This window comes from Zootoca vivipara, chromosome 12 (assembly GCF_963506605.1).
Source record: "Zootoca vivipara chromosome 12, rZooViv1.1, whole genome shotgun sequence".
Lineage (NCBI taxonomy): Eukaryota > Metazoa > Chordata > Lepidosauria > Squamata > Lacertidae > Zootoca > Zootoca vivipara.
The window spans coordinates 52691212-52835390 of NC_083287.1; the positions used below are offsets into that span (position 1 = coordinate 52691212).

The following is a 144179-nucleotide window of genomic DNA, read 5'->3' on the forward strand; positions in this document are numbered from 1 at the left end:
TCCATGTTGTCACTACATTCTCTCAGTTTGTCATCACCAACCTCTGCCTCTGTTTGGCTAAGAGCAGAATTTCCTTCTGTGCTTTGTGGTTAGAGGGGACCTGCCTTGTTAATGCACTTGTCAAGTCGCCTGTCGTCTCAGGCTGCTGAAAGAGCTTTATTAATCCCTAGCCGCAGAGGATGCGAGGCTCATCCAACACTGTCAGCTTTTGACAGTGCTGGCTGGGGCAGATGGGAGTTGTGGTCCGAAACTCTGGGAGGGCACCGGGTTGGGGAAGGCTGCTCTAGACCTGGGCATGCTGTCTTGCCTGCTGATCGCTTCCTCCAATCCCATCGTTCCTGAGGACAGGTCGGCAACCCATCGAGCTTTCAAGCACTGCTCCTCAGTGCCAGGTAGGTGACTAGAGAAACCGCTGCATAAAAATATAAGAAGAGCCTGCTGGATCAGGCCAATGGCCCTCTAGTCCAACATCCTGATCTCACAGTGGCCAACCAGATGCTTGTGGAAAACCCAAAAAGAAGAAACTGAGCACAAGAGCATTCTCCCCTTGGGAAAAGTAAAGGTAAAGGGGCCCCTGACCATCAGGTCCAGTCGTGTCCGACTCTGGGGTTGCGGTGCTCATCTCACTCTATAGGCCGAGGGAGCCGGCGTTTGTCCGCAAACAGCTTCCGGGTCATGTGGCCAGCATGACAAAGCCGCTTCTGGCGAACCAGAGCAGCACACGGAAACGCCGTTTACCTTCCCGCCGGAGCGGTCCCTATTTATCTACTTGCACTTTGATGTGCTTTCGAACTGCTAGGTTGGCAGGAGCTGGGACCGAGCAACGGGAGCTCACCCCGTTGCAGGGATTCGAACCGCCGACCTTCTGATCAGCAAGCCCTAGACTCTGTGCATTAACCCACAGCGCCACCTGGGTCCCCAGCAATTGCTGGGTTTCCAGCAATTCCTATTCAGAGCGTAACCACCATGATTAAAGGGGGGTGGGGGCGTTAGGAGGTAAGGGATAGTGGCATGTGCCCTCCCTGAGTTATTTCCTGCTCCCTTAATGGCTCCCCAACTGCCAATCACAATAGACAAAATTCCTGCCTTGTTGAATTGGTATGCACTTAGCAAGGGGAGAGGTTTTTTTTGTTGTTGTTGTTTAGCCGTTTAGTCGTGTCCGACTCTTTGTGACCCCATGGACCAGAGCACGCCAGGCACTCCTGTCTTCCACTGCCTCCCGCAGTTTGGTCAAACTCATGTTGGATAGCTTTGAGAACACTGTCCAACCATCTCGTCCTCTGTCGTCCCCTTCTCCTTGTGCCCTCCATCTTTCCCAACATCAGGGTCTTTTCCAGGGAGTCTTCTCTTCTCATGAGGTGGCCAAAGTATTGGAGCCTCAGCTTCAGGATCTGTCCTTCCAGTGAGCACTCAGGGCTGATTTCCTTCAGAATGAATAGGTTTGATCTTCCTGCAGTCCATGGGACTCTCAAGAGTCTCCTCCAGCACCATAATTCAAAAGCATCCATTCTTCGGCGATCAGCCTTCTTTATGGTCCAGCTCTCACTTCCATACATCACTTCTGGGAAAACCATAGCTTTAACTATATGGACCTTTGTTGGCAAGGTGATGTCTCTGCTTTTTAAGATGCTGTCTAGGTTTGTCATCGTTTTTCTCCCAAGAAGCAGGCGTCTTTTAATTTCATGACTGCTGTCACCATCTGCAGTGATCAAGGAGCCCAAGAAAGTAAAATCTCTCACTGCCTCCATTTCTTCCCCTTCTATTTGCCAGGAGGTGATGGGACCAGTGGCCATGATCTTGGTTTTTTGATGTTGAGCTTCAGGCCATATTTTGGGTTTTCCTCTTTCACCCTCATTGAAAGGTTCTTTAATTCCTCCTCACTTTCTGCCATCAAGGTTGTGTCATCAGCATATTAAATCCTTGCTCTCCTTATAACGGCCATCGCCTCAGTTGGTAGAGACTCTGAACTGACTCTTTGGCAAACACTGCCTTCGCCCCATCCATGGGAGTAGCCAGGGTTTTTGTTGTTGGGGGGGGGAGGCTTTTGTAGGCAGGGGCAGAATCTCAGATTTGTGTTGATTTTTATTGATTTGGGAGGGGGCAGCTGCCCCCTGCTTGCCCCCCAACTTGGATGCGCCCATAGCCCCATCTGCTCTATGTGCCATACCACACTTTATGACAGTTGTGGTTTTCTCCCCAGAGCATCCTGAGAGTTATAGTACGTTAAAGGGTGCCAAGCTCCCTAAGCCGTTCCTCATAAGGCATCGTTTCCAGGCCTATGACCATTTTGGTTGCCCTCCTCTGGACATTGACAAGCTGGAACGTGTCCAGAAGAGGGCAACCAAAATGGTCAAAGGCTTGGAAATGATGCCTTATGAGGAACGGCTTAGGGAGCTGGGTATGTTTAGCCTGGAGAAGAGAAGGTTAAGGGGTGATATGATAGCCATGTTCAAATATATTAAAGGATGTCATATAGAAGAGGGTGAAAGGTTGTTTTCTGCTGCTCCAGGGAAGCGGACACGGAGCAATGGATTCAAGCTACAAGAAAGAAGATTCCACCTAAACATTAGGAAGAACTTCCTGACAGTAAGAGCTGTTCGGCAGTGGAATTTGCTGCCAAGGAGTGTGGTGGAGTCTCCTTCTTTGGAGGTCTTTAAGCAGAGGCTCGACAGGCATATGTCAGGAATGCTTTGATGGTGTTTCCTGCTTGACAGGGGGTTGGACTGGATGGCCCTTGTGGTCTCTTCCAACTCTAGTTACAGGTAGGTAGCCGTGTTGGTCTGAGTCGAAGCAAAATAAAAAAATTCCTTCAGTAGCACCTTAAAGACCAACTAAGTTTATATTATGGTATGAGCTTTCGTGTGCACACTTCTTCTTCCAACTCTATAATTCGAAGTGGTACAGTTTCCAGAGCTCCTGACAAGAGCGATCGACGGGGAAACCACCCTGAGAACCGCAGCTCCTGCAGATGAAAAAAGGCACAGAAAACTCTTTTTCCCCTTCCCTTCCTTCCACGTCCGTCATTCGTTTCTTCCCTTCCTCCTCCTTTCCTCCTTTCTGCCTGCCTGCTAAGCTATCCAAACTCGGGATCCTACCTGGACCCAGCCGAGCCGAGCCTCTTCCCATTGGCCTTCCCCGTCAGCCCCGCCCCCTCCCTCCCTCAAGCCCCGCCCTCGGGGCGGGGACAAGGGAAGCCCTTCCACGCGGCGCCTCCGAGAGAGCCGCACATTGACTTGAGCCTTGTTGCTCGCTGGTGGCTCGTCTCGCTCCGGGTCTGCGTCTCCTCTGCGAAAGGGAGCCTCGTCCCTGCGAGAGTCCGCAAAACGAACGAAACAAAAAAAATCAAAGGAGGACGCTGATCGGATTTTTATTTTTTTTAAATGGTTTTTCTTATTTAAAATTCAACTTCTGCAGAATGCAGAGACCACTTTCTCTTGCATAAAATAAGCAAAGCAACGCACGGGCCAGAATAATGTAGTTATTATTTTTATTTTAATTGTCCAAGAGAAAATCCGGCAGAAAAGAAGCTTTTTTGCATCGTTGGGTCTTCCTTAACCCTAACCGTCACGCTATGGAGTATAAAGGAGGAAGACCGCATCTGTGGTTTTGGGTGACTGTCCTCAGCTGCGTGATTTCCAAGGTGAGTGAGCAAAGGGTTGGAATACTCCCGTTTTCTCTGCAAAGACGATAAGGGGGAGGGCAAGATAGAAAATTCTTAAACAGCAGAAGGGAAAGTCTGATTTCTAATCACCTTCATACCTTAGGAAGATAGGGAGCTGCTTTAAACTGAGCCAGACCATTGGTCCATTTCATAAAATTGAAGAATTGTAGAATTGGAAGGGTCCCCGAGGGTCATCACATCTAGCCCAACCCCCTGCAATGCAGGAATCTCAACTATAGCATCCATGACAGCTTGCCATCCAACCTCTGCTTCAAAATCTCCAAGGAAGGAGAATCCACCACCTCTCCTGGGAGTCTGTTCCTTTATCAGACAGTTTCTACTGTCAGAAAGTTCTTCCTTTCCATTGGTTTGAGTCCTACCCTCTGGAGCAGGAGAAAACATCCATGCTCCATCTTCCATGGGGCAGCCCTTTAGATAATTGAAGATGTCTATCATATCTCCTCTTCCACTTTTGTAGACTAAACATACCCAACTCCCTCAAATCATTCCTCATCAGGCTTGCTTTCCTGACCTTTGATAATCTTGGTCCCCCACCTCTGCACGTGTTCCTGCTTGTCAACATCCTTCTTAAATTGTGGTGCCCAGAACGGGACACAGTATTCCAGGTGTGGTCTGAACAAGGCAGAATAGAGTGGTACTATGACTTCCCTTGATCAGGACACTGTACTTCTGTTGATGCAGCCTAGAAGGGCATTAGCGTTTTAAATTCAGTATTGTCTATCCTGACTGGCAGCTGTTCTGCGGGTGGTTTCAGATGGGGTATGATCCCAGCCCTAGCTGGCGATGGTCTTGTTTCTGCGCACAAGACAGTTCCTCTGCTACTGAGCTACACCCCTTTCCCCTATTAGGGTCATAGGAATTTGCCTTGCCCTGGGTCAGACATTTGGTCCATCTAAGCCTGTATCACCCACACTGGCTGGCAGCAGCTCTCTAGAAGGTTTCAGACAGGGGACTTTCCCATCCCACAGCAGGGGATGAATCAAAGCTACGAATGAGCTGCGTCTTTTCAGTCTTGCCCTATTTGGAGTAGCTTAGTGGGGAAACTGGGGTGTCAGGATAAAAGCCCACGAGGGTGGATGCTGTGTTGGGTCAAAACATTGTACAGCGCCTGGCACAAGGCACCTAGTCGCAGTAAACATACTGGGACTTCTTCCAGGGGGTGACATTTTAAATGGGCTGCTTTCTAGGTCTGTCCAAAGGGCTGTCTGATGCTTTAAAAACTCCACTTTCTGTTTATACATGCATGCACAAAATATGCACACACACACACACACATATATATCAAACTTGATTTTTTAAAGCATCTGGACAGGTTTACTCTGAATGTTGGAAGAATGCTGCTAACCACTAAAACCATGTATTTATTACGATGACCGCCGGTCTCTGTCTCTCATATATGCACAAATGTATGTCTGTGTGTATAGACAGATATCAAACATGCTTGTGTTTTTATTTTGTAATATTTATGCTTTGGTTTTATTCTACACCCCTGAGAAACGGTCTTAAATTAATAGCATTTGGAAGTATTGATCTTCCAACTTTATCAGTGCTCAATTTCTAGACAAACAGGCGACGAGGCAGGTACTTTCTGCACATGCTCAGGGCATTTTCATTTGTTCCTGCGTGATCTAGTTCTGGTTTTGAGACCAATGGATCAGCCTTGGTGAGCTTATGGTCAGCTTATGTCAAGGGACTTCATTAATTCTTCTTATTTTTGGTGGGGGGGGGATTTCAGTTTTTTTCAGGGCAAAGCAGGGTCAGACCCACACATGAAATCAGGAGATTTGTGATGAAACCTCTTGACACCCCCCTCCCCAGCTCAAAGCAGCTGCTGTTAGGCTGTTTCTCAGTGGTCCTGGGGGGGGGGTATTCAAACTTCCGCCTCCACACACACCACATTATTGATCTGAATCGCTGCCCTTTCATCCCTACAGGGGGTAAAAATCCAGCATGCATCTCATCCAAAAAAATGATTCCAAAGTTGCATCAATAGCCCCAATAGAGGCCACAGACCCTCCATAGCTAAGCGCTTCTGAGCCTTGACGATTTCAGCAAGAAAGTTAAGCAAGTGTTTAATTCTTCTTTCTCTCTCTTTGGAAGTCAATAGAAGGGCTAATGTTTGGCTGGGTTATGATCAATTTTCAGAATGCTATCTTGACCAAAGAGGGTGTTTGCCTCTGGGCAGAGTTTGTGCAGCAGGCCTTCTGCCTATAATGATTTGCTTGTCCCCCAAGTTCTGTTCTGTCCCGTCCCCCCAGTTTTTTATTAATGCCTTTTCACTCGCTCTGTTCAGCTGCAAAATACATTTGCGCTGCAGAACGTACAGGCTGTCACAATTTGCATGTTATTCTCATAATACCGTCACCCCTGTGTTTGGAGCTCTGCAGAGAATGGAAGGAGAGGAGCTTACAGTCTAAACTTCTATACTGCAGGTAATTGAGGGAGGAATAGACATCACTTCAGTTAACACAGACATAGATTTAATTCACTTAAGGGCAGGGGCAACACAAGCTGAATCTATCTTGCCTTCTCCGTCTTGCAGGAAATTGCGTTTCTTCTGTGGCCCACATGTCTTCTTTGCAATACTCCCTTAGAATGTCTGGCATACCTGGGAGATGGTGAATTTGAACCCCACCTCTGCGGGAGGGTAACCAATCCGTCACTTGGCCTCGGTCCTCCCATTTGCGAAATGGGTTCATGCAGAAGGCGAACGAAAAAGGGGATTGATGTTGTCACACCTCCAGTCACTTCCTACACACGCTGGCCCCGAAGTTAAGCCCCAATTGAGTTAAATAGGACTTGCTCCTTAATATGCGTGTTTCTAATTGTCGTTTGAGCCCTGCTCAAAAAGTCTTTTACTGTCACCTCGGCTATGAAGAAAGACAGTCCCTTGATGGCTATTCTCAGGAGCCAAATACACATTTTGGCACCTTGCCTTCCTTAAAACTGAGAATTCTGCGAAATGAGAAAAAGCTCGAAGGAGCTTCTCTCTGCAAGTCATATTTCCTCAGTGTCATTTGCCGGGACTGTTCCCATGTGAACATCCCAACACTTAAAACCTGTAACATCAGTGATGACTTGCCAGTATGAATGGGCCATAAACAGAGCCCTGACTGCTGGATCCGACCAAGAGACCATCTAGTTCAGTGTACAGAGGCAAATCAGATTCTTTCTGGATACTCACAGGCAGCGCATGAAAGGGATGAGCCCTTCCTTGTGTTTTTTCCTGGGTGTCTATTATAGGTGGTATACTGCCTCTGAACATGGGGTTTCCATTTAACTCTTACAGCCGATAGGAACCGAGAAAATTATCCTTCCTGAAATTGAGGGATCTTTTTCTAAGCCCAGTGGTCATGCCCTCAGAATGATTTTTATTTAAAATCAGTGCTTTTCAGTGGAATCCAACTGCATTCATTTAGAGCAGATTAACAGGCGGGTGGCGCGGTGGGTTAAACCACTGAGCCTAGGGCTTGCCGATCAGAAGGTCGGTGGTTTGAATCCCTGTGACGGGGTGAGCTCCCGTTGCTCGGTCCCTGCTCCTGCCCACCTAGCAGTTCGAAAGCACGTCAAAGTGCAAGTAGATAAATAGGTACCACTACAGCGGAAAGGTAAACGGTGTTTCCATGTGCTGCTCTGCTTCGCCAGAAGCGGCTTTGTCATGCTGACCACAAGACCCGGAAGCTGTACGCCGGCTCCCTCGGCCAATAATTTGAGATGAGCTGGACCTAATAGTCAGGGGTCCCTTTACCTTTAACAGGCATATGTTGAGCATTGAGATTTCAAATTATGTGTGAATTTAGCCTCACTCACCCAGCCGTTCTTGAAACGCCAGCTTCCCAAGTCGGCTTCTGATTTCTTAGCTGGAAGCACTTGAGTAACCACTGACATATTCCCAATAATTCCCACATGCATCACATCCCTTGCTTTCCTTCCCTTTGGTCGTCTGAGGGGGTGGGTGGGGGTGGCTTGCCTCCTTTTGCTACTCCGTTACAATGCTGTGAAATTGGTTACAATGCAGGCCGGTTTGCAACATAGAACACAGATGTCAACACAGCGTAAGACCCAAATCAGTTATATAAATTCAATTCTGATAAGAAATACAAATAAAATTGCAAGTTCTCATAACAGCAGCGACATATAAAAAGGGAGGAGGAGATCGGCAGCAGGGTGTCTAAAATACAAAGCAAAACAAAAAATCCTTCCAGTAGCACCTTAGAGACCAACTAAGTTTGTCATAGGTATGAGCTTTCGTGTGCATGCAATGCACAATGAGCTTTGGTATCTGAATAAGTGTGCATGCACATGAAAGCTCATACCTATGACAAACTTACTTGGTCTCTAAGGTGCAACTGGAAGGAATTTTTTATTTTGTTTTGACTGCATCAGACCAACACGGCTACCTACCTATAAAATACAAAGTACAGTGCAAAAAGGCAGAATCTTCTCTCCACCCAAAGGTGCCTTTAAAATAGAAAATGACAGACCCTCCCAGCTCTCACTTTGCAGCTTTCCTCTCCTCTCCCATTCTCTCATCCTGGGAGATCTTCACTTTCCTACCTCCCCTTCAAGGTCTTTCTGTCATCTACCTGTCACTTTCATGGGTAGTTATATATACACAGCTTCTGGGCTCTGTCCCTTTGTCACCCACTAATGTGACCAAGGAATCAGAACACAAGGCAGGGTTGTGCAAACTGAAAGTGGCCCGGTTTTCTCAGCGGTTCCCATTAAGTTTCATGGGATGAGGAACATGGTGAGCAGGATTTAATCTGGGATTCGTGGAATGGAGTGAGCAGCCTGCCCCTTAGCCTGGGGGCCACTGGGGGGGAGGGGGTGCTTGATCCCCAACTCAAGGAGCACATATACCCTTCTAATTTCTCCCATATGAGTGAATGGATGAAAGGAAAGTAGCATACTAGGAGGTGTTGTTGCATTGGGAGAAATCCTTGCCCCATTGCCTTTTAATTCCCCACAACAACCTTGTGAGGTAGGTTAGGCAGAGAGAGAGAGAGAGAGACTGGCCCACGGTCATCCCATGAGCTTTATGGCAGAGGGCCTTCTCGGTGGTGGCGCCTGCCCTGTGGAACGCCCTCCCAACAGATGTCAAAAAGGAAAACAACTACCAGACTTTTAGAAGACACCTGAAGGCAGCCCTGTTCAGGGAGGCTTTTAATGTTTAATAGATTATTGTGTTTTATTTTTCTGTTGGAAGCCGCCCAGAGTGGCTGGGGAGACCCGGCCAGATGGGCGGGGTATAAATAATATATTATTATTATTATTATTATTATTATTATTATTATTATTATTATTATTATTAGCTTTATGGCTGAGTAGGGACCTAGTCGCTGTGGTCTTAGTCCAACACTGCAAGCCCTGCAATATGTCCTTGATATACCTAAGACCTCTTTGCCTTCCTTTCTCCAGTTATAATGACAGGCATTTACCTTAGATACTGAAAATGGGCTTCTAACCACTACGCTACTAGCTGGTTGGTTACAGCTGACCCTTGGAATCGCTGGCCAGAGAGCCCTAAGGTGAGGTTCCTGCAGAGCACAGCTCTTGTTGTGGCAACAGATGAAGTCACAGGCAATAGCGTTCAGCAAGAGATCCGAGAAACAGAAAGCTACTCGAAAGGAATTGGGGCCGGGGCTGCAGGGAGAGGAGGGTGATATATATTTTAGGGCCAGGAGAAGTGCCTGGCAGGGCAAGAACTAACATTGAAGAAACAGTCTCCCAAGAGAAGGTGATGCTTCTCTGTAGGAATGTAAACCCAGGCTGGGTGAAATGCTAGGATACATAGCTTGGGGAAAACACACCTCGTGAATCACCGAGCTTCCTCATGTTGACATCTCTGCACACATTCTTCCATTGCTGGGAAGACCCTGCGCTGGCTGAATCTTTCCCCCTCTTTATGCAAGGCAGGCTGCATCAGCATCCAGAGAACACCAGAATGAGTGGTTTCTTCATTTATATATTGCATTTATAGTCCAGATTCCCCCCCCCATGGGGTTTAAGGTGGTTTAACTGGTCCTCCTCCTCCTCCTCCTCCTCCTCCTCCTCCTCCTCCTCCTCCTCCTCCTCCTCCTCCCCCTCCTCCCCCTCCTCCCCCTCACTGAATCCCCAGGACAACGACCCTGTGAACTGAGAGCCAGGTTCCCCAGTGAGCTTCACAGATGAGTGAGGATTCGAACTCTGGTCTCCCAGGTCCTAGCCTGCCAACCACTTCACAACACCGGCTTGGGGAAGGCTGACACAGGCAATTAAAGGACCACAGTGGTGCAACTGACCCATTGAATGGAAAGGGCTGTCTTCCATTTGTGTGCCAAACGCTTCATAGCCTTGAACCCTTGAAATCCCCGCAGTCTTAGGGCCAAAGTATCCACGATGTGTTTTTGTTTTTGTTTTCAAAAGGGAAATCAGATTGAATGGGGACCTAATAATTTTGGGGATTGTGGCAGGCAGGGAGGTGGAGGTTTAACCCTTTCCTTCTTTGCTGAGGATAAACTCATATGTTGAAACTGCTATGGTGCCACTGGGAGGGGGAGCAACTGTTCCTCTCAGCGATAACAACTTCAAAGAGATATAAATCAGTAAGAGCTGTTCGGCAGTGGAACTTGCTGCCAAGGAGTGTGGTGGAGTCTCCTTCTTTGGAGGTCTTTAAGCAGAGGCTTGACAGCCATCTGTCAGGAATGCTTTGATGGTGTTTCCTGCTTGGCAGGGGGTTGGACTGGATGGCCCTTGTGGTCTCTTTCAACTCTATGATTCTATGGTTTTAATCTGGGGAGGAGTGGGTTAGATTCTCCCCTCATGCCTGCTCTGATCCTCTTAATTATCAGCCTTTTTGCCCCCCCCCCAAAAAAACCCCATGCAGCTGACACATTTATAAGGTCAGATCACTGTTTAGAGCAGGCATCCTGAAACTCGGCCCTCCAGATGTTTTGGGACTACAACTCCCATCATCCCTAGCTAACAGGACCAGTGGTCAGGGATGATGGGAATTGTAGTCCCAAAACATCTGGAGGGCCGAGTTTGGGGGTGCCTGGTTTAGAGGTTCTTTTTCATTTCCCTGGACTAGGCAAGGTTGGGTTGCGATCGCTCCTTAGGAAACAGAAACCACTCTGCTTATGCTCAGAGGAATGTCCATTGTTGTTTTATTCCTCATGTCATGGAGTGCCCTGGGTTGGGGGAGGGGGGGAGGCTGTTCTGTTCTTCCTCTCCGGAAAGCTGTGCCAAGCTAAATTATGTAAGAAGGCGAGATGTTTATTAATTCCAGCACATTGTATGTTTGTTTCCTTCTCTTGCAAACACTCTGAGAGCCGTGCTCTTTTCCTTCTCTTTGCGCCTGCCGTTTGCGCCGTTTGCTGCAGAGTGTCGGTTAGTGGAGTGGGGCTTGGAATCGAGTCCCGTTGTTCTCTTTAATCAGAAAGCCTGAAGGCGTCCCTGAATTCTGATAATGCCCCCCCCCCCGCTTTCCTGGATGGAGGGCAGAGAGGAGCTTGTCTGGAAGCTACTGTACAAAGGCCAAATTTGCATGGAATCATAGCCTCGTGGAGTTGGAAGGGGCCGACAAGGGTCATCTAGTCTGACCCCCTGCAATGCAGCCCCGCCCACTTTGCCTCTCGCCCTGCCCACCGTTTGCATGCTGCCATTGTGAGCATGAGTGTTGTGAGCATTCATTGCTTGCTAGAAAAATGAAATCATCTCTGCTGGGATAGACACCCACCTTTCTCTTGAAAACTCCCACAAGCAGAGGCAGTGATTTTTTGGTTTTTTAAGAAAGGAGAGCTCTCAAAATGATTCATGCCAGAAAACTAAGCAGCAAGCATACTGTTGGGGGAAAACAACTCTCCTCCAGATTTATCGGACGTGGGTGAGGAGCAGAATCTGTTTCTTCAGACTCTCCCCTGGCGTTCTTTTCCCTACCACTTTTTTTTCCTGGGAGAGGTTCTGTGCTGGCAATAGCAGAGAAACAGGCTGATATTCAACAGGCGAAGCTTTACCCATCTGAGCCCTGCAATGAAGGGTGACGCTTCAGCTGTGTGGTTTATTTATTTATTACTGCATCTTGCCTTTTTCTCCAAGGAACTCAATGGGGCATTAATGGTTCTTCTCTTCATTTAATCCCCACAACAATCTTGTGAAGTAGGTTAGGCTGATAGTCAGTGACTGGGCCAGTGGGTGTCTTGCCCAAGTGTGGATTTGAACCCTGGTCTCCCAGGTCCTAGCCCAATGCTCTAACCATTACCCCACACCGCCTCACTGCATAGGAGCTTAGGAAGCTGCCTTCTACAAAGTCAGTCCCATTAGCCCTGCTAACTCAGTATTGTCCACACGGACCGGCAGCAGCTCACCAGGGTTTGAGGCATGGGACGTTCCCAGCCCTACCTGGAGGGACCACTGGGGACCTTCTGCATGCAAAACTGGTGTTCTGCCATCGAGCTACACCCTTAAATTTCTACCTGTTGATGTGCCCACTGAAGGCAGAGAGCCATGAGATAAGCAAATGTCCAGCCCACAGGATGTCCAGAGTGGCAGAACATTGCTCTTTACCTGTTCTGGTATCACCGTGGTGAATGGATGGCAAAGGTCTCACAGCTCTCGGCGAAATCTCGTGATATATATTTTTTCTGCCAGATTCGTTTCAGCAAAGCTTGACGCTTGGCTTTTGGGTCGCCGTGAGTTCTTTGTGTGGCAGGCGAAAGAGGCCAGCCTTTCTCCTGCCCTCTAAAGCAGCTGTTTCGGTCAGAGACCCAGAGCTAAAATCCCAGGAGACGTGGGATGAATATGTTTGGGGGCCAGGAGCCAAAGGCTTCCGAGCACCTGGCCTGAAAGACAAATGGGCCGATGACAGAAGGCTGGGTCTGGGGTTTCTTAGAGCTGCCGGCCCTCGCTTGAGATTTATAGGGACGGCATCTGAAAAGTTATTGTAAAATAGTTTCCCTGGCTTGAGCAGCATTGAGCTGATGCCACAAACCTGCTGTAAAAAAGAAAATTCTGGTGTGCTGATGCTTGCTGTGAATTTTGGCTCTGACGCTTAGAGGTGGGGAGAGGGAATTCAGTTCAGGTTGTACAGAAAAACAAACCTACCAAATTTGCAAACTGAAACAGAGCCGTCCTTTGAAATTCTTTGCCTTTTGCCAATTCAGTTCTTGAGCCTAGTAATGTGTGCAAAATTTGTTTGCTTATTTAATTAATCTAGCTATGTGCTGCTTAACCACTTAAACGGTTTGTGAGGATACGATGCAAAAAAAAAAAAGGAGTCAAAACTATAAAATCAGACTTTGATTAAAATGCTTGTTGGGTTTTTTTTTAATGCATTCAGTTTACATATGCCGTGTGCATTACATTAGTGAAAATAGCATACAAAAATGTGTTATATTAGGTGGTATTGATTTGCTAAAGCTGTGTATGCTAAAGACAAAATTATGAACAAAAATCATTACATGTTTGGAGATTAGCACTGAAATGCTGGTTAACTTTTTGAGGACTAAAACAAAACAAAACCACAAACTGACGTCAAAATGTGTAGAGCTGGATTTAAGCAAATCAAAATACTTTATTCAACCGATAGTCAGAAAGAAAAACATTTCTCAATACAAATATAAAAATATAAAACTGAAGGCATCAGAACAAAATAAAAAAATTCCTTCAGTAGCACCTTAAAGACCAACTAAGTTTTTATTTTGGTGTGAGCTTTCGTGTGCATGCACACTTCATCAGAAACAGAAGTCACCAGGCATCAGAGGGATACATAAATGGATTTATGGAAAAATGAGAAACCAAATCACTCATTTCTATTTATACTTTAGGTTTCATAGAATCATAGAATTGTAGAGTTGTAAGGGATGTGGGTGGCGGTCTAAACAACAGAGCCTAGGGCTTGCCGATCGGAAAGTTGGCGGTTCGAATCCCCGCAACGGGGAGAGCTCCCAGAAGGTAAACGGCGTTTCCATGCGGTGCTCTGGTTCGCCAGAACCAGCTTAGTCATGCTGGCCACATGACCCGGAAAAACTGTCTGCGGAAGCGGGCAAACGCCAGCTCCCTTGGCCTGTAAAGCGAGATGAGCGCGCAACCCCAGAGTCATCTGCGACTGGACCTAATGGTCAGGGGTACCTTTACCTTTAATGTACCCCCAGGGGTCATCTAGTCCAACCCGCTGCAATGCAGGAATCTCAGCTAAAGCTGAGTGAAAGAGTCAGTGGAAATGCATGGCATGAACCCCCCCCCCCCCGAGGACCAGTGAATTTATTTGTTAAGAAAACAAGGCAGCGGATGACATAAACTGGGACTTAAGTACATAGCAAGAGCCCTGCTTGATCAGACCAAATTGTCCATTTTAGCACAGCATCCTGCTTCACGCAGTAGAGAAATAGCTGGCTTGGATACTTTTGGGAAACTCTCAAGCAGAGGCTGAAGGTGATAGCCCTCCCTTGGTGTTCCTCCCAGCAGCTGGTGCTTGAAGGTAGACTGTCTCTGCACATGGAGGCTCCAAGTTGCTGGGTGCCTCCTGGTTGGTGCTGACTCGCAACGGGGCCTTCTCAGTGGTGGCACCCTGCTTGTGGAAGGCCCTCCCTGTCAATGGCTAGAAGAGACTATATCTGGGAGCCTTGAAATGATTAGCTGCGAGGACCCATGATTGCTTTAAAAGGTTTTCAGATATCTTAGTATTTTTCAGATGGTTTTATCTTTAATTGTCTGGTTTTTGTTGCTTTATTTGTGGCCTTGATTTCGCTTGGGAGATAGGGTGGGCTAGATATAAATAATAGCACTAGTACCAGCAGCTGTACCATATATAGTAGATAAAGACATCAACAGATAAATGTGTAATTCAGTGCTCAGGGTGAAGAGTATGGGAATTAACACGGGGGAAAGAGTTTGATAGGCTGAAGTAACTGTGTGAAAATGCCCTTGTTGTTTGTTGTTGTTTAGTTGTGTCCGACTCTTCGTGACCCCATGGACCAGAGCACGCCAGACACTCCTGTCTTCCACTGCCTCCCACAGTTTGGTCAAACTCATGTTTGTAGCTTCAAGAACACTGTCCAGCCATCTCGTCCTCTGTCGTCCCCTTCTCCTTGTGCCCTCCATCTTTCCCAACATCAGGGTCTTTTCCAGGGAGTCTTCTCTTCTCATGAAGTGGCCAAAGTCTTGGAGCCTCAGCTTAGCATTAGATAATGAAGATGTGAGCTTCAGAGTTAAGCAGAGCCCTTCTCTGTGCGTTGCTTTGCAAAGCCCCAATCCAGAATTGGCATCGCATGACACCAAGCCGAGTGTCGTTCCTTAACGCCAAGAAAATTAGAGGTTTTTAACCAGGAATTGTGGTGGGTGCATTGAAATCACAACCCTTTATCGGCAACCCTGATGCAGAAAATCCTTCCTCTACTACCCCCCCAAAAAACCTTCATAGAGTGAGAAAAAATGTCCATTGAGAGGTTAAAAGGGGGGTGGAGGGGACTTGACTGAGTGCCACATTTCCATCGAGCCTCAGTTTGAGTGCATTGTCCGCTGCAAAAATATCGCTCTGCCTTTGCCAACGGAATTACGACCATGTAAATCCAGCCTGGCTAGGAGCCAAATTGAACACATTGTCTTTTGCATAGCCAAAGTGTACAGTTGGCAAGCTCAGCTGCCTCGCTGGTACATGACAACTGCTCATGTTCTCTTGTTTCTCTCTTGCCCCCCCCCTTTGAGCTCTGCTTTCCAGCTTTCTTCGTTCTGCCGCCTGGCGTTACTTAGGGAAAGGTTTGGCTCAATGGGTAGAGCATTTGCTTTGCATGCAGAAGGCCCCCCGGTTCAATCCCTGCCCGGCGTCTCCACGTAGGGCTGAGGAACGTCTTTCATTTAAAAACCTTGGAGAGTCATTGCCAGGCTGCATAAACCAGCCTTCCCCAGCGTGGGCTCTACCAAGTGTGGGAATGAACGAATTCCTATGCCCCACAAATAACCCAGAGATGCATTTTTAATAAAAGCACACATTCTACTCATGGAAAAGCACACTGATTCAACAGTCAAACTAGACTGGATGGTAAACACAAATAACCAGCGTGGAAGGACCCAAGACACAATGGGATGCAGGGGGTGGATGGGCTAACTCTTTCCCCCTACCATAAGGCCCATCTTTGCCATTGGTGCCTGTGGGAGTTTTCTTCCCTTTGCAAAATAGAAATGGGTGGGGGCTGCTTCCAACGGAGACTGCGGCAGAAGCAAAGGGTTAAACCAGGGTTCCCCAAACTAAGGGTTCCCCGGGGGCCAGATGTGGCCCAATCACCTTCTAAATCTGGCCCACGGACAGTCCGGGAATCAGCATGTTTTTACATGAGTAGAATGTGTCCTTTTATTTAAAATGCATCTCTGGGTTATTTGTGGGGCATAGGAATTTGTTCATAATTTTTTTCAAAATATAGTCCGGCCCCCCACAAGGTCTGAGGGACAGTGGACCGGCCCCCTGCTGAAAAAGTTTGCTGACCCCTGGGTTAAACACACACACACACACCATCTCCTCCATCTGATAGGTCCCTCCACCCTGGCTATTTTGTGTTTTTTCACACACAAAAATCAGCTATATGATGCCAAAGGCCAGATCCAGCTTACCACCAAAGCCATACTGAGCTGTTTTGGTGTGTGTGTGTTTTTTTTTAAAAAATAAATAAATACTGTGTTATGGAAAAAAAATTCTATAACATCTGTAAATCAGTCATGCGATGCCAAACTATATGACAAATGTCATATCTAGTTTGGACCTCAGCTCAGGAAGTAGGAACTGAAAAGCAACAGTGTAATCTTGATTTAGCAAGTGGGAGATGCCAGTTCTTCTTAACTCTTGTTATGGAAACATCTCGTTTTTGATTAATTTTAATTTCATTCTGGGCTTTATACAATCCTCACCCCCAGTTAAATGGCTTGACAGTCTATGCAGCACAAACTTCCTCCTTTCCTCAGTGTTCCAATCCTCTGGCTGTGGTAATATTTTCCATTTTTGCTCGAGCCAGTTAGGGGGCCTCATTTCTCTGGTGCAAAGGAATTCACCCAGGTGCAGGATTTGTGGCTGGGTAGGGAGTCAAGAGGGGACGCAGGTGGTGCTGAGGTCTAAACTGCAGAGCCTAGGGCTTGCCGATCGAGAGGTCGGCCGTTCGAATCCCTGCGACGGGGTGAGCTCCCGTTGTTTGGTCCCTGCTCCTGCCAACCTAGCAGTTTGAAAGCACGTCAAAGTCAGGAGCGTAGCAAGGGGGCGGTGGGGCGTGCCGCCCCAGGCTCCACTTGGGGGGGCTCCACTCGGGGTGCCCCTCCCTGCCCCCGCCTCCGCCCACGTGCGCCGTATGGACATACACGGTCCGTACCGGCTGCCCCATGAGCAGCAGCCCGTTACGGGCCGCTTTGCGCCAGCAGCAGCACGTACTGACTGCACATGTTCATGCATGCTGCGGAGCGACGCCCCACCCCCAGGGGGCGCCTTCACATTTGCCGCCCTGGGCAGCCAAGTGGCACCGTTCGCCACTGTTCAAAGTGCAAGTAGATAAATAGGTACCACTGAGGCGGAAAGGTAAACAGTGTTTCTGTGCGCTGCTCTGGTTTTGCCAGAAGCGGCTTAGTCATGCTGGCCACATGACCCAGAAGCTGTCTGCGGAGAAACGCTGGCTCCCTCGGCCTATAGAGCGAGATGAGCGCCGCAACCCCAGAGTCATCCACGACTGGACCTAACTGTCAGGGGTACCTTTACCTTTACCTTAGGGAGTCAAGAATCCTTTCTTCTCCTAAAACCCAACAGCAAATGCAACTTTGCCAAGAGCAGCAAAGAACAACTTCTTGAAGCTCTTTTACGAAACATTGAAAACTGTCCCATACCAAGAAGCATAGAATCATAGAATTGCAGTGTTGAAAGGGAACCCGAGGATCATCTAGTCCAACCCCCTACAATGCTGGACTAGGTGGGCCCTTGACCTCATCCAGCTGGCATGTCTTATGTTCCTGTGTTTTTATGGTCTCTAGTCAGTACTTTTCTGAGCTGCAGGCGATGACAGATTCTCAGGCCTGTCTATCCATGTTGACAATTTGCAATGGAAACTGCTTTCTCTTGCCCTTGCAATGGCCTTAGTTCTGAACCATTAGTGTGCAAACAGTAGCAGTGTCACATTCAGGATCCTGCTCTGGGAAACATGATTTGCTTACCCTAGAACAGGAGAGGTGCTGGAGAGATCATCAAGGTGGTGTTGAAAGAAAGCTTCTTGAAAGGGAAAAACATTGATGGAAAGGGGCAGTTTTTGTGAAAAATGTTTCTACTCTCCTCTTATAGAACAGATGCCCATGAGAGGTGGTGGACTCTCCTTCCTTGGAGGTTTTTAAGCAGAGGTTGAATGGCCATCTGTCAGGAATTTAGCTGAAATTCTTGCATTGCAGGGGGTTGGACTAGATGGCCCTTGGGTATCTTCCAACTCTAAGATACTCTGATTCTATGATATGCAGGTACATCAGAGAGACCGGTCAGTAGGTGGTTTAGAAACTTCAGCTGGTGCAGAATTCAGCGCCCAGCTTGCTCACCGGAGCAAGGCGGTTTGAGCATATTGCACTGATCCTGGTCCAACTGGTTTTGACCTATAAAGCCTTAAACGGCTCAGGACCGCAATACCTCAAGGACCGCCTCTTCCCAAACGAACCTACCCGGACCCTGAGATCATCTTCTGGGGCCCTTCTTTGCGTGCCTCCTCCTTGAGAGGTCAGTAGAGTGGCAACACGAGAACAGGGCCTTCTCTGCAGTGGCTCCACATCTGTGGAATGCTCCCCCCCCAGGGACGTTCGCCTGGCGCCTTCACTATACACCTTTAGGCACCAGGCAAAAAACATTCCTTTTTTAACCAGGCCTTTGCCTGACTTGATCTACACCTATATCCTTTTTAAAATGCTGGCTCTTTGGGGTTGTTGTTTTTTTAATTGGGTTGTTGTTTTTGTTTTGATTTTATGTATTTGATATTTTATGTGAACCGCCCTGAGACCTTCGGGTATAGGGCAGTATAGAAATCAAATAAATAAATAATAAAATAATAATAATAGGCTTCTGCGCTAGCTGTACACGCAGCTGTAGAGTCAGCCTGCGGCACCTGCTTGCAAGTAGATTTACTCACCTGTAGATGCTCTAGCTCAGGGGTTCCCAACAAAATTTTCTTGAGGACCCCTCATCGAGCCGCTATTGTGACAAGGACCCCCATTAATTCCTAATCCTAAAATTAAAAAGTAAGAGCCAAATTAAGAGTCTTTTTATATTTATACGTTTTTTACAGTTACAACAGAGTACTCCATCAGTATACAGTTAGTTTTAATTTTCAGTCCTTAATGAGATGAGTTAAATCTGTCCTTTGAGTCCATTATTTCTGAAATATTAGGTTCCAAACTTGAAACTTTCACTCTGAAATCCAACCGCATGTCGAGCCGATTCCTATATTTGTTTTTCATGAAACACATGGAAGAAAATGCTTGCTCACACCGATATGTGGTTGCAAATGGAAGGATCTTTTTCATTGCCTTATCTCCAAGTTTCTTGTTTACAAACACTACTGTTTTGCAAAGAGGCAGCGCGCACCAGGGAGGAGGGAGGGGAATGGAGAAGACAGGGTACCTGCGCAGTAGCGCACAAATGAAGCCGACACGCGCAAAGCATCTTGGGGAGGTGAGCGTTAGTAGAATGCGTGCGCTGCCTCTTTGCAAAACAAACTCTGCGCTAGACTCTGCTCATGCAGGAAGTGGCCAAAACAAAAAAATCTGTTATCATACGAAATATATTTAATATATTTTTTTATTCTAATAGCATCTTGCGGACCCCTCTGGCATAGCTCGCGGACCCCTGGGGGTCCCCGGACCACCTGTTGGGAACCACTGCTCTAGCTTGCCATTCCAAATGGCAAGCACAAATCTTATTTTCTGCACCCAAGATGGCTATAGAAGTCATTTATTGGCTTGAAAAAGCAACAATCCTCCAGAAGCCGCTGTCCTTTCATTCTGTGGTAGGACAGAGAATCCAGCCCTTGATTTCAGCCCTCTTAAAAAACAACAATTCCTGGACAGCAAAATGCCTCCAACCATTTCTATGCAGCCTCACTTTGCTTCCGTGCAAAAAAAGAGACTATTGTTATGTAACTCTTCTCCTTCCCTCCCCCTGCTGCACTGAGTAATTTGTGTGTGGGGGGGGGTTGTTTTGGTGGTTGTTTTTTTTGCTGAGAATAAATGTTATAATTCTCACGGACAATGTAAGAAACTTGGCTCCCTTGCTGAGAAACTAGCCCTGGAGCACATCTCTGCTTTTGGAGATTTCATAAAAGAGCTGGCTTTGCCTGAGAAGTCTCTAAATCTGTTTTGACATCTTGGTAGTGCTGAATAAGTGGCTGTCCACTTTATTAGAAGACAGGGAGCTCTCCACTATGACTCCTTTTACGGAGGGCAGTAGAGGCTGGATAATATTGTTGCATGCCACCCCAATCTCTGAGCGGTGCAAGATTCCGGGGGTTCAAGGCGCTTAAGCCAGCGTTCGTGCTTCCTTTGGAAATGAGGCACACAAGGGAGACTGTGGTGTCTTTATGTGGTTTATTTACACATATCTACAACCTGAACCAACGATGGAGGGCTTCACGGCATTAACACCCCAAGAGGGCCTTGCTTCCCCCATAGCAGCAGCCTTGGATTCAAACAGAAATCAAACATCACCCTGTCTCTCTCAGTTCCCAGTTTTGCTGCTTTGCTTCCAGCTCACATCACTCCAAACTCTCGGCTCTCTGCTCTTTGTCCATCCGCAGGTTTGCCGTCTCACACAGAGCCTCTTTCCTTTGTTCTCTTCATGGCCCATCACCCAGGCGATCGCCTCAACAGGAAGCTGGCCTGGCTTATATTTTAACACTTGCTGGATCCAGAGGTCAGAAGGGTATTTGGCATACAGCCTACCTCCCTAACCCAAACTCAAGGCAATACAAATGGGATTTTTTTGGGGGGGGAGGGGAGAAGAGAGATCTTTTACTACTTCTATATTAGGGATGCCATGTGTCCTCTTTTTCCGGGACACGTGCTCTTTTTCATGGGGATGTGTAAGAGGAAGGGAGTACAGGGAACCTCCTCCTCTAATCAGGAGCAGCTCATCGACTAGTAGTCATGAGAGCGCAGACTCGGCAGAGGCTAGGCAGGAAATGGGAAGAGGGGACCGGGGCTCTGACAGCCTGGGAGAGCATGAGTCCCACAGCCGGGATCGGAGGGAGGAGAGCAGGGGGGAAAGGGAAAACATGGAGTGCAGACCTTTGCCCCTGGTTCCGGAATTAAGGAAAAGACGGAAAGGGAGGAGACTGTCCGTCCTGCGCCTTTTATGTTGGAAAAGGGGGCGCAGGGGGGCAGTCCCGGATTCTGCATCGGACTGAGAAGACATGCTTCCTGACACCCCGTTACACTGTACATAGAGCGCACCAATAAAGATTGTTTAAAGACAAGCAGGTGCCGAGTCGTTACTCTAGAGTAGCCGCAACAGCCTCTGACAGCATGTAAAATGAGAATTGTCATAGCGGTCCATAGTTAAAAGTAGAAGTCGGCAAATGTGTGCTCTGTTTTGCTCTTCAGAGTATGGCATGCCTACAGGAAGGGCTCTGCGAGTTCAAAACAAAGGTCCATCTAGGCCAGCATCCAATTCCAATCCTGCACCTCCAGGAAGTCCAAAGCTGGGACACGGGTGCAATAGCTCTCTCCTGCTGTTAATCCCAGCAGCTGCTATTCAGGGGCATTGCCACATCAGGACGTGGCAGTTCCTAGTGGCATGGCTGATAATACGAGCTGTGAGCTGTGGAGACTCGAGTTCAAATCCTACCTTGACTGTGAACAGTGAAATAATTATAATTATAATAATTATAATTTATTATTTAAACCCTGCCCTTCTGGCTGGGTTTCCACAGCCACTCTGGGAGGCTCCCAACCAGATATTTAAAACACAATACAGCATCAAACATTAAAAACTTCCCTAAACAGGGCTGCCTTCAGTTGTCTTCTAAAAGTAAGATAGTTGCTTATTTCCTTGACATCTGATAGGAAGGTGTTCCACAGGGAGGGCGCCCCTACCAAGAAGACCCTCTGCCTGATTCCCTGTAACCTCACTTCTCACAGTGAGGGAACCACCAGAAGGCCCTCGGAGCTGGACCTCAGTGTCTGGACTGAACGATAGGGGTGGAGACGCTCCTTCAGGTATACCGGGTCAAGGCTGTTTAGGGCAGGGGTCCCCAAACTTACCCGGCTTTGGGCCGGTGCCCACCATGCCGATCACGTGGCAGGCCGGAGGGCGGGGGAGTGCGTGCCCGTGCGCATGTGCACTCACTCTTACAGTTGCGGCAGCGCACTTCCGGGTCAGAAAAAAAGTACCAAAAATCATTTGTGCACATGCGCATGGCCCTCCCCTCCCCCGACCCGGAAGTGCACTGGAAATGACGTTTGTGCAGGCACGCAAACGTTATTTCCAATAACGTTTGCGTGAAGCCAATGAAGATCTTTCAGGACCAGTGTTATATGGCCTCTGCGGCCTCTCCCAATCACCAGTCTAGCTGCCGCATTCTGGATGAATTGCAGTTTCCGAGTCACCTTCAAAGGTGGCCCCACGTAGAGCGCATTGCAGTAGTCCAAGCAGGAGAAAAACCACTGTCCAATGGCTGTAATCGCAGAACCTGAAGTCTCTGGATAATGCTTGCTTAGCTGAGAGCAGTGGTTCCCAACTGGTGGTCCGCAGACCCCAGGGGATGGTCCACGCAACCCATCCAGAGGTTCTGTGGCACTATTTGCATAACAAATAGTGTGTGTTTTTTTAAAAGTAGGAGGTCTGTCGCTGTGTGAGTTGCCAGTGGCTGAGAGGACACTGAGAGAAAAAGAGAGGAAGAAGAAAAAGAGAGGAAGAAGAAAAAGAGAGGAAGAAGGAAGGAGAGGGAGCAGGGGGTGGTGAGAAAAGGAGGGAGGAGGGTGGGGAGAGATGGAAAGAGAGAAGAGGTGGAGAGGGGGGGGTGAGAAGGGAAGGAGAGGGAGAAGGGGAGAGGGGAGGAGATGTAAGTTTTACGGTGCTTGCCAAAGGCCATGACCACAGCATAGAAGCACAAGCAATTTCAAACACAAAATATAAATCAAAGCATCTGCTAAAACAAACAGAACCATCAATTTCTAGCGAGACTATAGCTAGGGAGCCTCCACGCCTACACAAAGTTTCTTTCAGATTTAGACCTCTGAATCTTCATTGCAGTTCACGGTCCAAGTCCTTCTTCCTAATCTTCATTGCCGCCAACGCGAAAAAGGGCCATCTTGCGAATCACCAAGTGTTGGAGTCACTCAGGAAAAACTGGACCCTCTCCAGTGGATAACTGCTTCCTTGAACAAACAAGGCTTCTCGGAAGCGCCGGGTCAGCGTGCAAGGGGCAATATGACAAATAATGAATAATACCTTCTACCTGCAATTGCCCACATATGCATAGTTTATCTGTGTATGAAATCTTGTCCAGAATTCCTTGAAAGCCTAACTCAACGAAGGCAGATCTTTAGACAAGTAAGTAGCTCTAAAATGCTCCGATTTCACTAGAGGGAAATACGAGGAACATTTAGATGACTTAATCGCATGTGGGTCCCTTCTGGATTCTGTCCAGCAGAACCGATTCCCTAGTTAGCCCTCATCCATCTTCAGAACCTCATTCAGCTCCTGCAAACGATAATAATCAAGGCAATAATCAATTGAATGCTTAATTTCCCTCAATGTGTTCTTCCCAGTTCCATATAGCAATTGGATGGGAAGCATCCATTGCGTAAGGATGTCTATCATTTCAGGTAATTATCTCATGCACAGTCGACTCTCACTTTGACCACTGTCTAACCAGCTTCCGTTCATCAAAGAGCCGCTGGTGTCCCATTGGGTGAAGAGAATATACTCCAAAGAAATGGATTCTGAACCGTTCCTAACCCTTTGATAGCATTCAAGTCATCTCCCCAAATTTCAGCTCCATTCGGGGGATCACTTCATAGAATAGAATCATAGAGTTCGGAGAGACCACAAGGGCCATCCAGTCCAACCCCCTGCCAAGCAGAAAACACCATCAAAGCATTCTTGACATATGCCTGTCAAGACTCTGCTTAAAGACCTCCAAAGAAGCAGACTCCACCACACTCCTTGGCAGCAAATTCCACTGCCGTACAGCTCTTACTGTCAGGAAGTGATTCCTAATGTTTAGGTGGGATCTTCTTTCTTGTAGTTTGAACCCATTACTCCGTGTCCGCTTCTCTGGAGCAGCAGAAAACAACCTTTCTCCCTCCTCTATATGACATCCTTTTATATATTTGAACATGGCTATCATATCACCCCTTAACCTTCTCTTCTCCAGGCTAAACATACCCAGCTCCCTAAGCCATTCCTCATAAGGCATTGTTTCCAGGCCTTTGACCATTTTGGTTGCCCTCCTCTGAACACATTCCAGCTTGTCAGTATCCTTCTTGAACTGTGGTGCCCAGAACTGGACACAGTACTCCAGGTGAGGTCTGACCAGAGCAGAATACAGTGGTACTATTACTTCCCTTGATCTAGATGCTATACTCCTATTGATGCAGCCCAGAATTGCATTGGCTTTTTTAGCTGCTGCATCACACTGTTGACTCATGTCAAGTTTGTGGTCTGCCAAGACTCCTAGATACTTTTCACATGCACTGCTCTCAAGCCAGGTGTCACCCATCCTGTATTTGTGCCTTTCATATTTATTTATTTTTGCCCAAGTGTAGTACTTTACATTTCTCCCTATTAAAATTCATCTTGTTTGCTTTGGCCCAGTTGTCTAATCTGTTAAGGTCATTTTGAAGTGTGATCCTGTCCTCTGGGGTATTAGCCACCCCTCCCAATTTGGTGTCATCTGCAAACTTGATCAGGATGCCCTCAAGCCCATCATCCAAGTCATTGATAAAGATGTTGAATAAGACTGGGCCCAAGACAGAACCCTGTGGCACCCCACTAGTCACTACTCTCCAGGATGAGGAGGAGCTATTGATGAGCACCCTTTGGGTTCGGTCAGTTGTCTAGCGTTGTCTAGCCCACATTTTACCAGCTTCTTCACTACCAAAAATAAATAAATATGGGATCAAACAACTGCCCCCCCCTCCTTGAAATAAAACTTGATCCATGTCCCTGTTACCTTCTGTGTCTTGGCCTGGGTGGTGAGGGAGAGAGGGGAGACTGAGGAGAAAAGGAGATCGGGTGATGCCCACAGTGAGAGAGGGGGAAGGACTATAATTGTGCAGGCCAAAATCCAACAGGTGCAAATGCAGCCGAGAGGAAAGCTGCACCTGCAGAATTTCAGCCCGCTGGTGCATAAGACACAAGAATAAATTTTGGTGGCCTTGCACGTGTGTGGCTCCTTAGCTCTTTAAATCCGGGACTTCTCTGCCCCACTTTTCTCACCGCTGTCTTCTGATAATGACAAATCACTCTTCGTTTGACCATTGTAGATATTGTGGCTAAAGTAAATATTTTCTATGTGTCACCTCTGACATCATTTCCTCAGGCTTATGAGATCTGGGCGTTGAATCGGCAGCAGTCTGGCTCGGGCTAAGGGGCCGAAAACGCCTGGAGCTGTGCGATTGGCTGCTCTCTGCGGAAATCCGATCAGGCTCTGGAGGGGTTATAGACACGCTTGTGTTTCCAAACATTTAGACTGGGATTATATCAGCTGAAGGAACAATCATCAAGGGAAGGCAAAGGAGGATGTGTCAACCTTGTTAGACAGCTCTAAGCAAGAAGGAAAGCAAATAAGTGACGTGGGCTAGACATAACAGGCAGAGGGGGACTTCCCATGTTAGAGGCTCCAGGGCAGGCTGCAACAACCCAATAATCCAAGATTAAAGTCAGTTGTAGCAATTTATGACTGTGGTCTATGGAACTGGGGGATAGCGAACTCTGGAAAGTAGTTTGTGAAGATTTTTTAGACTACAGACTTTGTAAACAAACTTTTTGGTTTCCCTGAAAATGTCCCGGTCCTCAAACACTCTGCACTTCAATCAGGAGAATGCCGCACTCGTAGAGCTCAGGCGATGCTGGATTTCAGCATCTATGTTGGCCCTTGTGGAAAGATAACTGCCTACCGGTAGGTAGGAAAAGTGATTGACATTTTCCAACGTTACACCATTCAGGTGGATTTGTGGCGCTGCAGAGGGGTTATTTTGTACTTGTTGGTGCAGCACATTGGTTTTTGGGATGTTGAGTGATAGGCCAAGTTTTTCGTAAGCTTCTGCAAAGCTATTTAGGGTGGTTTGGAGGTCATCCTCTGAGCGTGCACACACTACGTTGTCATCAGCATACTCTATGACGGAAGTTATGGTAACCCTACTCTTAATCTTAAGCAACTACCTGACATTTAGAAGACATCTGAAGGCAGCCCTGTTCAGGGAAGTTTTTAATGTGTGACATTTTAATGTATTTTTAATATTTGTTGGAAGCTGCCTAGAGTGGCTGGGAAAACCCAGCCAGATGGGCGGGGTACAAATAATAAATAATTATATATATATATATATATATATATATATATATATATATATATATTACAGAAACTTTATTTTATTTCAGGTTAAAATGTACAAAACATAACATAACAAAACAGAAACATAACTTAAATCATAACATAATATAAACATAATCAAATCTAACTAAACTCAATCGAACATAATCAAATGTGATCCAATGTAATCAAACATAATTTTCAAAAAAAATCAAAGAAAAGGAAAATAGGCAAAGAAAAGGGAACAAAAACAGAAAAATGGTGCAAAAGTAAAAAACAAACAAACAAAAAGAATTACAGATTAAAAAGTATGTTTAGAGTAAATGCATGAGCTGATTAAGTAAATGGGAAGCATAAAGAAGTTTATATATGGCATGGAATTTAAATGGTTAGGAAAAGCCTAGTAAAATTGTATATGAGAGAGAACCGAATTTAAATGTTTGGAAGTTATTTTTTAATCAATAAATTATTATTATTATTATTAATCTGCCTCTTACATGGAGACCCAAGAGATCGCTTTCTGAAACCTTTGCTCACACGAACAAGCAGGCACACCCAGGCAGAAATGGTCCAATTTCTTCTGAGTAACAACAACAACAACTTCATAACGCAGAGGAGGGCCTTGCTGTGTTGGCTGCAAATAAAAAAGAAATACCAGGAACAGGGAGCTAAATAAAATCGCTATAAATTGTTGGGGAGTGTCAGAGGTTTAACTTGAAATCAAGTTTGTTGTTGTCTCTGCCAGCCTCCCTCTTATATCATGGATGTTGGCTCATATTATGGACGCATGATCTGCATTGCTTTTTTGGTACTGTTGCTGCAGGCTTGTCTCAGCCTTTGGCTAGAACAACAAACCTATATGTACGTAGCTTGTGCCTGTATGGCGGTTCTCTTCCAAGACTGCTTTCTGCCTAGAAAGGGAAGAGTGTCTTGATACTGCCCTAATTAAGCGTCTGACCCACTTGTGGCAGTGCCTGTGGGGAGATAAGGTTGCGAGGATGTTATCTGATCACGCTGCCTGTTTTCGTCACGCTCACCCAAAGGGGCATGCTCTTCTTAAGCGGATCAGAAAACAGAAGGAAAAGTAAATGGGGAGGGAGCAGCAGAGGGGGCCCTCCTGGTAGTTTCATCTGTTGGACTACAACTCCCATCATTCCTGACCATTCGCCACGGTGACTGGGGCTGATGGGAGTTGGAGTCCGCCAATATCTGGAAAGCCACAGGTTCCCCATCCCTGCCTAGAGAGGGGTAGAGCAGCTGTGGCCCAGTACTAAAACCTTCTGGAATCGATTTGGTAGGAGTGGAAGAGCGTCCCCTAATTCCCCACTGTCTCAGGTGACCCAGAAGAATTTGATGAAAAGTCAACTGGGAAAGTCCAGGAGAACAATCACTCTCCTCTAAAGATGTAGATTGCTGAGAGCAGCCACTGATATGGATCCAGTCCTTTTCATTTTATTCAGTCATAGAAAGTCACCTAGCCCAACCCTCTATCGTTCATCTTCTTGATAAAATTCCTTCCTACGTTTCCTCCAAAAGAAGCCCAGCGTGGCAGAACCTTTGCCTTGAACCAAGATGGTTCAGAGTCTAGATCAGGCATCCCCAAACACTGGGACTACAATTCCCATCATCCCTGACCAAGGGATGATGGAAACTGTAGTCCCAGAACAGCTAGAGGGCTGAGTTTGAGGATGCCTGGTCTAAATTAACTGTCACATGCAATAAATCTGAGAGCTGACCCAATGCTCTTTTCCTCAGTTATCCCTCACTGAATAAATCTGAGAGCTGAGCGACTGCCATTTTGCTCAATTACTCTCCTGTAAAAAGCAACTTGTAAATGAACCTATTATTGAGACCTGCCTAGTTTAAAGGAGGGAGTTTTGCTGGGTTTCCCCCCCAGAAGAGGCTGGATTCCTGCCTCTTTTTAAGACTCGGGGAGGGGGAGCCCCCTTTTCTCTAGGCTATAACATTATTTACCAAGGTTATTTGTGAACCTAGTCAACTGGGTACTCTCAGTAGATCATACCTGCCATGACGGCTACTAGCCATTTCTTAATGGTGACTTGTACCATTCATAACGCAGGAGTGTTCTTCTTCACAACTGTGAGCAGGGCAGTAGGGGGGGGGGGTGTAAGTGAAGGCAAGCAACAACAATTACCGTAACTATAAAGTTGTTCACTGCTCCTGGTCAGGCTGCACAGAGAAAGCATTTTGGTTTCTGATATTCATTCCGATTGTGTAGATATAAAAAATATGAATTCTACAGGATGTGGTATTAGTGTGTGAAAAATCGGGTCCTCCCTAACAAGAGGGCACGTGTTGTGGTGCGACCAGGCAACCAAACCCTGTGTTGTGGGTGGGAACGTTTGGATGTCCACAACACCCTATTGGAGGTCCCTCGATGCTGGGTGCAATCAGACCAATGGGATGCCAGCTAAATTCTATCAAAGGACCTCTATTTAAGCCCATGCATGTGTCCCTGAGCTTCCCCTTTTGGGCTTCAGTGCATCGGAACACCCGCCCACCTCTCCCTATATTTAGGGCTTGCTATGCCGTCGTGTGTCGTCTGTCGTTGGGACAGGGGCACGGCAGGAATTTTCCCCACTTGGCTGATTGGCTGGTGCCATTTGGGTTTCGCCTGCCGCGTAGCAAATCGTCACAACTTGTAAGGTTGCGGATAGGCTCTGGTTCAGGTGATAGGGGTGGCAGAGTGGTCTGGCCATCCCTATGCGATGGGTATTCCGTTAAAGGAATCCTGGGACTCTTTGGCTGGTCAACCCTGAGAGGGGTTGTGCCCTGAGCCTGAGTCCAGGGGGGATCTGGCTGGTGGACGGGCTTGACCCTGCTTTCCACTGTGACGGGTGTTCACCCAAGGCTGACCTATGGTGTGCCCTGGGCCAGCGCTGTCTGCAACGGCGCAGGGAGCTAGTCGAACCAGAGCCTATGCAAACACTCACTTGATTGTAATCAATAAAGTGGTGGCCTAAATTCTGCCAAAAACCAAACAAAAAATTTGAGTCTTGTCTGAATTTATTTGGGGGTGGTTAAAAGGTCTACACACGCAACAGTCCAGATCAGGCACCCCCAAACGGCGGCCCTCCAGATGTTTTGGCCTACAACTCCCATGATCCCTAGCTAACAGGACCAGTGGTTGGGGAAGATGAGAATTGTAGTCCAAAACATCTGGAGGGCCGAAGTTTGGGGGTGCCTGGTCCCGATCCAAGGATTCTCAGGCATGCCCCTCCCGATGGTGGAGATGTTAGGTGTCATCTTGGCACCAGGTTGCAAGTGGCTGATAGCCAGGTGTAAAGCGCACCTGGAGAATTCCAAACATTGCAGACAGGGAATCTCTCTCCCAACTTAATATGGAGGTGCCGGGGACTGATCCTGGCCCCTTCTGCATGCAAAGAAGATTCTCTACCGCCAATCCGCAGCCCTGCTCCTACAAGATTAATTGAGTTGTAAAGGAACATATCTGGGAGAAACCGCAAGGCCTTTCAGAGGATAAAGTCCAAATTCCAAGTGATGGCAATAAACTAGACTCTGGTTACCGGAGAGACAGCAAAGTATGTGTGTGTTTTACAGTAGAGTTTATGTGCAAACCCAGTGTAAGCGAGCTCTAACTTTATAGGTACTGTTACAAGCTGGTAAGCCCAGATTTGTTATGTTCCATTTCGGACATGATGGTCTCCCATACTATACTTTCTTCTGCTTTCAGTTTATGCCAGCAGAATGAGCTTGCAAAGTTAGTGTGCTCTTTGCCCCTACAGCCTGATTTCTGTGCTCAGATGCGCACAAAACTCAGGATAGTAAGAGGGTGGCGGGTGGGGTATCTCCGTGTTTGGCTTATCCGATGGATGGGGACAAGTAGAGAGAAAGCGGCTGCAAGGAGGAAATAGCCTAGAGCAGGGGTCAGCAAACTTTTTCAGTAGGGGCCTGTCCACTGTCCCTCAGACCTTGTCGGGGGCTGAACTATATTTTGAAGGGGTGGAAATGAATGAATTCCTATGCCCCACAAATAACCCAGAGATGCATTTTAAATAAAATGACACATTCTACTCATGTAGGGCCGGATTGAGAAGGCGATTGGGCCGGATCTGGCCCCCAGGCCTATTTTTTTATTTTATTTTAAGTTGTGCCAGAATGTAGGTGGGAATGTGCGTTTCAATGTGCATCAGAATGTGCCCTGCGATGTATTGGCTTAGGCATTGGAACCTATTGGTATTGGCTTGGGCATTGGAACCTATCCGGCTATATCTGACTCCAACCCGTGTGTTGGAGTCTGGGAGAAATTAACCACCGGTAAGGAGCCCAGTGATGTACATCTACCGAAACTCCTCCTGTGGCCACCGATAGGGCGGGCCTTACGGCCCTGACCTCTCCAGGCTCCGCCCCCAAGCTCCGCCCCCGGAATCCTTTAGCGGAATTACTTCTCCATTTGCTGGCAGGTGATGACGTAACCTGCCCCCCTTCTTATTTTTAGGCAAATTTCCAATGCCTACCGCCCAACCAAAAGTTGTGACGGATTGCTACGAGGTAGGCGAAAAAACCATCTTGGCCAGGGGTCCCCAGACTTACCCGCCTTTGGGCCGGTGGCCGCCGCGCCGATCGCGCGGCGGGCCGGAGGGCGGGGGAGTGCGCACGCAGTGGGCCGGAGGGTGGGGGAGTGCACGCCAGTGCGCATGCACAAACCCATTTACTGGCGCGGTGGCGCGCTTCCAGGCCAGAAAAATCGCCGAAAATTGTTTGTGCGCATGCGTATGGGCCTTCCCCGACCTGGAGGTGCACCTCCCCCGACCCGGAAGTGACCTCTTCTGGGTCGGGAGAGGCCCATACGCATGCGCAGAAACGATTTGCGACGATTTTTTTCAGATCTGGAAGCGCGCCGTCGCGCAGCGCGCCGCAAGAGCGGGCGGCGGCAGCGGGTGGTGGGGGTCGTCGCGGGCCGGATTGGGAGGCCAATTGGGCCGCATCTGGCCCGTGGGCCATAGTCTGGGGACCCCTGATCTTGGCTAATCCAAGTGGGAAAAGTTCTACCAGCCCCCTGGCCAACCAGGCGACCAACCGAAGTCCATAGCAGCGTCAGCCTACCTAAAGGGTGGGTGACGACTTGTGCTGGCGAGCAGGGGCAAAGAGGCCGGGTTCCCGCCTCCGGGCTGCTTAAAAGGGGACAAGCCCCACCCCCGGCCGACCTCATTGGTCGGCTCGGGGCTGCCAGAGGCGGGAACGGCCGGTCACGAGGGGGCTGAGCTCGCGAGAGTTTGTCGGGCCTGCCCACAACACCACCTCCGTCGCAGGTGCGGAAGTGGCTTTTTCCAAGGTGCATTGGGATGCAAAAACCAATCTGTGTGTGGAATTCCTGATCTAGACACGCACAAAAACATTGCTGACCTGCATGGATCTCCTTATCTGGATTGGAGCAACAGGTCTCTTGTATCATATCAAGAGTCTATTTTGCCCAAATTTCTTAGCACCAAGAGTATTGCCAGCAGTCTCCTCCAGGAAATATCACTTGAGCCCAGGAATAACACTTGGCAATGCTTGCTTCTCGGTCTTTTCTGCAAATCCGGTCTGGTTTTTCCATTCAGATTGAGCATTGCACAGGTCTTTCATTTATGTAAATCATTCCGAAAGTAGGTAAAGCGCCGGCATCGGCTTAAAAACCCTTCTTCCCTGAAGACATAATATAAAAACGCAGGAGCAGTCTGTTAAAATCCTCGAGATTCTGTTTGACGTGGGTAGTCCTAACCTCCCCTTTTCCGTCCATATAAGGGAGCTTCTCAATCTTTCATTTTTAAAATTTTATTTACCGTACAGCCTTTTGGAGCTCTCAAGGCAGTTTGCAGCGTGATGTACTTAAAATGCTAAGATCAAAGCTGAAGGAAAGTGAAAAGAGGCCTGGGGATAATATCACCTGAAACGAGCCACAGCATCAGTGATGTTTTGTAGAATAACATCAGTGCTTTTTTTCTGGGGGTATTAAAGGTATGCAGCTCCGGAACCTTGTTTTTTTTTCTTTAGGAGAAGCACTGGTTAAAAGTGTGGCACTTACTGTAAGAACTGTATCATGGGCGTAGGCAGGGGGGCAGGAGGAGGCAATTGCCCCCCCCCTAGAAGCAGGGCCGCTGGCCGGCCTGCTCCGCTGCCCGCCCGGTGCCGTCTCCCTTCTCCCTGGCTGGCTGTGGGGCGGGTGGAGGGAAAGCCCCAGAGCCGCGCAAAGCGTTTGGCTCCAATCCCCTCCTCCCCCTCCGCGATCGCCGGGGTGGGTGGAGGGAAAGCTGGCAAGGGAGAAGGGAGCTTTCCTTGCCCCGCTGTGGCCCCTCCCCCTCCCCCGCCCCTTGGCCCCGCCCCTTGCCCCCCTAATTTTCATCCTGGCTATGCCCCTGAACTGTATGGTGAGTACCAGCATCCCCGTGCCCCGTGCATGCTACACCACTGCTTATGGGCTTATCCACATTTAGGTTTCCTCTGATCTTTCCAGGAAAAGGATTCTTGTACTGTAGGGGGTTGGATTTTATGACCCTTGGGTTCCCTTCCAACTCTAGGATTCTGTGATTCTAGGTCCGTGCTTTTCGGCTCCATGTCCGAGCACCCTTTCTTTCTTTCTTTCTTTCTTTCTTTCTTTCTTTCTTTCTTTCTTTCTTTCTTTCTTTCTTTCTTTCTTTCTTTCTTTCCTCCGGTGCTTTCCTCACAATAACATGCTCTTTTCCCGCCCAGGTTCAATTCCTTTCTTAAAAAAACTTTATTGCAAAACAATTTACATATAACAATACGGACAAAAAAAGCCAATGTCTCAATGACAACTAAACATTAACTAACAACACATCGTCTAACATCACACACACTTTTGACTTCCGATTCACCTCATTGTGCTTTCTACATATTCTTAGGACCCCAGACCGTTATGTCCAGTCACGAACGACTCTAGGGTTGCAGTGCTCATCTCGCTTTATGGGCAGAGGGAGCCGGCGTTTGTCCACAGACAGCTTCCAGGTCATAACTAAACCGCTTCTGGCAAGCCAGAGCAGCGCACGGAAATGCCGTTTACCTTCCCGCCGGAGCAGTACCTATTTATCTACTTCACTTGGACGTGCTTTCGAACTGCTAGGTTGGCAGGAGCTGGGACCAAACAATGGGAGCTCACCCTGTTGCAGGGATTCAAACCGCCGACCTTCTGATCAGCAAGCCCTAGGCTCAGTGGTTTAGAATATGTAACAGATATAACAGGAAATACATATTCTTAACCTTTACGCATTTCCTGTTATATCTGTTACATATCCAGAAAAATTTCTACATTTATAGTTTTCCTTAATATTCAAGATTTAATCTAGACCTGTCAGGAGATTTGCATTTTCACAATATTGTTTTAGATCTTCTTTAAATATTATCCATTCTTTACACACTTTCTGGTTTGAGTTTCCTCTTATTCTCCCAGGCATTTTTGCAAGTTCCAGGTATTCTATCATCTTCACCTGCCAGTCAAACTTTGTAGGAATTGAGCCACATTTCCAGTTTTTTGCCACTAAAATTCTAGCCGCCGTAGTTGCATACGTAAAGATGGTTCTAAAGTTTTTTTGGATTTCAGTGGACATAATGCCTAACGAAAAGGTTTCAGGGTTGTTGTTTTTTGGAAGGAGAATTTTAAGATCTTTGGGAGTTCGTTGTATATTATAACATGCTCTTTAAACATGCTCCCAGGACATTTTATACAAGATCTCAAAGCAGCTGTTTTATTACAGAAAATTTTCAGAAACAGACAAGAAAGAGAAATTTCTGAATTGGGACTCATTACCAAGCTTAAAACCACGGAGCCACCTGGGATGAACAGAGATATCGGATTCTTATCTCATTATGCATGATCTAGCTTTCTTTTGTGCCTCATTATGCATGATCTAGTTTTCTTTTGTGCCTTGCTTCCCCCCCCCCCAGGACCAATTGCAGTCATCATCAGTCGTTAACAGCCATCAACAGGTTCACCACTCCTATCAGCCCATCACCCATTCCCACCCCCACCCTCTGAATATACATAAGGTTCTGGTTGATTCTGTTTCAGTGTATCTGATGAAGTGTGCATGCACACGAAAGCTCATACCAAAATAAAAACTTAGTTGGTCTTTAAGGTGCTACTGAAGGAATTTTTTTATTATGCTCTTTAAAGCTCATTTGGAGCAAATGTCCACTGAAAACCCAAATTCACATTTGCTCTGATTGAGTGCTTAAAAAGTGGGGGTTTGCGGGGAAAGCTGTGGGGTGGGGATCCCCACTCAGACATGGAGCTTTTAAGTGCAGGCCTGCGCCTGGATAGGGTGGGGCAAAAGTTAACTGTGTGAATGTGTGAACATAGCAGTTCCTGTGTCTAGGCCAAGGTGCTGGGTCAGTTAAGGTCAGCTCCAGTACGGTGTGTCTTTTTTATATGATCCTGCTGTTTTAACACAGGAGTTTTATTGTGAGTGTTTAATTTTTCTGACAGTAGCTGCCCTGAGAATTTTTTTAATGGAAGGACAGCTCGTTTTAAACAAACAGACTCAATCCGTGAATGGGGGTAAAAAAATCTCTTTTTCTCTCTGGCCTTCCTGCAGGTGTTGAGCACGTCTTCTGAATGTTCCCTCATGCTGCTCATCGAATCCGAGCGGGACAAATGTTTTGAGCGCCCAGACTTTGATAACCAAACTTTAGGTAAGAATGGGGATTTTTTAATTTTAAACAACCCTTCTGTGCTTTCTGTGCCTCCTCCCTGACTCAATCTGGTTTGTTTGTTTGTTTGTTTGTTTGTTGATTTAATCTGTTGCATTTCTATCCCAACTTTTTCTCCAAGGAGCTCAAAAGTGGCGTAAACGGATCTCTCCCCCCGCCCACCCACCTTCCTCATTTTTTTCCCTGGCAGCCCTGTGTGGTTCCTTTTGGAAGGAGGTCGCTGGAGGCTTAGAGGGGTGTTTTGTAACCATTTGGGTTTATTTGCGAATACACAGGCAGAAGCGCATCTTAAGCAGACACCCAAAGCCCATGTCAGACCTTGGGAGAGAGAGGTAGCACTCTGAAAAACCGCTAGTCGAAAACTCAAGTCATCTGAGTCTTAAAGGTAAAGGGAGAGGGAGCCGGCGTACCGTTTCCAGGTCATGTGGCCAGCATGACTAAGCCGCTTCTGGCTAGCCAGAGCAGCACACGGAAACGCCATTTACCTTCCCGCCAGAGCGATACCTATTTCTCTACTTGCACTTTGACGTGCTTTCGAACTGCTAGGTTGGCAGGAGCAGGGACCGAGCAGCTCTGTCGTGGGGATTCGAACCGCTGACCTTCTGATCCGCAAGCCCTAGGCTCTGTGGTTTAGACCACAGTGCCACCCTTCTGAGTCTCGTTGTTGTTATTTAGTCGTGTCCAACTCTTCGTGACCCCCATGGACCAGAGCACGCCAGGCACTCCTGTCTTCCACTGCCTCCCGCAGTTTGGTCAGACTCATGTTCGTAGCTTCGAGAACACTGTCCAACCATCTCGTCCTCTGTCGTCCCCTTCTCCTTGTGCCCTCCATCTTTCTGAGTCTTAGTCTCACTCAAACAGCAATCCATTGTCTGCTTTCGCCCCATTCAGAAGACTTAAAGAGGAGGTCTAGCACTTAGTTTCCATGGAAACTCATCACCTATAGCTTCACTAACAAAAGGATGCTCCTGACCAAAGGCTAGGCAGTAGTTTGGCCGATTATAAGCAATTGTTCTGGTCCTATTAACTCTCTCCTGCCCAAACCTGCAATAGCATTACAGTGGTACCTCGCAAGACGAATGCCCTGCAAGACGATTTTTTCGCAAGACGAATGCGTCTCGCGATCTGATAGTGACTCGCAAGACGAATTCGTGTTGCAAAAAAATTCATCTTGCGAATCACAGTTTCCCATAGGAATGCATTGAAATTTAATTAATGTGTTCCTGTCGGCAAAAAAAGAAATTTCAATGCATTCCTATGGGAAACCGCGATTCGCAAGACGAATTTTTCGCAAAATGAATTGACTCACGGAACGAATTAAATTTGTCTTGCGAGGCACCACTGTATTAGGCTAAAGAGCCGGACCAAGAACAGGAAAACTACAAAAACACCTCGTTCTAACTGAGGTGGTCAGTTGATGTCCCACACGAATCCTCCACAATATAGAAAACAAGCATGTCAGAAGGAAATTATTCTCTGCCTGGCTTGTCTTCTCTGCATAGAGGAATTTTTATTTTTATTTTTACTGCAGTCTGAAGTGGCACATCCCAGATATAGCTTTGCCACCTCACTGAGAACTAGCCCCTTGAGGGGCTTTAATGTCCCTCTGGCTGAAAATGGCTGCCGCAGCCCGGTTTTGAAATCCAGGATGGAGGTTCAGGAGAGGCTGGGCCCCAGGTGTGAGCTCCGCAGACAGAGGGGGCTTTTCAGGTCCAATTGTTGAGGCAGGTGTGTTTAACTTGCCGTCCCCATGTTCCCCTTCGGAGTCACCGAACGAGTTATTTCTGTTTAAAGGAGGCTTAAGGAACGGGGCAGGTTTGAACGCGGTGTAAACAAACGGCTCTGTGGGTTGGCGTGAGCTGACAGAGAGGCATTCACCCTTTCTTTTAGTGCAGAGATTCTTTTTCACTTTCTGAATTTAGCAGCCTGACAGGCCAGCCTTAGGAATACATCTTTCCAAAACACTCTCCAGATCTGGTCTTCCCTTGTGTCGTGTCTGGAGAGAGTTGGGAAGGGGGAATTGGGACCAACGAGCAATTCTCCCTCCCAAAAAAAGGATAAAAAATGTTCTCACCCAGGAATCTCTTTGACCCTGAGGCTGGCTATTGGTCCACCTAGCCCAGTCTTCTTCAATCTTGGGTCCCCAGTTGTTGGACTACATCTCCCATCATCCACAGTCATCTTAGCCAGGTGGTCCAACATGATGGGAGTTGTAGTCCAACACCTGGGGTCTAACGCTGTTGCAGCCCAGTGTTACCTCCTCCTTCATCAAGATCTCATGCGAAGGGCTTCCTCAGATCCAAACGAGGTCATTCAGAATCCAAAGCAAATGCTCAACTTTGGGATGGATGGACTAGTCCAGGGGTCAGCAAACATTTTCAGCAGGGGCCTGGGCCACTGTCCATAGTGGTCAACCCTCCCCTTTTTTTGGCAGGAAACTCCCTTATTCCAAGCCACAGCTGGCAGCCTTCCCTTTTTTTGCTGGAAATTCCCTTTTCCAGCACCGTTTCCCGCTGCTATCCTGGATTGTTAGATATACAGTCATACCTCGACATCCGAACGCATCGACTTCTGAAGGTTTTGACTTCTTCTGAAGTCGACAACTCCGGAAGTGTTTTCTGGGGGCGCGTCGACACATGTGCCGACTGTGCACTTCGACATCCGAAAACCTCGACTTACGAAGATGGCCGCGGAATGGATCGTCTTCATAAGTCGAGGTATCACTGTACCATGGACTGTCCCCGGGACAGGTGAGGCTGCTGCTGATCCCTTATTTTCAAATCCGAAAGTTGACAGCTATGCCACTGTCCCTCAGACCTTTGGGGGGGGGCTGGACTATAATTTTTTGGGGGGGGAGATGAACGAATTCCTATTCCCCCCCAAATAACCCAGAGATGCGTTTTAAATAAAATGACACATTCTACTCATGTAAAAACACGCGATTCCCGGACCGTCCGCGGGCCGGATTGAGAAGGCGATTGTGCCAGATCCGGCCCCCGGGCCTTGGTTTGCCTACCCAAGGATTAGTCTGTTTCCATCCCATGTAAGCTGCTGCGTTTTCTGCCCATTAAACATGCACACACAAATGCACAATTACGTCGTACACAGTTCCCCACCAAAATGTGCATATATACTGCATTGCAAAAACTAGAGGTGCGCATGCAGTCTTTCTGTGTATATCAGTCAAACTGGAACCACAAATTGGGTCAGTTGTCTTTAAAAAGCCACTCTGCGTAGACGGTACCTACCTAGCAGAACAACGGTCTGACTTTGTATAAGGAAGTTTCCTTTGTTCCTATTTAAAACAGTCCCTTTGGTTGGAAGTCATGAGGGCTGGAATATTATGCTGTTTTTAAAAGAGCAGCTACAGGTCAGTGGTAGAGCATCAGAAGAATTTATTTGTTTACGCTGTTTATAGGGCCCTGGACATCATGGACCATGCGCACAACACAACCCCCTTGTACTTCTGCTGTCCCTTCACAGAATCATAGAAGCTTAGAGTTGGAAGGGACCCTTGGGGTCATCTAGTCCAACCCCCTGTGATGCTGGATTCTCAACTAAAGCATCCCTGGCAGATGCCCAGTCAATCTCTGCTAAAAGCATCCGAGGAAGGAGAGCCACCCTAGGGAGTCTCATCCAGGGCCGTCTCTAGGCCCGGGTCCGGTGCCGCGGGGCACCAGGGCGTCAGTCCACCAGGGGCGCCGCTGCGCCCGCTACACCCGCTGAGAGGCACGGCAGAGGCCGCCCCAGGCGTCCCGGATGCAGCCCTAGGCGCACCTCTCAGCTGTTCAGGCCACTCTCCGGAGGCGCGCGGGCCTGGGGCTGCCTCCGCCGCGCACAGGGGTGTCACAATAGGGGGCGGCCAGGCTGGATGGTGCAGGGCCCTGGTCCCATCCACTCACTGCTGAACAGTTCTGACTGTCAGAAAGATCTTCCCAATGTTGAGTCGCAATCTCCTTCCTTGTAACTTGAACCCGTTGCCTTGAGTCCTACCCTCCCTCAGCCTTCTGCAGAGCCCCATGGGGCCTGCCATCCAGGGATCTCCGATCAGCTCCAACATGCCTGTCCTTTGCACCTGCAATGCCCCTTGGCCGTGGCAGCCAGCACGAAAACCCTTGCAGCCCCAAATCTAATAGAACAGCTTTATAGGCAGATACGTGTATTAACTGCTGCAGCCGCTTGCATCCTGTTGTCAGGTGGGAATATCGGTTATTGTTTAAAAAGCAATTCGTTGCCTTTGGCTAATGAAATGAAGGGTGCCTTTTTTAAAAAAAGAAGAAGGAAAGAGTCAAACATAATCAGTACAAACTGAAAAGAACATTGGATTTAGAAGCCCTTTTATCACTTGCATTGATTAAAGGTGATTAATCTGTTTGGACATGTTTGATTAGGCCGCCGACTAGTCATTACTCAAGACCAGCCCTCCGCAATGCCTCATCCATCATTCCTTTACCTCTGGACGCTAAATATACAAGCTGTTTCCTTCTATGAAGCAGGAAGAGCTGGCTGCGGTGGGTGGCTTGCAGAAACCATAGGTTTGGCTCAGTTTATTGCTAAGGGCGAAGACAGGTGAAAATGTTTAGGCGTGGCAGTTTGGTGGTACTGTTACTGCCCTCCAAGTAAACTTGTCGCCTGTGCCTCGCAGTGAGTGCTAGCTGCAGAATCCGTGCTCCTTCAAATGTTCTTGGATTCCAACTCTCAATGACCCCAGTCAGCACAGCCAATAATCTGGAAATGTAGTTCATCAGGACGTGGAAAGCTGCAGAGTCCGGTTCCCCGTGCTGAAAAGGAAGTCGGCTACTGGGGTTTTCAGCTGCCATTTTAAAATGTGCTGTATTAGAGGAAATGGTTTGTTTAAAAAAAGCATTTATGAGAGAATATGGTGTGGGCACCCTCTGTCCTCAGATACTGACTGAAGCGGAGATGGCCAACATGGTGCTTTCAAAGCATTGTAAGAACTACGGTTCCCATCAGCCCCATTTAGCAGGTCATGCATGTTGGGAGCTGTAGTCCAGTGGTAAATGGCGTAATGGTTAGAATGTTGGACTGTGAACTGGAAGACCAGGGGCAACAGAAAACAAGCTTGATCCATCTTCCATGTGACTGCCCTTCAGATATTTGAAGACGACTACCCTATATCTCAGGGACCCAGGTGGCGCTGTGGGTTAAACCACAGAGTCTAGGGCTTGCTGATCAGAAGGTCAGATGTTCGAATCCCTGCGACAGGGTGAGCTCCCGTTGCTCGGTCCCAGCTCCTGCCCACCTAGCAGTTCGAAAGCACGTCAAAGTGCAAGTAGATAAATAGGGACCGCTCCGGCGGGAAGGTAAACGGCGTTTCCGTGTGCTGCTCTGGTTCACCAGAAGCAGCTTTGTCATGCTGGCCACATGACCTGGAAGCTGTCTGTGGACAAACGCCGGCTCCCTCGGCCTATAGAGCGAGATGAGCACCGCAACCCCAGAGTCGGACACGCCTGAACCTGATGGTCAGGGGCCCCTTTACCTTTACCTTTTACCCTATCTCTCACTCAGTCTTCTCTTCTCCAGGCTAAGCATTCCCAACTCCCTCAACTGTTCCACATAAGGCTTCAAGACCTTGGTTGCCCTCCTCTGCACACATTCCAGCTTGTCAATATCCCCTCTTGAACTGTGGTGGCCAGAACTGGACACAGTACTCCAAATACTGGCAGAAGAGAGCAGTATTATTACTTCCCGCTATGCTCCTGTTGATGCAGCCTAGAATAGCATTATTGGGGGGGAGGTATCAAAGCCAGATAAACAATTTGGCAGCTATATATCCACATGGGTTTAATCTGATTATCTCATTATAGCTAATCAATTTCCTTCCTACCTAATCACTCATTATGTTAATACACACACACACTTTGTTGTTGTTGTTTAGTCGTCTAGTTGTGTCCAACTCTTTGTGACTCCATGGACCAGAGCACGCCAGGCACTCCTGTCTTCCACTGCCTCCCACAGTTTGGTCAGACTCATATTCGTAGCTTTGAGAACACTGTCCAACCATCTCATCCTCTGTCATCCCCTTCTCCTTGTGCCCTCCATCTTTCCCAACATCAGGATCTTTTCCAGGGAGTCTTCTCTTCTCATGAGGTGGCCAAAGTATTGGAGCCTCAGCTTCAGGATCTGTCCTTCCAGTGAGCACTCAGGGCCGATTTCCTTCAGAATGGATAGGTTTGATCTTCTTGCAGTCCATGGGACTCTCAAGAGTCTCCTCCAGCACCATAATTCAAAAGCATCCATTCTTTGGTGATCAGCCTTCTTTATGGTCCAGCTCTCACTTCCATACATCACTACTGGGGAAACCATAGCTTTAACTATACGGACCTTTGCTGGCAAGGTGATGTCTCTACTTTTTAAGATGCTGTCTAGGTTTGTCATTGCTTTTCTCCCAGGAAGCAGGCATCTTTTAATTTTGGGACTGCTGTCACCATCTGCAATGATCATGGAGCCCAAGAAAGTAAAATCTCCCACTGCCTCCATTTCTTCCCCTTCTATTTGCCAGGAGGTGATGGGACCAGTGGCCATGATCTTAGTTTTTTTTTAATGTTGAGCTTCAGGCCATATCTTGTGCTCTCCTCTTTCACCCTCATTAAAAGGTTCTTTAATTCTTCTTACACACAAATCATAACAAGCTTTTTCAATTTGCTGGGCTGCCGGCTGTTCAGGCAAAGTGTTCCCGGGCTCTGCATCTTTCCATAAGCACAAAACCACCCAGTCTGGCACAGAGGAGTAAAGTGGAGAGAACGGATCAGAAAGCAACCCGGTCTGGTTCTTTGAAAGCCTTAGTAGCCCTGATTGCTTTTAAAAAAATGGATGAAGAGAAACCTCTAGGGGGGTGAATATTAGACCAATCAGGACAATCAGTGCAGCTCAGGAGAAGCGAAAGGAATTGGGGGCGCGAGGTGGGGTGAGTCACAAATGGAGCAAATGGGAGCACAGTTTCTTTTTCCTAATGGGTCCATTGCCATAGCTTCTCAGCACTGCTCCTACAGTAGTGAGGCGGTAGAACCAGCTGGTTCCGAAGGCTTGTGATTTTCTCATTAAAACTTTAAGGGGGTGGAGAGCTGCCAAGGATGTTTTATGACAGTGTTGTGGAATAGAGTTGTCAAGCAGGGACATTGGCAGTGCTCAAGGGCACGAGCCGCCAGGCAGGATCTAACAGATTCCCATTCACCACTGAATCATAGAATCACAGAATTGTAGAGCTGGAAAGGATCCCCAAGGGTCCTCTAGTCCAACCCCCTGCACTGCAGGAATCTTTTGCCCAATGTGGACCTTGAACCCATGACCCAGAGATTAAGAGTCTTGTGCTCTACCAACTGAGCCATCCTCCTGCAAATCTCAATAAATGGTCATTGCTTTATTCCAAGATGCATTCTCGGTAGTTTTCTTCCTTGGTCTTCTCACCTCATGTATTCGATAAACGGTTGCCAGGTATTATAAAAAGAGAAAGGATTAGATTTTCCTTGGGCTGCTCTGAGTTAACATGTTAGCTTTCCAACTCATGCTACTCTCCAGCCTTGAGCACGCCATGATTCAGTATTCAAACCTTCTGCTGATTTCTGGCATCTGGCATAGTGGCGTAGCAATGGGGAGGGGAGGGGGGGCGGTGCACCCCAGGTTCCATGTCTGCAGGGGTGACAAGAAGAGGATCCTGGCGCCAGTGGCAAACTGCTAAGTACAGCGCACGTGCGGCGTCGCACGCATGCACTGTACATAGCAACATCGCACATGCACTGTGTAGCGGTTTGCAGGCGGTGCCACTCTAGCGCCGTATGGACAGTGTCAGGATCCCTCCATTGCTGCTACAGCCATGAATGGAGGGTACCCCTTTCGCGGCTGCAGCTGCGAGCAGAGGATCCCGGCACCGTCAGTACGGCACTGGAGCAGCACAGCCGGCAAACCGCTATGTACAGCGCATGTGTGGCGTTGCTACATACGGCGCATGCGTCGTACGTAGCGACACCACCCGTGCGCCCTACGTAGTGACGCCCGCCTCGGGTGTCACGGCGCCTTCCTTCGCCCCTGATCTGGCTATCTCTAACAGTGCAAGAAGGCTAAAAGATCTTTATCAGTCATCTTTTGGTTAGGATAATCCCAAATCACCAATAATGGAAGTGCAGGGGAAATGCTAGCCAACACATTGTAGACTGAACCTATTTCAATGGAAACCTTAGACCAGAAAGACCGAATAACATTACAGTTCCATTTTCAATCCCTTGCCTAGTCGTCTCTAATGTGGAATTCACTTTTTTCACAGCTGTCGCACTCTGGCATGACATATTCATCAAACTTTATTCACTGCAGCACATGAGAGAGGCTCTTTCTCCCCAAGCTGTAACACACAGCGAATGTGTATAAATCCAAAACATTTGATCATTTACTTCTGACAATGATTTGCAGAAATATATTCTTGAAAGAGTCTTGTCTTGGAGATCCATCCCAGCAAAGATTACTTTGTTGTGATTTCCTTTCTGTCAGTCTTTGTTGAAAACGCACCACGTGGCGCCTTTCAGGCGGGGGGATTTAGCGAAGCACAGGAAAATGTTAAAATAATAATAATAATAAAAGCTGCCAAGGAAGGTTAATGAGTTTCCAAATGCGGCATCTGTTCTATTCTTCAGCTTGTAGTGCGGCAAGATAAGAAATTAATTAATGCATCCTTTTGCTTCCTCCGAGAGGGTAAATTCTCGCCCTTTCGGTCTGGATGACGGCAAAACCGCCTGCTGGGGAACCAAAAAATTAATCTTTGAAACTTCTGTGGAAGTTGCATTTGAAGTTCAGAAATGCCATTTCCAGAACCTAGAACTTTTAAAGGAAGGAAGGAAGGAAGGAAGGAAGGAAGGAAGGAAAGAAAGAAAGAAAGAAAGAAAGAAAGAAAGAAAGAAAGAAAGAAAGAAAGAAAGAAAGAAAGAAAGAAAGAAAGAAAGAAAGAAAGCTATTAAATAAAAGTTTCTATATTTGGAGTCAGATCCTGAAGATACAGAGCCTTCACTATGCAGGTAACTTGCATCTTATAGGAGGGTTTGATTCCAGGGTCCACACATAAATGCAAAAATGCATGAAGGCAGGAAACGCCCCCCCCATCACTCCCCCACATAAGGTGGAGGGCTGCTTGCCTGGCTTTGGGAAGGCAGAATCCCAGAGCCCTCCTTCCACCTTCACAAAGTCCAATAAGTGAGGCACTAAGCCAGGCATCCCCAAACTCAGCCTGTTTTGGGAATATAACTCCCAACATCCCTAGCTAACAGGACCAGTGGTCAGGGATGGTGGGAATTGTAGTCCCAAACCCATCTGGAGGGCCGAGTTTAGGGGTGTCTGCACTAAGCCCTCAGCCTTCCCAGCGCCAAGTAAGCCTGTGATCACAGCCGTGTGCAGGGGAGAGGGGTAAAGAATTGGGGAGTGGTGATTGGTCGGTTTCCTCTGCTCAGCATTTATTTATTTATTCCCCCCCCCATCACATACACACACACGTGCAAAGCTGCGATCACGTAAGGCTGGTAAGCGAAAGATGTGAGTTACCCGTAGTTACACCTGTTGGAAATTAACGGGGGGGGTACCAGTTAATCCTGAGTGCTGGAGTGGGGAAACTGCAAAAGAAAAGAAAAAATGGCAGACTGCCTGAATTCAAAAAGTACATGGAGTTTGGGGCCAAAAGAGCCCCCAACAGAGTTTTATACAGAAGTACGTGCAATGTTTGCAAAGCACGGTAAAATACAAGTTGTTAGACCTTTGCCTGTCCTGGTATTAAGTGCTCGCAATTGTGCTTCCCCGCCTCTACCCCTCTCGGTGTAAATAAACCACAACCTTAAGTAAGTTTAAATGCTTTACTTACAGCAGGGGCGGCCAATTCCCGAGAGAATGCAATCTACTTTCAGAATTAAAATCTGGCAGTGACTACGCCTGCTTTTTTGGGGGGGAGCCCCGTTTTTTAGGGGTTTGGGTCAATGCTTTTTAGCTTTTTTAGAGAGAGGGAATGCCCCATTTTAAGCCCCTTTTATTGGGGTTCAGGGTGGAAAGTTCCATTTTGGGGGGTTCTGGGAAAATTTAAGGGGGAAGGGGATTAGTCTCTCACCAAAAGATCACTGTGAAAGGAATCTGCCTCACAGCAAAAACTCCATCTTCTGTTCCAAAGATCAGGAGAAAATGCAGGGAGGGGAGAGGGAGCGGGGCCGGGTGCTATTAGGTAAAAGCAAAGGAAAAGGAGACGGCGATCGACAGCAATCGAGTGGAACCTCCCAGGGATCGACCAGTCGATCCTGATCGACCTGTTGGACGTCCCTGACTTACAGGAATCAGAGATCTCACTCATGTATCATTCGACACTGCAGCAGAAACAACACAGGCAAGGTTTTATTGGTTACAAAATATGGACGTTGGTCTCAAACATGCGGTCTGAGAAGTCTGCTCTGTTACATGGTTCAAAGAGAAGATGGGGTGGGACAGGAAACAACCCTTACTTACTTCCTCTCCAAAGGTGAGGGGGGGCATGACCTAACCAAGCCTTTTCTAACAAGTCACAGCAATTTACAGCTGCCTGGTCCTTAACCCCTTCATTTATTAACTAGCATAGGCGCGCATTGTTAGGGTTGAATTGAAAATCTCCCACAATACCAGCAGAGAGCATAATATATAGCAAAATGTCCGGCACAATTTTAATTACCGGCTGATTTTGTTTGGCTGTTACCACTTCTCCCTGACAAGCAAACTTAGCAAAACATATCTCACTTCCTTCCCCATTTTTCCACCTAGTTGCTTTGTTTTGCAACCTCGTTCCAGAAAAGCATGACATTTTGTTTTCCTGGTGGCTGCAGCAAAGAACACTTTTTGTCTCTCCGCCGCAAAGGCAGAGGCATGCAAGCCAAAGAGTTTGTTTGACTTGTAGCTGGAGAGAAAAACAGCTGTCCTCTATCTTCTGGGATTAAGCAGCCTTTTAGCAGCAAAATCACCTTGTGCTGTGAAGGAAGAGACATTTTAAATTTGGAACAGCTTCCTCTCCTCTCTCCCACCCCATCTTTAGAAAATAGAATGCAAATATGCTCAGGATTAGCTCTCCTAACAACTGTCGCAACAAACACGAGGATGCAATTGTTGCTGTGATTAACAGCGATGAGTTGGAGTCTTTCGCTGGCTATCCCTCTGCCCCTTTTCGCACTCTTTGTCTTATTTCTTTTGAAGGGTGTTTACTCTGGCTCAGATAGGGGGAACTTTCTTCAGAACGAGGCCCATATTTCCTCATGGGCAAAGGTTAGAGCTGTATAGGCGCAAACACACACTTGTCTCCACCTTCCATCCAGCCAAGCAAGGGTCTCAGGGCACTGGCATGGCTTAGGGATAGGGGATATTGCTCCGTGAGAGTCCTGAGGGCCAGATAGGGTTGCCAGACTCAATAGAGGAGAGGACTTCTGTGCCTTTAATTGCCCTGCTCTCTTTTGAGTCTGGAAACCTTAAAGAGAAACCAGCAGACCCTCTGCTTGGAGATTAAACAAAGGGTCTGCTGGTTTCTCTTTAAGGTTTCCAGACTCAAAAGAGAGCAGGGCAATTAAAGGCACAGAGGTCCTGTCCTCTATTGAGTCTGCCAACCCTAGGGCCAGATAGAAAGGCCTCGGGGGCCATATCTGGAGGTGTACACCTCATTTGTCACCTGTGCAAACCTGGTTGCTGTAACGAAGCAGTGACCTTAATGCAGGCTGGCTGGAGTGCTAGTAATAAATACTTGGGTTTGGCTAGCAACATGCACAATGGCATATAGAGGCCCACAGCTTGGGGGGAGAGCTTCTGCCTCGGATGCAGAAGGTCGCAGGGTCAATCCCTGGCGTCTCTCAGCAAGCCTGGCAGAGATGTCCTGTCTGCAACCCCGGAGATTTATTGTTTATTTGAAGAAGAAAAAATTGCATACCATAATATATATATATCATTTTTAAAAATCTACCCAAGTGGTTTACAGCAATAAAAACATGAAACCATACAGCAAAACTACAAAAGGGCATTTTAAAAGGCATCAATGGTCTGTGGGCTGAGAACACAAGAACAGGCCTTTTCTGCAGTGGTTCCCCATTTGCGGAATGCTGTCCCTATGGAGGTTTGGCTGGTGACTACATTATAAACCTTTAGGTGCCTGGCAAAAATGTTCCTCTTTACCCAGGCCTTTGGCTGATTGACATCCTATGCCCTTTTAAAAGGCGTTGGGGCAGGATTATTGGGTTTTTCTTGGTTTTGTTTTTATTATGTGTTTTGTGTTTTTATATTGTGATTTTATGTTGTAACCGCACTGAGACCTGCAGGTATAGGGCAGTATACAAAATTTAATTAATCATCATCACCATAGAATCTTAAGAGTTGGAAGGGACCCAAGGGTCATCTAGTCTAACCCCCTGCGATGATGGAATCTCATCATAGTAATAATCCTTCAACAACCTGGTGATGTTACTGGACTCCAACTCCCATCGTCCTTGACCAATGCCCGAGCCACCAGGGGAAGTGCGGCACTCAATATTTGGAGGGCACCAGTTGGCGAAGCCTGCTTTGTTTTGTGTTTCATCATTTTGCATTTCCCTCTTGGATCGAACGCCGGGGCGGGGGGAAGAACCTGACACTTGTCTCTTCAGAAGGGGAAGCAGTTGTTGCAACAGCCACTTCACGGAAACATTCCTGGGTCGTTGTTATGCAACCTGATGGATGTGCTGGTCCTCGGCCCAACGAAAATATTTGACTTTTGAGAAAGCTTGTGATTTTGGCTGGGAGATGTTGCCTTACACATACACACACACTTTGCTTGAGCAGTTGAGTTTCTGAGCATCATCTGGACCGCAGGCTTGTTCCTGTTCTGCTTGCCAAAACTTCCCCAGCTATGAGCAGATCCAGCCACCTCCTCCTTGATCTCGGAAACAATCGATAGCCGGATGAGCTGGTCCCAAACAAGAGAGCTATTTATTATGTATTACAAGGAGCAAACCTATATGTGTCGGGTTATTACTGGTGTCCTGTTACGGATTACTGCATGCTCAAATATTGATTGGAAACTTGGATGAGGGTTTGCAAAACTGTTGCCTAGATTTGTACTATCTCAAAGCCTTGAGGTTGGTAGCAATGTTTTCCGGGCGCCTGGGTGACCTTCGGCCAGTCACTGCCTTGCAGCCTGACCTACTTTGCAGGGTTGATGTGGGGATTAAAATGAGGGGGGGGACTGTGTACCACCTTGAACTCCTTCGGGGGAAAGGCGTGATATAAATGTTGCCAGTCAATCAATAACAGAGACCGCTGTCACTTTGCATGCAGAAAATGACCAGAGGGGCAGAGCAAGTTCCCTATGAGAAAAGGTTGGCAATGTTTGGGGTGTTGTGGTTTCGGTTAATGAAAAGTGGGGCAAAGGGCTCAATAGACATGTATAAGCATATGGACAAAGAAAGTGGGTCAGGAGTCTGGCGACGTCATCCAGTGAAGTTTAACAGGCAAAACAAAGCACTCCTCTGTCCTTGGTGCTGACCCTTAAAGCCCTAAATGGCCTCGGTCCAGTATACCTGAAGAAGCGTCTCCACCCCCATCGTTCTGCCCGGACACTGAGGTCCAGTACCGAGGGCCTTCTGGCGGTTCCCTTGTTGCGAGAAGCCAAGTTGCAGAGAACCAGGAAGAGGTCCTTCTCGGTGGTGGCACCCGCCCTGTGGAACACCCTCCCATCAGATGTCAAAGAGAAAAACAGCTACCAGATTTTTAGAAGACATCTGAAGGCAGCCCTGTTTAGGGAGGCTTTTAATGTTTAATAGATTATTTTATTTCATTTTTCTGTTGGAAGCCGCCCAGAGTGGTTGGGGAAACCTATTATTATTATTATTATTACTCCTCTACACAGCACTTCTTGAAACTACGGGACTCATTGCCACAAGATGTAGAGATGGCCACCAACTTGGGTAGCTTTAAAAGAGGATTGGATAAATTTATGGAGTGTGAGGCTATCAATGGCCACTCGTCAGTGCTTTCTGTTTTTGTTTTTGTAAAAGAGAATTAGGTGCTGGGACTTACGTTTTGATTTTAAAAAAAATCCCAGTCACCAGTCTAGCTGCCACATTCTGGATTAGTTGTAGTTTCCAAGTCACTTTCAAAGGTAGCGCCACGTAGAACACATTGTAGTTGTCCAAGCGGGAGATAACCAGAGCATGCACCACTCTGGCGAGACAGTCCACGGGCAGGTAGGGTCTCAGCCTGCATTCCAGATGGAGCTGACAGACAGCTGCCCTAGACACAGAACTGACCTGCACCTCCATGGACAGCTGTGAGTCCAAAATGACTCCCAGGCTGAGCACCTGGTCCTTCTGGGGCACAGTTACCCCATTCAGGACCAGGGAGTCCCCCACACCTACCCACCCTCTGTCCCCCAGAAACAATACTTGTCAGGATTCAACTTCAATCAATTATCCACCATCCATCCTTAACCTCATTAGAAGAGGCCTGCTGGATCAGGCCAATGGCCCATCTTGTCCAGCATCCTGTTCTCACAGTGGCCAACCAGGAGATATCAGATGAGTTGGCAGATGCATTAGAAAGCCCCTCAGTGCATGGGCTGTTCCCTTCTGCCAGCGCGTATTATAAGAGAGGTTTATGGTAGCAAGTCCTCTGCCCAGAAACCATCAAGACCAGGCAAGCACAGATCACTTTGCTTTGGAGCCCTCTGCCCGGCCTGTTGTTTGCACAGGAACTTGGGCGAGTGCGAAACAGGTTCAGCCACAGCGATGTGCACAAGCAGAGTTATTCTAAGAATATAGCGCCAACTCCACTCCCACTAGCAAATAGGAACAAGTCAGGCATTTAAAAATAAGCATGATTGACAACACCGAAAGAAAAGGGTTTCGAAACCAAACAAGAGCTCGCGAGCTTGCATTTAAAGAAATGTCATTAGGGGATGAATATGCGAGCAGGATTTGAACTATGAGCAACAGAAGAACTTAAAGGTAGTGTTGCTAAGATATGAAATAGAAGGCAGGGTGCTGCAGAGGGAGGGAAATCAAAACATCATGGGGAAAGGGGATGGGAAGTTGCCAAAAATAACAAGGGGGAAAAATGTTTACTGTGTATTGAAATGTATGGGTTAAATTTTGGGAAAACTTAATAAAAAATTGAGTTAAAAAGTGCTCTCGAGCTTGCGTCTTATCTTGCATGCATCCAGGCACACAATCCAATTCAATGTCAGAAGGGAAACGACTTGAACAGGAAAGAGAGAGTGAGAGAGAGTTTCCTGGCAGAGCTAGCTGGAAACCGAAGGGGCTTTGAATGGTGTGACTGGGAAAAAGGGGTATGCCTAGCGGTATAACTACTCTATTCCAAACTTAAAAATGGAAAGCATAATGCTGGTGGTCAACAAAAGATGCTTAAAGACTCTCTCAAGGCAAATTTTAAAAAGATGTAGTATAAACACCAACAACTGGGAAACACTGGCCTGCGAGCGCTCCAGTTGGAGAACAGCCTTTACCAAAGGTGTCATGGGCTTTGAAGACGCTCGAACTCAGGACAAAAGGGAGAAAAGTGCCAAGAGGAAGGCATGCTTGGCAAACCCTCACCGTGATCAGCTCCCGCCTGGAAACCAATGTCTCCACTGTGGAAGGACGTGAAGATCCAGAACTGGCCTCCACAGTCACTCACGGACACACCGTTAAGACCGTGTTCATGGAAGACAATTTTATGGGTGATCGAAGAAGAAGAAGAAGAAGAAGAAGGAGGAGGAGGAGGAGGAGGAGGAGGAGGAGGAGGAGGAGGAGGAGGAGGAGGAGGAGGAGGAGGAGAGAAGAAGAAGAAGAAGAAGAAGAAGAAGAAGAAGAAGAAGAAGAAGAAGAAGAAGAAGACGACGACCTTGGGGTTGGACAGGTTGGCCCCCACCAAGGGTCTGCACCCAGGGAGGTGCAAAGATAATGTCTCTCCGCTCTGGCTTGGAGCACAAGGATGGTGTGGGACTGATGCATCTCATTGCTAAGGGCACAAGAGGGCCTAGGTATGCCTCTGCAGAAGAGAGTAGCCAAAACGCATCTTTGGGCAGTGTATGCATTTGAGAAGCATACATAAGAAGTGCATGACTTCCCCCACAGAATCCACGGAAATGTAGTAAAAGGTGCTGGGAATTGTAAATCTGTGAGGGGTAAACTACAGGATTTGGGGGGCAGGGGGAGCAATGCGCTATAAATGTGTTTCAGATGTAGGGTGTGTACACAGCAATCATGATTCCACACATAGTCCTGTCCTCTGTAGTTCAGTAGTTCTGTCCTCTGAGACACTAGTTATCAGCTGGTGGGCCATGACCTGATCTAACCTAAGTCGTTCCATTGTAATAATCACCACGTCTCAGGGAGGAGAATGAAAGGTTTACAGCTGATTTTCAAATCACCTAGACACTTTCAGCTTGCCTGTTGCACTCACGTCTTCCTTCCCATGGGCATTGAGTTGACTACGGTGTGTACAAGACATTGGATGGGTCACTGGTCACTAGCAGGGTCTTCATGTGCCCTTACATTTACTGGCATGCTCCCTGTACGGGACTGCTAAGCTTACAAGGGAATTTTGCTTGGTCCTAGACCTGAATGCAGAGATGCGGGAGCAATTTGATCCAGTTCGCATTTAAGGCGAACCTACCTACCCACAGCGCAGGTGGCACAAAGCCTAGGGCTTGCCAATCCGAAGGTCGGCAGTTCGAATCCCCACGACAGGGTGAGCTCCCGTTGCCCGGTCCCAGCTACTGCCAACCTAGCAGTTCAAAAGCATGTCAGAATCGGTCACGACTGGACCTAATGGTCAGGGGTCCCTTTACATTTACCTTTACCTAATTCACACTCTTCTGAAACAATTCGAGATCCGAAACACAGCCATCCTTCTTTGAAATTTGCGCTTCTTTGAATTTTGCAATTCAGTAATGTGCACACAAATATGCTTTTATTAGCGGAAGCAGGTAGATGCATTATACGTGTGGAAAAAAGCTTCTGCAAAAATGTGTATATTAGCACAAATTTGCACTAAAATGCAGGTGGATTTTCACAAGCATTTTTTTAAAAAAATATTCATAAATTGATGTGGAAATATAGAGAACTGAACGAGAAAATGATCAATGGAGAGAAACTAACACTAACAGATTTGTCAATCCCCACTTAAATAAAAGTCGAAATGCAGCTGTCAGTAGGACCTGCACATTTTTCTGAAATCTGCGATGCAGTTTTAGTTCAGAACAATGTGCCCAAATATGCACATTTGACAAGGGGAGAGTGTGGAGGAATGTACGTTTTGGGCAGCGATGCATTGAAAAGCATACAAAAATGTGTATTTTACAGGGGGAAAGTGCACAGAATGCACATTTGTTTTTTTTAAAAAAAGATTCCTCAGAAAATATGATGGAACAGATTTATTATGATTTATTTATTTCTCCAGTTTAATTATTTATTTCTCCAATTTATTGACTGCCCCTTTATCATACCAACATGATCCCAGGGCAGAAATCTCAGTAATACATAAAATATACCACCACCACCATCATCATCATTACTACTACTACTGTGGCGGCAGCGGCTACTAAAAAGTACCCAGTTAAAAAAGCAAGAGATCAAGCAACAGCACAAGAACATTAAAGCCAAAGAGTGGCTGCTAATTTGGAGTTACAGTTGGAAGGAAAACAAACTGGCTCATAAAACTGCATGATTGAACATATATGCAAAACTGCTATGGAGCAGAAGTGGGTTGTTCCATCCATCTCTAGGCTGCCCTTGAAGACAACGCATAACTTTCCTGCAGTCAGCAGCAAAGGCTGCATTTATCAAGCTTGTTTTGTTCCAGTTTGCTTTTTTCTCCCGTTGCTGGAATGCTTCCACGCTTAGTTCTTTTTGAAAAACAGCTCTCCTGCTAGCCTGTTTACCGGAGGGATGGAAGCAACATGTTCCATGTCCGCCCCTGCTGCCTTCTGCGATTTCACAGGGTTGCGCTCTCGCTTGAACGCACGCTGCTTTCGCTTCTCACCTTTCTGGACCGCCATAAGTTTCAGAGCGATGGGAGTCAGCTTGGAAAGACCAGGAAGCAGAATGACAGGCCGGGCAAAGTTAAAAGAGATTACATGATAGAAGTTTTTAAAAATCCTACGTGGTATGGAGGCAGTAAAGAAAGCTTTTTCTCCCTCTCATGACATGAGAACCCATGAAGCTGAATGCTGGAAGATTCAGGAGAGATAAAAACTACTTCTTCACACAACACATCTGGTTGGCTGCTGTGAAAACAGGATGCTGGTCTAGGTGGGCCATTGGCCTGATCCAGCAAGCTCTTCTGATGTTCTCAGTGTTCAGTCCCTGGTATCTACAGGTTGGACTGGGAATGTTCTCTGCCTGAAATCCTGTAGAGGCACCATCGGTCAACCCTGAGCAAGCTGGACCAATGGTTTAACCCTGTATAAAAAGGTAAAGGACCCCTGACCATGTTCAAATATATTAAAGGATGCCATATAGAGGAGGGAGACAAGCGGACATGGAGCAATGGATTCAAGCTACAAGAAAGAAGATTCCACCTAAACATTAGGAAGAACTTCCTGACAGTAAGAGCTGTTCGACAGTGGAATTTGCTGCCAAGGAGTGTGGTGGGGTCTCCTTCTTTGGAGGTCTTTAAGCAGAGGCTTGACAGGCATATGATAGGAATGCTTTGATGGTGTTTCCTGCTTGGCTGGAGGTTGGACCGGATGGCCTTTGTGGTCTCTTCCAACTCTATGATTCTATGATTCTAAGTCCAGTCGCGAATGACTCCGGGGTTGTGGCGCTCATCTCACTTTACTGGCCGAGGGAGCTGACGTTTGTCCGCAGACAGTTTTTCCGGGTCATGTGGCCAGCATGACTAAGCCGCTTCTGGTGGAACCAGAGCGGCGCACGGAAACACCGTTTACCTTCCCGCCGGAGCGGTACCTATTTATCTACTTGCACTTTGACGTGCTTTCGAACTGCTAGGTTGGCAGGAGCTGGGAATGAACAACGGGAGCTCACTCCGTCGCGGGGATTCGAACCGCCAACCTTCCAATCGGCAAGCCCAAGAGGCTCAGTGCTTTACACCACAGCGTCACCCACCACATCATGTCCCATAATGGAACACCCAAGTGAGAGAGGGTCGTTCTCTATCATCACGGGGCACATTTCTAACATCACCTATTTTAAAAGAGGGCTACTTCCATTAAAAGACTTCTGCCGCACCCTTCCTTTTTGCACTCCATCCCTGTTGAGGGATTAAGATGCTGATAAAATCTAGACTAAAGGCTGAGCGTTCACAGCAAGAGGCTGGCTATATTGCATTCGTGGGCAGACTTCGCAAGTTCTCTAGTTAATAGCAGGCATTTGAAAGGAGGGATTACTAATCTTCTCAGTGGAGTTTATGCATCCAGCTATTATTCCACTGTGGAGAGAAAAACCTTAAGTAGCTGAGAGAGTTCTGCTTAGTGGTTGCTACATTGCCCTTATATGAGGGTTGGTGGAACTGGAAATAGCTGAACAGTGGCCTGGCTTGGCTGATGGTTTCCAGATTTCCTCTTGTACTAAATTAGAATTGCAGTTCTGGGCATCAGTTTGGCTTTCGATCCTGGTGGGATATGTCCATGCATGGAAAATCATGCAAATGGGGCACCCTTAAAGATAGGGTGCTTGGTGGTCCTCCATGTGTCCTGCAAAGGATTATGGCAGGTTCACCAACCATATTGAATTGAATTGAATTTATTCTTCCGGTCGCAGACCAGCTTACAAAATCAGAAGAATCATAAAACACAAAGATAATACACTAAAATTTACACAGCAGGAACAATACACACACATATATGTATACAGCAGCATTTAAAATGTATAAATTGGAACTGGGACACTAAAATATAGCCTAAAGATTACCATTTGGGGTCTTATTCATTGCGGTAGCACCGCTTCTTCTCTGAGCTTTATGGCTGCTGCACAGAATTTGGCCACTTTTAGGGTCCGTATCTTCTACAAGGAGTTTAAGACATTGGAATTCGTTTAAAGAATTTTGTCTGACCGGGGAAATGAAAGCCCGGCGTATGTCATTATAAAAATGGCAGCATAATAAAATGTGAGAGGCAGATTCTACCTCCAGCAGGACGCAGGGGCAGACTCATTGGTTTACCTGCGAATCTTCCCTACAATAAGGCACATGAACACTACAGGGGCGTCACAATAGGGGTGGGGGCGGGGCGCCGCGCCCCGGGCTCCACTCTGCGGCGGGCAGTGCGGCGCCCCCTCGCCCCCTCCACCTATGGCTGCCGCTACTGTGGCGGCGGCGCGACTGCCATCACAGAGGCCCCGATGTTGCTGGCCTTACCCCTCGCTTCTTCCTGGTGGGGCGCAGGCAAGGGGCGGGCCAGAGAGCAGTGGCAGCCGCTCCGCCTCCACCTGAGTAGGAAGAAGCACAAAGCGCACTATGGATCGGCTTGCTGCGCACTTTGTGCTTCTTCCTACTCAGGCGAAGCAGCGAGGGGCATCAGCGGAGATGCCCCTCGCCGCTCCGCCTGAGTATGAAGAAGCACAAAGCGCATGGCAAGCCGATCCATAGCTCGCTTTGTGCTTCTTCCTACTCAGGCGAAGCGGCGAGGGGCGTCAGCAGAGACACCCCTTGCCGCTCCGCCTGTAGGAGGAAGCACAAAGCGTGCTACAGAGCGGGTTGCTGGTGGCATAGCTGCCAAGTACCCTGTTTTCCCTGGGAAACCCCCGTTTTTACTTACCTTTTCCCGGTGGTCCCCCGTATCACTTCGTCTCCCGTTTTTCTCCGTTATTTTCTCCTGCCGGCGGCCATTTTTTTCTGATTTGCCCTTCTATGGGCACCAAAAATGGCTGCCGCCTGCTTCAAAAGTCACATCTACGCATGACCGGAAGTGCGTAGACGCGACTTCCGGTGTCGGCGGCGGTCATTTTTGGTGCCCATAGATGGGTGGGGCGACACTGGAAGTTGCGTTGACGCACTTCCGGTCATGCATAGAAGCTACTTCTGAAGCCAGCAGCGGCCATTTTTGGTGCCCATAGAAGGGCAAAGCGACACCGGAAGTTATGTCAACGCAACTTCCGGTGTCACACGGCTGCCGGTCCCGGATTCTGCAGTCCGGGACTTGGAAGGTAAGGCTGGTGGCGGTGCTTCGGCGCCCGGATCCGAGAATCCTAATGCTAGAGCGGCAGCGCCAGCAAGCAACCCGCTCCGTAGCTCGCTTTGTGCTTCTTCCTGCTCAGGCGGAGCGGCGAGGGGCATCAGCGAGCTACAGAGCGGGTTGCCGGCAGCGCTGCTCTAGCATCGGGATCCTCGGTTCTGGGCGCTGGAGCACCACCCCCCAGCAACCCGCTCCGTAGTGGGGCGTGTGTCATGATGCGTGCATCATGACGCACGACGGATGTCCCGCCCCCTGGCAGGATGCCTTCGGGTTTGCCGCCCCGGGCAGCCAGAAGGCTAGCGACGCCGCTGGAACACCAACCATATTGATGAGTGAGTGAGTGCTGTGGACACCACTTCCTTCTTTGACCTTTCTCTCCCAAAATTTCTTTTAATGGCCACTTTTGATCTCCAGGGGCTGTTCCAAGCCACTGGGTTTTTCTTTCCCCACTTCCATCTCCCTGAATGGGGGCTGGACGGGGGAAGCTCTAACATGCGGAGACTTGCAGCTTTCCAGTTGCACTGCAAGCGCCTCGTTATTTTTTTCTGTTGGCAGATGAAACACAGGGAGAAATTAAGACGCCTCTGCGCTTATCAGATGAACCAAGTTAAAATACTCCCACAGTGGGGAAAGTGGGTCTCTTCCTCTCCCATCCCCCATACTCCTTTGAAAATGACTCACATCATCAACTCTGTGTTTACTTTCCTCACCCGAGGAGCAAAGATAACCCTCAAGTATTCATGCTGCTTTCAACTCTTGCATATGTATAAGTTGTGCTTGAGATCCAAGGACTCTTGAGTTCCTTAGTGATTGGGTGTGATTTTCATTCTGCGGTGAAAAGACAGAAAATGGAGTGTGGCCTTTCAGATGTCGATACATTTTGAGGAATTGTTGGGCCGCTTGTTCTTTGGCGGTTTGAGCTGGCCATCTAGATGCCTGGTTGAAGAGGAATGCTTAAAAAATCCTCGGGTAGTGGATGCCTCCTAGCTTTTACGGGAGTGGCAGGGAAACGGCAACTCCCATCACCCCAAACTCCTGGACACGCTAGGAATTGCAATTCAGCAATAGTGTCAGGAGTATGGGCAGGAGTCAGGCTCTGGGGCCTGTAGTGCTTTGCAGGACTGGGGCCTGCCTCAGCTTGTGCTGGAGAAGCAGGAAGTGGCCACTCAGGTGAGACCACTTGATATCTCACTGCACCTGGTGGCAGGAGCTGGGAGGGATAAAAGCTCAGCATTTCCCTTCAGCTCTTTGCCACAGCAACGCTATCCCTGCCTGGTTGCATCTGGCCTCTTGGACCCTTGCCTTGCCGCCGCCTTGCTCCTTGACTCCCAGACCTTCGCCTCCGCCTTGCTCCTTGACCCTGCAACTGCCTGCTGCTGGACCCTCAACCCTGCACCTGTTCCTGCTTCTACACCACCATCTTGCCTCTGGTCCTGACGTCCTCAGCCAGGGCTTCAACCGCCCGCCGACCGGAACGTGACAAATAGCTGGACAGCTACAGATACCCAATGTTTGTAGGCAGGCTTTAGAGGGGCAACACATTCCCTAAGCTCTTGTAGGGTATCTCATTCCAAACTCTCCAGAAGAGATCCAAAGTCACCAGGAGACTCTCTCTCCTATCATTGACTCTTATTGGCAAAACATCAAATGGTTACCGTGAGTTACTATTCAGCGCTCAGCCTATCCAAGGAATAGACTGTCATCAGCTTAGCACCATGAAGGCAAACATACCCAACACAGCTTGCCCATTCCATGCCCTCCCAGCTGGTCCCTCTAGTCTCTGTAGTTGCCAGCATGGTGCCCATGGATGTGACAGTTGTGCTTGGGGTACTCTGGCACATGCGAAGCCTCAGAGGCCCTCCACTTGTTACCCTCTTTGGTTGTGAGGTGGTACCGGATGGCTGTCTTTTCCCTCCCTTGAAAAGTACATAGTGCCAAAGGAGGAAGTTGGGGGAGTGGCCCTCTTCCCCACTTCCTCTTTCGGCTCTATGTACTTTTCAAGGTTCCTGTCGATTCCTCTGGATCCGTCACTCACCCAGATCCCTTGGATAAGTATGTTCTCCCTCTTTCTGCTTTGGGGTGGGTGATGGTGATCCAGGGAGAGGGATAAAAAAGTGGCCAGGGTGTGTGGAGCCTACATCACACACTCAAAAATCCAAATGTTCCCAAGGGCTTGTGATTGCCGAGTGTGATCGCACCAATTAAATTAGCAGAACACCTGCTGCACAAATGAAGTTTGAACTCTCAATCAGAATTGGTTATGCTCTGCTCTGTCTTTCGCCTTTCGGTAGCCTGACTCGCTCCATCCCTTGGGTTTTTTTAAAAAATGCCCAGCTGGACTTCTCCCTCCCTAAAGCCGCTTTTATATGCCTGTTGTCTTTGTCCATGGAGTTTTCTTGGCAGGGATACTGGAGTGGTTTGCCAGTTTCTGCTCCAGGTGGATCACGTTTAGTCAAAACTCTCCACTATGACCTGTCCATCTTGGGTGGCCCTGCACGGCATAGCTCATAGCTTCTCTGAGTTATTCAAGCCCCTTCACCACGACAAGGCAGTGATCCATGAAGGAATAACTGATTGGTTCAAAATTAGGAAAGCAGTACGACAAGGCTGTATATTGTCTCCCTGCTTATGTACGGTAACATATGCAGAATTCATCATGCAGAAGGGCTGGACTGGATGAATCCCAAGCCAGAATTAAGATTGTCGGAAGAAATATCAACAAGCTCAGATATGCTGATGACACAACTTTGATGGCAGAAAGTGAGGAGGAATTAAAGAACCTTTTAATGAGGGTGAAAGAGGAGCACAAAATATGGTCTGAAGCTCAACATCAAAAAAACTAAGATCATGGCCACTGGTCCCATCACCTCCAGGCAAATAGAAGGGGAAGAAATGGAGGCAGTGAGAGATTTTACTTTCCTGGGCTCCTTGATAACTGCAGATGGTGACAGCAGTCACAAAATTAAAAGATGTCTGCTTCTTGGGAGAAAAGCAATGACAAACCTAGACAGCATCTTAAAAAGCAGAGACATCACCTTGCCGACAAAGCTCCATATAGTTAAAGCTATGGTTTTCCCAGTAGTGATGTATGGAAGTGAGAGCTGGACCATAAAGAAGGCGGATCGCTGAAGAATGGATGCTCTTGAATTATGGTGCTGGAGGAGACTCTTGAGAGTCCCATGGACTGCTAGAAGATCAAACCTATCCATTCTGAAGGAAATCAGCCCTGAGTGCTCACTGGAAGGACAGATCCTGAAGCTGAGGCTCCAATACTTTGGCCACCTCATGAGAAGAGAAGACTCCCTGGAAAAGACCCTGATGTTGGGAAAGATGGAGGGCACAAGGAGAAGGGGACGACAGAGGACGAGATAGTTGGACAGTGTTCTCGAAGCTATGAACATGAGTTTGACCAAACTGCGGGAGGCAGTGCAAGACAGGAGTGCCTGGCGTGCTATGGTCCATGGGGTCACAAAGAGTCGGACACGACTAAACAACAACAACAAAGCAGCTTTGCCTGATGAAAATACGACACATCCCTTTTGTCATAGCATCAGTGCACTTTCTAATGTCACCTCTAGAGAGCAAAACAAGAGGAGATCAGCATTCAATAAACAAGAAGCCGAACAAAATTTATTTAGGGTGCATTGGATCCCTCTGGCAGAGGAGTGCCAAAATGGTGGTGCCACAGGGTAGCTCACATTTCTTTAGCTCAGATGTGTGGGATTGTTGTACAGTAAGACCATTCTACCACGGCATCATTTTTTTCATAGAGCAGAGTGAAAATAGCTTCCTGGAATTGTCTGCATTCATGGCTGATGAAATGTTGAGGGCAAGGAACATTTGCATTGCTATCCAATGAGCTCAAGGTGTTGGAATACATTGCAGCCAGTCTGGTGTAGTGGTTAGAGTGTCGGACTAGGACCTGGGACACCAGGGTTCGAATCCCCACTCTGCCATGAAGTTCTCCAGGTGATCTTGGGCTGGTCACTCCTTCTCTGCCTGACCTACCTCACTGGGTGGTTGCGAGGGAAAAATGTGGAGGGTTGGAACTGCTTACGCCACCTTGAGCTCCCTGGAGGAAAGGTGGGATATAAATAAATGAAATGAAATCATGAAATGAATTCGGTTCTTCACATTTAAACCCTGCAGCAACCTTGGGTAGGCTCTTATTGCTTGTAGGGATAAGGAATTCCCCATCAGTTTGCAAACTCCACAATCCATTGTTCTGGCCTCATGCATCAGACCTAGGGCCACGTCTTTTGCAGAGCAGAAAAACTTTTTGGTATATGGGAGAGGACTGATTTTGACACCCGTTGCTCCTTCTATGTGCTGCCGCACCTGTGCAAACCTCACCCCACCGTTTCACCATGTGGAACAGGCAACTGAAGACTCTAGGTCATGGGTAGGCAAACTAAGGCCCAGGGGCTGGATCCGGCCCAATCGCCTTCTCAATCCGGCCTGCGGACGGTCCGGGAATCAGCGTGTTTTTACCTGAGTAGAATGTGTCCTTTTATTTAAAACACATCTCTGGGTTATTTGTGGGGCATAGGAATTCGTTCTTCTCTCTTTTTTTCCAAAATATAGCCCGGCCCCTCACAAGGTCTGAGGGACAGTGAACCATCCCCCTGCTGAAAAAGTTTGCTGACCCCTGCTCTAGATGTATGTGGCCCGCCATATAGTGCTGCCCCACATGAAGCGTGCAAAGCTTGTCTCGGTTTTGCGATTTCCTTTGAAGTTTCCATTTCTTTTTCTTCTTAGGCTGCGGGAGTATGTGGGATAACCTTACTTGCTGGCCTGCAGGAAGTCTGGGCGAAGTCAAAGTTCTGCCCTGCCCGGTCTACTTCACCCTCTTTTCAAGGACTGCAGGTAAGTGACTCTCCCAATTCAGAGTGTACGGGAAGATGGCTTTGTCTGTGGGTTTATATCTGCGAGTCCTTCTGACTGAAGGTGAACAGCTTTGATAAACCACTTTATAAACGGGCGCCAAGTCTGATGGCAGACATATTGTCATCCCGAGGCGCCCACACAGTTTCTTTTCCCCCATTATGTAGAAACCAGGTAAAGAAAGGTTTTATCCCTCTCACCTAACACCAGATCTCATGGACATCCAATAGAACAGAATGTTAGAAGATTCAGGACATAGTGGCTGGGGAAACCCAGCCAGATGGTCGGGGTATAAATAATAAATTATTATTATAAATTATTATTAAAAAAGGAAATAATTCTTCGCACAGTGCATTGTTAAACTATGGAACTGCCTCCCACAAGACAGCCATCGGCCTGGATTGCAAGGGATTCCCGCACGGAGAGGTTGATCTTACCAGCCTTCGTGTCGCGTTTGCAGGCACTTACTGACTTGCTTCTAAGTAGAACCCTATTGATTGGCTCATGCTGCCCGGCCAATCAAGATGTTCCTCAGGAGAGCTTTGACATTGTCTTTCCCTTTTATTTTTGTTTTCTTGACACCTTGCCAAGAGTTATTTTGAACACATCTCTCCCAGTCTTGCCTCCATCATGCCAGGAACCCTGTAAATGAAACGGTGATTTTTAAAAAATATATATATTTCTGTTCTTAGGTCCCCTGACTTAAGAGCTTTTTTGGCAAGCACAGCTAATTTGATAGGCAGGTTCGGATCTGTCAAAACGCCTTCACTGAAGATGGGCTGAGCTCCAGAAAGCTCATCCCCTGTTCCCCATCACCTCCACTCAAACTTTTGTCAGGGCTGCTTTTAAAGAGCCCATCTGTTTCTAAATCTCAGACTTCATGACAGCCCCTTGTTCTGTGGCAGTCGCTGAATGCAGAGAGGCAAGGGCAGAAGAAATAGATCCATTGATTGCGAAACACTCACCCTGAACGGCTGATTGACTAAACGGTTCAACTTTGCCCAAGAGTTTACTGCAGCCTTTTGAAATGTCATCATGAAACTGTGGGCATTTTTTAAACTCTACCTCTGCTGATATTTGGTAGAGTTGACGGTGGTCAGATCATATCATCATCATCGTCATTTATTACTTATACCCCGTCCATCTGGTCAGGCCTCCCCAGCCACTCTGGGCAGCTTCCAACAGGATATTAAAGAAACACAATAAAACATCGAACGTTAAAAACTTCCCTAAACAGAATTTAAAAAATCCTTCCAGCAGCACCTTAGAGACCAACTAAGTTTGTCATTGGTATGAGCTTTCGTGTGCATGCACACTTCTTCAGATACACTGAAACAGAAGTCACCCGGCTGATAGGTATGGTAAACCTGTTGACGACTGTTAACGACTGCAACAGGTTTACCACACTTATCAGCCAATCACCCATTCCCACCACCCTTCTGAGTAATACCCCTCCCCACCCTCTCACTATATAAAAGGGCCTGGTGACTTCTGTTTCAGTGTATCTGAAGAAGTGTGCATGCACACGAAAGCACCAATGACAAACTTAGTTAGTCTCTAAGGTGCTACTGGAAGGAATTGTTTTATTTTGTTTCGACTACGGCAGACCAACGCGGCTACCTACCTGTAACTTCCCTAAACAGGGCTGCCTTCAGATGTCTTCTAAAAGTCAGATAGTTGTTTATTTCCTTGACATCTGATGGGAGGGCATTCCACAGGGCGGGTGCCACCACCAAGAAGGCCCTCTTCCTGGTTCCCTGTAACTTCGCTTCTCGCAGGGAGGGAACCGCCAGAAGGCCCTCAGAGTTAGACCTCAGTGTCTGGGCTGAACGAAGGGGGTGGAGATGCTCCTTCAGGTATACTCTAGAATTGTAGAGTTGGAAGGGAACCCAGGGATCATTTGGTTCAACCCCCTGCAATGCAGGAATATGCAGCTGTCCCAAAAGGGGATCAAACCTGCCATCTTGGCATTATCAGCACCATGCTCTAACCAACTGAGCTATTGCTGGCCCCTGCGTTGCCAGTTGGTTGTTGCTGTCAGGGCAAGCCTTGGGTTGTGGGCAGCTATCTCCGAATCTAGGTGTTTTTCAGGCCAAAGTCTCTGTTCTGTATTGCTGGATTTGGAGTCACTGAAGTGCTGCAGACAGGAAATCAGATACATTGATAGCAGGCCTGGCCAGTCCAGAGGCTTCAAACGTCCTGTCAATCACACAGACAGACACTGCACAACCCTGTTCTGTTTTGTGCCCAAAGAGGGAACTGCTGCAAGCTTAACATTCCAGGCCAAAGTGTGCGTGGCATTGCATGGCACTAGATGAAAACTCTCCCAAAGCCTTGCTTGAAGGAGTTTGGTGCCCTCTAAGAGCCTGACTGCAAGCATGTGATGCTCCTTAGCTAGCCAGGATAAATGCAGGGACCAGGGCAGAATTGAGAAAGATCAGCCTTAGCTGGATCATGTAAGTTCTGAGCTGTTTGTCTTCCCCCTCACTGCAGCTGACATCTTGTCCACATCACCAGCTCAGTTTCCAGGCTCCCCCCACCCCCTGTTTTCCATTCTCCTAGGCACCACGATTCCTACCATCCTTCCCATTTCTGGCTGCCAAATGAAATTCCAGTAAATCATTTTGCACTTGCTGTATGCTCTTTTTGCAGACAGTGCAATCCGCTGGCTTCAGATGGTGTCATTTCCCCCACCCCCACCCCACCCCAACACGCATTGACTCCAGGCTATGTTTCCACTCCTAGAAATTGAATGAGATGCCTTTTCACCCTGGAAGCCCTCTCTAAGTAGCGCTAACAGGAACCAGCAAGTTTACTCCCACAGCTTCGTCTGCAGATCAAGTTCTCCTATACAGCTTCTTCTTATGGCATGGTTTTCCTCTTGTGGCAAGCTAAAGGCTTGCAGTATTATGTCTCTGTATATGTGTGTTGGGGGGGGGGGTGATGCGGGTGAGACCCTTACAAATAATTACAGAAACAAAAGCCACAACAAAGTGCTTATGGTCAAGATTCCACTGTTTCTTCCCAGCACTTACCATTCCACACATAGTCTTCATTGGAGCATCTTGGGGTTCACCTACCACCCACCCTTTTTAGGCTTTATTCCTACAGATTATTTTTCTGTTTCTGCAAACTTTACCTTGGAGTTCCCACAGTCCTGCCTTGCTTCTGGTGTGTGTGTGTGTGTGTGTGTGTGTGTGTGTGTGTGTGTGTGTGTGTGCAATTTTAACTATATAAGTACAGTCGTACCTCGGAGATCGAACGGAATCCGTTCCGGAAGTCCGTTCGACTTCCAAAACATTCGGAAGCTCCTGCAGCCAATCGGAACCCGCGGAACCCAAGTCGGACATTCGGGTTCCAAAAGAACGTTCGCAAACCAGATCACTCACTTCCAGGTGTGCGGCGTTCGGGAGCCAAAACGTTTGACTCACAAGGCGTTTGACTTCCGAGGTACGACTGTAAGGGCACGCATAGCCTGAATATTGGAATTAGAGGAAAGTATGCAATTGACAGGAGCGACCAGGGGTAAATCACACCAAGCAGGATCTACACAGGAGTGTCAGGCCTAATGAGCGCAGCAACTCTTCTCCATCAGGTCTTTATTTAAAATGTGCACCGCTTCCCATTCAGAAAGTTTGGAAGTGGTTTGCATAATAAAAACAATTTTAACTGCATGATGCCATGTCATTGGTGTTGCTCAGAAAAAGGGGAAATGTTTTTGCGAATCATAGAATCATAGAGTGGGAAGAGACCACAAGGGCCATCCAGTCCAACCCCCTGCCAAGCAGGAAGCACCATCAAAGCATTCTTGACATATGCCTGTCCAGCCTCTGCTTAAAGACCTCCAAAGAAGGAGACTCCACCACACTCCTTGGCAGCAAATTCCACTGTCGAACAGCTCTTACTGTCAGGAAGTTCTTCCTAATGTTTAGGTGGAACCTTCTTTCTTGCAGCTTGAATCCATTGCTCCATGTCTGCTTCTCTGGAGCAGCAGAAAACAACCTTTCTCCCTCCTCTATATGACATCATTTTATATATTTGAACATGGCTATCATATCACCCCTTAACCTTCTCTTCTCCAGGCTAAACATACCCAGCTCCCAAGTCGTTCCTCATAAGGCATTCTTTCCAGGCCTTTGACCATTTTGGTTGCCCTCCTCTGGACATGTTCCAGCTTGTCAGTATCCTTCTTGATGACAAGCCTGGCACCAGGTGAGCCACCTGAGAAGAGCATTCCCTAAACGGGGCCAACACGGAAAAGGCATGTCCTCTCATCACCATCCTCTGGACCTCCCTCAGAGGTGGCACACAGAGAAGGCGGGTCTCAGACAATGAACTCTGGGTCACGGCAGCTTTCTGTGTGGAGAGGCAGTCCTTTAAGGTCCCGAGCAGTATTTGGCTTTAAAGGTCAAAACCAGCATTTTCGAATTTGGGTCCAGAAACTACTTGGCAGGCAATGTATTCAGGTCAGTTTATATGATCCTGATTATCTGTTCATGCTTTCCTTTCATAGCCAACATGTTCCGCACCAGCTATAGTTTCCAAACAGTCTTCAAAGGTAGCCCCACGTGCAATGCATTGCAGTAGTCTAACTTGGAGGGTCCCATCTCCCCTGATCATTGGCCATTCCAGCTGGGAATGATAGGAGTTGGGAGTCTGTGCAGAGGGCAGCGCAAAAACTACCCTTGAGCTCAGCGTCAGAGAGGTCTACTTGAAGAGGGTCTCTGATTCAGTCCCTAACATCTCCAGTTAAAATAGGATCCGATAACAGGTGGTGGAAAACATCTGGTGAGGCCCTGGAGAGCCAAATAGAGCAGATAAGGCTGATCTAGATCAGGGGTGCCCAAACTTTTTTCAAAGAGGGCCAGATTTGATTAAGTGGTTAAGGATTGAAGTTGTTGAGCTTTATTAAGGATTTTACCCCAGGAGATAAACAGATTATAAGACAGATTCCTGTCTTCAAATTACCAAAACACTCTCCAGCGTTCATTCTTTTCCATGGAAAAAAAGTGACATGCCAAGCAGAGACTTTTTATTTTTATTTTTTTCGACCAAATCAGGTTTTGGTCTCGTTTCTTGGCCAGGAACATTTATTGCAAAATTGATTGCTGTTTCTTTAGCTCCATTTCTATGTTGGACCACATACAGCAGAGGGTTTTTTTTTCCTTCTTCTCTCTCCCGGATCATTTTGTTCTCTTTTCTGCTTTTTGCTCCGGCAAAATCAATCACGCCGCCTCCCAGAAAGGAGGCAGCAAACATAAACAGTCCCTTACAATTTCGCCGCCGTCTCCATCATCGTCAAGCCGTTCCCGGGGAGAAAAAGTGATGCATTTTGGACTCTTGCTTACATTTTTGGGGGGAATGCTGGGTAAACACGGAACTCGGAGTGTCGCCAAGTGAAGCAAGCCAACAATTCCATGGAGAATAGAGCAGTTGGAATATGAAAGTCATTTTCATCCCATTCAGCTGAAGTGTCAGGCAAAATGAAGGTATTCAGTCATTCACTAACCTGAGGGTTAGTGAAGCTCAATTCTGGTGGTCAAATGTGGCCCTGCAGGCCACTTGTATTTGGCCCTTGGGAATTTGGATGCCTGGTTATCGTCTTCGAAAGCAACTACTCTATTCCCAAATTAAGAATGGAAAGCGTAATGCTGGTGGTCAACAAAAGAGGCTTAAAGATGCTCTCAAGGCAAATCTTTAAAAATGCAGTGTATGCATGGATAATTGGGGAGCGCTGGCCTGCGAGTGCTCCAGTTGGAGAATAAAGGAAAAGGTAAAGGCACCCCTGACCGTTAGGTCCAGTCGCAGACTACTCTGGGGTTGTGCACTCATCTCGCATTATTGCCTGAGGGAGCCGGCGTACAATGTCCAGGTCATGTGGCCAGCATGACAAAGCCGCTTCTGGTGAACCAGAGCAGCACACAGAAACGCCGTTTACCTTCCTGTCAGAGCGGTACCCTTTTATCTACCTGGACTGGCATGCTTTCGAATTGCAAGGTTGGCAGGAGCTGGGACCGAGCAATGGGAGCTCACCCCGTCACGGGGATTCGAACCGCCAACCTTCTGATCGGCAAGCCCTAGGCTCAGTGGTTTAACTCACAGTGCCACCCGCGTCCCAGTTGGAGAATAGCCTCTACCAAAGGTGCCATGGACTTCGAAGAAGCACTAAGTAGCTAAGAGAAAGGCATGTTTGGCAAACCCTCACTGGCATCAACTCCCGCCCAGAAACCTATGTCCCCACTGTGGAAGGATGTGCGAATCCAGAATTGGCCTCCACAGTCACTTAAGGGCTCACTGTTAAGACCATATTCATGTAATAATAATAATAATAATAATAATAATAATAATAATAATAATAATAATTTATTATTTATACCCCGCCCATCTGACTGGGCTTCCCCTGCCACTCTGGGCGGCTTCCAACAAACATTAAAATACATCAAATATCACAAATTAAAAACTTTCCTAAACAGGGCTGCCTTTAGGTATTTTCTAAATGTCAGGTGTTTATCTCTCTGACCTCTGATGGGAGGGTGTTCCACAGGGTGGGTGCCACTACCGAGAAGGCCCTCTGCCTGGTTCCCTGTAGCTTTGCTTCTCGCAGCGAGGGAACCGCCAGAAGGCCTTCGGCACTGGACCTCAGTGTCTGGGCAGAACGATGGGGGTGGAGACGCTCCTTCAGGTATACTGGACCGAGGCCATTTAGGGCTTTAAAGGTCAGCACCAACACTTTGAATTGTGCTCGGAAACGTACTGGGAGCCAATGGAAGACAATCTTACTTGGCTACGAGTGATTGCTCGCTACGAGAAGAGCGATATTGCTCTTGGCTACGAGAAGAGAAGCTCTGCCTCCACAGCTGGAGACAGTGACGCTGAACTCCCTGCCACCTTCCCCTTCTTCCTCCCAATAAGCACCAGTGCCCCTTCTGGTGGGAGGCTAGCATTGCAGCTCTGCCCCACCAGTCGAGCTACGTCTGCTCTGCGCAGACCATTCCCATAGTTATTCCTCCCTTGCATTCCAGAGTTTGGGGTATGGAAAGATTCTGGGGTTCAGACAAAGCCCTAGAGAAGAAAGGCAGACAAATCCAGAAAGAAAGCGAGAATCTGTTTCAAATCTCCTATCAATGTGAGTGGAAGGGGAGCGAAACTTTTGTCAATGGGAGGGCACTTCAGTCAAGTGTAAGGAACAGGAGAACAAAAGCATCACGGAGAGGATGAGCTTTCAGAAGAGGCAGAAATTGCATTTAGGCGAGTTGCCTATTGATAGCCAAACCCACGCAGCAGAGCTAATATGCCAAGCACTTAGAGAAACAAAGCACAGCACGGCTGAGTACTTGTTACGGTGCTGTCAAAATGTGGGCAGTTCAAATAACCCAGCGGGAGTTTCTGGGGATTCAATGTTACTAAGAATTAAGAAATACACCTGGGCTGCACCGAAAGTTCGGCCACGTTTGCAAACTGACCACTGGTCCTGCTAGCTAGGGCTGGTGGGAGTTGCAGCACAAAAACAGCTGGAGATCCAAGTTTGGGAAACTCTGGCAGAGTTAGAGAGGTAGAAGGCATGGTTTTATTTCTTATAAGAACACTGAGGTACATAGTCGCTCATTGCCACCAGTAAGTGCAAATGCCTGACACGTTTAAGACTATACAGAACCTTTATTCTCAGTAATGATGGAACTCACAAGTGGACAATGCTTTCATTTTTGTATATATTTATTGTTTGTAAAGGGATTTTTTGTACGAGTCAATATTTTATTCGGAGCTCTACTGCATCTTTGTACTTTTGTCCTTCCAGGCTTTGATGCTTTGTGGTTTGCATGTTTTATTCTTTCTTTTTGTTACGTTTGCACTTTCTTTTTCTGGTTAACAAATCAATAAAATACCTTTTGAAAAGATGGAGAAATGCCTCTGAGAAGCTGGGAAGTGGTAACTTGTTGCTTTCCCCCGCCCCTCACAAGACTCTGGCGCTGAGGTAGGCTCTCTCTCCTCCTCCTTGCACACTCAGGCCACATTCACACCTTGCACTTAAAGCACTTTGTTACCACTTTAAACCGCCATGGCTTCCCCCAAAGGATTCTGGGAACTGTCGCTTCTTAATGGTGCGAAGAGTTGTTAGAAGACCCCTGTTCCCCTCACAAGGCTACAAGTTGCAAAGAGGCTGAACAATCTTTTCCTCAGCACAGGGAACTCTGGAAATTGCAGCTGTGTGAGGTAATTTCCAGCTCAGACACGTAGCTCATAACTACTAGAAGCCGTGCATTTGGTGTTGCGGGTCCAACTTTTGGAGCTCCCTTCCGAAGGAGGTACGCACTTTCTGAACTTGGGGCACATGTCAGAAACTGTCTCATTCCAGCAGAGAGAGAGAGAGAGAGAGAGAGAGAGAGACTTTTCTGTTTTTATGATGACTTTTTATTGTTTCAGACTCTGTGGGTTTTATTTTATGTACACCCGTCGAAAAGGCAAGCGATCAAGTGACATATGCAATTCCCAGAGATTCTTACCCAACTCTGTAGCCGTCAAGCCTTGCAATCCTCTTGCTTTCTTCCCCTCTAGGTAATGTGAGCAGGAACTGTACCAGCGAAGGCTGGTCTGAAATGTACCCTCCCTACATCGCAGCGTGTGGGTATGATCCCAACACCACAAACGTGGTGGAACAGGTCAGTAAGACTTGAAGCAAGGTCGGGTTCGGTAGGGTTGCCGAGAGAAGCCAAACATTCGCCATGAGAGTGACAACAGCGGTGGCTTGGGCTGGGAAATGGGTTCAGTTCCACACCTCCTTCAAATGAGTTTGCCTTGTTGGCATGTGTCCTAGAACTGCAACAATGCTTCTTTCTTGCCTTGAAGGAGGACAGGAGAAAGGAGTGTGTTTGTGTAGAAACCACTGGCTTTTGTGTGGCTGGAACGTAAGCTGCTGTACAAAGAAAACAGTCACATCCTTTGCTCTTCCCACAGATACCTCGGCCTCATCTGCTTTTGCACATTCTACAAACAGCCCCCAGAATGTTCTCCACGAAGGACTGTGGCCCTCAAGCAGCAATAGGTTATCCATCCCAACTTAGAAACCAGTAGCACGGAGTTTCTTTAACTGACTCACAAAATACTGAGGGAGATATAGGTGTACGATCTGTTGAGCGATAGATAATAGCAGTTGACGTCCTGAAGTGAAAGCTGAGGTACTGGGATTGGGAGAAGGTGAAGTAAGCTGGGAGATGGGGGAAAGATGAAAGAAGCATTTGAAATTTTAACTGAACATCCAAAACTGCCTCAGACCATTGGTCCATCTACCTCAGTGTTGTCTACACTGACCGGCATCAGCTCTCTCCTGGGTTTCCTACAGGGATGTTTCCAACCATACCTGGAGGTGGTGGAGATTGTCAGGTGAAGTGACCGCCTCAGGTGGCAGGATCCACAGGAGTAGCAGATCCCTTGTTCCTGGCGTAGCTCTTCGCTCACCCCTACTTCCCTGGTGGTTTGCCTCAGGTGCCAAAATGTATTGGCCTGACCCTGGGTCCCAGACCTGGAATGTTCTGCATGAAAAGCGGGTGTTTTGCCCCTGAGCTGCAGCCCTGCGATCGAAAACATTGTAAGCTTCTTTGAGGGCCTGTTGGCAGACAAGCGGGATACAAACTGAACGAACGAATAGGCAAACATGCTATTATTTGCTTCTCTTTTCTGTGTTGACAGAATACATTCTACGGCACTGTGAAGACTGGGTACACCATTGGGCACAGTTTGTCTCTCATTGCTCTCACGGCAGCCATGGTGGTTCTGTGTTTCTTCAGGTAAGAGACAGACACACGGGAAACTTGAGGGAGGGGAAGGGAGTCGGCTTGCCCCTTGTCTCTTAAACCAGTTTCAATCAGGCTCTCTGCGTGGTGGGCCTCTTTTGAAAGACTCCTTTCTTTCTTTCTCTCTCTCTCTCTCATCCAGGAAACTCCACTGCACTCGGAATTACATCCACATGCATCTCTTCATGTCCTTCATCATGAGAGCCATCGCCGTCTTCATCAAGGACGTCATCCTCTTTGAGAGCGGGGAGTCCGACCACTGCTTCATTGGCTCGGTCAGTCGTGCCTTCCGCCGGGAGCATTCAGGTTTCGGGTGGGGGTGCCCTCTCTGCTAGTCTTGCATGTTCCATTTTGCCTCTCTCGTAACTTGACTGGGAGCGGCTGCCGAGACCATAGAACACCAGTCCTGAAAGACCTACATTGGCTCCCAGTACGTTTCCGCACAATTCAAAGTGTTGGTTCTGACCATTAAAGCCCTAAACGGCCTCAGCCCAGTAGACCTGAAGGAGCGTCTCCACCCCCATCGTCCTGCCCAGACACTGAGGTCCAGCACCAAGGGCCTTCTGGTGGTTCCCTCCCTGCGAGAAGTGAGGTTGCAGGGAACCAGGCAGAGGGCCTTCTCAGTGGTGGCACCTGCCCTGTGGAACGCCCTCAGATGTCAAGGAAAGAAACAACTACCTGACTTTTAGAAGACATCTGAAGGCAGCCCTGTTTAAGGAAGTTTTGAATGTTTGATGTTCTATCATGTTTTTGTTGGGAGCCACCCAGAGTGGCTGGGGAAACCCAGCCAGATGGGCAGGGTATAAATAAATTATTATTATTATTATTATTATTATTATTATTATTATTATTAACCGTATGCTTGCCTGAAAAGGGCTTCAGAGGCAGATTTAAGGCAGCGTGACTGGTTCCCCTACACAGGGGCCAAGGAAGGGTGTCTTCCCTCCCCCACAAAGCCTAGAAAGTGCTGGGCTTTGGGAAAGAAGGCATGAGAGCTCTGGCAGGGTCCTAGAGTCATCCTTTGTCCATCCCAAAACCTAGTTAACCTTTACCTAGCTTTGGGAAGGAACTGGGAGGGCTCTAGGACCCTGCCAGAGCCAGCTTCCTCCTTCCCAAAGCCCAACAATTTGCTTACCCACATTTGGGAAGGTGGTACAAGGTTCGGAGGAGTGTCAAATTTTGGCCTCACTCAGGGCGTCCTATTACCAAGGGCTGCCTCTGTGGTCTGCTCATAGCTGCCAAGTTTTCCCTTTTCTCGCGAGGAAGCCTATTCAGCATAAGGGAAAATCCCTTTAAAAGGGGATAACTTGGCAGCTATGGGTCTGCTGCTCCTCGTGTCTTTCTTCCCCTGCAGTTATTGGCTTTGGATAGCTCAACTGGTTAGAGCGTGGTGCCGATAATGCCACGGTCGCTGGTTCAATCCCCGGATGGGACAGCTGCACATTCCTGCATTGTGGAGGGTTCGGCTAGATGATCCTCAGGGTCCCCTTCCAACTCTATGCTTCTATGATGCTTGGGTTTCCTGCTTGTAAATTAATGCTCCCGTTCAGCCGCTGCAATGCACGACTGGTGCGAGGATTCCTCTGGCTGGCCGACAGTTTTAATTGGGGCCATATTTTGCAAAACCCATATGCCACTGAAAAGAACATACAAAATTTGTTACAGTATATTAGGGATGTTGTTTTGCAAAAGGAAAGGGGGTGGTGGAATGTGCACAAGGAAAAATTGCATATGAGGAGAAATTCACATTGCAATCCACGGTTGGCAGGATGTAACGCTTCTGAACGCCAGCTGCTGGAAACTGCAGGGGGGGAGCGCTCTTGTGCTTGGATCCTGCTTGCAGGTTTCTGTTTTGGGGGATCTGGTTAGCCAATGTGAGGACAGGATGCTGGCCTGATCCTGAAGGCTATCCTTATGTTCTTAAAATGCTGGTGACTTTTTAAAAGCACGGACTAATGTAGAGTTGTAGAGCACAGCGATGAAGATTGGGCAAGCGACTGGGCACGCTAAGCAACCTTTTCGCCCCAAGAAGTGTGCGTAACATGTTTTGCTGCAATGTCACGTAGCACTCCTGAGGGCTGTTCCCCCGCTTTGATGGTCTCCCAGGATAATGCGGCTGTTTTGAAAGCGGTCTTGTAAAAGTCATCCATATAAATGCTATAAAAAAGAACGATTATATTAATAAAGTCTGTGCTGATTCATATTACGGGCTTCTCCTCCTCCTCCTCCTCCTGCCCCCTCTGCTTTCACAACGGCAGCGAGCTGGAAGAAATCATATACAAAAGACGGCAAGAAAGGAGGGGGGTCTCTCTCTCACAAAGAGACACACACACACAGTTAGAAGACGAAGCCCCCAAAATAAATCCCTGTAGCTTTCTCAATACCTAAAGTGCCTCTAGACCAGGCATCCCCAAACTGCTGCCTTCCAGATGTTTTGGCCTACAAATCCCATGATCCCTAGCTAAGAGGACCAGTGGTCAGGGATGATGGGAATTGTAGTCCAAAACGTCTGGAGGGCCAAAGTTTGGGGATGCCTGCTCTAGACCATCATTTACTCTATTTAGTGCAGGCTTCCTCAACCTCGGCCATCCAGATGTTTTGAGACTACAATTCTCATCATCCCTGACCACTGGTCCTGCTAGCTAGGGATCATGGGAGTTGTAGGCCAAAAACATATGGAGGGCCGAGGTTGAGGAAGCCTGATTTAGTGCATAGCTATACTACAAGCTATCGTTGAAGCTATAGTTTAAAACAGCATCTTAAAAAGCAGAGACCTTGCCGACAAAGGTCCATATAGTTCAAGCTATTGTTTTCCCAGTAGTGATGTATGGAAGTGAGAGCTGGACCATCAAGAAGGCTGATCACCAAAGAATAGGTGCTTTTGAATTATGGTGCTGGAGGAGACTCTTGAGAGTCCCATGGACTGCAAGAAGATCAAACCTATCCATTCTTAAGGAAATCAGCCCCGAGTGCTCACTGGAAGGACAGATCCTGAAGCTGAGGCTCCAATACTTTGGCCACCTCACGAGAAGAGAAGAATCCTTGGAAAAGACCCTGATGTTGGGAAAGATGGAGGGCACTAGGAGAAGGGGACGACAGACGACGAGATGGTTGGACAGTGTTCTCGAAGCTACGAACATGAGTTTGACCAAACTGCGGGAGGCAGTGGAAGACAGGAGTGCCTGGCGTGCTGTGGTCCATGGGGTCACGAAGAGTCGGACATGACTAAACGACTAAACAACAACAACAATACTACAAGCTTTCATTCACGGGAAAACAGTCGTTGAACCCTCAAGCAATGGAAGGTGGAAGGCCCCACACATCTGTCTGCCCTCAGCCAGCCCCCACCTGCCCACTTTCCCACTTGCAACCAGTCTACGGTTCAGGGCAGCTTCCTTTTCCTTAGTCCCAGTGTTGCCCTTGCAGAATCCAGCAGGGAAGAGGATGGAGAGGAAAGTAGGAGGAGTTGGCTCTGCATTGTCCTTGGCTCTAGCGCCACCTACTGTTGGCTCCTCCCAGCTTTCCAGTCCACAATTCCCACTGGGCACCAGCCATTACTGCCCACCCACCCACCCACCCAAAAAATCCTTGGAAGTGTTATTTGCTGGGGGCCAAACCGTCTGAGTACTGTTGTAAGACCTGGATACACTCTGGATACACTCTCACATGCCATATTTTTCCTGGTCCTGATTCCCCCCAATATATATATATATATATATATATATATATATATATATATATATATATATATGTATATGTATATGTATATGTATATGCAACTTTAATCTTTTTTTTAGAAAATGGTTTACAGAAAGGATAAGGCAATGGAGTTATTGGGGGGGGGGGCGGTATAAAACACAGCTATTTAAAACCTTCAAAAAATGATGAAAATCAGCAATAAGCTGGAAACATACATATCTGTCCCAGATGGATGTCTGAAAACAAAAAAATGCATTTAGCAGTTGCCAGAAAAAGTACAGTGCATGCATTTGCCTGATTTTAATAGGCGGGGAGTTCCAGAGTCCAGCTGCTGCCACACTAAAAGATAGATTTCTTACAAATGCAGAATGAGTGTCACGTGGAGCCTGTAGCAATGCCAGTTCTAGGCATTTATGGGATGGTGTGATTTTGCAGGTAGGCACATCTCTTTCTGAGTTAAGACCTAATGTGAGCTCCAGGTTTGGACAAGGCACCCTCCAAGGCTCCTTCTCAGTGCAGCAGATGCGGAGATCTCTTGCCGGTCGGCCTCCTATTCAGGTGTGGGCGCCCCTTGAACAAGTCCCTAAGCATGCCTAGCCACGACGCTGGTTCCTGGCGATGCCCCCTCCAACTCAGAGGCCTTCTTCCGAGAAATTCCATGTCGGATCACGCCTGCTATGCCACATTTGTTTTCTGATCTGCTTCTTCTTTCCCCCCCTCTCTGGCCTGTCCTCCCAAGTTGCAACAGCTGCTGCCAGAATTGAATAAATGTGTGTTACTGAGTTGGGAAGCATAAGGTCGATTTATCACGCCCCCCCCCTTTTTTTTTTGCAACAGTTGGTCTGAGCCATGATAGCCTGGGTGGCCCAGCCTTATTTTCTAAGAAACAAGCAGAGAGGTGTAACAGGCTAAATTGAGTATGAATCGCATTATCGGTCTGGTCTGCGCCTCTCCCCTCGATTGCCTGCTTAGGCGCTCCAGAAGCGAAAGGTTTGCAACTCTTGGTCTCCCCTTCCTCCCCTTTATCACTGGCTGGCAAGGGTTATGAAGCATAGGAAGTATAGAATCATAGAATTGGAAGAGACCACAAGGGCCATCCAGTCCAACCCCCTGCCAAGCAGGAAACACCATCAAAGCATTCTTGACATATGCCTGTCAAGCCTCTGCTTAAAGACCTCCAAAGAAGGAGACTCCACCACACTCCTTGGCAGCAAATTCCACTGTCGAACAGCTCTTACTGTCCGGAAGTTCTTCCTAATGTTTAGGTGGAATCTTCTTTCTTGTAGTTTGAATCCATTGCTCCGTGTCCGCTTCTCTGGAGCAGCAGAAAACAACCTTTCTCCCTCCTCTATATGGCATCCTTTTATATATTTGAACATGGCTATCATATCACCCCTTAACCTTCTCTTCTCCAGGCTAAACATACCCAGCTCCAATTGGTGTGTATCCCTTAGCATGTTGTTCTTAGCATCTGTCTGTCTCAAGAGACATTGGAGTGTGCCTCTGGGGGTGAATTCAAACCTCTGCATTAACAGCACCAAAGTGGCCTTCCTGGGGTGCAAGCCTGGGGCAGTGTGTCTGGAGGTCCTGGGCTGCCCAGACAACAAGACCCCCTTCTTGGCCTTGCTGATGTGATGCAGAAGAAAGTTTGGCTCCCTGCACTCAATAATAATATTAATAATAATAATTTATTATTTATACCCTGCCCATCTGGCTGGGTTTCCCCAGCCACTCTGGGCAGCTTCCAACAAAATATTAAAATACAATGGTCTGTTAAAGATTAAAAGCTTCCTTAAACAGGGCTGCCTTCAGATGTCTTCTAGAAGTCTGGTAGATGCTTTTCTCTTTGACATCTGGTAGGAGGGCGTTCCACAGGGCAGGTGCCACTACCGAGAAGGCCCTCTGCCTGGTTCCCTGTAACTTGGCTTCTTGCAGCGAGGGAACCGCCAGAAGGCCCTCGGCACTAGACCTGTCCGGGCAGAACGATGGGGGTGGCTCTCAGAAGCTGTCGGCATGTGACAGCACCCACCTGGTCTCCCAGGTCCAAGTCCACTGGCTCTGTATTCCTATATTGCATTCCTAGGTTTATAAAAACAAACATGTGAAGGCTATAGGTCTGTAGAGGCCAAAATCGACTTCTCAGAGGAAGGTTGTCGTTTCTCGTCCAGCTGGATTACTGAGACTCATTGCCCATGATGTTTGGGGAAGTGCCAGAGCTTATTTATTTTTAATCAGAGTTCATGATGGAGCTAAATTTCTGGCATGTAAACGCCTTCCCTCAAGGCCCTCGTTTGATTCCCTTAATTTGTTTCTTGCGTGACAAATGATCGAATACAATCACGCTACCATGAGTAAGGACCGCTTTACCCTTAATGCCTCGTGAATTTGGCAAGATGTAAAACTGATTCACACGAAGCGTCAAAACTTGTTAGTATTCCATAGCAGTCCCGAAAGTCTTTTTTTTATTTAAAAAAAATGAGTAAAGAACTTGGGAAGCTGGGAGTTGGATGGGGAGAAACTCTAACCCCGTTTACTTGTGAGTAAGCCCCACCAAATTCAATAGGATTTGCTTCTGAGTAGACACGGCACATTAACGTTGCTATTCTGAGGTAAAGGTAAAGGGACCCCTGACAGTTAGGTCCAGTTGCGGACGACTCTGGGGTTGCGGCACTCATCTCGCTTTATTGGCCGAGGGAGCTGGCATACAGCTTCCGGATCATGTGGCCAGCATGACTAAGCCGCTTCTGGCGAACCAGAGCAGCACACGGAAACGCCGTTTACCTTCCCGCCAGAGCGCTACCTTTTTATCTACTTGGACTGGCGCGCTTTCGAATTGCGAGGTTGGCAGGAGCTGGGAACGAGCAACGGGAGCTCACCCCGTCGCAGGGATTCGAACCGCCAACCTTCTGATCGGCAAGCCCTAGGCTCAGTGGTTTAACCCACAATGCCACCTGCATCCCTTTATTCTGAGGCAGGGACCCCCATTAAAGAAAATGAATATCCACCTCCTGCTCAGCTATTGGCTTCAGTTTCAAATAGCAGTTCAATTGGCATTCAGGTCTTTGAACATAAGAACTATTTTGTGTCCATCCAAAGACTGGGGCCACTGGTGCAATGTTGCCCTTGAAGTCTTTCCTTGGTGCCCACAAAGCCCACACATGGCCACAAGGTGGTGAGACTGGTTGCGTTTTTCTCCCTTGAAAAATACACAGAGCCGAAGGAGGAGGTTCGGAAAATGGCCCTTTTCCCCACTTCCTCTTTCAGCGCTATGTGCTCTTCAAAGCTCAGATTAATTCTACTAGATCCATCTTTTGCCCAGATCCCTTGGAAGGGGGCACTAATCCACACCAGGGTGTGGGAGAAGTGACCAGGTGGGGTGGCACACTTGGTCAAAATTCCAAACCTGCCCATGGGCCTAAAATGATCAGTGATCCCTGATCTACCGCAGTGTCCCGTTTGCAATGCCTCTAGGGGTTTCTTTCAAAGCCATCTAAACTAGTGATCCTCACCATTTGCTATGGGCAGTGAGTTCTGTAAGTGAATTAGATGCTTAAGAACAGAACGCAGAACTGAGCAAATGACAAACACTCGGTTAGTCTTACATCTTCTTCTGGTGGGTCTATTAAAAATTAATTTCACATATTACCCCACCCCTTTTTAAGGAGCTTAGAGCAGTTGACACGGGTTCTTCCCCAGGAAGTCTTCAATCAAAGCTCCCTTCATTTTGTTTCTACTCATCTCCTGCCCAGGTACTTATAATTCTACCTTTGTAGCTCAACACACATTTTCTTAGACTGCAAAGCAACACCGGTAGACACACAACACCCCCTTTGATGTCGGTGACTTGGCCTAGTTCCACTTGGCAAACAGACAGCAGCATCAGAAAGGGGCTAAAAACAACTGTGGGTGATTTGCAGGAATAACACCGTGAACAGGACAATAGCTTCCATTCAGGGCAGCTGATGGAAGGGGATTAATTCTATTTTTATCCGGTTTTCGAAACCTGATTTGGCACGTGAGCCCAGCAGGTCAACCTTGGCTGGCATCATCGAGCCAAGTTCACAGAGGGTAGAGAAAGCCTGGGCCTAGCAAGTGTGATGAAGGGTGGAAAGGGGGGGTAGAACCGGGGCATAGGAGTGGGTCTTAAAATATGAACAATATGGGGTGTTAGGGGAGGGGTAGTACATTATGCTCCTCCTGGGGTAGTTTGTCCACCTTTGAGCCCCACCTTGTACTCAGGTCTCACCTGTGATTCCTAGAAGGTGTCAGCGAGAGCAGCCACCCCCCAGATTGCTGGTTGAGAACATGCAACCCCTTTGTTAAAACATCTGCGCTGACACAAGGGATTGGGTGCAGTGCATAATGGCAAGGGCCACAGAAAGGCAATTTGGGTTAAATTTCATAATTTGCTTTTCTTTAACTAGCCACATCTTTGCACTTGCATCTCCAGTTTGGCATAGTTCGTTTTTACCCAGATAGGGCCTTTCTATAAAAGGTAAAGGGACTCCTGACCATTAGGTCCAGTCATGACCGACTCTAGGGTTGCGCGCTCATCTCGCGTTATTGGCTGAGGGAGCCAGCGTACAGCTTCCAGGTCATGTGGCCAGCATGACAAAGCCGCTTCTGGCGAACCAGAGCAGCACATGGAAATGCCGTTTACCTTCCCACTGTAGCGGTTCCTATTTATCTACTTGCATTTTGACGTGCTTTCGAACTGCTAGGTTGGCAGGAGCTGGGACTGAGCAACGGGAGCTCACCCCGTCACAGGGATTCAAACCGCTGACCTTCTGATCAGCAAGCCCTAGGCTCTGTGGTTTAACCCACAGCGCCACCCGTGACCCAGGGGCTTTCTGAGTTCCACACAATTGTTATCTTTTGAGGCAGTTTGGCTCAGGTTTTCATTTTTGAAAAGAGGCACAAACTGGGAGTAGCTCATGAAATAAATGGCAGAGGCCTGTGATTCAGCTGAAGCACATGACTTTCCCCAAAGTATCCTGGGAACTGTAGTTTTCCCCTCCCGGAGCTACAACTTCCAGGGCTCTTAGCAAACAATAGGATTTCTTTTTGCAGAAAGTCACGTGTCTTAAACATGTATTGGATGTGCTTTAAACGTGTGGCGTGGACCTGCCTGAAATGTTTGTGTTGTGTTGGAATATTTAGAGAACAAATGGGGAGGGGAGGGAATAAATAACCCAAAAATAGATAAAACTCTTTGAAGACGAATGAATATTTGGGGGAGATGGGTGTTTTTTGTGTGTGACATCTATTCAGCATCCTCCACAGATTTGGGGCAAGCGCTGTTAAAAGATTGACATATTGGGGGTGGGTACACATCTGTGGTTCACATAGCCTGCCTGTTCAGAGAGATGGATTTTTAAATGTCTTGACATTTCCTTACCGTCAGAATGAATGATTGAGGTCAGATATGAGCGAATGGCTAAGAGTGGGTGAATGGGGCTGGAAACCCTTTGGGGGGCAGGCAGTGGGGCGCGGGGAACTGTTGCCTACATAAATCTTGCAGTTTCACCCAAGATGAATCCCATAAACAAAAAGCTAACCTTCCAGTCACTGAATAGGATTAGGAGTCTGCCATATAAGCAAAACAGACACACACACACACACACACACACACACACACACACACACCCAGGCAACCGACATAAAATTCATTCTGGGTCCTGTTTGGTTGGTCACTGGTTATTCCTGGTTTTTTTCTATATAAAATAAATAACCCTGCTCTCCTGTACAAACTCATCCAATGCAGAGTTTCTTATTTGCTTCCTGATAGCTGAGCCTTTTCAGGCTTCTCTCGAAAGACACAAAAGTTAGTCATGTATTTATTGATTGACTTAAGTTAACACTTAAGTTGCCACTGTGAATCTTTGGCAGCTAGAGGTGGCTTGAAGATGTCACAAATAAGGAACACTTTCTTGATGAAAAAGAGTTCGAAAACATAGGATTCCAAATTTTACGGTGCCTGATTTCACTCCCAACATTGAAAGGTCAAATTGTTTTAACAGTGGAATGGAAATAATGTTGTGCAGGATACATATGTGAATAATTGTTAGATCCTGAAGCTGAGGCTCCAATACTTTGGCCACCTCATGAGAAGAGAAGACTCCCTGGAAAAGACCCTGATGTTGGGAAAGATGGAGGGCACAAGGAGAAGGGGACGACAGAGGACGAGATGGTTGGACAGTGTTCTCGAAGCTACCAACATGAGTTTGACCAAACTGCGGGAGGCAGTGCAAGACAGGAGTGCCTGGCGTGCTCTGGTCCATGGGGTCACGAAGAGTCGGACACGACTAAATGACTTAACAACAACGTTAATCTATTTATTTAAAAAATATGTGTGCTGCTGTGTCATAAAGAATATATCAAAACAGTTCACAGCAAAAATAAAAGCATTAAACCAGACTATAAAAACCATAAACAATTAACCATTGCAGAATGATGTGTTTTTAATTGCCTGCATAAGCTTGGCAGAATAGAAAAGCTTTCAGCAAGTGTTCAAAGGTTGGCACAGACATGATACCTCAGTGGAATATCCATGTTCATTGAATGTATACCTCTGGATGCAATTCTGTAGTTAAAACTTTGGCCAACTCCATAACCAATAATGCAAGATCGTGTGGCAACAGTGAGGGCAGGAGGACTTGGGAAAGAAGAGGTTACGTCGGCCCAGCTCTGTTCTCATGAGATGCTAATGTCACGAGCATCACCTCACCAACCCAGAAGCCTTTGCCTCATGGCCAACGACTGTCCTCAAAGGTCCTCACAACGTCTTGCCTTCGGTGCCATCTGAAAACCCGGTTGACTTGGCAAATGAGAGCTTTGAGCCAAACACAGACCGAGAGCTTCTCGGTTTGATTTCAGGTGAACCCAGACATTTTGTAGTCATATCTCCTCCTTCTGTGCCCCGGACAGTATTCTCAGAGTTTGCTTGCTATGCTATAATCTCCTGCGGGGGGGGGGGGGGTAGAAACGGCGAAGGTTAAGAAACAGCCCTTCTTGTCTGCAGGAGGAGATGTAACTAGACTTTTTTTTTGCCTTTTCGATTTCACTGGGCCACCCAAAGGCGCTGCACTTTTATAACCTCCAAGTTATTTATTGCTGATGCCGTCACTGAATATAGCACCATCGATGAATCTTTAGAGAGTAAAGAGGGCAAGGAAAGAAAAAAAGGAGCTCTCTGCTTTTAGAAGCTTGCAGTCTAAATGTTAACAGCAGGGAGGAGAGACAAAAATGGGAGGAAATGAAAGGAAAGTCAAGAATAGCAGGGGGGGGTGAAGGGTCAAGCAAGGAAAAGGCATCCTTAGCCCTCAGCACCCATGAGCTCAGCAACATCTCATGCTCTTGACTTCCCTAGTGCTGGGCAGAAGGTGGTATCGTCATGCCCGGCTCACATCAGCCAAGTAGAAAAGAAAACACAATGGAAACAAGATTGTTTCCTACCCCTCTCGAGAAAAATGGCACCCTGGTTTCCCCCAGGTAATTTGTGCAAAGGCTGCTACTGTGTTGCCATTTAGAACTGCTCTTCTCGTTCAGCACTGCAGCGGAGAAAATCCAGTAGGCGAATCTACACTGGTCACTTATAACGTTGAAAATGCGTGATGAAAACGTGACACCAGAGGGCGCTGCAGAGCAGCGATCTGTCGGCAATGGGAAATTGCACTGAGAGCTACATAACTGTTTTTTAATAGCCTTTGCTAGCGTTTTTACAGGTCAGTGGAGATCCAGCCCAGGATTCAGGATCCAGCTTTCTCCACAGCCTATTACGTCCTTCCTTGGGGAAGGGTAATAAAGTAATAAAGCAGTAATAAAGTAATAAAGCAAATTTATTACTCAGTAATAAATAATTTGCTCAGTAATAAAGCAAATGCCCTGGTATCTGCAGGTGGAGCAGGGGAAGGCTCCTTGCTAAAGTCCTGCAGAGCTTCTGCCAGTCAGGGTAGACAATACTGAGCTAGATGGGCCAAGAGTCTGACTCTTTTACAAGAAAGGAGATTCCAGCTAAACATCAGAAAAACTTTGTGATGTTAAGAGCTGTTTGACAGTGGAACAGACTCCCTCAGGAGCTGGCAGACTCTCCTTCCTTGGGGGTTTTGAAGCAAAGGTTGGGTGGCCATCTGTCATGGATGCTGTAGTTGAGAATCCTGCATTGCAGGGGGTTGGACTAGATGACCCTCTGGGTCCCTTCCTGCTCTACAATTCTTTGGATCTGTGAAGGGACAACAGAAGTACAATGGGGTTTGTGCATGGTACATGATGTTGAAAGAGACTCATTATGTGCTTCAACATCCCTAACCTAGATTTGCTTACAAAGCAGAAATGGTCAACCCGTTAAATTTCTCGTTCTCATCTTTCCATTTCAGGTTGGCTGCAAGGCTGCAATGGTCTTCTTCCAGTACTGCATCATGGCCAATTTCTTCTGGCTCCTAGTTGAAGGCTTGTACCTTCACACGCTTCTGGTCATCTCCTTCTTCTCGGAGAAAAAATATTTCTGGTGGTACATCATGATTGGCTGGGGTATGCATGCTCTTCGGTCTTCATGCCTTTTTTATATATATAGAAAAATGTTGCTGTGTTTTTGCAAGAACAGAAATAGACCGTAGCAGAGGGTAAGGGACCTGTGGTCCTGTCCCTCCCAATGTTGCCGGACTACAACTCCCATCATCCCTTTTATTTTATTCCTTCCTCTCTTTTTTGTATGTATGTATGCAATGACTATAGCACCATTTAAGAACACCCCAGGGGGGGGGGAGAATATCTAGGGCTGAAAACAAACAACAGTTTAAAAAATGAAACAAATTGAAATTGTAATATTCCAAGTTGTTTTTAATTGTTTTTAATGTTGTTTTAGATGTTGTAAACCACCCTGGGGCTTTAGGGTGAAGGGCGGGAAAGAAAGAAAGAAAGAAAGAAAGAAAGAAAGAAAGAAAGAAAGAAAGAAAGAAAGAAAGAAAGAAAGAAAGAAAGAAAGAAAGAAAGAATGCCTTATGAGGAACGGCTTAGGGAGCTGTGTATGTTTAGCCTGGAGAAGAGAAGGTTAAGGGGTGATATGATAGCCATGTTCAAATATATAAAAGGATGTCATATAGAAGAGGGAGAAAGGTTGTTTTCTGCTGCTCCAGAGAAGTGGACACAGAGCAGTGGATTCAAACTACAAGAAAGAAGATTCCACCTAAACATTAGGAAGAACTTCCTGACAGTAAGAGCTGTTCGGCAGTGGAACTTGCTGCCAAGGAGTGTGGTGGAGTCTCCTTCTTTGGAGGTCTTTAAGCAGGGGCTTGACAGCCATCTGTCAGGAATGCTTTGATGGTGTTTCCTGCTTGGCAGGGGGTTGGACTGGATGGCCCTTGTGGTCTCTTTCAACTCTATGATTCTAGGAAGGAAGGAAGGAAGGAAGGAAGGAAGGAAGGAAGGAAGGAAGGAAGGAAGGAAGGAAGGAAGGAAGGAAGGAGTAATGTAATACAAATGCAACTTTCAGATTGAAAGCAGAACTTTGTGAAGTGTTGTTGCAACCCCCATTGATGGTGTCTTGAGGGAATTGTGCTGCTAATCTCAGTCAAGTTATTGTTTTTTTTCTAGACACTGAGCACACACTATTTTGTAGAGCACACTTTTGAAATCTAATCAAAATCTGATCCTCCCTTGGCAGGTGCACCCAGCCTGTTTATCTCTGCCTGGACTATCACTCGGATCCACTTTGAGGATGTTAGGTAAGCGGGCAAAATTCATCCACGGCGCTTCCTGGTGTCAGGAGAAAATGTTGGCTTGATGAGGAGGGCTCTGTAGGTGGTAAAATTGGGCAAAGGCTGCAGAATTACTCTCCATTCATTTGCCAGCTTTTTGTTTGTGTTGAAGAGATGCTCGATTCCTGTTTTCCAAGAAGAGCTGGCAACTTCCGTATCTGTTGATTTCCGAGTCTCGCTCCTTCCTTGGACCCAGAATTGGCATTGTGCAGAGTGAAGCAGCAACCTCAGGCAGTGGTATTTAGACAACAGCGTCACACAGGAAGATAGATACATCCAGTTCAGTTTAAAGGAAAACCTGCCCAATTTTCACTTTCTGAAACAATACCCAAACTGAGGCACAGCCATCCTTTGAAATCCACACTCTTCCAAATTTTCAAATGACGTTCTAGCCAACTAATAAGTACAAAAATGCATCTACTAGGGTCAAGGGTTATTCCTGAAAATAACATATGATAATGCATTATATTTGGGAGAACTGCTTTGCAAAAAAGTGTGTGGCAGGAAATATTTGCATCATAATACTGGGGATGTTTCATGAGGACGAGTCTCCTGCTAGGGCTGTTTATCCAACACTACTCAGAAAGGGCTGTGACTCAATGCTTTGCATGTAGAAGGTGCCACATTAAATCCCCAGCTAGAAAAGTACCTGTCTGAACTCCTGGAGAGATAAGCCAGGAGTGGGGAATCATTCTCAGACCATATTCCCTCACAGGGAGCACCTCGCTCTACGTGGGGCTACCTTTGAAGGTGAATCAGAAACTACAACTAATCCAGAATGCGGCAGCTAGACTGGTGACTGGGAGTGGCCGCCGAGACCATATAACACCAGCCCTGAAAGACCGACATTGGCTCCCAGTACGTTGGTGCTGACCTTTAAAGCCCTAAATGGCATGAGCCCAGTATACCTGAAGGAGCCTCTCCACCCCCATCATTCAGCCCGGACACTGAAGTCCAGCTCCGAGGGAATGGGAGCTGGGTATGTTTAGCCTGGAGAAGAGAAGGTTAAGGGGTGATATGATAGCCATGTTCAAATATATGAAAGAATGTCATATGGAGGAGGGAGAAAGATTGTTTTCTGCTGCTCTAGAGAAGCGGACACGGAGCAATGGATTCAAACTACAAGAAAGAAGATTCCACCTAAACATTAGGAAGAACTTCCTGACAGTAAGAGCTGTTCGGCAGTGGAATTTGCTACCAAGGAGTGTGGTGGAGTCTCCTTCTTTGGAGGTCTTTAAGCAGAGGCTTGACAGGCATATGTCAAGAATGCTTTGATGGTGTTTCCTGCTTGGCAGGGGGTTGGACTGGATGGCCCTTGTGGTCTCTTCCAACTCTATGATTCTATGATTCTATGAATGGTGGTCCCCTCACTGTGAGAAGTGAAGTTACAGGGAACCAGGCGGAGGGCCTTCTCAGTGGTGGCGCCCACCCTGTGGAATGCACCTCCCATCAGATGTCAAACAGATAAACAACTATCTGATGTTTAGAAGACATCTGAAGGCAGCCCTGTATAGGAAAGTTTTTAATGTTTGTTGTTTTATTATGCTTTTATATTTGTCGGGAAGCTGCCCAGGGTAGCTGAGGCAACCCAATCAGATGGGCAGGGTACAAATAATATAATTACTGTTACCATTATTATTCTGGGGGTCACTTGCGACTGGTGGACAGAGCTGGGGAGAAAGCAGGTGGATAAACAGATGCAGTCTTTAGCATTGTACACTACAGTACAGTCGTACCTTGGTTGCCAAATGCCTTGGAACTTGTACGTTTTGGCTCTCAAACAATCAAAAACTGGAAGTGAGTGTTCCGGTTTCCAAACAATTTTCAGAAGCTGAACGTCTGGCATGGCTTCCGATTAGCTGCAGGAGCTTCCTGCAGGCAATCAGAAGCCGCGCTTTGGTTTCTGAACATTTTGGAAGTCAAATGGACTTCCGGAACGGATTCCGTCCGACTTCCAAGGTACGACTGTGGCTAGATTCCAACCCTGTGGAAACCTGAGTTTACTGAGTAAACACACCACAGCTCTACATCCAGGCAAACAAGAGGCATTGTCACATTCAAGCGAGAGGGCACGGTCTTAGGTATTGCCTAAGGATGAGGTTTGGCCTAGAGAGGTCTGAGGGCCACTTGAAGAGACCCGGAGAGCCACATTTGGTTCCTGGGCCTGAGGTTCCCCAACCTTGGCCCCAATATAGACATTACTGAGCAAGAAGGACCCACGGCAGCTTCTGGTATTCCTCTCTTTCCCTGCATTGTGCAGCAATCAGTGCTGCACATGAGCATATCATGCAGAATCAAACCACTGGGTCCATCTAAGCCACGATAGTCCGTTCCAGTTGACAGCAGCTTCCTGTGGTCTCAGCTGAAGGCGTAAGATGCTTTTGCAGAGATACCGACATGTGCTTCCACCCCTGAGCTGTGGTCCCATCCTACGACCTGCGCATGTGCCTCTTTAAGATACAGGCATCCTCCTCCTACATTATCTGGAACTCAAGGGTATCATTTACTTCCTCAACTGCCTCCTCCGTACCCAAGAAGAAGCTCTTGATCTATTCGTATTCCTTTACAGTTGTTGGGACTTAATCGAATCTCCCTTTTGGTGGATCATCAAGGCTCCCATTTTGGTTTCCATATTGGTAATGTATCCATGGATATATATATATTTTCCCCATCTCTTGTATAATCATTCCTTCGCTGTCCTGCTCATGCATCGCTGTTGCTTCTGGGAAGGCAGAAATTGCCTCCGGTGTTTTGTTCCTGGGATCTAGAGAGGAGTTTTGCTAGGAATGTGCTTTGCTTAGCAGGAACAGAACCTGAATGTATCAATTCTGATTCACATCCTTCACAAGTCCAGTTCATGCTGATGGTCTGTCTCAGCCAGAGGAGGGAGGGGTTCTAGGCACATAGGTACATGTTCTAGGCTCATATTTTAAGACACATGCTGCTAGTCCCTATTGGGGGTCCATTAAGCAACATATGGTCAAGCAGATTTCTGGGCCTGGGGCACTAACCTTAGCTGGTGAACGGCAACTCTCCGTCTTCTCCGACTTCCCGACTAACTGAAAAGGCTCTTGACCTGTCCTGGCATCGACATGTGCATAGCTGTGCTCTGTGGGCTTGACATCATCATACTTGGGATGTCTTAACACAAAAGTCCCAAGCAGGCTGATGTCAGGCCCAAGATGGCTGCCGTCCTGTCTTGCTTTACCTTGTCCCTCTCTGAGCGGTGTCTGATCTTTGTTGTCTTTCGATTATGCTACGCACACCAAAAAATGGAGTTGTGGTGGACTAAATAATCCTTCTGAAGCAGGGCAGTTTGATGAGCTCATACACACAACTGTTTTACCACACATTACCTCACACATCTGCACCGAATGCATGGCAAAATTTTAGCGCGCCACTTGGCAAGGTAACAAAGAGGATAAGAGCTAACCCTGTATCACCTCGTGGCAGTTTAGTCATGTTTGTTGACTCCGTTTGGCAGAAAGGGAACTTACCTGTCCCCTTTTTCTAATTTTGTTTCTCGATTTCTCTTCCCCACAGATAAATTTCGTCCTCTTTATTTGCATCATCCGGATCCTGGTCCAGAAACTTCACTCTCCAGATGTCGGACGAAATGATACAAGCCAGTATTCGTAAGTCTGAATTTACTTTACAGCTCAAGAAAGGATTTTTTGCATTTCCTGAGGTTAGACAGATAGATTGATTATTAATACTTATACCCTCCATCTCCTCCTAGGAGCCTCAATGTGGCATTCATGGTTCTCCTCCCTCTCTGTTTTATCCTCACAACTGTAGGGACGTTTATAGATGCTAGGAGAGGGTCCATTTAGTAGATATTAGCCTTCCTTCCTCACGTTTGTGAGTTTAGCAGAGTCCGCCCCTTTGCAGTTTAAAAAGGGAAGCTCTGGTAGGCTAAGAATAAGAATAAGATATCTTTATTGTCATTGTCCCCTTGCGGGAACAACGAAATTACTCAGTTGCTACATCCACTCAGATAAAGCATTCCGCATAATCCAAAATTACAAAACCAAATTAAAAACAGTAAATATAATACAAATAACAAGTAAAATAAGATGACTTCAAAGTCCAGGCTTTCCATTTAAGGCCAAAATTGCTCTAGAGAAGAAACTGTTCCTGAGACGGCTCGTTCTTGCCTGCATTGTTCTATATCTCTGTCCCAATGGCAGGAGCTGAAAGAAATGGTGACCAGGGTGCGTTGGATCTCTTGATATGTCTAGTGCTTTTCTATGGCACCTGGTGGTGTAGATTTGTTCTAAGGTGGAGAGTGAGCAGCCAATAATGCTCTCTGCTGTTTTAATAATTCTACACAGCCCTGCTCTGTCCTGAGAAGTACAGCTTCCGTACCACACACATAAACCGTACGTGAGCACGCTCTGTATGGCACAGTGATAGAAGGCAAGCAGCAGCTTTTGTGGAAGATGGTTTTTCCTTAAAATTCTCAAAAAATACAGTCTCTGCTGCGCCTTCTTCACAAGCCCCCTTGTATTGACACTCCAGGACAGATCCTCCTGTAACTCAATGCCTAGAAATCTAAACGTTGTTACCCTCTCCACACAAATTCTGTCAATCAAAAGTGGCTGGACCTCGTTCTTCTGTCTCCTAAAGTCCACCACAAGCTCCTTTGTTTTCTTTGTATTTATGAGCAAGTTATTAACTCTGCACCACTCTTTTCGTTTAAGTAATCCAGTTGCTTTGAGGCACACCAGATTCTCCTAATATTTCCCCCTTTTCTCCCCTTTAAAACAATAATCACACAGACAATCTTGCAAAAAGTAAAATTAATATTTGTTCATTCAGAATACTTGTTGAAGAGTAACAGATGCAGCAATGTAGTCGAAGCAAAATTCCAAGTATGCTTGGTACTTGGCCAATAAATTATTCCTATTCCTATTATTCCTATTCCTAAACTTTTTTCATGCAGGCTTAAAATGGCAATCCAGTTACAAGGACATACTTTAGTCCAGTTCAAAATGGAGTCTGAGCTATGGAGCTATGGCGCTCAGAAATGCATTGCTGGAAGGAGGCGAAAGAGCAAAAAGGAAGAGGAAGGGCATACGCCCTCCCCCTAACAGGGCACAGTCGGCGTGCCTCTCAGAGCCCTTTCTAGGAATATTACAGGAAGAAACTCTGCGGGCTTCATGTGTCTATCATGCGCCTATCTAGCAAACATGCATCGTTGGTTTGACTGCATTGTAAATATCCCACAAAGACAACCCTTTGAAGTAAGGTAGGCTGACGCTTAGGCTTCCTGGCCAAAGGTCGCTGTGATCTTTACATAAGAACATGAGAGGAACCTGCTGGATCAGGCCCATTTAACCTTGGATCCTGCTCTCACATTGGCCAACCAGGTGCCTCTGGGAAGCTCACAAGCAGGAAATTGAGCTCAACCCCACTCTTCCCTCCTGTGGTTTTCAGCAAGTGGTCTTCAGAAGTATTACTGCTTCTGGGTTTGGAGGAGGAAAATGGCTGTAACAGCTACTAGCCAAAAAGATCAAGGAGATGGAACAACACAGGTTGCAGTGTTTGGGGCTTCTTTTGGTTAGAGGGAAAAGGCGAGCAAGGGATAGATCACAGAATCGTAGAGTTGGAAGGGACCATGAGGGTCATCTAATCCAACCTCCATTGTTCTGCCCGGACACTGAGGTCCAGTGCCGAGGGTCTTCTGGTGGACCAGATGGACATTGGGCCTGGTCCACCAAGAATCTTCTTACATTCACACCTTCACTTGATAACAAGTTTCCAGGAAGCGGAAGCCAAGGTGTTTCTGTTCAGAAACTGAGTCCTGCCACTTTGTTGGAAGCGCTGGGCTGATCTGAAGCCATCGCACCTGCAGAAATTAGAGTAAGCAGCTCCTGGAATCCATTGGCAGTTCCTGAAATGAGGGCTTCGGGGAACTGCCGCGCTCGTTGAGTGTTTCCTTGCCAGGCCGCCATTTGTGTTGCTCTGCTCCAGAGTCTTGCTGTCAAGGATATTGACAAGCAGGTGGGCTATCTGAAGGCAGCTCCTATTGCAAAGAAGATAGGTTTGATTTTGTCAGTTATCACGGAGACGAGTTAAGAGGCTCGCTACATTATTACATCGGTAGCTGTGTCCCCAATACAAAGCTGTATTGTAACTTTCGAACAAATGTTTATTTCTATTAAATAATTAAAAAGAAGAAGGAGTATCTTCTGGAGGAGGGAATTTTGTAGTAGAGAAGCAGCTAAGAAGAGGGGAGAGCTTAACCCTTCAATGTACAGTGGTGCCTCGCTAGACTAATTTAATTCGTTCTGCGAGTCGCTTCGTATAGCGAAAAATTCGTTTTGCGAAGCGGCTCCCATAGGAACGCATAGAAGTGCGTTTTCCCATAGGGTGCCTCGCAAGACGGGGGGGGATTTCATATTGCGAGGCACCCTATGGGACGAAAAGAATTCGTCTTGCGAAGCGCGCCATAGGAAACTTTGCCTTGCGAGTCTCCATTGAAAACGCAAAACGCTTTCGTTTTGCGAGTTTTTCATCTTGTGAGGCATTCATCTAGCGAGGTACCACTGTATGCTATTTTGTTGCTCCAAATTCCACCACCCCCATAAAAAAACCTCAACTTCCCACAAGGTTCATATATTTATTTATCCTTGTAAACACCCCTTCCTCAGCACCACTGGAGAGGTAACTTGTAGACATTTAATAATTGCCTCCATCATCTTCTTAGAAGTCACAAGGGATATGGGAGATAATTAATGAGCTGTCTCTGGGAAAAAAATGATGGCAAATAGGTTTGAATTTCCCCTTTGATGGCTCCAGCTGCCTTTCATTGTTATCCATCCCACTGACAACCTAGCAGAGCGCAACAATGATTGATTCAGTCACAATGCAACCCAAATTCTAGATCTGCCAGGAGCAGCAACTGTGGAACAGGCAGGTCTTGGGCTGTTCTGGCTGAGCCAGGGCTGCACTTAGGGATGCCAGACTCAATAGAGGGCAGGACTTCTGTGCCTTTAATTGCCCTGCTCTCTTTTGAGTCTGGAAACCTTAAAGAGAAACCAGCAAGTGTTTAATTTCCAAGCAAAGGGTCTGCTGGTTTCTCTTTAAGGTTTCCAGACTCAAAAGAGAGCAGGGCAATTAAAGGCACAGAAGTCCTGTCCTCTATTGAGTCTGGCAGCCCTAGCTGCACTGGTGTAATTCCCTCACTCCATTGCCTCTGCTGTGACAGGCCAGCCTTACTGGGTCTCCTCTGGCCTCACCCGTCAGCTGAGGGCAGCCATTCCATCAGGGGGAGAGATAGGAAGCAGGAGGCTCATTTCATCGGGTTTTCTGGAACTCTTGAACTTCACCAGCTGATCATTATAGGAACAACTGGTGCCTGGGGTTTTTTTTTTCCTCTTCCTTTCCTGTCCCCTTTTCCTTGCGTGCTGTAATGTTTTTTAGATTGTAAGCCTATGAATAGGGACTATCTTGTTTTGATTGTACGTAAGCCACTCTGGGAGCCTTTTCAAATGCTCTAAACAAAGTCAATAAATCTTGACTCAGCCAGGGATATGCCAGAGTCAGCCCTTCAACCTGGCTGAGCTAAGGCTATGCTACCTCAGCTGGCAGGATGTAAGCTGGCCTGAATTTCCCTGATTTCCTCCACTTAGGATTTCTACTTTAGTTACTTAGTTAACTTCTATATCACTTCCTATTTCAACGCAAGCTGCTAAGCAGTTGACGTATCCCAACAGAAAAAGAATCAATGGAAGCATAGAGTTGAACGGGACCACGAGGGTCATTTATTTCATACCCTTTTGGAATCCCCCCAGGGACCTTTTGCCCGACGTGGGGCTCGAACCCACAACCCTGACATTAAGAGTCTCATGCTTTACCGGCTGAGCTATCCCTGCTGTCAAATGCAAATTCTGCATTCGAAACTGAACAACAGCACCAATAATAATTCCGCATTTTAAGTAACCTAACCAGGCAACGCTAGACATCTCAAAACAATGTACACAAGTAAAATAAGTAAGGACCACAGAAAGCAAGTCGTAGACAAAACGTCAAGGCACATCATGGCTGCCGTTCAGTTATCCTTCCTCTTTCCTCCACTGCAGAGGTAGGGACCTTTTTCAGACAGAGGGCCGGATCCCCTTTGGGGGCAACCTCCTGGGAGTCACATGCTACTGGTGGGCGGAGCCAGTGGCAAAAGTGGGTGGGGCAAAGTATGTGACTCTTCTTGTGTATGGCAGCGGTCCATAGCAGCCATTCAGACACCAGAGATTTGTACCCACATGTTCCTCCATCCAGGCAAGCAAAAGGAGCTGTCACAATTCAAGGGCACATTTCAGCCAGGCATGAGCCTTTGAAGAAGGCGTGGCGCAGGTCCAATGAGGGCTTGGCCTGGGGAGGCTCCCAGGAGCCAGACAGAGACACCTGGAAGGTTGCATCCAGGGGCGTAGGGAGATAGGGGTGGTGGGGGCGGTGTGCCCCAAGCGATGTGATCCCAGGGGCGCCATCGCTGCTGCCCGTCCCACCCCCCAAACGCACCCCCAGCCCCTGCGCGCCCCACCCCAAAACGCACGTCAGTGCTCACGCCGTGCGCCGCCCCAAAACGCACGCCACGTCACTGCCCCCAGAACGCGCACCATGTCACTGGGGGGAAGTGTGCCTGCTCTCCGCCCCCGGTGGCGGAGTATGAAGCTCTGCCGCTGGTTGCATCCGCCCCCTTAGCCAGGGTTTGAGTATCATGGTTGCATCTGAGCCCCAATCCCCATGACCCTTTTCCGACAGCCTCAGTGCTGCACTATTCTGGCCCCTCTGCCTTCTCTTACGCCCTGCTGAACATTTGCGGCTTCCTCTCATTTCCAATTCAAGATGTCCCCGCTCCAAGGAGCTCTGATTAAATCAGCATATGGAAAGATGTCCCCAATCAGGGCAGCGTCATAATGGATTCGAATGCCGCTCTCTTGGCAGAGCTCGCCGGGAACTCTGCAAGTCTAACTAGACCAGCATTAGATATTCATCAGCCAAGCACCTTTACAAATTAAGTGGTGCTGGTGGAAGGAAGTTGTCCTCAGTTAGTCCTCAGGACTACAAATAATTCAGCCAGAAAACAGAACAGAGGCACATTCTCAGCCCCAGATCTGCCAGAATGACAGAAGAAGAGGGGTGTTTTATGAAGGAGGGCTGGAGTCCGTTGACTGCAAGTAGCAAGAGATGGCAGAAGAATAGAATCATAGAATTGTAGAGCTGGAAGGGGCCACGAGGGACATCCAGTCCAACCCCCTGGAATGCAGGAATCTTTTGTCCAGTGTGGGGCTCGAAGCCATGACCCAGAGATTAAGGCGTCCTAGGCTCTACTGACTGAGCTAAACACAATATATTGTGAAGTCACAACGCAAAGCACATTCATGGATGAGGAGCTAAATATGTAGCTACCATTTTTCTGACACCCACCCACATCCATTTAGAGGACATCTGAAGGCAGCCCTGTTTAGGGAAGCTTTTAATCTTTAAGAAATTAGTGTATTTTAATATTTCTCTTGGAAGCCACCCAGAGTGGCTGGGGAAACCCAGCCAGATGGGTGGGGTATGAATAATATATTATTATTATTATTATTATTATTATTATTATTATTATTATTATTATTATTATTATCCAGCATTAACTTGCAGTTAGTCTGTTATTTTTACAGCACCCTTAGATAGATATTGTACCTCTGGGTGTAATAAGAGCATTGAAACTATATATATCAGCTCCCTGCCCCCAAGGGCTTACAGTTAGCACTATTCCCCATCAAATGTTTTCTGTCTGTCTTGACCTCATGATCTGGCTCTCCATCTTTGAGACCATGGACTGAGAGGAGGTATTGCTTTCAGAGCCAGCCCTGGATGCCCCCACTGCTCAAGGGACCCCAGTGCAAAGTGGAGCACGTTCTCCTAGGTCTCTCTCTGCCTGAGCAGATCACATTGTCTTCCTCTGACTTAGAAGACTCCAGCCCATCCAAGAAGCTTCATCCAAGTCGTTGGCCGTAGAGGCAAGCTCTGTCCCTTTAACTGACTAAACATCAAAAAGAACTTTCTGGCAGTAAGTTCTGTTTTGACAGTAGAATGGACTCCTTTGGAAGGTGGTGGACTGTCCTTCCTTGGAGGTTTTGAAGCAGAGGTTGGCTGGCCACCTGTCATGGATGCTTTAGCTGAGATTCCTGCATTGCAGGGGGTTGGACTAGATAACTCTCAGGGTCCCTTCCATCTCTATGATTCTTGGATGTGGCTTCTCACTAAGGATGGTACAAACCCCCCTGGTGGAGTTGCAGTTCTGCTTAAGGCTTATATAATAATAATAATAATAATAATAATAATAATAATAATAATAATAATAATTTATTATTTATACCCCGCCCATCTGGCCGGGTCTCCCCAGCCACTCTGGGCGGCTTCCAACAGAAGAATAAAACACAATAATCTATTAAACATTAAAAGCCTCCCTGAACAGGGCTACCTTCAGATGTCTTCTAAAAGTCTGGTATTTGTTTTCCTTTTTGGCATCTGTTGGGAGGGCATTCCACAGGGTAGGCGCCACCACCGAGAAGGCCCTCTGCCTAGTTCCCTGCAACTTGGCTTCTCGCAACGAGGGAACCGCCAGAAGGCCCTCGGTGCTGGACCTCAGTGTACGGGCAGAACGATGGGGTCTCTGGCCACATCCCCTGCAGAAGGGGAGTCTGTGTGGGAATGTTGTGGATAGTAGGAGAGGATATATTAATTAAATATCCTTCCTCACTCACGCTAGTGAGCTGGTAGCAGAGTACATTCCCATGTATATTGCTGGAAGCTAGGGGGTAGATTCATTAGAATCTCTTGAGTTACGCAATCCAGTCTGGCTTGTCCAGATTGGATTTCGTCCTGGTAAATCCCCTTTGTTCCCTCTTAAAAAGAATAAAGACTCAACAGTCTTCTTTTAAAAATAATAAGAAGTTTACTTACATTCAGTTCACAGTATGATCCTGAAGGCAGGCTTTAGCTTGTAGTTACAGAAAAGAGTGTGGGTTCATCCCATGTGGGGACTGAGCCCATGTGCTGCTGGCCGAGAGCCAGCAGACAGCCAAAGAACATCAAGAGAGCAGCATCAAGAGAAGGGAAGATGGCTGCATGACCAGCCCTTTTATGGGGTCTCCCAGGGTCACACCCATCTACCTGGTCACACGCAGGGGGAGGGTGCTCCAGACCAGGTGTGACAGGAAGTCCTCCTGGCTAGAGTAACATCCCCCTATGTGTCCACTCTGGGTAAACAGGAAATGTTGTACTTGACTGCTACATCCCACAATCTGATCCCAGGTTCATGTCAGTAGCAAGAGTGAAGTCACCCTTACATGCTCACTTGACATGCAATTTTTTGCATTCAGATATACTGTCATCTTAGGGACATGGCTGGCGCTGTGGTGTAAACCACTGAGCCTTGGGCTTGCCGATCTGAAGGTCGGCGGTTCGAATCCCCGTGACAGGGTGAGCTCCCGTTGCTCGGTCCCAGCTCCTGCCAACCTAGCAGTTCGAAAGCACGTCAAAGTGCAAGTAGATAAATAGGTACCGCTCCAGCGGGAAGGTAAATGGTGTTTCCGTGTGCTGCTCTGGTTTCACCAGAAGCGACTTAGTCATGCTGGCCACATGACCTGGAAAAACTGTCTGCGGACAAACATCGGCTCCCTCGGCCAGTAAAGCGAGATGAACACCGCAACCCCAGAGTCGTTCGCGACTGGACTTAACTGTCCTTTACCTTTATGCTGTCATCTTACGTACAATTTGATGTGCAGTCCACATGCTTGGATTGTGCATCATGATTTTTTATTGCTCTGCATGCAGATCAGCTCTAGATCTTCAGGTCTCCCTCCACCCTGTGCACCTATCCCTTTCTGTTCTTCTCCCGCCTGCCAGGAGACTTGCAAAATCCACCTTACTGCTGATCCCGCTCTTCGGCATCCACTACACCATCTTCGCCCTCTTCCCCGACAAATCAAAGCTGCTGGAGATGAAGCTGGTCTTCGAACTTGTGCTGGGATCCTTTCAGGTAAGCCACCTCCCCCTGCTGCAAGGCCGGATTTCACAGGAACGGTCACAATTTCATTCATACTCCACGTCTGTCCCCACCTGGACATCGGCGAGCTCCTATGGTGCCTTTAGCCGTTTCCTGCTCCTCCTCCTTCTGCTTAGTGTGGCCTCAGTGTGGGACAGGGGCTTTCCGACATAGCTGCCAAGTACCCCGTTTTCCCCGGGAAACCCCCGTTTTTACTTACCTTTTCCCGGTGGCCCCCTGTATCACTTCGTCTCCCGTTTTTCTCCGTTATTTTCTCCTGCCGGCAGCCATTTTTCTTCTTTCCGATTTGCCCTTCTATGGGCACCAAAAATGGCCGCCGCCGGCTTCAAAAGTCGCATCTACGCATGTCCGGAAGTGCATAGACGCGACTTCCGGTGTCATCGGCGGCCATTTTTGGTGCCCATAGATGGGTGGAGCGCACCGGAAGTTGTGTCGACGCACTTCCTGACATGCGTACAAGTGACTTTCGAAGCCGGTGGCGGCCATTTTTTGTGCCCATAGAAGGGCAAAGCGACACCGGAAGTTACGTTGACGCAACTTCCGGTGTCACACGGCTGCCGGTCCCAGATTCTGCAGTCCGGGGCTTGGAAGGTAAGCTTTCCAATGTCCTTTTCAGCTTACTGTCTGCCACAGAACCATGACACATTGCAGGGGATTCCGGGGCACAGTCTAAGAAAGGGCTGCCTGGTCTAGCAACTCACTTACCATAGTGGTCAATCAAATGTCCATTATGGGAAACTTGTAAGCAGGGCATGTGGGACACTGGCTTATTGTCGCCCCATTTCCGGTGGTGCCCCTAGACCAGTCAGTTGCAACTGTGCATTGGGGAAGAAAGTGGTTAGCGGGATTGGTGATGTGCGGGGGGGGGGGATCTATTGCATTATTCTCATGGAGGGGGATTTTCCACCATGTCCCTTGTGGAAGAGATCTCACCCTTAGCAACAAAATGGCTTCTTCTTTATTCTAAGATTTTATTTTATTTTAACATCAACAGTTGTCATCCTAGCCGCCATTTTGTATCTCCCACAATGCCCAAGATCGGATGTCTTTGTGGGTATTGCTGGGGTGATCCAGTAGAGATCCACTTAATTATTACTCGGAGACTTCGCGATGTCGAATTACAACAAGAAGATGCCTTACTCCCGGAGAATTATAGATGTCTAAAATCGTGGCCTAATTTTACAGCCGCTCCTTACTTATCTAACATCACTAACGAAGCTTATAGATGGGCCTTCTCTAGAGCCCGCTTTGAGGCAATGCCCTCAGCGGTGCTGTACGGCAAATTTATGCGGGTACCAATTCATGAGCGCCTTTGCCCTTGCATGTCTAACAAGGTAGAATCCGTGACTCGCATTCTTTTATTTTGTGAATTTTATAGTGAAGAACGAGCTCGGCTGATTTTACCCCTTTTGTCAAAATTTACACCCTTGCAGTATTATTTGGAATTTCCCCCCGAACTCTTACGAAAATTCCTTCTGGAAGATTCCTCAAGCCCAGTGTCATATGACGTGGCCAAATTCTGCACTTTAGCTATCAAGAAACGCAAATCCCTTCTATTGAATGACACATTGCAAATCCCTTTTGTGTAATTGTTTTATCTCTGGTGATGTTATTGCTGATTTTCTTTCGTTTGGAATTACGTTATTCTGTATTGCTGGCTTTTGCTGTAATAAAAAACTGAGAGATCCACTTAGAAAACAGAGATTCTGCTCTGTTCTTGACATGAAACATTGAGTTTCTTGCTCTTTTTCTCTTGTCTAGGAAGAGTTTGAATTGAATGTTCCATTGGGCTTGATACAAACTCTTCCCTAGCCTTTGGGATGTGGGGGTGAGGCTACACATTTAAATATGTCCCTAAAACAAAGACAATGAAATAAAAATCTATGTTCTCTCCTCTTTTCTATTCCCCCTTCCTCCTTTTCTAGGGCTTTGTGGTGGCTGTCTTGTACTGCTTCCTCAATGGAGAGGTAAGATCCGCCATGATATTTGCAAAGAGAGCAAGCATTACTGGGGCTGCCAAGCGATTAAATAACGTTTAGTTCATTAATGACCTGCTCCGCCAACTAATTCATCAATCAAATTTAATTGAATTTGCTCCTTATTCTTGCACCGCAATGCATAATGCAGAGATTAACAAACTATGACGCATCGTTTAACAATGAAAAAAATAAGTATTTCTCAGATGTTGGAACGGAATATGCACGACAGCCAAAGCCAGACTGAAGTCAGATATTCATCACTACAAGGCAATCCCCACCCCCATGAGTCACTGAGACAAGTTGCAATGGCTCTCCAAACCTCTGAGGATTTTAATAATTACCGCTGTCTTTTGATAGGTGGTTCATTTGAAGATATTTTAGTTTCACAAAACAAGGAACGTAGACCGAATGAGAGCAACATTGCCATTGTTACGTAAAAGCACCTAGAATTTACTGGACGCTATACACAGATTTAGGGACCCAGGTGGCACTGTGGGTTAAACCACAGAGTCTAGGGCTTGCTGATCAGAAGGTCGGCGGTTCGAATCCCTGCAACGGGGTGAGCTCCCATTGCTTGGTCCCAGCTCCTGCCCACCTAGCAGTTCGAAAGCACATCAAAGTGCAAGTAGATAAATAGGGACCGCTCTGGCAGGAAGGTAAACGGTGTTTCTGTGTGATGCTCTGGTTCGCCAGAAGCAGCTTTGTCATGCTGGCCACATGACCCAGAAGCTGTCTGCGGACAAACGCCGGCTCCCTCGGCCTATAGAGTGAGATGAGCGCCGCAACCCCAGAGTCGGACACGACTGGACCAGATGGTCAGGGGGCCCTTTACCTTTACCTTTACCTTATACACAGATTTAAAACAAAACAAGCCCATGCCTGTAGATTTATGATCTAAAAGGCACAGCACAGAAGGAAAAGGGGAGGAGGAGGGAAGAAGAAAATAAGCAAACCCAGGCAGCAGTTCTTAAAGTCACATGAGCCCTATTGCGTGTTCACACCCAAGAATAAGAATTGCATGGAGGAGGAGGAAGAGGAGGAGGAGGAGGAGGAGGAGGAGGAGGAGGAGCACCTGCTGGCCTTCACTCTCAAATCATTGGGGAGACCTTCAACAGAGAGATATTTCTGCTAAACACACACATAGGCCTCCATGTGAACTGGAACTCAGGCCAGCTGTTCATTCAGGGTTCTATACCTTAGAGGAGACTTACCTGCATGCATCAGGTTCCCCTCTACTGGCGTTCCTCCCAATGCATGGATATGGATATGGAGATTATTTTATTGTTGTTGTTGTTGTTGTTGTTGTTGTTGTTGCTGTTGTTGTTGTTGTTGTTGTTGTTGTTGTTGTTGTTACCCCACCCATCTGGCAGGGTTTCCCCAGCCACTCTTAGCATCTCCCAACAGAATATTAAACACACGATAAAATATCAAACATTAAAAAACCTCCCTAAACTGGGCTGCCTTCAGATGTCTTCTAAAAGTCAGGTAGTTGTTTATTTCCTTGACATCTGATGGAAGGGCAGGCGCCACTACCAAGAAGGCCCTTTGCCCAGTTCCCTGTAACCTCACTTCTCGTAGTAAGGGAACCGCCAGAAGGCCCTCGTCACTGGATCTCAGTGTCTGGGCTGAGAGATGGGGGTGGAGACGCTCCTTCAGGTATACTGGACCGAGGCCGTTTAGGGCTTTAAAGGTCAGCACCAACACTTTGAATTGTGCTCAGAAATGTACTGGGAGCCAATGTAGATCTTTCAAGACCAGTGTTATGTGGTCTCGGTGGCCGCTCCCAGTCACCAGTCTAGCTGCCGCATTCTGGATTAATTGTAGTTTCCAGGTCACCTTCAAAGGTAGCCCCACGTAGAGCGCATTGCAGTAGTCCAAGTGGGAGATAACCAGAGCATGCACCACTCTGACGAGACAGTCCACAGGCAGGGAGGGTCTCAGCCTGCGTACCAGATGGAGCTGGTAGACAGCTGTCCTGGAGAAAGAATTGACCTGCGCCTCCATGGACAGCTGTGAGTCCAAAATGACTCCCAGGCTGCGCACCTGGTCCTTCAGGGGCACAGTTATCCCATTCATGACCAGGGAGTCCCCCACACCTGCCTGCCCCCTGTCCCCCCAAAACAGTACTTCCAATAGGGTTTATTGTGCTTAAAGTTAGCATCTTGAATGGAAACTGTTCAGAAGAGGGGATGAGCTGAATGGCAGCTGCTCCCTCAACTGGACTGTTAGGTTGGGCAGTACTATGCCATTTCCCCTTCTGCTTCGAACAATCCTTTGCGTGTTTTAAACCCCCTCTCTTAATGAATACTCTCCATCATTGAGCAAGTTCCCCTGCCTTTACTCCATGGCTCAAGAGGCCTCTACTTATATCCTGCCCTTTGTCTGAAGGCCCCAGGGCAAGTTACAGCAATAGGTAAATAAAAGCATCAATAATAAAAGAGAGATTTAAAACCAGCAAAATAATAGATTTTTTTTTAAAAAAAGAAATACCTATCAGTTTTCTGCCGTCTACAGAAAACTAATAGGTATTCTTTATTAAAAAACACTATTATTTTGCTGGTTTTAAATCTCTCTTTTTTATTGATGGTTTTATTTACCTATGGCTGTAACTTGCCCTGGAGCCTTCAAGTGAAGGGCAGGATATATTTAGAAGGGAGGAAAGAAGGAAAGTAGGTAATGTGGAAAAAGAAAGAAGAAAAGAGTGGGTGGAGGAGAATGAAAAAGTAATAAAGAAAAAAAGAGGGAAAGAGGGGGGAGGGAGGGAGGGAGGGAGGGAGGGCGGGAGGGAGGAAGGAAGGAAGGAAGGAAGGAAGGAAGGAAGGAAGGAAGGAAGGAAGGAAGGAAGGAAGGAAGGAAGGAAGGAAGGGCTAGAGATTTAGAGAAAGGCAGATATTTTGAGTGGTGAATTGCAATTTGTGGTAAGCAAGATTCACATGGCTGCAAAATTCAGCATGGATTCACATTATCCCCATGATGAATGCAATTACAGTCGTACCTTGGAAGTCAAACGGAATCCATTCCGGAAGTCCGTTCGACTTCCAGAACATTCAGAAACCAAAGTGCAGCTTCTGATTGGCTGCAGGAAGCTCCTGCAGTTGCTCGGAAGCCCCGTCAGACATTCAGCTTCCAAAAATAGTTCACAAACCGGAACAGTCAGTTCCAGGTTTGTGGCGTTCAGGAACCAAAACGTTCAAGGACTAAGCTGTTTAAAAACCAAGGTACGACTGTATTTGTTTTAGTAATTGCATTTATACCCCACCTTTTTCTCCAATGAGCTCAAGGAGCAACAACCCTGTTAAGTAGGTTAAACTGAGAAGCAGCGACTGACCCCCAAGGTCACCCAGTGGGCTTCATGGGTGATTGGGGTCTTCCAAGTCCTGGTCCAGCCCTCGACCCGCCACACCCCCCTGGCTCTCAGCCTACAAGAGCTCCACGAAGCACATCCACGAATCCAGAAGACCTCCTTCTCTCTCCCTTCCCCAGTTAATCTGCCCTCTCCCTTTCCTTGCTCTCTTCTTTAGGTCCAAGCCGAGCTGAAGCGGAAGTGGCGAAGGTGGCACATGGAGAGGTTCCTGGGCTCTGACATGAAATACCACCACCCCTCCATGGGCAGCAACGGGACCAACTTCAGCACCCAGATCTCCATGCTGACCAAGTGCAGCCCCAAGAACAGGCGCTGCTCCAGCTTCCAAGCCGACTTGTCTCTGGTTTGAGACCCAGACGCCAATGACCGAGGGGCCAAATGGGTGGGACACAAAGCAATGGGAGAGGGAAGATGGCACCAGCCGGGACTTTGGATTAAGGGTGACAGGTGTGAAGTTGTGTGTGTGCATATTTTTTTTGAGACAGAACACTCTTCTGTCAACCAAAGCAGGACAAAACACTGGAATAGCAGAAACCGGATGTTAAGGATGAGAAGAGCCCTGGTTGGGTGGTGGATTCTCCCTTTGGTTCTTCTCAAGTCTTTAGTTATGGGTGTCGTTGGAGCGCTTGTGAATGCAGCGGAATCTCAGTGCATGGCGGATAAGAGAGAGCCTGCCTTTGCAGCTCTCCTTTCAACCAGCAGGTGCAAAATGAGCCAATGGGGGAAAGGAGCAGGTGTTGTGATCTCACCCAAGATCTTTCATGGGAGAGAAGGGATCATTCGATCAGAGAGATGCTCCCTGGGCTTGACGCAGCCGACTAAGCTACTTCCCCCCCCCTCTCTCTCCGGATAAACTTCAGAAGCCAGAAGGCCATCTCAACTCCAGAAACAACATGGGATCATCCCGAATGCTCTGTTGGTTATACATCTGAAGCCCCCAAACTGGGCCCCCAAAGGCACTCCTGGAAAAGGTTGTCTTCTATTCTGTTTCGGGGGTGGGGAACCATTGGTCCAGGAAGTGCAATAATTGCCAACTATGATGGGCAGAAACTCTTCAGGGTCTCAGCAAGAGGCTATCTGGTCTCTGCTGCCTGGGGGGCACTTTTAACTGGAGGTACCAGGGATTGATTTTCTGCATGCAGAACACGTGGGCTCCCAGTAAGCCGTGGCCCCTCCTGAAGTGACAAGCAGTGGTTTGCACGCTGCTTTTGAATCAGCTACATCTCGCGCACTCTCTCCCCGCTTTCAACCGGCAAGCAATCCCTCCCATCAAGAAGAAGAAGAGATCTTCCATTTCTTGGTGTTGGGAGCATCCGCTAGATGGAGAAAACGCGATTCACCAGGTTCTTTGACCTGCATTGGGGTTCCTTCCTTCCTAACTAGGCTTGCCCTTTCCAGGCTGGGTGGTGACATCCCCAGGGGGTCTTCTGAGCCGCTCGGACAGGGAGACTCCACTGCCAGGGTATGCTGACGCATACCCAGATGCTACAAGCTGGTGGAAGGACCTCTGTTTTCACGTTACCTCCATTGATGATATTGCAAACCCTGTAAGGATGTGGATTCTGAAAAGGACAGAAAGCGTGCAATGGGGGATGAGACTTGTGCACTCTTGATAACTCATGGACTCTCATTTCGGGAGCCTGTTATGCGCATGGTTCAGATGGAGAGGACCAACTTCTTCGATGTTCATCCTGCCCTTGGCTGCTTCTCCTTGAGGTGCCAGAGTTCTTAATTCCGCTCTCTTGTAAATATTCCGGAACTTTCTGGGCCTGCCCTTCAGAGCGCTGCACAGGCTGTGTGTGTGCAGAAGCCCTCCCTCTTTCCACCAACAACCATTTCTCAGGGTGACGATCCTCACCATCTCCTCTTGGCCAGTGCAGACACGGAGCCTGCCATGTTCCTAACGAACTTTGACCGTGTGTTATTTATTTCACCAGACTTGGAACTGTAAATAGTTTGGATCCTTAGCCTTTCAAGGGTTCATCTTGAAGGTGTCTCTTTTTTTCCATTTCAAAATGGTGGGGGTGGGGAGGGAGGAGGAATCTCTTCATTTGTGGCTGCCATTGTGTTGAGGAAATAATAAACCAGTAAGGGGAAAAAAGTGCTGTGCTTAAACTCTACTTATCATAGCTGCCAAGTACCCCGTATTCCCCGGGAAACCCCCGTTTTTCCTTACCATTTCCCGGCGGTCTTCCGTTTGAGCTCCTCTCCCGTAAATCTCCCTTAAATCCGCTCCTGCCGGCAGCCATTTTTCTGGTGCCGGTTTGCCCATCTATGGGCACCAGAAAATAGCCGCTGCTGGCGCTGGAAATAGCTTCTACGCATGCCCGGCGGCCATCTTAGGGGGGCCACATGGCGGTGGCCATCTTGGCGGTGGCCGCATGGCCACCCCTAAGATGGCCGCCGGACAACTTCCGGGCACCCCCAAGATGGCCGCCAGACAACTTCCAGTGCCGCTGCTGCTGCTGAACCCGTATTTTTCTGCAGGAGACTTGGCAGGTATGCTACTTATAGGAAAGTGGTAACCAGACTCTTCCCAGTAGGGCTACTGCAAAGCATTTATGTCCTCCTAGCAGCCTCATAGCCAGCCTTGCTGAGGAATTCCAAGAAACTAAAAAATCGGTATGACTTTGAAAGGTCGCTCCACCATCTTGATTCAAAATGGCACCCAACTCACTTCCCCATCTATGGGAAATGAGACGAGAGCCTTCTGTTAATAGACCCAGAGCAGGAATGGGGTTTTTTTTTCAGCCTGGGGGGCCATCTTCTTTTATGGACGTCCTTCTAGGGTGGGTAGGGCCAGAGGCAGTAGTAGGTGGAACAACTGGCATGATTCCTAGCGTTGTACAGTAAAAGGCAGGAGCTTTGACATACACCTGAACCCATCACTCTGTCCCCTACACCACCCAGGCAAGCAAGGTACCCTATCACTGTCCAAGGACACATTCAGGCATGCCAAAAGCACAGGGGGAGGTAGAAGAACTGGACCAGTTTGAGGTGTGGACTGGGGATAGGGGAGGGCCACATTATGCCCCTCGCCAGCCCTAAGGTTCCCCAGCCCAGCCCTGGCTCATCCCTAGATGCTTTGGGGGGGAGGGAATCAACTCATCATTTAAGAAAAGAAAGAGAGCTTCCACGAGATGTTTATAGGGGACTCAGAAATAATCCCATTTCAGCGGTGCAGTCCTTAGAGAGCCTGCAGCCAGGCTGTGTTATTTTCAAAAGAAAAATAATAATAACCCATCTATAACCCTTTGCCTGATTAAGAATTTATACCAAGGGGCCCAGTTTCCAAGGCACTAAAGTCAATAAAATCCAAGAAAAGAAACGAGGATCATCTTCTGCAAATGAACAGGTGGCAGCTGCCTCCGCCTGCTTTAGTTAATCTCCTTTTGCTACTAACCAATGGAGCTGAAAATTCATCGCTGGCCATGAAAACAGTCTACAGCAAGGCTGTGGTAAAGTCTTTTCTTTGGAGCCCATCGGGCCTTGGCTAAATCACAACAGAGGGCGATGGGCACAGCCTCTCCTACAGGACCCACACAGAGCCTGCTGGATCAGGCCAGGGGCCCATCTAGTCCAGCATCCTGTTCTCACGGGGGCCCATCGGATGTCTGTGGGAAGCAAGAGAGCAGGATTCGAGCACAGGAGCAGCTTTCCGGCAATGGTACTCAGAGGCATTGCCGGCTCTGTCCATTCAGCAGTTAAAAATAGATGCCGTAAAATGAAATTGCATCTCCAAAATACATGTCAGCTTTACGTACCTGCAGAGGCTTTCCCAAACAAGCAAACAGATTTAGCAGCTGCCAAAAACAGCAGTGAAGGCGCCTGCCTAAAATCAATGGGCAGGGAGTTCCAAAGACCAGTTACTGTCATTCCAACCTCCTGCTCAATTCACCCAACTCCCACATCACTTTGTGGTTCTTTATTTTAGAATTCCACATGGAAATTTGCCTGAGTTTTCCTGCCCATTTTCCAGAATCCATTCAGGCATGTTAGGTAGGTTCACCTTAAATGCAAAGTGAACTAATTCATCCCCCATCGCTGCCGAATGGAACAGCGGTGGCTCGTCTCGTTTTGCCACCCGAGGCAAAATGGGAATGGCTGTCTCCTCCCTCCCCTCCCCTCCCCATACCCCAACCCACCCACTACCACTTCCACAGCTGGAACACCCCGGCTCTCGCTGAAATGGGCAGGACCTGGGGCATTCTGCAAAGTTTTGCTGCTTGGCTTCACCGCCCAGGGGTAAGGAAGATAATGGTCAAAGCCATGCCCCCGGCCCACCTTCCTCTCAGCAGCAAGAGGGGGTTCTGCTGGCATTGGGGCTGGTTCTGACAGGTAAACCTAGGGGAGTGCTAATGTCCTGCAAACAGCCTGCTCGATGCCTCCTGCTATAATAAAATTATTATTATTGTTATTATTATTTTTATTTTATTTTACCTTGTACATCTGGCTGGGTTTCCCCAGCCACATTAAAAGCTTCCCTAAACAGGGCTGCCTTCAGATGTCTTCTAAAAGTCTGGTGGGAGGGTGTTCCACAGGGCGGGTGCCACTACCGAGAAGGCCCTCTGCCTGGTTCCCTGTAACCTCACTTCTCGGAATGAGGGAACCGCCAGAAGGCCCTCGGAGCTGGACCTCAGTGTCCGGGCAGAACGATGGGGGTGGAAACGCTCATTCAGGTATACTGGACTGCGACGAAAGTCCCTCTCACTTTCCGTCTTATAACTCTGACCTCTCAATTATTAAAAGCACTAGCAGGGATTTCTGAGGTAAATAAAACCTCCCACTTATCCCTCTAGCCTTTCTTTAAACCCTCTAGCACTTGTGGGTTTTCAAAAATAAAAGAGAGTCATCTTCCAGCCTAAACGTGACCAGGTACCTATATAGACTTGGGGCTATAAATAAGACTGTGCGCTCAGATAAGGGTTTCCCTTCACCAGAACCTCCCTTACTGTAAAGCTAGCCTCCTTCCTGAGGTAACTTTATTATCACTCAGAACCTGTCTCCTCCTTTAGCCCCCCCCTTTCTTGGTGCACTCTCAGCCACAAACTAACCTTTCTCCTCTAAAAGGCAGTTTTGACAGTTTAAAAGAGTTCCCCACCACCTGGGTTCATGGGTACCTTAGCTGGAAATTGAAATAGACGATTTACTGGTATGACACTTTAAAGATGGATATTTATTGGCTTGAATCTTAATGGTTGCTTTCTGGTAACATTGGTACAAACTTAATTTCACAGATAACGTTCTTGGTAATCAAATAAAAGAATACCTATCCACTACTTCATCTACTCTAAAGTCTACCTTCTCCACAGCCACCCAAGCTCCCACACAGAAAACCCCAACCGCCAACTGACATAACTGTTCCCCTTTTCATTTAAACCCCATGCAGGCCACGCCTCCCATGGAATGTTGCTGTCAGTTAACCAGGAGTCTGGGTTAACCCTTCAATAGGTCGGTTGCGAAACAAAAACATAACATAACAGTTTCAAATCCGCCACAGGACCGAAGCCGTTTAGGGGATTAAAGGTCAGCACCAACACTTTGAATTGTGCTCAGAAACTTACTGGGAGCCAATGTATATCCCATAGTGATCCCTGAATTAAAGCAGCATGCATTAAACCAGCCAGCTGAAAATTGGCTTGCATTTGCTAAATTCTTCGAGGTTACTCATCTTTAATGGGTTCGGAATGTGCCTTTCCATTTGCTTTCTGTTTTAAATTCCCCAAATCTGCAACATACAACACCAGCGGCTCAATTGACTCCTGGTGATTTAGAAGGGTTTCTAGTTGCTTCCAATGCACTAACCCATCTTGCTGCATCGGCTGACCTATTTAGCATGAAACGAGGCGCTTCAAAGAAAATCGCTATTGGCAATAGGAAATGTCACACGTCTCCAGCAGGCTGCACTGAAAGGCAATTCGGACTTCCACTCTTGCATGTGAGCTAAAGAAAGAGGCCAAAGAAGTTGGGCCGCTCCCTCGCTGCAACTTTTGAGGAGAGCTCAGGGGAGGAGGGTCGCTTTTTCACCACAACCTTGCAACAAGCTGCTGGTTTGGGCCGCTGGTGCCCTAAATCAGGAGTGGCAGACCTCAAGCTCGGGCCGTACCCATGGCTGACTCTTGCTTTGCACCCTGAGTGTTCCTGCCTGGCTGGGAGTAGGTCTGCAAACTCTGATCCTGTGTCAGGGAACTGACAGGCAGAGCAGGCCGTTCACAGGTGAGAGAGAGTTAGTTTCTTTATCAAGGAAAGAAAAAAATACAGGGAGGCTCATAAAGACAAACTCCTCTAATGAAGCAGTTGTTCGAACTGGCATGCCTGGCGTTCAGAAGCATTGCTGCCTCCCAACTGTGGAGGCAGAGCAGAGCCATTGTAGCTGGTGGAAGAAAAAGAGTTTGGAGTTGATATCCCGCTTTATCACTACCCGAAGGAGTCTCAAAGCGGCTAACATTCTCCTTTCCCTTCCTCCCCCACAACAAACACTCTGTGAGGTGAGTGGGGCTGAGAGACTTCAGAAAAGTGTGACTAGCCCAAGGTCACCCAGCAGCCGCTTGTGGAGGAGCAGGGAAGCGAACCCGGTTCACCAGATTACGGGTCCACCGCTCTTAACCACTACACCACACTGGCTCTCACTGGTAGCCATTGATTGCCTTGTCCGTCAGGAAGCTAAATCCTCTTTTAAATCCATTTAGGTTGTCTCCTGGGGGAGCAAGCTTGACCATGGCGCTTTGTGAAGAAGCCCTTTATTTTCTGTCCTGACTCTTCCAATCTTCAGTTTCGTTGAATGCCCAATGTTCTTGTATTACGAGAGAGGGAGGAGTTTTTCTCTCTTATCTGCTTCCTCCACATAATTGCATAAGCTCCTAACATGTCACCCTTTACTCGCCATCTCTCTAACTGACAATGCTGCCTCCAACAGTGGCGATAAAACACAGCCATTGTAGCCGCTGAGAGCTTAAAAAGGTAAAGAGACCCCTGACAATTAAGTCCAGTCTTGAACGACTCTGGGGTTGCGGCACTCATCTCACTTTACAGGCCGAGGGAGCCGGCATTTTTCCACAGACAGTTTTTTCTGGGTCGTGTGGCCACCATGACTAAGCCACTTTTGGCGAAACCAGAGCAGCGCACGGAAACGGAAACTGAGGGCCTATAGCTCCACAAATTACTCCACAAATTACAAATTACTTCTTTTTAAGCCATCCAGGTTTGTGGCCCTCACTGCCTTGTGGAGTTCCATAGTTTAACTAGGCACTGCATAGAAGGCAGATTCTTAAGGCAAATCCAGCTTCCTCTGCGCTGGGTAACTCTATCAAACAAACAGTTCCCCCATGAGCAAATATGATTAAGGGGGAAATGCTTCTCGCTAATGAGAAGCGCCATTCCATTGGCTCCCAGCACCTGCATCCCAGATTCCCGCAGAGTGCCATTTCATTCATGCTTCAAAGGGTGACAATTAAGTGGCCTCCTGGGGTATTGAAGCTCTCAAAACACGAGCCCTGAGAACACCAGCTTGGCTGATGGGAACGTCTCTACCTGTTGTTCAGCAGCGAATGCGGTACCTTGAGTGCTTGCCTGCTGTGTCAATTTGTATTCCTCCAAGCCTCCGTCTCTGACCACTGAGTGACCCTCTAATAGAAGGAGATTGCCAAAATCACTGGCTCCTACGGGTCTCCTGCCCAGCTATCCCGCTGCCCCTTGCCACTTTAAATCTGCAAAGTTGCTTTAGAGACAAGCTTAGAAGCCAGGTTCAATCATTGGGCATTTTTAACACCCAATTGGCACCCGCTGGGAGTTTTGCAAGTCGGGCTTCATGCAAAGGGCAGAACAACAGAAAGGGAATTTCTTCTGTAGTTTAAAGGCAAGAGGCAGTGAACCCTATTATTATTATTATTATTATTATTATTATTATTACTATTACTATTACTATTACTATTACTATTACTATCATTTGTGAATCACTTCCTGACAGGCATTTTAAAGCAAACCACAATAGAATAACAGCATATATAAAACAACCACATCTATAAAAACCGTTAAAATAATGGCATCTATAAAAAACAGTTTCAAAACAATAGTGCAATAAATACAACAACTGCATATAGAAAATTAATTTCAAAAACAAGCTGAGGCCATGTGTGATAAGTTTCTCCAATTTGAAGGCTGGTTGAAAGTTCCCCGTGAAGATGGATACAGTAGATTGTTTATCCACTCTGGGAACTGTAGGTCTGTTTATCCACTCTGGGAATAGTGGTCTAAAAAAACTCACCAACCATAACAAACTACAGTTCCCAAAATCCTTTGGAGGTTCCCAGAATCCTTTGGAGGAAGTTCAATGTGGTATCATAGTGCTTTAAATGTATAGTGTGATCTCTGAATGTGGGGAGGGAAAGAGTTCTGTTTTCTTCATTTCCACACTGCTCATCTAAATTCATTCTTCAGGCTTTTAATAAAAGGGTAACTTCCCATGTGAACAAGGGTGGGCAACAACCTGTAACCTAATTTCATGCAGCCCCCAGTTTAATGTTCATGTGGGGAAGAGAGGAAGAATTTGGACAGGGGCTGGTAGGAGAGATAGGGGGTTGGCTCCATCCACCTTGGGCTCCAGTCCAGCCATGGCCAGTACGTGGCCCTCAAGAAAAAAATCCCTGAGGGAATGTGGCCCTCAGCAGTGGGGAGCGGGATTTTCCTTCCCCATTGTAAAGATAACCCTGAGTAAAGGTACCTAAGTTTTGATCCATTTCTACCACAAGTTGATAAGGTGACGTCTTTTGTTGCTAGAACTCCCTCGCAATTTACAAGACAAATGGCCCTTGGACTCTCTGACACTCCTTTATTTATTTTTAATTTTTTTGCTTTCCGCATCGTCTGGCTGAGTCACTCAAAGACGTTGCACAGATTGCGTGAACTCCTGACCCCAACCTTTCCTTGCCTAGCTGGTTTTCTTCGCTCCTCCCTTCCCACCAAGAACTGAGGAGTCTCGAACACATTGGCATGAAGATTCACCCTTGCTGGGTCATTTCTTGGTAACAGCAACATCTCTCGGCCATTTGGGACTTGGTTGCTGAGTAAAGTTGGCAAATGCTGTGCTTTTGCGGGGGCCAGATTTGGCATTTTAGGGAGACCATTTACAGGCTTTTCGCCGTAAAAAACCTTTAAAGAATGCTCACAACGGCTTGAGGAATCAGCCTGGGTGGGGTTGAAAATCTCTGCTGCTTCTAAAGATGTCCAGTAACCTTTGAAAAATATACTAGAAAAAGACTGGATGTGGCCTCCTCCTATCGAGACCAAAGAACTAAGAGCTTTGTTAATGTTTTCCAAACCTGAAAAGTTTTAGCTTTTAAAATGTCAAGCGGAAGACAGACACAAACCGGAGGCCAGAAGGCAGGAATGTTGACCTTGTGTTGTTCATTCTGGATCTCTGAGAGCTGTGGGTTCTCACAACTGTAGAATCACATCTCATCACCAGCTGCAGGAGTTGCAGAATAGGAACTTAGGAACTGACCCATCGGAGGACCTTTTTCATATGCCTCCTCCACGAGAGGTCCAGAGGGTGGCAACACAAGAATGGGGCCTTTTCTGTGGTGGCTCCCCGTTGCTGGAATGCTCTCCTCAGGGAAGCTCACCTGGCTGGTGCCTTCATTTTATAATTTTAGTTGCCAGGCGAAAACATTCCTCTTTAACCAGGCCTTTGGCCGAATGACATCCTATATCAGGCATCCCCAAACTTCGGCCCTCCAGATGTTTTGGACTACAATTCCCATCTTCCCTGACCACTGGTCCTGTTAGCTAGGGATAATGGGAGTTGTAGGCCAAAACATCTGGAGGGTCGCAGTTTGGGGATGCCTGTCCTATATCCTTTTAAATGGGGGGGGCATTATTGGTTTGGTTTGTTCTTGTTTTAATTATATACTTTGTGTTTTTATCTTGTATCTTTGTGCTGTGAACTGCCCTGAGATCTTCGGATGAAGGGCGGCATGCAAATTTAATAAATAATAAAATAAAATAAACAAACAAACACAGGAATCTTTCTGTCAGGGCGTGGAGAGTCCTCCCCTCCCTTGGGTAACTTCACAGACAAGAATTAACGAGCAGTTTATATTTTATAGTCCTTTTTATTCAGTCCTCTGGTAGCAAGCAAAAATCCACATCTCTCCACAAGGAGGGTGGTTGGCCTCCTCCTCACACTTCCGTCTCCAGCAACATCCTGAGCACCAACGGGAAATTCCTTCTCCTTCTCTCTGCATTCTTTGTTCTCTATACGGACGGACCTCCTAGTTCTTGGGGAGGGAATAGAATCATAGAATCATAGAGTTGGAAGAGACCACAAGGGCCATCCAGTCCAACCCCCTGCCGAGCAGGAAACACCATCAAAGCATTCTTGACATATGCCTGTCAAGCCTCTGCTCCAAAGGAGGAGACTCCACCACACTCCTTGGTAGCAAATTCCACTGCCGAGCAGCTCTTACTGTCAGAAGGTCCCCTAAACTCTCTAATATTGTCTCTGCTGGCTGTTCCCTCCAGTGGCGTCGCAACAGGGGGGCGGGGGGCGGGGGGTGGTGCACTCCTGGTGGCACGTCTCCAGGGGTGACAAGGCGGTGTCCCGCCACGGCGGCGCAACCAGGCATCGCGCCGCCGCAGCTGCATGTAGAGGATCCTCCGTTCGCAGCTGCAACCACAAGCAGAGGATCCCGCCCCTCCCAGCCTCCCTCCCTCCCTCCCCGTCTCGCCGTAAGCGGCTCCTGCTTTGCCGCTTTACAGCGAGCCAGGGAGGGGCGGACGGGAGCCACTTACAGCGAGCCGCCCTCCACCTCCCTCGCACCCTGGCTTACCGTAAGCAGCTCCCGCTTTGCCGCTTTACAGCGAGCCGGGGAGGAAGGGAGGGGGACAGACGGGAGCCGTGGCTCCCAAGAGGGCACAGCTTTGCCAGCACCCCGGCAAAGCAGCGTGGGGGGGGGGTTAACAAAAAAAATTCCACGCCAGGTACCACCTGGGCTTGCTACGCCTCTGGTTCCCTCCCTCCTGTTTTTCTTTCCATTATCTCGTAACTAGGTCACTCCTTTCTGAGCTGTTCAGTGCCTGTCTCTCTCTCTGCTCCTGAAACCTCTGAATCTTGGGGACACACACACACACACACACACACACACACACACACACACACACACACATCTTCAGAGAGAAGCTGATCTTCCCACTCCTCTGATTGAGACCATTCCCTGACACTTTCTTACACTGTTGGTCCATCTACCTCAAAACTGTAAATACTGGCAGCAGCTCCTCCAATGTTTTTGGCAGGGGACACTCTCATCCCTACCTGGAGGGGCAGGAATTGAAGCTGAGACCTTTTACATGTGAAGCTGATGCACTACAGCTGAGCTGAAGTCCTTCCACATACATACATACATACATACATACATACATACATACATACATACATACATAATTTTATCCATATACTGCCTTTCCAAAGTTCAAATCGTGCTCAAGGTGGCCTATAACCTGGAGGGGTAAAAAATACATAACTACAACATAACAAAAGTACTCGTGAGCAATAAAGAAAACATCAAAAGGTACACAGCCAAATTAAATAATTTTCATATAAACCATAAGATATAAAATAAAGATGCAAAATGCAGGAATCTTTTGCCCAACTTGGGGGCTCGAACCCACAGCCCCAGGAATTAGAGCAGGCATCCCCAAACTGCTGCCCTCCAGATGTTTTGGCCTACAACTCCCATGATCCCTAGCTAACAAGACCAGTGGTCGGGGAAGATGGGAATTGTAGTCCAAAACATCTGGAGGGCCAAAGTTTGGGGATGCCTGAATTAGAGTCTCGTGCTCTACCGACTGAGCCACTGTAAAACAAAGCTGTAGCATCACTTTCCAGACTTTTCTTTATCATAATAGCATGGACAAATTCCAACTCTAATAGAAGAAGTGCCCGTGAATGCCAAGATTTGGATTTGCAAGGGTGTTATAATAATAATAATAATAATAATAATAATAATAATAATAATAATAAATTATTAATAAATTAATAAATAAGTATGGATTTTAAGAAAAGCAGGCGACTTTGGAATAAAGCAATGCATTCCAACAATCCTGCAAGAAAGCAGCTTTCAAGTTCAAACCGCTGCTTCTTTCGTGGGTCCCCTTTAAGTACAATTCTTCAGTGACTGATCGTTCCTGTGAGCGATTGTCTCTGAAGTCAGTAATAGCACCCGTCGTTTTACTCTCAAAGGCTGCTTTGCAGCAATTTTCTTTTATTCTTTTTTTAAAAAATAGTCTTTTACTTTGAAAAGACAAAAGCACTCGAGTTTGTCCAGGAGCCAATTTCTTTGATCCAAGAGCCAGCTGCCCTGATTGCTAATTGCTAGCATAATGTCTGTTATTTTGACGGGCAGGAAGCGGGGCTGGGCAGGGGGTGGGGAGGACAGATAGAGAGACTACAGCTGAGAGATGGCATTGACAATCAAAGCTGGAGGTGGGCGGGGGCTCCCTAGGGTGGCATATTGGGGTAAGCACAAACTTTTCCTTTTCTTCGTTTGTTTCTTTTATTGTATTCATAGAACCATAGAGTTGGAAGAGACCACAAGGGCCATCCAGTCCAACCCCCTGCCAAGCAGGAAACACCATCAAAGCATTCCTGACAGATGGCTGTCAAGCCTCCGCTTAAAGACTCCAAAGAAGGAGACTCCACCACACTCCTTGGCAGCAAGTTGCACTGTCAAACAGCTCTTACTGTCAGGAAGTTCTTCCTAATGTTTAGGTGGAATCTTCTTTCTTGTAGCTTGAATCCATTGCTCCGTGTCCGCTTCTCTGGAGCAGCAGAAAACAACCTTTCACCCTCTTCTATATGACATCCTTTTATATATTTGAACATGGCTATCATATCACCCCTTAACTTCTCTTCTCCAGGCTAAACATACCCAGCTCCCTAAGCCGTTCCTCATAAGGCATTGTTTCCAGGCCTTTTACCATTTTGGTTGCCCTCTTCTGGACACGTTCCAGCTTGTCAGTATCCTTCTTGAACTGTGGTGCCCAGAACTGGACACAGCATTCCAGGTGAGGTCTGACCAGAGCAGAATACAGTGGTACTATTACTTCCCTTGATCTAGATGCTATACTCCTATTGATGCAGCCCAGAATTGCATTGGCTTTTTAGCTGCTGCATCACACTGTTGACTCATGTCAAGTTTGTGGTCTACCAGGACTCCTAGATCCTTTTCAGGAGGAAGTATTCCAGTATTCTTGAGGAGGAAGAAGAACTTAAGACCTGGATGCGGGATCCCATGGACTGGTAACATCTCCCCATGTCCTCTGTGGCCACTTTTATGAAGGGCTGTTTATTTGTGATAGGAACGTACTGTTGGGGGGGGGGTCAATCTGGGCAATGCCATGAGTTGCTTCCAGTTCCTGCTCCCAGTGAGGGTTGGAATCTACTGGAGGAGGCTTCTGGACTGGTTAGACAAATTTCTTTGTAAGATAACGACCACATCAAGTGTTCTCATCCCCATCTCAAAAGAATGAGCTAAGCTACTGAGAGGCGATATGATAGCCAACTCCTAATATCTAAAGGGCTGTCACACGGAAGATAGAGCAAGCTTGTTTTCTGCTGCTGTAGAGGGAAGGACCCAAACATATAGGATTCAAATTACAAGAAAGGAAAGCCCATCTTAACACTGGGAAGAACTTTTTGACAGGCAGAGCTGTTCGACAGTGGAATGGACTATCTCGGAAGGTGGACTCTCCTTCACTGGAGGTTTCTAAGCAAAGGTTGGATGGCCACCTGTCAGCTTTAGCTGAGATTCCTGCATTGATGACCCTTGGGATCCCTTCCAACTCTGAAATTCTGAGCCACAAGGGACCACTGCTGCAGACTGCCCTGAAGACCTCAGCGATTGGCCAGGGACAGTCCCACATTTATGGGAGCTATCTGCTCAAGGGTTAGGAAGATGGCACTCTGCAAATGCTTTGAGGAAGTCTTTTTTATCATAATTTCCACTCTTCCATTTTCTTGAATCGAGGCTGAAGCTTGGATATGTTGTACTGAAGTCTTGTTTAGCAGCTGAAAGGTTGCGTTCAAGGCACAAGGCTGGTTAATACAGTATGTTGGCTGAGTTTCTCATCTCTGCTAAAATCCGTGGGCTCCGGCAAGGACTGCAGAATATAGGCCATTATTTATTAGACATAATAACCAGCCTTTTCTCCCCTCAGGGTTCTTAAAGTCCTCCACGCGGAGGGGGAGAAAGTGGTCTTTCGCACTGCAGAACTTGTCTTTGGTTTGGCATTTAGAGGCTTTGAACAATCATTCTTTGCATCTTTTGAAAAGATAAAAGGGAAAGGGCTGGTGGGGGGGAGAGCAAGGAGGCTCTTGAGGGAAATAACCTAACAAGAGGAGAGTGCTTGGCAAAAGCGTTTGGGGAGGGGGAAATCTGAAAGAAAAATGAGAGCAGGGTGAAAGAAGAGCCTGTTAAGCCACAAAGCACTCAGAGATCTAGCCTGCCGCATCCACACCCTGTGCTTAAAGCACAGTTAAGTCATACAGTGGTACCTCGGTTTACAAACACAACTGGTTCCGGAAGTATGTACTTAACCTGAAGCGTACTTAACCTGAAGCAAACTTTCCCATTGAAAGTAATGGAAAGTGGATTAATCCGTGGAGTACTTAAACTGAAGCGTACTTAACCTGAAGCGAACTTTCCCATTGAAAGTAATGGAAAGTGGATTAATCTGTCCCAGACGGGTCCGCGGAGTACTCAACCTGAAGCGTACTTAACCCGAGGTATGAGTGTAATTGGTTCCGGAAGTCCGTACTTAACCTGAAGCGTACTTAACCTGAAGCAAACGTTCCCATTGAAAGTAATGGAAAGTGGATTAATCCGTTCCAGACGGGTCCGCGGAGAACTTAAACTGAAAATACTCAAACTGAGGTATGATTGTATTTAAAGCACATGACCTCCCCCAAGAATCATGGGAACTGTATTTTGTTTGGAGTGCTGGGACCCGAAGCCCAGTGAGGGGTAAACCATGATTCCCAGAATTTTGAGGGAAATAAGGTCACATCTACACCACATGACTTCCCAACAGCTGTGTCCAACACTTGCTCTAATAAAATAATAATATTCTTATTACGGTCATAGACCAGCAAAAAAAGAAAAAGAAAACCAATAATACATAAAATAGATAGTTCTTGAGTATCATCTTTGAATAATACTGTTTCATAATCCTCTTTTGAGTTAAAATTGGGTTAAAATTTAATGAGGTATAGTTCCCTTTAACTATTGTCCGCTGAGAATTAATAGGCGGCTTTATCATTGTTGTTGATTGATGTCACGGCGTGTCTTAGTCTTGACGCGTAGTAACAGAATTTAGCTACATTCTTAGTGCACTCTGGGTTAAAATCTGCTAGTAGGTATCTAGTAAGCGTTTCTGTTGAGCGGCCTGGTAAGTTTTTTAACAAGGGGTCAATTATCTCCTTCCTCATGTCTCGATACAATGTGCAGTGGAGGAGGACATGACTTATCGATTCGATCTCCTTGTTATCACAAGGACATAGTCTCTGTTCTACCGGTATCTGGAGATATCTACCAGTTAACAACGCCGAGGGTAGAGCATTGAAACGAGCCCTGGTGAAGGCCCACCGATATCTCGGATTTTCTAACGTTTTTAAATAATTAGCTAGATAATTTAATCGATGCTCATACAGTTGTCTATGCATTAAGGAAAGTCGGGTTAGGTTGTTTTGTCAATCAATCTCCGAGATTCTTTCCTTAATTAGCTGTTTTGCCCTTTCCCATCCCATGGACAGAGTGGGCCCCACCGGCAGTCCATAAGAGACTAATTTCTTTTGGATGGTCTGCTCCCATGTAGATCGGAATCTATCAGCAACACTTGCTCTTTTAGTGGCATGTTACAGCACTCAGAAGACGGGGCTTCAGCCTTGAGCCTCTAGGCTAGACCACAGGGCTCTGGAAACTGCAACAAACCAGTGCTGAAGCATCTTCTTCCACCTGCTCTCAGTTGCATGTTTGCTGGCCGTGGTCCTGAACCTCCTATATGCTGGCAGGGCACCATTGTCCCTGTCCAGGGTGCTGAACTCACCCCAGCATTTAACTAGTCCAGAAAGTCTTAGACCAGGGGTCAGCAAACTTTTTCAGCAGGGGGTCCACTGTCCCATAATTTTTTTGGGGGGGATGAACAAATTCCTATGCCCCACAAATAACCCAGAGATGCATTTTAAATAAAAGCACACATTCTACTCATGTAAAAACACCAGGCAGACTCCACAAATAACCCAGAGATGCATTTTAAATAAAGGGACACATTCTACTCATGTAAAAACATGCTGATTCCAGGACCATCTGCGGGCCGGATTGAGAAGGCAATTGGGCCGGATCCGGCCCCCGGGCCTTAGTTTGCCTACGCATGTCTTAGACCTCTCTCTCACTGAGCCATTGCTTGCTGGGATGGATTTCTAATGGATCAGGGCAGACATGCTCAAGATTAATTTTTTTAAAACAGTGCACATTAAGAACATTTGTTTCTTGTTTTATACCTCAGGGCAAAGCCGCATTACCTCACCCAGCATGACTCTGCCAGCGGTGCAGGTAATGCAGGGTTCAGGAGATTTCCAGCAGAGAAAGGACAGGCAGGGTGGGCTGCTTGAGCTTATTGGAAGCAGCCAGGCTCCTAAAAGCAGAGAGCAAAACAGATAATCCTCTCTCAGCCCTTCTTCCCAAGAGCCATATCTTCAGCCCTGCTGTGCTACATTCTGTTTTCAGTCCAACCCAATGCAAACTCACAGCTCCTCTCTCTGAGCCGAAATCCGAAACAGAAAACAACAAAACCTGCTTCGTTTCTGGCATGCAAACCAAGCTGGATGTTATATGGTAAAGGTAAAGGGACCCCTGACCGTCGGGTCCAGTTGCGGACGACTTTGGGGTTGCGGCGCTCATCTCGCTTTACTGGCCAAGGGAGCCGGCGTACAGCTTCCGGGTCATGTGGCCAGCATGACTAAACCACTTCTGGCAAACCAGAGCAACAGCAACACGTGGAAATGCCAGAGCAGTACCTATTTATCTACCCCGCCAGAGCAGTACCTATTTATCTACTTGCACTTCATGCTTTCAAACTGCTAGGTTGGCAGGAGCAGGGACCGAGCAACGGGATCTCACCCTGTCGCGGGGATTCGAACCGCCGACCTTCTGATCGGCAAGCCCAAGACTCTGTGGTTTAACCCACAACACCACCCGCGTCCCATGTTATGTGGTAGATGTTTGCAATAGCCTCCCAACTTTTTCTTTAAAGAAAAGCCATTATGAGAAGCTGTCAGTTTCAATAGAATAGGATTGGAGGAACCTGAATTCACACCTCCAATTCTCTCTGTGTCTCTCTCACTCTTGTCTTCTGGATTCTCCTCAAGACACACCCTTTCCCAGTGTTCCCGTCCCCCACCCCCACCCTTGGCTGGTTGGAATGTATATTGAACTGTGATTATGCTTCTTGGTCCCTTGGATGGAGGGATGGTGTTTGTATTTATAAACATCTTTCTCTTGTGAGATTGAAATAGAGTCAACACAGTACAGTAAGGCCACAACTTATGCAGAGGTTATGTTCCAGGCATTATTATTATTATTATTATTATTATTATTATTATTATTATTATTATTATATTGCCCTATACCTGCAGGTCTCAGGGCGGCTCACAGCATAAAATCACAATATAAAAGCACAAAATACATAATGAAAATAAAAACAAGAACGACACAATAATCTGCCCCCTCCCCAACACATTTTAAAAGGGCATCAGATATCAATCTGCCAAAGGCCTGGTTAAAGAAGAACAATTTTGCCTGGTGCCAAAAGGTGTATAATGAAGACATCAGGTAAACCTCCTTGGGGAGAGCATTCCACAAATGGGGAGCCACCACAGAAAAGGCCCCATTCTTGTTTTGCCACCCCCCAGACCATTGATGCCTTTTTACATGCCTTTTTGTAGTTTTGCTGTATGGTTTCATGTTTTTATGGCTGTAAACCACTTTGGTAGATTTTTTAAATGATATATATTTTCTATGGTATGCCACCCTCTGGACCTCTCGAGGAGGAGGCACACGAAGAAGGGCCTCAGAAGGTGATCTCAGGGTCCTGGTAGGTTCCTATGGCGAAAGGCAGTCCAACATATTGGATTCAATTGCCGAAATCAGTTTTCCCAAAACCCTGCCCCCTTTCCACCTCCTTTTCAATGTTTTTAATTGTTTTGCACATGCGCAAAGCTGAATGCGCATTAGTTAAATGTGCATAAATTGCAGGCTTACTGTATAAAGTAGATATGGGGAATTTTCAGTCCTCTCCATTTTGCCATCAGAATTTTCTCTGTCCACACCCCTTCTTAGACTGCACCCCTCTCACACACAAACCCTGTTTTGCACCATCCTTAAATCTTTTGGCTGGCAAAAATATGCCCTTGAACTCTGAAAACTCTCAGAATGATCCTCCCTTTCTTGGCTGGAGGGGTGTTCGGGCAAATTACTATCTGTTGCTCCCATCCTCTTTCTCTTATTTTCCTGTACACCTTAAGAATTCCTAAAACATTTCAAAATAGTTGCACATACACATAGCCAGCTAATCAATTCAAAGCTGGACATTATCTTTCAGGCATCAGAGCCCTGGGTGAACAGGAAGGTTCTTAAATTCCTCCTGGAAGTTAACAATGAAAGAGGGCAATTACACAAACAGGGAGCCACCACCAGGAAGGCCCCGTCTCCAGGGTGAGTATTTATAGAATTGCAGGCATAGTGGCTCAGCAGACATCACTCCAATTTCAACACAGCAGCCTGCATTGCAGAGCAGGCAACTGAGCTGTGAGCTGTGAGCCAGGATGCGGGTGGTTCAAGTATCTTCACAAACCACACCGGGGAGCCTGAACATTTGGCATGTCTGCAAGATGGGGTCAATTCTAGCACTGTCCTATCTTTGAAAGATTCCCCAAGTTGATGAGTTTGATGCACTAATGGGCCAAATAAATGCTAACGGCTATATTTTATCCTTGCTTCTCTCCGTGGCGGTGCGGTGAGATTGCGTTCATCCATCCACAACTGACAGGGGAGTTTAATTAGAAGACGCTGCTGTCGTTTGCTATGACAAGCTTGCCAGGGTTTCTTCCTCAAATTAAAAGGAGGGGTAGAAAGTCTGCATTTAATTGCAGGCCAAACTGATTTGATGATGGCGAGGTGGGATAAACACGGGCAGCACAACAAGCTCCCTTCACCCGTAGAAACCTCTTCATCAGGAATCAGCTAATAGAGGGAGATGCAGTCAGCTTGCAGCCCTGAGCATCTCCCACTTACTAGCGTATAGAGAGGCGTTTGGAGTGTGGGCCCTTAAGTGGGTCATAGGCCCAGTGAATCAGCAGCAGAAATATAACCTGTGTGCTTCTGGATGCAGCCTTGTCAATGGTAGAGCCAAAGAGTTGTATAACTGCAGGCAAGTGGGGGAGGTGGCTGGGGAGTGAATGTTTGAAAGTGAGAGGTGGGGGGGTTGAAAAAGAGAGAATGAGAGAGGCTGGGAGGTGAGAGGGACACACACACACACACACAGAGAGAGAGAGAGAGAGAGAGAGAGAGAGAGAGAGAGAGAGAGAGAGAGAGAGAGAGAGAGAGAGAGAGAGAGAGAGAGTGTTTAGAACTAAGGATGAGAATTGTAAATTGGGTAAAGCTGTTTTTGGAATGGCAGGTCTCTCTCTCTCTCTCTCTCTCTCTCTCTCTCTCTCTCTCTCTCTCTCTCTCTCTCTCTCAGGGCTGTCTTAAGTATGTCTGGCCCCCTGGCGCCGTGGTGCGGCGGATCCCTCTGGCGCCCCCGCCCCGTTTCCCAGCGCGGCGGGCGGAGCGTGCAGTGCGGCGCCCCCTGGCGCCCGGGCGCCAGCCTGGCCTGCGCTCTCTCTCTCTCTCTCCCGCTCTCTCTCTCTCTCCATATTTAATCTGGGGGTAGGACTCAGACCCACTGCTCTGGAGGACTGCCAGCTATTTGCCTCCACATTTAGAATCATAAAATTATAGAGTTGGAAGGAATCTAACTTTTCCCTGCACTGATGATGGAAGAGGTAGATAGAGGTAGGTCAGCTCAGCCCTCCAACAGAGGGGAATGCCGGGGGGGGCTGTTTCTTGCTCACTTTGCCTAAGGGGGGGGGAGAGACCTGATTATATGTGCCCATGCTGCTTTCTGTAGCACCCACACACCTCCCATAAAATCTTGCTCTGTTCAAAGCGGTGCGGTTTTTTGTTTAAGGATAGAAATATCCAGACAAAAGCATCTTTCTTCTTGGCAGGTGGACCAATTTTCTTTCTTTTTCAGCAGGTTTATCTTAGCTAAAACAAAGGAGAGGAAGGAGAAAGGAAAATATTATGTTGTCTCTCCGTATGACGACATCCCTTGACATTAAACACCCTTCAAAGGTCCCCTGAAAAACTTACAGTACAGTCTCTTGCTGAGGAATGGCCTTTTTTAAAAAAAAAAAAACCCAGCTAATCTTTGACAAAAGATCTTTGACATTCCAAATATTGTTATAGATCCAAAGGAAACAGGCAAATAAATCACAGCCTGAGGTGTGCAGGCGGTCTTTATAAATAAAGATTACAACTCGACCTCCCACGAGACTGTACATCGTTGGTGTCCGAGGTGGCAATATTTCATTTTGTTATATCAGCATGAATATTCTGCTCGCAATCAGCCTTAAAAACCTCAATAAACTCCCCTCTGAGAATCTCATTTGCAAACACCATCCTCGCACTTGGTAGTCTGGTTCTGTTCCATGACCTCCTTGAGGGAAATCCAGTGATATTTAATCAACAATAACCATTAAGGCATCACCTCAAAATGGATGATTTACTCAGATGCAGCCGCAAGCTTGAGCCACAGCCAGAACCTATTAAGGTAACCAATTGTGGCCACCCTGATGCTTTCGGCTGCTGTATTTATCGCCTTTTGATGCAGAAATGGGGGGGGGTGAAAATATGGTTTCTTCTCCTCCTGTCCCTTTCCTAGAGAAATGAGTGCCGTCACCAGCTGCCCAATGGGTTGACAAATGCAAAGATTTCTCCTTAGGGATGGCCACATCTGTCAATTTCAATTTCTCCCTGTTTCTCTCTTTTTTTCCCCAGTCTTAAGTTCAATTCTCTACATTTAAAAAAAAAGTTGTTATGAAAGTTCACCAGGGCATTTCTTGTAATAGACACACTTCAGGTGTTATTGGCACCTATCTGTCTTGAGAGATAATGGAGTGGGCTTCCACAGATGAAGTCCATTATCAGCACTAAGGTAACTTCCCCGGCGGGCAAGCCTGGGCAGTGTGTCTGGAGGTCCTGAGCTGCCCACCCTCTCAGCCTCACTGACGGGGTCCAAAGGAAAGGAAAGCAAGACGTCTGGCACCAGCTTGGCTGCAGGAGTTGCTGGAAGGAGGCATACAAGGTGCCACCGAACTGTCTTAGGGACTCTGGACATGTAGAGTTTATTCCCTAGCCTTTTATTCTCCCAAAGATGTCCCGTGTCGAGGCACTGCCAAGGCTATTCCTCCCCGGTTGCAGCAAGAGCATTGAAAAGAAGGAGAGTCCTTTTTAATTAGTTTTATTCCACCCTAATAGCGAGAGACAAAAGTACGCAGCAACATGGCCTTGCTCCAAACTGGGCTCCTCCTCCCACATTCCTAGCAACAGCGGTGGCGGCTTGTAGCCAAAAGTCTCTGATTCCGTTGTTCCTGCACCCTTAATGAACGCTGAGTTCTGGGAGAAGGGGGGTCAGAAATACTCTCCAGTGACAAGAAATACGCTCCAGCTGACTGCCCCATCACAACCCCCCCTTTCTTCTAATCCCAACTCCTTTGTTCATCGATCTCTGCTCTGTGACCTTCCTCAAAGCCCTGCTGTAAATCTAGGCTGTCTCCCTCTTCTCCAGCAGCGTCAGGAGAAGGAGGGTGATCTCCACCAATCCTCCTCCTCCATCTCGTCCTCTTGAGTCCCATCCCCGACATCCCGCAAGGCAGCAGAGGTTTAGGATGAGAACTTCCCTTCTCCTAATGGGCTACCTTCCGAAGTGTGCGAGCCCTATCTGCCCCTCACTTCCCCCTACAGCACCTGAAGAAACTGCCTCCTTGACCACTGGACCCACTGTTGGCCTCGTCTGTTCGGTCCACCGGAGCCCATCTTCACAAGTGTGAAGAAATAATAATAATAATAATTTTTTATTTGTACCCTGCCCATCTGGCTGAGTCTCCCCAGCCACTCTGGGCGGCTCCCAATTGAATATTTAAACAATACAGCATTAAATATTAAAAACTTCCCTAAACAGGCCTGCCTTCAGATGTCTTTTAAAAAATAGGATAGATGCTTATTTCCTTGACATCTGATGGAAGGGCGTTCCACAGGGCAGGTGCCACTACCGAGAAGGCCCTCTGTCTGATTCCCTATAACCTCACTTCCCGCAATGAGGGAGCCCGCCAGAAGGCCCTTGGAGCTGGACCTCAGTGTCTGGGCTGAATGATGGCTGAATGAATGATGAAGTGCTTCCTTTTATCTGTCCTGAATCTTCCGACATGCCACTTCATTAGATGTCTGTGATTTTTAGTGTTATGCGAGTGGGAGAAAAAGCTTTTCTCTGTCCACTTATTTTACACCCCATGAATAATTCTGTAAATGCCTGTCATCTCACTTGCTTTCGCGTTGCTGAGCAAAGTGGCTGTACAACAGCAGCTTGATGTGTGCAAAATGGGCACCGCAAGCCTTCCCAGCAGGTCGTAACAGAATCCCTGTGTGCAGCAGATCCAATGACTGCAGGTGAGACCCTGAGGTCCCCTGGTTCAAATCTCATTCCCTAATCATCATCCACCTAATCATCACCCACCCTTGCCAAAGCAGCAGCTGACCGGCCCAAGCCCTGAAACCCACAGAACAGCTAATACCTGTAGTTGCTTTTGCCATCATCATTGGCATGCTGTTGTCATGTTACGGTAGCTTTGGTGATGCTTTTGCAATTCTTCGAAGCAGGAAGCTCACAACAAAAGGGAGCTCGCATTTCCGAAGCAGAATCTTGAGGCCTCATTTCCTTTTAGTTTGTGCTGTGTCAGAAAAATTCATCAGAAGCCGTTCTGCACCCGCCACCAGCCTCCCTTCAGCTCTCTGCCAACCTTGGGGATTCCAGGCATCACAGCCCAACACGATTCAAAGCGACAGGAAAGGAAGCTTTCCTCCCTTCTCTCCTGCTTTCCGTGTCTGATCATCCTCAGAACACAATCCCCTTTGCTCAGCCTCCTCTGAAGCTCCGGGAAGCAGCAAGAGTCATGTCAAACAACCTGTGCCGCCCTGGGGGAAGGCATTTAATAAGAGCTATTTCAAGGGACCCAGGTGGCGCTGTGGGTTAAACCACTGAGCCTAGGGCTTGCTGATCAGAAGGTCAGCGGTTCGAATCCCTGTGACAGGGTGAGCTCCCGTTGCTCGGTCCCAGCCCCTGCCAACCTAGCAGTTCGAAAGCACGTCAAAATGCAAGTAGATAAATAGGAACCGCTACAGTGGGAAGGTAAACGGTGTTTCCGTGAGCTGCTCTGGTTCGCCAGAAGTGGCTTTGTCATGCTGGCCACATGACCTGGAAGCTATACGCCGGCTCCCTCGGCCAATAGTGCGAGGTAAGCGCGCAACCCCAGAGTCGGTCACGACTGGACCTAATGGTCAGGGGTCCCTTTACCTTTACCTTTTTATTTCAATGTAATGGACACTAGAAGACCAAAGCGCTGTGCTCCCTTACCTGGGAGCAAGTCTCACTGAACTCCATGGCCTCTGCGATAGCTTTCTTCTCTTTTCACCACTGTTTGCTGGCTTCCGTCGGTCTCTTGGCAGAAACAAGCATCGAGGAACAATGCTCTGAGCATCATTTGCAAGCAAGGAGGTAGCTCCTGTCAAGGGCTCCAGACAGGTTTTCAGGGTGACCGTCGCCCACTGGTAACTACAGTACCTTCCTGTAAACTCTCCATAACAACTACCGTATTGGCCCGAATATCAGCCACACCTGAATATAAGCCACACCTTTAAAATTCCACAGGCACTCACACCCATCCCGTTTTACCGTATGTCTGTTTCAGCAGCGATATTGTAAAAGCCTCTGAGAATTGTGAGCTTTGGCAGTCTTGTTAAGCCTTCACACATGAACCTTTGAAAGAGTCCGCCACCTGAGGAAACCATTCCTGTGAAACGGGCAAGAAGCTGGCCACCCGTCGGATGAGATAAGAACATATGGGAAGAGATAAGAACGCATGATACATCATAACACTTTATTGTCGGACTTGATTATTGCACGTTATACTGGACTTTTATGACTTCGAGCATGAGATTTTGCACACATTTTTGAATCTCCTTGTATATGTGAAGGTTGCTTATACATATATTTGCACCTCACAGTGGTTTACCTTTTCATTGTTTCACCAACATCACCGTGTTGTCTGCTGTTGCTGCTGCTCTGTTGGAGCTGGCAAGGAGACACGTTCTTCCTGAGAGCACCTGCAAAATCGTGCTCCGCCAGAGTCATCAGGACATGCAATTAATGGTGGCGAAAACTCCACTGCCCGGCCCCTAAAACTGTCACTCGGAGGTCTCTCCATTGCCAGTTGCTGGTAGTTCTCACAAACACAGCTCCTCTTTTGCGTAAATCAAGGCAGCAATAAACGTTGGTGATGGCAGGCAATGGAGCTGGGATGCATTAATCCATGGGCAAGCTGTGCTCAGGAAGGATGGGAAAGAGGCAAGCCTTATTTTTTTGCGTTGTTTTCTGGCTCTTGCCTTCCTCTTTATATCGCAAACTGCTCTGTGATCCTTGGGTGAAGGGCAGTATAGAAATTTAATGAATAATAATGAAGGGGCTGATTCTGCTTCTCTCTCTTTGCGATGTTTTAAGCTGAGATAAGGAACACAGGTGGCGCTGTGGTCTAAACCACAGAGCCTAGGGCTTGCCGATTGGAAGGTTGATGGATCAAATCCGCGCGATGGGGTGAGCTCCCGTTGTTCAGTCCCAGCTCCTGCCCACCTAGCAGTTTGAAAGCACATCAAAGTGCAAGTAGATAAATAGGTACCATTCCAGTGGGAAGGTAAACAGCATTTCCGTGTGCTGCTCTGGTTTGCCAGAAGTGGCTTAGTCATGCTTGCCACATGACACGGAAGTTGTCTGTGGACAAATGCCAACTCCCTTGGCCTATAGAGCAAGATGAGCGCTGCAACCCCCGAGTCGTCCGTGACTGGACCTAATGGTCAGGGGTACCTTTACCTTTAAGTTGAGAGACTCTCCTACAATCTTTGGGTTCCGTAAAGGGGTTAGAATTTTGACAAAACCCTTAATTCCTGACTCTAGTAAATGTGGCGTTTAATCAATGGCTATAGCAAATTGTGAAGGAATTCAGCCCTGAGTGTTCACTGGCAGGACAGATCCTGAAGCTGAGGAACCAATACTTTGGCCACCTCATGAGAAGAAGAGAAGACTCCCTGGAAAAGACCCTGATGTTGGAAAAGATGGAGGGCACTAGGAGAAGGGGACGACAGAGGATGAGATGGTTGGACAGTGTTCTCGAAGCTACCAACATGAGTTTGACCAAACTGCGGGAGGCAGTGGAAGACAGGAGTGCCTGGCGTGCTCTGGTCCATGGGGTCACGAAGAGTCGGACATGACTAAACGACTAAACAACAACATAGCACAGACTTGACATGAGTCAGCAGTGTGATGCAGCAGCTAAAAAAGCCAATGCAATTCTGGGCTGCATCAATAGGAGTATAGCATCTAGATCTAGGGAAGTAATAGTACCACTGTATTCTGCTCTGGTCAGACCTCACCTGGAGTACTGTGTCCAGTTCTGGGCACCACAGTTCAAGAAGGATACTGACAAGCTGGAACGTGTCCAGAAGAGGGCAACCAAAATGGTCAAAGGCCTGGAAACGATGCCTTATGAGGAACGGCTTAGGGAGCTGGGTATGTTTAGCCTGGAGAAGAGAAGGTTAAGGGGTGATATGATAGCCATGTTCAAATATATGAAAGGATGTCATATGGAGGAGGGAGAAAGATTGTTTTCTGCTGCTCCAGAGAAGCGGACATGGAGCAATGGATTCAAACTTCAAGAAAGAAGATTCCACCTAAACATTAGGAAGAACTTCCTGACAGTAAGAGCTGTTCGGCAGTGGAATTTGCTACCAAGGAGTGTGGTGGAGTCTCCTTCTTTGGAGGTCTTTAAGCAGAGGCTTGACAGCCATATGTCAAGAATGCTTTGATGGTGTTTCCTGCTTGGCAGGGGGTTGGACTGGATGGCCCTTGTGGTCTCTTCCAACTCTATGATTCTATGATAGCAAAATACAGGCTGGACTTGTTCTCCTGACCAAGGAATCGCCTGGAGATGGGCCATTTATGAAACAAAAGCAAAGTCATTAACCCATCAAGAAAGCCATCAACAAGGCAGAAGACTCTTCCAGAAATATAGGGGGAGGGAGAGCCCTGAGCTCTGGGTAATTAGCAAAAGACAATCTCAGAGCTCATACATCTTTGGGGTCTCTTAGAATCGGAGGCTGCAGCAATGGGAGGAAGAGGACTCTCTTGGGATGTGAATGCTTTGTGCTCTCTCCATCCAGATGCTGGTCGCATATATGTGTCAATAAGCCACATATCATTGTCCCAAAAGGGAACACAAACCCCAGTAAGTATGACTGAAACACCGAGAATCCACACCACTCAGGGGTATTGGGGGGGTGTATCTGCAACTTAATAAAAACAGCTAACAAAAGGATAGCTGGAAGGGCCAGTAAAGGTAAAGGGACCCCTGACCATTAGGTCCAGTCGTGACCGACTCTGGGGTTGCGCGCTCATCTCACATTATTGGCCGAGGGAGCTGGCATATAGCTTCCAGGTCATGTGGCCAGCATGACAAAGCCGCTTCTGGCAAACCAGAGCAGCACACAGAAACGCTGTTTACCTTCCCGCTGTAGCGGTTCCTATTTATCTACTTGCATTTTGACATGCTTTTGAACTGCTAGGTTGGCAGGAGCTGGGACCGAGCAACGGGAGCTCACCCCGTCACAGGGATTCGAACCGCCGACCTTCTGATCAGCAAGCCCTAGGCTCAGTGGTTTAACCACAGCGCCACCTGGGTCCAGTACAGACCAGTAAAAGTAGCCTTCCACTTTTTCCTAGAACTTATTTCCTCTTTTAAAAATATTATTATTATTATTACTATTATTATTATTATTAATCCCATTTAATAATACTAAATAGTGGGAATGTCCACTTGCAGTGGAGTTTAGGTCCAAAGTGTTTCATGAAATTATTATTATTATTATCTTTATTATTTTTTGAATTTATTGAATTTATAACCCACCTTTACTTCCAAGGAGGTGGAATACATGGTTCTCCCCCTCGCCATTTAATCCCCCCAACAACCCTGTGAAGTAAGTCAGGCTGAGGGGCAGTGACTAGACCAAGGTCACCCAGTGAGCTCCTTGGGCAAATGATGTTTCGAACCCTGCTCTCCCAGGTTCCTAGTCTGACACTCTAACCCGGGCATCCCCAAACTGCGGCCCTCCAGATGTTTTGGCCTACAACTCCCATGATCCCTAGCTAACAGGACCAGTGGTCAGGGAAGATGGGAATTGTAGTCCAAAACATCTGGAGGGCCGAATTTTGGAGGTGCCTGCTCTAACCACTGCACCACACTGGTTCTCATATAGAGAACCTGTTCAAGTTACACTTCAGTTGTTGCTATTGTCTTTATTTTAAGACTTGCATATGAATTTCAAGGAACTCTTCATTGCTTTCTTACTTGCCATGAGACTGTCCACTCCAGTGTACAGAAATGGAAAACTTGAAAGGACTTAAATTCATCATTGTCGTAGAGGATATGGCTATCTCTGAGAAAATGACACAGCAGTTAAGAGGCTTACGAGGAAATGAATTATTACAGATCTTGCATACAGTTTGGTGGAACTTGATTACATATGTCGATAGTGATAATCTACAACATCAATTACGTTCCATATCTCTAGAGGTGTAGAATGCTTAAATTACCCTCTAATTTTTGTGCTTTGATTTTTGTTCTGTACTGCTACTTTTGGCGTGTGTTCCTTGATTCTTCCTATTGTCCGCTGGTGTCTCATGTTCCATTTTTGCATTCTTTCATTGAGTTGTTCATCTAAACCTTAAAAAATAAAAGACATAGCCATCAATGCCCCTTCCCTCAAAAAACTCTACGATTCTATTACCTCCTACCTGGAATTCTATTACATAGCTGCCAAGTTCTCCCTTTTTTAAAGGGAAATTCCCTTATGCTGAATAGGCTTCCTCGTGAGAAAAGGGAAAACTTGGCAGCTATGTTCTATTATTCTATTACGATTCAAAAGCATTTGACTGTGTCGAGCACAGCAAACTATGGCAAGTTCTTAAAGAAATGGGAGTACCTGATCACTTCATCTGTCTCCTGAGAAATCTCTATGTGGGACAAGAAGCTACAGTTAGAACTGGATATGGAACAACTGATTGGTTCAAAATTGGGAAAGGAGTACGACAAGGCTGTATATTGTTTCCCTGCTTATTTAACGTATATGCAGAATTCATCATGCGAAAGGCTGGACTGGATGAATCCCAAACTGGAATTAAGATTGCAGGAAGAAATATCAACAACCTCAGATATGCAGATGACACAACCTTGATGGCAGAAAGTGAGGAGGAATTAAAGAACCTTTTAATGAGGGTGAAAGAGGAGAGCGCAAAATGTGGTCTGAAACTCAACATCAAAAAAACTAAGATCATGGCCACTGGTCCCATCACCTCCTGGCAAATAGAAGGGGAAGAAATGGAGGCAGTGAGAGGTTTTACTTTCTTGGGTTCCATGATCACTGCAGATGGTGACAGCAGTCACGAAATTAATAGATGCCTGCTTCTTGGGAGTAAAGCAATGACAAACCTAGACAGCATCTTAAAAAGCAGAGACATCACCTTGCCTACAAAGGTCCGTATAGTTAAATCTATGGTATTCCCAGTAGTGATGTATGGAAGTGAGAGCTGGACCATAAAGGAGGCTGATCGCCAAAGAATTGATGCTTTTGAACTACCAGTATGATGCTGGAGGAGACTCTTGAGAGTCCCGTGGACTGCAAGAAGATCAAACCTATCCATTCTGAAGGAAATCAACCCTAAGTGCTCACTGGAAGGACAGATCGTGAAGCTGAGGCTCCAATACTTTGGCCACCTCATGAGAAGAGAAGACTCCCTGGAAAAGACCCTGATGTTGGGAAAGATTGAGGGCACAAGGAGAAGGGGATGACAGAGGATGAGGTGGTTGGACAGTGTTCTCAAAGCTATGAACATGAGTTTGACCAAGCTGCGGGAGGCAGTGGAAGACAGGAGTGCCTGGCGTGCTCTGGTCCATGGGGTCACGAAGAGTCGGACACAACTAAACGACTAAACAACAACATTACGATTCTATTACCTCCTACCCTAGAAAAACAAAACAGAGTAAAGGAAAAAAACAGAGCTTTCAACAGGCAAATCCCGCAGCTGGCATTGCCCCCGGTCTTAGCTGATGGCATGTTCCTATTACCTTCCCACCTTGCAGCTGTTTCATATCACGGCTTGCAAAATTGTAAAGGATGAGTGTTGCTCCATCAATGATACATATCGTGGTGAATTATTAAAGTGTACAGGAAGCGCTGAAACCTTCTTGTGAGATGTCAACCTCATTAGCTACCTTGCAGGACTTGGCGGCAACATTCAGCTCCGTAACATACACAGGAAGCCAATTTGCTGTATATGAAGGGCGCCGCCTGGTCCTCCCTGGCTAGCCCTGTGTGTCCCTTATGGTAATTAATGGGATTTCAGGTGTCCTGGATAAGGATTGCAACAGAATTATTGTGGGAATGTTGTGGATAGTAGGAGAGGATATATTGATTAAATATTATCCTTCCTAACTCACTTCTTCTATATTGCAGAAAGCTAGTTAGCAGATTCGTTTGAACCTCTTTAGTTAAGCTAGTTGGCAGATTCATTTGAATCTCTTTAATTAAGCAATCTAAACTGGCTGGCCCAGATTGGCTTGATCCTGGTAACTCCCCTTTTTATTCCCTCTTAAAAAGAAATAAAGCTACAGCAGTCTTCCTTATAAGTAATGAAAAGTTTACTTACATTCAGTTCACAGTCTGATCCCTGAAGGCAGGCTTTAGCTCAAGGGTCAGCAACCTTTTTCAGCTGTGGGCCAGTCCACCATCTCTCAGAGCATGTGGGGGGCTGGACTATATTTGGGGGGGAAATAATGAACGAATTCCTATGCCCCATAAATAACCCAGAGATGCATTTTAAATAAAAGCTCACATTCTACTCATGTAAAAACACCAGGCAGGCCCCGCAAATAACCCAGAGATGTGTTTTAAATAAAAGGACACATTCTACTCATGTAAAAACATGCTGATTCCCGGACCGTCCACGGGCCGGATTGAGAAGGTGATTGGGCCGCATCCGGCCCACAGGCCTTAGGTTGCCTACCCCTGCTTTAGCTTGTAGTTACAGAAGATGGGGATTCATCCCATATGGGGATTTGTCCCGTGTGCTGCTGGCAGAGAGCCAGCAGACAGCATCAGGAGCAGTGCCCAAAATGGGAGAGAGAAAGATGGATGCGTGACTGGCCCCCTTTATAGGGTCTGCAAAAGTCACGCCCACCCACCTGGTCCCACGCAGGGGGAGGATGCTCCAGACCAGGTGTAACAGGAAGTTCAACTGGCTGGATCAAGATCCCCCTGTCTGTGTCCACTCTAGGCAAACAAAAAATGTTGTATTTGACTGCTACAAGGATTACATCACACAATCATTACTCTGACCTAGATGGGAGGGGGAATCCAGGCCACTGGAAAGTGCTCAGTTCCTTCCCAGGAACTTTTGTGTAGACCAGGGTGAAACTAATGTAGTTTAAGCTTCAGGGGCCTTAATCCCAGAGGGGCCCCAACAGCAACTTTATTCCACATTGCTTAAAATCTTTGCATCTAGTAGACCTAATCTGAGTCACACTGATTTGAGTCAAATTGATTCATTTGTTGTAGTATACACATAGCTGCCAAGTACCCCGTTTTCCCCGGGAAACCCCCGTTTTTACTTACCTTTTCCCGGTGGTCCCCCGTATCACTTCATCTCCCGTTTTTCTCCGTTATTTTCTTCTGCCGGCGGCCATTTTTTTTCTTTCCGATTTGCCCTTCTATGGGCACCAAAAATGGCCGCCGGCGGCTTCAAAAGTCGCATCTACGCATGTCCGGAAGTGCATAGACGCGACTTCCGGTATCGGCGGCGGCCATTTTTGGTGCCCATAGATGGGCGGAGCGATACCGGAAGTTGCGTCGACGCACTTCCTGACATGCGTACAAGCGACTTTCGAAGCCAGCGGCGACCATTTTTGGTGGCCATAGAAGGGCAAAGCGACACCGGAAGTTACGTCGACGCAACTTCCGGTGTCACACGGCTGCCGGTCCCGGATTCTGCAGTCTGGGACTTGGAAGGTAAGAGTATACATTTGAACAATTCAAATCCTGCACTGCTGTGCAGGACCGCAGTGACAGGCTGGGGAAGAGCAATCGCTCGGCAGTGAAAAGGGGCCCTCCCGGAGAAAGGAGAATAATTTCCGTCTCTTTCTGTCTCTCCATCTGAACGGCTTTCTCTGCGTCTTCATCGCAGCACAATTGCCTCTGCTTTATCACAGAGGATTTCCCCAGAGTTCCTTTTTTTTAAAGACACAAAAGAGGAGCCACTTCACAGGGGAAGCTCTTCCAAGTGGGCACTTATCAGCTCGGAGCAGCGAAATGCTGAGGGCGCTTCTCTCATTAGTCTGACAAAAGGCTCTCCTTTCCTCCACCCTCTACGCTAGGTACCAATTTCCTTTGGCCAATTTTGCAGGCGCAGCCGTGAAGTTCAAACCTCAGCATCAAAAGGCACAATTAAGGTGCCTCCTGGTCCTCAAGGACAGGCTTGGGAGACTCCCTGAGAGCCGCTACAGAACAGGCATCAACAAGGGGCATTTAGGTCTTCTTCTTCTTCAGCGATCACTCGTAGCCGAGTAAGATTGTCTTCCATAAACACCATTTTAACAATGAGTCTGTAAGTGACTGTGGAAGCCAATTCTGGATCCACGCATCCTTCCACAGTGGGGACATAGGTTTCCGGGCAGGAGTTGATCACGGTGTGGATTTGCCAAGCGTGCCTTCCTCTTAGCACGTTTCTTGCTTGCGTCCTGAGTTCGAGTGTCTTCAAAGCCCATGACACCTTTGTTAAAGGCTGTTCTCCAACTGGAGTGCTCGCAGGCCAGTGTTTCCCAATTGTTGGTGTTTATACTACTTTTTTTTTTTTTAGATTTGCCTTGAGACAATCTTTAAACTTCTTTTGTTGACCACCACACTACGCTTTCCATTTTTAAGTTCAGAATAGAGTAGTTGCTTTGGAAGACGATCATCAGGCATCCGCATAACATGACCAGTCCAATGAAGTTGATGTTGAAAATCATTGCTTTGACACTGGTGATCTTTGCTTCTTCCAGTACACTGGTATTAGTTTGCCTGTCTTCCCAAGTGACGTGAAAAATTTGGGTACCACTTGTCAAAAGGCTACCCTCCTCTCACTTCGAAAGAAAGCTGTTGGTTCAGGTTAGTTCCTCTGCTTTGAATGTTTCGGGATGGCTGAATAACACGCTGGCTGTGAATTAGCTACTGGGCTAAGCACAAGGTGCTCATGTACAAAACCCTATTCAGATTGGGACCAGGATACATAAAAGACTGTCTTATCACCACACACTCTTGGCAAGGAACTGTATCACAGCCTCCAAAGCTGGGAGAGAGCATGGACCAGGAACTCACAAAGTTTGCTTTTTGTCGCCTTTCACGCTCTGCCAGTGACTTTCTCTGCAGTCATCAGTGTCGGGTCTGCTCTGGTCCACCTCTGTCAGTCCATCTGCCTCCTAATGTACCTGTTCAGGTGGCTGCCTTTTCTCATGATGTACCAAACTGATATAACTCCAGAGGATCTAGATTAGACTGACTCACGAGATATGGCTAGTGGGAGCCATGAGATCCAGCCCTGATTGTTTAGTTCCTCCCAAGCGGAGCTGGATGTCCCGGCTGCGGAATTATAGCCGCAGGATGAGCAATTCCCATCTTTTAACTTGGATAGATCCCTTGGCAGCCAAATTCGTGCCTGCTGCCTGCCACCAGGTGACAGGCGCTCCAGAACTAGCTTTCTTTTTTTTAAAAAAGACAATTTATTAAATTTTCCAATTAAACACATTTAAACAAAAACAAAACATACAACCACAAACACAACAACACATAATCAACATAATCAACACAAAATTATTCTTCTAAACATCTTATCAATTATTACAATTTTCTTTGCTCTGCCGAGCTTTGACTTCCCTCCTTCCCCCCAATCGGTTTTCTTATCCATTCCCGTCTCACAGTTTCTTTATTCCATCTACCTAAAGTCAATTCATAGGATTTATTTCAGTCCTGCAAGTGTCTTTAAACTTCTTCTCCATATAGTCCACAAATTTACTCTAGTCTTTTTGGAACTGTGAGTCTCCCTGGTTTCGGATCCTGCAGGTCAGTCTTGCTAATTCCGCATAGTCCATCATTTTCGTCTGCCACTCTTCAATTGTCGGTAACTCCTGGGTTTTCCATTTTGGGGCTAACAAAGTCCTAGCCGCAGTTGTCACATACATAAATAATACTTTCACTATCTCTTGTCCTATAAGTCCTAATAGAAAAGCTTCCGTTTTTTTGGGAAAGGTGTATTTAAAAATCTTTTTCAGTTCATTATATATCATTTCCCAAAATCTTTTGATTTTTTCACATGTCCACCACATATGATTAAATTCACCATCCTTCTCTTCACATTTCCAGCATGTTTTGCTACTCATCCTAAACATCTTAGCCAATTTTACTGGTGTTAAATACCATCTATAAATCATCTTCAAAACATTCTCTTTCAGGGCAGTACATGCAGTAAATATCAAAGTTTGATTCCACAATTTCAACCACGCATCATATTCAATATTATACCCAAAATCTTTTGCCCATTTTATCATCACATCTTAACTAGCTTTCAGCAGATGTGCTTCGGATGTGGGAAAGGAACTAAAGCTAGCTCCACCCAGTCGCAGAACACCTGCTCTGCATGCAGAAGGCCCCTGGTCCAATTCTTGGAATCCCCAGGTAGGAATGGGATAAATCCCCAACCTGAATCCTAGGATAGCCACTGCCACTCAGTGTAGACTGCGGGAATGTTCAGGGTGGCAGGAGAGGATATATTGTTTATTAATATCCTTCCTAACTTGCGCTAGCAAGTTCCTTTACTTAGCAGAGTTTACATTCCCCTTTTTACATAGCACAGCAGATAGCTAGTTGCAGGCTCGTGTGAGCCTCTCACTATTATACAATTCAGTCTGTCTCAGACTGAATTGTACGTTCCTGGTAAGTTCCCTTGAATCCCTCTTAAAAAGAATTTAGACGCCACAATCTTATTGAAAGTCAATAAAAAGAAGTTTACTTACATCAGTCCACAGTTGGATCCCTGAAGGCAGACTTGGTTACAAATTTGTACATGTGGATCTACCCCATATGGGGGAATAATCCCAGTGCCTCTGCTAGCTGAGAGCTAGCAGAGCAGTCCTAGGTAGGTAGGTAATTTATTTCGGCCATTGGCCCATATTAGAACAATATCAAACAATTCCATCAGCTTGGACCAAAACAATATACATTTAAAACAGGTCACACGATTCAGCAATACCCAATTTAAAACAACAATTTATACTACTATTTGATAAAATTTGTCAATATATCGAATAGGACTCTGGATTCTCTCCAATAAAATACAGGGAATTATTCATGCCCCCCGTCTTGCCCAATATCGTTGCCCCCTTTTACTTTACACTGATGACGCAGTGATCTTATTCTTTTCAAGAGTTGGCCTCAGAAGAGCTTTAAAGCTTTTTGTTTCCTACTGCAAGCTTAACCTTCTCACAATAAACCACACCAAATCCAAAATCCTAATTTTTCCCAAAAGTCGAAAAATTTACAGCTGGAGAATAGATGGGAAAGCTGTCGAGCAGGTCTTTAAATTTCAGTATCTGGGAGTCTTCCTACAACATAACATGGTTTGGAAGGCCCACCTCGCTTATATATCAAACAAAGCTAGAGCCACTGGACTTAGTATGAAGTGGCACATCTTATTTAAACTGTACTGGTACCATGAGCAGCAAAGGTTTTAAGCAAGTGAGGTCTTCTTTCCCTGTATCTCTTTTGAACCCTTGCTATTTTCCAATATCCATAAGTGCTCTCACTCGCTCTGCTTATCTCCTGCTGCTTCTCATCTGCCCGATAATTAGGTCAGGAGCTGACTAGTTTTGCTCATCTTTCATCTCAATTAGTTCCACTTAGCTGAATGCTATTAATCCTGGCTCTCTCTCCCTGGCCCCCCATCCCATTCCACCCCAAGCAGTCCCTCAGATGTGCGGTCAAGTTGGAAAATGTTTTTCCTTTTAAAAAATCACCATACCTGGAGAAAAGGCATAAGGGGAGTCCTAACCAATTCTCAGATCTCTGCAGAGGAAACCTAAGCTAAACATTGTCCCCTCGGGTAACCTCATTCCATTTTCGCTTGGTGCCACACGCTGGCCAATGAATAAACTGCACCCTTCAGTTAGTTCTTTTCACCTGACTTACTAAACTACTGAGCCTCTTGGGCTTGCCAATCAGAAGGTTGGTGGTTCGAATCCTGGTGACGGAGTGAGCTCCCATTGCTCTGTCCCAGCTCCTGCCAACCTAGCAGTTCGAAAGCACACCAGTGCGAGTAGATAAATAGGTACCGCTGCAGTGGGAAGATAAATGGCGTTTCCGTGCGCCCTGGTTTCTGTAACAGTGCCCCATTGCGCCAGAAGAGGTTTAGTCATGCTGGCCACATGACCCGGAAAACTGTCTGTGGACAAACACCAGCTCCCTTGGTCTGAAAGCGAGATGAGCACCAAAACTTCATAGTCACCTTTGACTGGACTTAACTGTCCAGGGGTCCTTTACCTTTTTTTACCTTTTACTCTACCCAGCTGTAAATTGAGAGCCACCTGTATTGAGGGGTATAGGACTTGGAAAATACCTTGTGAAATGGATCCATCTCTGACTATCCTTGGGTTCGGTTAGTCTTCATGTTGAAGTTGCTTTGTGATGATTTTTCCCCCTTTTAAAAAAAATCCTAAACTTACACCATCTCCTTTCCCCAAAAAAACCAATAAGCACAATTATATTGTCTAGTAGCACCTTAAAGGGACCCCTGACCATTAGGTCCAGTCGTGACTGACTCTGGGGTTGCGGTGCTCATCTCGCGTTCAGGGCTGGCCCTATGGTCAGGCTGGGTGGCGCAGGGCGCCAGGCCGCCGGGCCGCCAGGGAGAGCTGCGCAGCTGCGCCTGCCCGCCCGCCGCGCTGGGAAATGGGGCAGGGGGGGCGCCGGAGGGATCCGTTGCACCACGGCGCCAGGGCATCAGATATGCTTAAGACGGCCCTGCTTGCGTTATTGGCCGAGGGAGCCAGCGTACAGCTTCCAGGTCATGTGACCAGCATGACAAAGCCGCTTCTGGCGAACCAGAGCAGCGCACGGAAACGCCGTTTACCAGATATCTTCAGGTATCTGAAGAAGTGTGCATGCACATGAAAGCTTATACCAAGAACAAACTTAGTTGGTCTCTAAGGTGTTACTAGACAATTTTTTTAATATATTTTGACTGTGTCAGGCCAACATGGCTACCTGAATCCACAATTATATTAACAGCTTACAATTAGGGCACAAGCCCAGTGCTATGGAAGGAGGAGATACCCCATCAGTCAACAGCAGCCCAAACTGATGTCAAACCTTACCCCAGTAGCACCTTAAAGGCATCTGAAGAAGTGTGCATGCACACGAAAGCTCATACCAAAATATAAACTTAGTTGGTCTTTAAGGTGCTACTGAAGGAATTTTTTTATTTTGCTTCGACTCAGACCAACACGGCTACCTACCTGTAACTAAGCCTTACCCCAGTTTCCACACACAGATAAATGCAGTAGAAACAAAGGCAAACGTTTAGGACAAAAGTTTCAGCAAAAAGCATTCATCTGATTCAAATCAATGCTGATTGTCCTTTAATTTGTGGGTGGGAGTACTCAGAGCAAACTCATTCATTCCAACAGCCGTGGCAAATGGATTTCAAGCTGTACCCATTTTACTGATGGGAATCACAGAGTCTCCTCCCAATGGCAGTCAGGGAATCCATGGCAGAGAACTAAGGATGGGTTATCCCAGGCATCCCCAAACTGCGGCCCTCCAGATGTTTTGGCCTACAACTCCCATGATCCCTAGCTAACAGGACCAGTGGTCAGGGATGATGGGAATTGTAGTCCAAAACATCTGGAGGGCCAAAGTTTGGGGATGCCTGGGTTATCCCATCAGTTTTGTTTTTCCAAACTCAGGTCCAATTAGCAACATTTTCACATCAGTCTGCCATTTTAAAAATAAATAAAAATGCACAAGCATTTTAGTATGCATTCCCCTAACATACACATTTTCATTCAGTTTGCATCTAATATACACACTAGTACATACAAACAACGTTCACTAATGTATGCATTTTTTTAGCCCCCTTTCTCTTAACATTTGTGATTTTGTACACTTTTTTTTTTGGTTGCAGAACTGAATCCCAAAATAAGGAGACGTGATCAATTGAAGGACAGGTGCATTTTCGGTTCGCATGTTTGTTTTAGGAATTGTGAATTAGTTAGGCTCACATAAAAATGTTCAAAACAGATTTCTCCTACACACACACACACACACACCAGCCCTGCAACTCCAAGCAAGATTTTGTCGCTTCCCACAACAGCACTTTATTTCCAGCTTTCCAACAGAGCAGCAAGGAAACTGGGCCATTTTTGAGAAGATAAAAATCAGGGCAACGCTGTCGAAATCAATACTTTCGCATTCTGGTGCCTGCCAAGGCAGCAGATGGACTTTATTTGGCAAGGAGAGAATCATTTCCCTCCAATATGCATTAGCACCGCAGGCTATCTGGGCTTGAATCATGAACTGTGCTGGGGGAATGAGCTAATGAATTCCATTTTGCAAACCCGCACTGATATTTGGGAACTACTCCTGGAGAATTTCAATACCCGGGCTTCCGTTTCCTTTGTGACTCTGACACTAGCCAAGAACAGAGTGGAAGTAATAGCCCAAACACATGCATTGCTGTTGGTCTTGAATGCCAGGTATTCTCATATTCTCAGCATTTGTTGTTTGATGCTTCTTGATAGCTGACTAGATAGTACCGGACAATTGGCAGCATGCAGCCGTGTTTTAGGATTTTAGCAGACAACATGCAATGGTGTTAGGCATTCACTATTTCATAGCTGGCATGCAATAGTGCTTGGAATCTGACAGCTAAACTTGTACTAATGAATGAGTAAAAAATGCATTACAAAAGCTGTCAACTCTCTGTGATTCCAAACAAGGGTCTCTCCCAGGTCCCAATTCCCCATACCTCTTAGGCGGTATGTGTCAATGCATCTGGCTGCTAACCAGAAGGTTGGCAGTTCAAGACCACCCTGGGACAGCTGTGGGCAAAATATTCCTGCATCGCAGGGGGGTTGACTAGATAACTCTTGGGGTCCCTTCCAACTCTACAATTCTATGAGTCTAGCTTGAAATGGTGCTGTCCAGCATTCTGCCTCCTCATTCTGCATGAAGTGTGGAGGGACTTCCCAAAATGTGGAGCCAGGATGCCCTCTTAAAATGGCAAAAGCGATGTTGAGAAATGTTGTAAATACCAAGAACGAATGCCACCTGTCTCTTAAACAATCTGCAGCATCTCACACAGCCCCCAATGTAAGGCGCAAATGCCGCTGGAGAAATGTCACAGCCTTTTCCTGGGGATTTCCAAACAGATACCTCCCTTATCTGCAGTAGCCAATTGACAAATGACTTTAATCTCACAGCTGAGACACTCTCACAACTGAACTGGGCTGGTGGCTTGCCAGAGGCTTCCGACTCTGAATTTCTGAGTCCACGGTACACAGAGGGAGAACACGCAAAACATGATGGGGAGTTGCTCAAATACAGGGAAGGGCTGCAGCGCAGAGGCAGAGCCCCTGCTTGGCATGCAGAAGGCTCCGGGTTCAGTTCCTGGCATCTCCTATTGAAACAGGAGCATTGTGGCCCACAGGACCAGGTCCTTTCCTGTCCCTGCCTCCACATGGGCCAACAGAAACCTCGTGTCCAGATCAAGAGAAGTCATAGTCCCTTTCTATTCTGCCTTGGTCAGACCACACCTGGAGTATTGTGTCCAATTCTGGGCACCACGATTTAGGAAGGATGTTGACAAGCTGGAACATATGCAGAGGAGGGTGACCAAGATGATCCAGGGTCTGGAAACCAAGCCTGATGAAGAACGGTTGAGGGAGCTGGGTATGTTTAGCCTGGAAAAGAGGAGACTGAGATGAGATATTATAGATATAGATGAGATATAAAGGGTAAAGGGACCCCTGACCATTAGGTCCAGTCTGGGGTTGCGCGCTCATCTCGCATTATTGGCCGAGGGAGCCGGCGTATAGCTTCCAGGTCATGTGGCCAGCATGACAAAGCCGCTTCTGGCAAACCAGAGCAGCACATGGAAACGCCGTTTACCTTCCCGCTGTAGCGGTTCCTATTTATCTACTTGCATTTTGACGTGCTTTCGAACTGCTAGGTTGGCAGGAGCTGGGACCAAGCAACGGGAACTCACCCCGTCACAGGGATTCGAACCGCCGACCTTCTGATCAGCAAGCCCTAGCCTCAGTGGTTTAACCACAGCGCCACCTGGGTCCCTCCGATATTATAGCCATCTTCAAATATCTAGAGGACTGTTACAAGGTGGAGCCAGCCTGTTTTCTCCTGCTCTGGAGGGTAGGACTCAAACTAATTGCTTCAAGTTACAAGAAAGCAGATTCCAACTCAAGGTCAGGAAAACTTTCTGACAGCAAGAGCTGTTTGACTGTGGAACAGACTCCCTTGGGAGGTGGCGGGCTCTCCTTCCTTGGAGATTTTTAAGCAGAGCTTGGGTGGCCATCTGTCATGGGTGCTTTAGCTGAGATTCTTGCATTGCAAGGGGTTGGATGAAATCTCCCTTGGGTCCTTTACAACTCTACAATTCTATGATCACCCGGTATTATTAGGACATCTGATGATCGACACGTGGGTTGTCCTGCCCAACAGTCAAACTCCCTTGTGCGGTCCCACACACTTCCACCATTGACCTACAAGGAGTGGTTGAATTAACCATATGACCCACTGGCTGGATCCAATTCCCCACCTCTGATGTAGCAAAGTACCCTTTAAAGCCCTAAACGGCCTCTGTCCTATATACCTGGAGGAGCGTCTCCACCCCCATCGTTCAGCCCGGACACTGAGGTCCAGCGCCGAGGGCCTTCTGGTGGTTCCCTCACTGCAAGAAGCAAAGCTCCAGGGAACCAGGCAGAGGGCCTTCTCGGTAATGGCACCCACCCTGTGGAACGCCCTCCCATCAGAGGTCAGAGAGATAAACAACTACCTGACATTTAGAAAATACCTAAAGGCAGCCCTGTTTAGGGAAGTTTTTAGTCTGTGATATTTTAATGTGTGTTGGAAGCCGCCCAGAGTGGCGGGGGAGACCCAGCCAGATGGGCGGGGTATAAATATATTATTATTATTATTATTATTATTATTATTATTATTATTACCCAATTTATAAGCTTCATAAGCACGATAAGCTTCATTGCAGTGTTTCTTTCTGACTGCCCAGATTCAACCTGCAAAATCCTTTAACGAAATGCAGACCTTAGCTTTTCATTAGAAATGTGGGGAAATCTCACAAAGAAGTGCAACATTTAAACTGCTACTGTGGCCACTGGTCCCATCACCTCCTGGCAAATAGAAGGGGAAGAAATGGAGGCAGTGAGATATTTTACTTTCTTGGGCTCCTTGATCACTGCAGATGGTGACAGCAGTCACGAAATTAAAAGACGCCTGCTTCTTGGGAGTAAAGCAATGACAAACCTAGACAGCATCTCATGAGAAGAGAAGACTCCCTGGAAAAGACCCTGATGTTGGGAAAGATGGAGGGCACTAGGAGAAGGGGATGACAGAGGACGAGATGGTTGGAAAGTGTTCTCGAAGCTACGAACATGAGTTTGACCAAACTGCGGGAGGCAGTGCAAGACAGGAGTGCCTGGCGTGCTATGGTCCATGGGGTCACAAAGAGTCGGACACGACTAAACGACTAAACAACAACAACTGTGAAGCAGGAACTCCATCAAAGAAAAGGAGAGACGTATCCAGCCATTTCGTGATTCTCTTCCTTGTTTTCTGCCTTTCTTAATACTAACTCTAAGAGGACCTGCCAGTCACCCTGGGGCAGATGATATCTCTGTGCACTTGGTCTGAAAAAAGCCCCGGAGCAGAGGTCCCACACATTCCCCCACCACTGCAACATGGCATGTACTTAGTTTCCCTTATCTTATAGTGGCTGAGAAGGGTGGCAGTAATTTCGTGACCTGGTACACACAAATGGGGGTTTTCACAGTGCCCGTGGCTGCAAAAGAAAATCTGAAATACACAAAGCAAATTGCAGCCCATGCCCTTTTGCATAATTCAGCAGTCGAAAGATGAAAAGGTGAACGGCAAGAAGCAGAATATGTGAGTATGAACTGATCTGATCACCTCCTTGGAGGGAAGGACGCAAGCTGCCATCCATCACTGTTTATGAGCCACATGTCAAATGCGCCGATGCAATTTGGTATTTGTCTTGCCAGTTTGACAGATGGATATTCTTAGAAGGAGAAGAAAAGGGTTTGCACACACAAACTTACATTTGCAGATGGCAGAAAAAAATGGTGGGGGGTTGCAAGACCTTTGTTCTCATCATCAAAGGTGTCTGCTAGGAAAATAGCAGGTGGTGTTGCTCCTCTAGAGGAAAGAATTCCCCGAACATAGAAAAGTAGCAGGTCAGGGTTCTAAATTAGCCATCTCCTGACACACTAGGTGTCAAATGATGATGACAATTCTGCTTTTCCATCAGTCGGTGGCACCCTAAAAGTGGCTTAAAATCAATAAATTTAGTAAGAGCAACAAGCCCATTGATTACATTTCAAGGCACCTCTAATGAGTGATACCTGCAACAAAATGTTGCAGGATGGAGGCCTGCCTGTTTAGGATTCCAGACTCTCCATTCCATTTTCCCATCCCTCTCTTTTTCCACCCCTTCCTTGCACCTGATTTTAAACTGATACAGTATTATTGTAACCCAACCTGGGTTCTAGCAAGGGGAGGGTACATCTGATCATAAACAAATAAACAGATTCACCTGGTTGGGTAGCGTACATGCTGCCCTGAATTGGGTCCTCGATGTAAAAAATGAAAACAATCTTGCAGGGAAGGAGGCCTTTGGACAACCTTTTTTTTTTGTCATTGAATTATTTAAGGGTTGCCGCCAAACGAACATTTAATGCAGAAGCCATTGATCTGGAATGGGGGCAGAAATCCTGTTGGCTACACTGT

General features: G+C 47.2%; 1 protein-coding gene across 1 annotated transcript; it reads left to right on the top strand.

Annotated features, from left to right (window-relative positions):
* The first annotated feature begins 3244 nt into the window (after positions 1–3244).
* LOC118092192 (vasoactive intestinal polypeptide receptor) lies at positions 3245–106087 on the top strand. The gene is made up of 13 exons (XM_035130008.2): positions 3245–3640; positions 34770–34866; positions 60797–60904; positions 69476–69579; positions 70607–70704; positions 70853–70985; positions 82785–82938; positions 84071–84131; positions 86734–86800; positions 87708–87799; positions 96066–96198; positions 98151–98192; positions 101726–106087. Exons 1-13 carry the CDS (start codon positions 3572–3574, stop codon positions 101915–101917), a joined length of 1350 nt encoding a protein of 449 aa, XP_034985899.2. The 5' UTR covers positions 3245–3571; the 3' UTR covers positions 101918–106087.
* Positions 106088–144179: the final 38092 nt, after the last annotated feature.

Excerpts from the sequence above, each read along its gene's own strand:
- LOC118092192 (XM_035130008.2), top strand. The coding sequence starts at position 3,572 with ATGGAGTATAAAGGAGGAAGACCGCATCTGTGGTTTTGGGTGACTGTC. Across the intron at positions 60,905-69,475 it reads CCTCTTTTCAAGGACTGCAG|GTAATGTGAGCAGGAACTGT; the intron begins GTAAGTGACTCT and ends CTTCCCCTCTAG. Across the intron at positions 70,705-70,852 it reads GTGGTTCTGTGTTTCTTCAG|GAAACTCCACTGCACTCGGA; the intron begins GTAAGAGACAGA and ends TCTCTCATCCAG.